This window comes from Neovison vison, chromosome 7, assembly GCF_020171115.1.
Source record: "Neovison vison isolate M4711 chromosome 7, ASM_NN_V1, whole genome shotgun sequence".
NCBI classification, from domain to species: Eukaryota; Metazoa; Chordata; class Mammalia; order Carnivora; family Mustelidae; genus Neogale; species Neogale vison.
In genome coordinates this window covers 34,393,928-34,538,106 of record NC_058097.1, presented here as the reverse complement: position 1 = coordinate 34,538,106, position 144,179 = coordinate 34,393,928, and the positions used below count along the sequence as shown (strand labels likewise).

General features: G+C 43.2%; 1 protein-coding gene across 4 annotated transcripts; it reads right to left on the bottom strand.

Annotated features, from left to right (window-relative positions):
* Nucleotides 1–62,061: 62,061 nt before the first annotated feature.
* Nucleotides 62,062–130,630, bottom strand: ABCC12 (ATP binding cassette subfamily C member 12). 4 transcript variants are annotated; one of them, XM_044260424.1, is made up of 29 exons: nucleotides 130,512–130,630; nucleotides 127,117–127,272; nucleotides 124,688–124,835; nucleotides 124,165–124,398; nucleotides 122,401–122,574; nucleotides 121,794–121,941; nucleotides 118,259–118,407; nucleotides 115,701–115,808; nucleotides 113,281–113,556; nucleotides 109,557–109,628; nucleotides 106,888–107,012; nucleotides 99,181–99,253; nucleotides 97,371–97,574; nucleotides 93,809–93,943; nucleotides 93,626–93,707; nucleotides 93,475–93,549; nucleotides 90,525–90,614; nucleotides 89,742–89,845; nucleotides 87,633–87,830; nucleotides 86,635–86,861; nucleotides 78,865–79,002; nucleotides 74,542–74,698; nucleotides 69,882–69,971; nucleotides 66,907–67,096; nucleotides 66,236–66,395; nucleotides 65,160–65,238; nucleotides 64,018–64,131; nucleotides 62,260–62,424; nucleotides 62,062–62,154 (listed from the first exon to the last, which is right to left on the bottom strand). In XM_044260424.1, the coding sequence occupies exons 1-29, from the start codon at nucleotides 130,628–130,630 to the stop codon at nucleotides 62,062–62,064; spliced, it is 4,083 nt and encodes a 1,360-aa protein (XP_044116359.1). The 4 variants fall into 4 exon arrangements, with proteins under 4 accessions (XP_044116359.1, XP_044116358.1, XP_044116360.1 ...); XM_044260423.1 differs by having other exon boundaries at nucleotides 74,542–74,728; nucleotides 93,475–93,546; nucleotides 93,632–93,707; XM_044260425.1 differs by lacking the exon at nucleotides 124,165–124,398 and having other exon boundaries at nucleotides 74,542–74,728; nucleotides 93,475–93,546; nucleotides 93,632–93,707.
* Between the last annotated feature and the right edge of the window lie 13,549 nt (nucleotides 130,631–144,179).

Sequence of the window (144,179 nt, the reverse complement as noted above, 5' to 3'; positions counted from 1 at the left end):
CTCACTCACCAGCCCATAACTCCCTTTGGCATTGCCTTCCAATGACCACCCTGGTATGCTTTCTGGCACCCCGGCATTGGACATTATCCCAGATGTGTATTCCATTCCTTAGATCCTTGTCTTTTCTAGAGAATAAGAGCTGATATGATTAAGTCACCAGATTATGACACCTACTCAGTGAACTTTCAAGAGAAGAAATCTGAATTTAGTTAGAGCATACATTTTTAACAAGTCCTTGTAGTCCAACTGGTCATATTGGAGGGTATTTAAAACACAGCAGGTGTCCAGTGAGATAGGGATATTAGGAGGCTGTTTCATGTCATGGCACTCTTTTTGTCCCTTGCCTGAAACAAGGTTTAAATCTTGATATTTGACTAAATTCCTTCTCTCCAGACCATATAGGTCCACTTCTTGCTCATGAGTTTATTAAAAAATAAATAAATAAATAAAAATTAAGTACCTGGTGTTTAAACAAGGTAAGTACTATTACCTCTAACAAAAATGATAGTACCATAATAGGGACACCCTGCCCATCAACCGAGATGGCTTCCAGCTTGTAGGGTCTCACTGTCATCTTCCCATTTGCCATCTCTAGATTTTCATGGAAGTAGCCTACTACAACAAAGCTGAGAAAAAGGAGTTCAGAACCCATTATTTGGATGCTGAGACAACATGCATATCTGTATCACTGACCCTGACAGTTGCCATCTTTTTTTTTTTTTTTTATATTCATTTTTTTTTCCCCAATTTATTTATTTTCAGAAAAACAGTATTCATTATTTTTTCCCCACACCCAGTGCTCCATGCAAGCTGTGCCCTCTATAATACCCACCACCTTTTTTATAGGGTATGAGTGTATACAAAAAAACCATAAAGCTGTTGTTCAAAATGACCCTGATCGTAGGTCAGGTAAAACATGTACTATGATAGCTCTTGTAATCATCAAGAGGATGGTAGAGTTAGCTTTTTTCTGGCCTTCAAGTAGCTGAGAAAGGTCTGATACTGGCAGCTGACATTGCTGCATTACTTGATTGAACAAAAAGATGTGGAGGAGAACAGTGTTAAGTTTAACAACACAGACCCAAAGGATTATTCAGGAGATTCCATAACTGCTTTATTTGTTGAGATAATACCCCAATATTTCTCTGGACCAAAATCCAGATTTATTCTTATTTTTTTATTTGGGTTACCCAGACAGAATGAATGGAGGTACCAATTTAGGCACTTGAGAGGGGCACACACTAGGCTAAAATGTGTGCGCACACTTAATATGTGAGTCTTAAGCCTTTGAAACAGACTCCCTGGACCACAAGAAGCTCACTAAGTGTATTTTAGGTCGGTCCCATCAAGTGTGTTTGTGTGCACATGATTGTGTGTATGTGCACATATGTGAGTGTGTGCATTTGATGCTATATGCTAGCAAGACTATAAAAACTTGATGAAAAGCAGATTTGAAGACAGAATGGAAATGCCTTGTTCTTCAGCAATGCTGAACTACCTGCTGTTCCCAGAAAGGCTCCAAGGCACCAAGCTGTTCCACACACCTCTGTTTTTTATGATCATGTCTTTACAAGTTAGAATGTCCTCTCCTATTGGTTATTCAAGGTTCAGCTTAAGCATCTTTCAAAGCTTTCTTTGACTGTAAGCAGACAATTAGCCATTTCCTTATTGGTGCGCACTAAACCTCATAGTCTCTTCTGATAGGAGGAGAACAGCAAGCTTGATGTTCTTGTTACCAGTATTCACTTACCTGTTTCTGTCCCCCACTGGCTCAGTTAGAAGAGGTATTATATCAGACAAGAGATGATCGTATGGCTACAAGTCTACAATGTGCAGATGAAGGTACTCATCTGTGATGAAAACACTAACTCTGGGTGGGTACTGACCCAGTCACCCATCTGTGGGACTCCATTTGAGTGCACTGAGTGTTTGACTATAATATCATGACAGAAGTGACCAGGATTATCCTGGCTTCTTATAAGAACTTCTAAGGACTTCCGAATATCTCAAAACAAAGGAGAGAACAAGTTCATTTAAGATTTTAAAGACTATTTTGAAGTTACAGAAGAGTTTTAGGAAATGAAGATATTCCTTTCTGGGTATACTTTCTTGGTGCTATTTTTGTATGAGACAGAAAGTTTTAATTCTGCATGTCATCTTAGTATTTGCCATTTGTTCATTTACTCATTTGGTTAGTATTTATTGGGCATCTGAACTTTAACTCCAAAATTACCTTATGCACCTAATCATGGCATAAAAGTTTTTATCCAGTGTTATCATGTGCAATTTAGAAATTTTGGGAAAAAAACACTCTATTGCCCACCTGTGATATCTGCCTTCCTTCCCCAACTTAATCTTTCCTCTAAAAAACCCAGACATCCCACACATGGAGTTTACAGGAAGCGTATCAGCTCCTTCTGTGAATACCTGTTTCTGTGTGCAATGGGAAAAAAAACAAAAAACAAAAAACAGTGGGCCTTTGACAAAGGAAAAAAAATCAGACAATATTTACTGAACATTTACTACATGCTTGATATAAAGAAGATCTAAGGAGAAAACAAATTACTATCCTCCAGCAACTTTACTCCAGTCCCACTAGAATGACTAAACTAACATGTGGGGAATAACTGTAGGCAAAGGAAGATAATTCATTCCTTCAGTGAGCATCTCCTCACCCTCTTGTATAGGACTAGTGTTGTGGGAGCCCGCAGAAGTGCAGGTACAAATATTCAGTCCCTGTGTTCAAGGGGCTGATGGACTAAGGGCCATATACTCATAATGTACCACAATAAGGTGTGTTAAGCTTTAACGGTGGAGATTTGTGGTAGCCCAATGAAGCAGATAATGAGCCCACTGGAGGCCAAGGCAGCCTTTCAGAGAGGATAACATGGGAGGGGTGAGTTCATTGGGGAGGAGTTGGGGCAATTAACTGCTGCTGAAACATTTTCATGGGGTATTCCAATTCTACTGAGGTCTGATATAAACATAGTACAAACAGTGAGGTTGAAGGAGAAAGAAGAGTTTCAAACTTTGCCAAGCCCCCATTCATTAAGACAGTCTGAGGGGTTTGAAGTGGCGGGGGGGGGGGGTGGGCGGTTGGGGTACCAGGTGGTGGGTATTATAGAGGGCACGGCTTGCATGGAGCACTGGGTGTGGTGAAAAAATAATGAATACTGTTTTTCTGAAAATAAATAAATTGGGAAAAAAAAAAAAAGATGCATCTTAACACATAAAGGTTTCTCTTGGTCACTTTATTTTCCATACACTTATTCATTCATTCAACAAACTTTATGGAGGTTCCGTGCCAGACATGATTCTAAGGACTGAGGATGAAATGGCACACAAGATAAGGTCTTTTCCTTCAAGGAATTTTTATTCTGGTGGAGAAGCAAATAAACAAAATTGTCAGTTTGTCAAGTCCTTTAAAGGACGAAGGTATGAAGTTACTGGGAGGAGCCTCTTAACACATTCTGGGCAAGGAAGCTGTCCTGAAAAGGTGACCTATGAACTAAGACCTGAAAGATAAAACTTTCAGAGAAGAGGATACTTTAGGCTAATGGAGTTGGGGAATATCCCTTAAGCAACCGTGCCTTTACGCCTTGATCCACATATAGCCCTCTTGTAATAGGATTTGACCATCAGTCAGATCAGACTGGATTCTGTTACCATAGTAAGTGACTCCCAATCTCAATGATGCGTAATGACATAGGCTTACGTGGTATTCATGGCACATGTCCACAGCAGATTGGAGGGAGGGAAATCTGCTTCATGGCTCCTCATCCCAAGACCCAGGCTGATGGAGCAGCCTGGATCTTAATGTCGGGTCTTGCGGGAGAGAGAAAGAGAGGAAGAGAGAACATGATCAGTCACACACTGGCTCTTACAACGTTCACCTGAAAAGAGGCGCTACACATTTTATTGACCAAAGAATGTCACATGTGCACACCTAACTCCAAGGAGGTAACGCAGTGCAATTCCTACATTTTATCAGGAGAATAAGAAATGTCTAGTAAACAGCACTAATGACGACCTTATGTGGGAAAAGTAATGAATTTGTCTTTCTCTCTTAGCTGGTACATGAACTCAAAAAGTTAATCTTTGGAAGTTGGTCACTGAGCTCCAAGAAGTTTGGTCGTCATCTATCTGAGCTCTCTGAACAGAGGAGCAAGGATAACTTCTGCTGCTGACACTCCTGTCTTCATCTGCTCCGACGACGGCAACAAAATACAACACAATGGATAGGTTAAACAACAGAAACTTATTTCTTCCAGTCTGGAGGTTGGGAAATTCAAGATTCCGGTTTGTAGATGGTCACTTTCTCTATGTGTGCTCACATGGCCTTTCCTCAGTGCACGCTCATGCAAAGACAAAGAGCTCTTGTATCTCTTCCTCTTTTTATGAGACACTAATCCAATCATGAGAGTACCACCCTTGTGACCTCATTTAAACCTAATGACCTCCCCAAATACCATCTCCCCAAATGCCCTTCCTCAGCATCAGAAACCCCAGCAAGAGATGCTTTAGTCCCCAGAATCTCACTCCCAGGGAGCTCATGTTCAAAAGCTCAGAGAGCCCCCGAGAAAAACTCCCGGGCTCCTATGTGCCAGGCTCGGGGAAATCTCAGAAGAGGGAGGAGATGCCGAGGCTTTGGTTTCTTTAAGGACAGTGGGGAAAATGCCGGGTAAAGGATGGGCAGAAAGGGGAAGCTGAAAGAGTTGAAACATTTCTTTTCTTTTTTTTTTTTTTAAAGATTTTATTTATTTTTCAGAGAGAGAGAGGGAGAGAGAGTGAGCACAGGCAGACAGAAACAGAGGGAGAAGCAGGCTCCCTGCTGAGCAAGGAGCCCGATGCGGGACTCGATCCCAGGACGCTGGGATCATGACCTGAGCCGAAGGCAGCTGCTTAACCAACTGAGCCACCCAGGCGTCCCGAGAGTTGAAACATTTCTGATGAAAGAGTCTGAGTGAGGTGAGTATGAAAAGAGACCCAGAGAGCAAAGGTAATGAGGCAGTGCAAGTGCAGGAGAAGGAGAGCAGGTATCAGAGAGCTGGGTGTCCTTTCAAGTGCAGAGGGGGGATGATGGGCAGAGACAAGCTTGGCACAGCTGCCCCTGGTTGGCTACTCATCCTGGGGAGAGAACAGATTGGCTCATATCTGTCTTGCAAAGCTGGGGAGTCAGAGTGAGCAGAAGTAGTGGATGCAGGCTGCTGAGTGTCTGGTCACCATGTCTCTCTATATGTACCAGAGAGTGAGGGTTAACAGCAGCTGCTGTTCGTCTTGCACCCATCCACCCTTCTGCCGCTCATAGCAACCTGACATTCCACTGGGAACTCCCCTTAGGAACGCGTCACTTCTTCCTACCTTTATGTCATGACAGGATTGGGCATACGAGTCAGGTTCGACCAATGTGAATATAGCATCAACCAAATGATTGGTTTGGGGGTTGCATTGTGACCAATCATGCTAACCTAGTCAATTCCAAGATTTGGTCAGAATAATGGGGGATAGGTCCCCTTTTTATCCAGGAGCTCCTAAGCTGGCAGGATGTCTAAAGTCTAAAAATTTAATGCCAAGAGCCATCCTTGCCACCATCTGGGGAGAGTCTGAGAATGAACCAATAGAGAGGAGCCTGGCCTGGGTTGAGAGACTGAGCACCTGCTGGATTTCCTGGGCTTGAAGTTGGTGCATCCCAAACATCTTTGTACTGTGACCATCTGAAATCCTTTTGTTCCTTAAGACTGCCTGAGTGGACTTCTGTTACTGAAGGAGCCCAACTCTGGTTCCCACATCTTCTGGCAGCAAGCTCACTTTCTGCCCAGGTTTCTATGAATATACTAATTTGGCTTCTTCCCATGACTACTACCTAAATTCAGGGTACTAATGTGTGCTTTGCTTCCTAGCTCTGCTATTTCCTAAGTGTGAGAACTTGAGTAAATTCTTCAAACTCTCTGTGCTTATTTCCTCATCTGTAAAATGGGGATAATAATGTTATTTATCTCATCAGGTTGCTGGGAAAATTAAATGAGTCAATAGATGTCAATTGCTTAGAATGGTGCTTAACACAAAGTAAGTTCTTAATTTAGGGGCATATCCCATCACTTATTTTATATGCTGAACCAGGAAGAGATGCAAAACAGTTGCCACTGCCAAATGGTCTCTCCATGCTGAGTGCACTCTTAGAATACTAGGCTGACACAAATTTGGCTTTCCTCCCACACCTCCTGTTACCTTGAAAGCATGCAAAGGACAAAGTGAGTGTTGATATGTGGCCTGATCTCAAGGTGCAGCTAGCCAGGGCCCCAGGGAGGGGAGTGGAGCAGCCCTGACTTATTGGCAGCAGGAAATGTGGAGGCTCTGAAGAGGCTCCCGCAGCCTGCAGGGTGGAGACTGTCAATCCGTGGGAAGCGTTTTCTGCAGCCGGGCATTGAACAGCTTCAAATAGGACAGACCAGTGATCCCTTCCTCCTGTGAAACTTCTCTGAAGGGTTTGGAACCATGTTTAAAAGTTTATCTGTGGGACTGTTGCCTGCATAGTAATTTAATTATGCACCCCTGAGAATTCACTCTCAGCTACAATTTCTTCCTCTTCATCTTATTTTCTGAAGTCTGAAAGTGTCCTTAGAAAGAAAGGCAAAAGGTGAACTTGTAAGGAGAATAAACTAGGAAACCCTGATATTTCTAATACTCTACTTGTTGGCACCATTCCTGCAGTGATGATGTTGTTTGCCTTTGACGTGTGACAGGATAACCTTCCAAATGCCCAGGATTCATTTTCAATTTCCCCCATGTCAGAACCCACACAGTCCTTTCTTCATGGACCCTCCATTCAGCTTGTTTCCATAGAAACTGCTGCCTGTGTCAGAGCACCTCTGAGAGGGTAGGAAGGAGGCAGGAGCTGTTGCCATAGCAACACGCATCTCCACAGCAGCAGCCGGTACTCGGTGCCATCTTGATTCCAAAGAGAGAGTTATCATTGTAGAGGAAACCTGGGTGGTTTTCCTAGGCTGGGAAGTGGGAACTCAAATAACTGATCTTTATCAGTAACTCAGCCAGCTCTGCCTGGTATGCAAGAATCAGAAAAATGTATTTCAAAGTCCTGAGATGATAACATGAGCCAGACCCTATTTGAAGCCATACTACCAATAGGGCCACTTGCCGTTGTTGGAAAAGTTAAAGGATTAATCCAGACGTTTCTACTAACATTATGCTTACATGACTCACATACAGAGCCTCAAAGTCTTTGTATAAAATTTATACAATTTATACAAAGAGTATAAATTTAGGAACCAGACTCCCTAGAATCAAATACGGTCACTTACTGGCTCTGAGACCTTGGCTAAGTCAACTTGTCTGGGCCTCAGTTTTCTTATTTGACAATAATAGTCCCTACTTCACTGGGTTGCCATGAGAACTAAGTCACTGGATTTATGAAAAGCTCTAAATTCCATCTTACAATAATTCCCTAATACATTAACTGTTATAATTACTGCTACTAATAATGAGATAGCACTTATGAGAGCTGACTGTGTACCAAGCATAGGGCTAAGCACTTTCTTAAGGGCCATCTATGGTTACGGTAATGCCGCGAGGAGGTACAGTTGTTACCTTGCACTAGTATACAGACAAGGAGCCGACACTCCACCTCAAGAGGCTAGGTCCTACCAACACTCTATCTTTAGAGCATTCATTCCTGACAGCGCAAAATCACCCCCTGGGGCACAGAGATGCACAGTACATAAATAGATGCTCAGTGTATCTATGGTATTAACATTTCATGGGTGTCAGGGAGGGTGGAAGGCAAGTAGGGATAATTGTCTAAAAAGGCTCTTCAGGGAGGTGATAATAAAAACAAGGTTGAGAAAACAGAAATCAGATGGCAAGATTTGGGAAGCTAAGCTACGGGCAAATCCAACTCAACCTGTGCCATCTGCTGGTCATCAAGACCTTTTATCACACCAGTATCAAGAACTGGCAACAAAACCACACCATCCACAGTGACCTTGGAAAAAATGAGGTCAAAATTCAAGAAAGCACTGGAACTTGTTAGAAGAAAGGCCCTGTGTAAACCCATAGAATTGTTGTCATTCTCGGCATTGATGGCTAAGTCCGAGATTGCTTAGGAATCAAGTCCCAAAGTTCTTCTTTGACCTGTGAAGGGATGACCAGCAAAGACATTGTGGGGGAGAGGGGGATCAGCAGACTTCTGCCCCAGCTCTCACCAGGAAGCTGACAGCCAGCTGCTGGGATGGGTGAATTTAGGCCCTGGCTAGACTTCTAATATCTGGGAAAAGGCTGACAAGGCTAATTCCTCCTGAAAACACTTCCCAAAGGACTAAGACCGTTTCCATCCCCATCACCTAAGGGGCTAACCTCTGGGCATTGAGCTACTAATTGGAAAAAATGATACCCCATCAGGCTGCCTAATTTAATCTGTTTTAAAGGGCCATCAGGTTGCAGTGACCACAGGACAGTGAGACAGGAGATTCCTTGGAGCGCTTGACAATAGTCCCAGGACACCTGTCCCTCTCCATCCACTCCCAGATATGTGAACAAAACCACTCAGCAAAAGTAAGAATCAACCTGGATCTTTCTTATGATTTTATGATTTACTTAATTTCACATTCATCAGAGCCATGAAAAATCATTGCTGTTAATATTATTATAATCAGGAAAGGTAGCAAAGAGAGAGGGCAGAACCTCAACTCAAAACATCCAGCATTTTCCCAGAAGGACTCCACAGACCAGAGATTTTCAAACCGGTTTTGGTTGTGACTAAACTTAGGATAGACACTTTACCTTGTAAACAGGTACAAGCTCACATGTACACGTCAAACTAAGATAAATGTGTCATGAAATAGTACTTGTCCTTAACGTGGGTGATGCATTTTGATACTCCCTGCCTAATTTAATCTGTTTTTAAGGGTGTGTGATTCACTAAGATGACTTAATGGGTCACAAGCCAAGGTTTGAAGATTATTATCAAAGACCACATGTTACTCTTTAAGACAATGACACATGATGTTAGGATCCTGGGTTCTGGCATCAGACTTGTATGGTTCAAGTTCAAGATGACCAGTCAGTACTGGAGATTTCAGCCAATTTAGTTCATTTCTCTCATCCTCGTTGCCTTAGTAGCAAGGTGGGAATGTTTGTAGCACTTGGTCCCCAAGGACTGCTTTGCAATTAAGTGAATTAATGCTCATAAGGCATCTAGCACAGTGCTTGCTGTATAGAAAGTGGCCATAACTAAGAAGTATCATCATTATTGCTGTAGCTGTTGTAGTGATTGTCACTTTTAAATAATGTCGAAATTGGTATGTACACAAAAGAATGGTCATTTGGGAGTTCAAAGCAAGATCAAACAGCATTGTAAATGAAGCCAGGCCCAGAGGAAGAGGAGTATGTGCCCTACTGAAGCAAGAAGAAGAGGGGGCACTTGAGTCAAGGGGGCGTGGTGGGGAACCCCCAGTGTGGATTGGAAGGGGACACCATTCCCATAACAAGGCTATGGACATCAGGAGCACAGAGAAGGGGTGCTCAGAAATCCTCACATAAAAAATATTTTCCCTTCCTTGCAAGAGTCCTGGGCTCATTTGCTTTTAGGCTAGAGCCAGTGACAAACCATATTCCAGACGAGACTGCTGTAGTCTAGGCAAACCTAGAAGCTTAGAGTGCACTAATCGAAAATTACACACTTTGTTTTCTGACTGCCAACTGCTATCCAAGGATGATCTTAAATATGGGTCAGAGCACACAGTTCACCCGACTCCTGACTTGCAGGCTGTGTTTATTGAGCAGCCGAAATTGCTGGTGAACCTGCAGAAATAGCCCAGTTTGGCCTGCAAATCATTGTGTTCGGGCCAGAAGCTGCATGCTCGCTCCTTGTCTTTGCCCTTGCCCAACAGTCCAGGTGCTCTGAAAGCCAGGTGATGAATGAATGGATGTGGGTGAGAGAGCATGTGTGAACACATGTGGGCACACATCCACACGGAGGGCAGCAAAACACATGGCTCCCAAGAGCAGCAAAGGCGGGGGCCGGGGGGGTGTTATGTTCCCAGACTGTTTGTTGCTTGCCCTTGAGGGCCAGGACAGGAACAGAGGAAATGGTGATGAACATAGTGCTCAAAAAAATGACTGATATTTGCTGAGCACTTATTTTGCAACAGACATGGTGCTAAGCTCTTCAACTGCAGAGGCGCATTTATGATAGCCATATGAGACAGCTGTTACTATTACCCCTACTTTACAGAAGAGGAATCTGGGACTTAGGGATGTCAAGCAGCTGGTCAGTGGCCAAGCAAAGACTTGGACAATTTGCCTGAAAGCATCACGCTCAGGGAAGCGGCCAACAGATGCAGTTTCCATCTGGGAAAAAGTAGTCTTCCAAACTAAGCTTGAGACTGTCTCAGCTCTCCATCTGGAAACACAAGGAGGCTGCTGACATCTTCAGATAGGTTCAGGTGTTATGGACCAATGGGGAGGGACAGGGAGGAGAGCTCGAGGGCTTTGCTTGAAACCTGTCTTTCCAAGGAGTGTAGAGTCTAGAATACGTGAGATGTAATGGGCCTTTAACTTTGCAGATAGCGAAATTGAGACCCAGAAAGGGGAAGTGACTTGCTCAAGACCATCCAGCATGTTACGAACAGAGCCACGAGAAGACTCTGCCTTGACCGACTCCTAGTTCAGAATGCTCTTTCTACAGTCCCAACAACGAAAGTAATAGCAATACCACGCACATGAATTGAGTGTTTTTATTCTACCAGAAACCATGTTAAGTATGTTACATGTATTAACTCAGTTGTGCCCCACAACAACCTGATAACATATGTACGACTATTAACCCCCTGCCACACCTAAGGAAACAGTGACACAGAGAGGTTAAGCAACTTGCTTAAGATCACACAGCCAAGAAATATTCTATGTCCTTCAAGGCCTGGAAGACGGGTTGTTGCCCATCCTGTTTCATTTTCTCAATATAATGGGCCCAGTTTCCTCCCAATTTCGTGTGCCCACAGTTGTCTGCTTTCCACTCTACCCCACTCCCTTTCCAGAGGACCCAAATGATCTTTTTCTGGTCTTGATCTGAAGGAGGTGAGACAGAAAAGTCTAGAAGGGGTGGGCAGGAAGTCTGCAGGGCCAGGAGCAGGGACTTTGCTCTTCTGAACAGAGAGCTTCCTAAACAGGCTGGCTGTTTCCCCTCCTCATCGTGCTGAGTAATATCCAGTCACCCAAACAGCTCCTGGCCACTGGGCTGGGATGTGCCCACTGGGTCTGCTGGACTAATGTTAGAATGTGTCTGTGAGTCATAACTAATAGCTTCCCACCCTCCCCCCCAAAATTCCATTTTGATCAGGTGTCACCTTAGACAGGAAAGGCTTTTGTTTAATTTGGGTTATCTGGGTGGCAGTCGTTTTTTTTTAACTGCACCTTACCCTTTTTATAGCTGTAGATAGTCTTTCTTTCCATAGACAGGCCCAGAAATGTAACCGTATTTATGGGTCAGGCTTCGCACGCAATCATCACTCAGAGGACGGTGATGGAGCAGTAACTCACCGGAACAGCCGTGCCACCTTCACACACCGGGCTCTCTCTCCCGGAAGCTCGCTCCTGTGGAGGGGTGGTGAAGGTGACTCCTCTGGAGTAGAATGGAAGATGAGATTCCAGCCCAGGAGCAAGGAGACTGAGAAGAGGGTGGAAGCAGCCGTCCAGAGGCCTAGAGGGACATGTGTAAGATGCTTATTGATCTTTTGTGACCTGCCCAGCACGGGTCGGAGCCCAGGCCTCCTTTGATCTGCCCAATGTGGGAGACAGAGCCTGGGCCCTTGACCTGCCCAGTGCAGGGGACAGAGCCTGGGCCTTTGACCTGCGCAGTGCAGGGGACAGAGCCTGGGCCTTTGTACCCTGCCCAGTGCAAGGGACAGAGTGCCAGGCTGTGGAGTCAGACACAGGAGGCCAAATTCTGACTGGTCCATGGACCAGCAATGTGCCTGAGCAGGTTATTTAACCTCCCTAAGCCTAGTTTCCTCAACTGCAAAACAGGGAAAATAACACTCTGTGGGATTATTATAAAAATTGGAAGAATGTGAAGTGCAGAACATAGCACCTGACAGCCCAGGAGCGTTCAAAAACATTAGAGGTTATTTGCAGGAGTGCAGATGAGCCTTGAATCATTTTGTTGAGTGCAAGAAGCCAGACACAAGTTAGCACATACTGTATGATTTAATTGAGATAACGTTCTACAAAAGGCAAAACTAATCTCTGGTGAAAGAAATAAGAGCAGTAGTTGCCCTTAAGGTGGGAACTGGGGACAGAAAGAAAGGTCATAAGGGATTTTTCCAAGGGTGATGGAATTGTCCGGTGTCTTGATAGGGGTGTGCGTGAACTTGTCAAAACTCATAGAACTGAATACTTGAGATCTGGGTTTTACAGTGTATGTTATATCCTCATCAAAGAATTACCAGTAAAAATCACAGTTTTGCTTAACATTTTGTAAATCTTAATGAGGAGTCCTTCAATGGTGGAGATGAAACTTGATTAAACAAAAAGGGGAGGGCATCTGGGTGGCTCAGTGGGTTAAAGCCTCTGCTTTCGGCTCAGGTCATGATCCCGGGGTCCTGGGATCGAGCCCCACATCGGGCTCTCTGCTCGGCGGGTAGCCTGCTTCCTCCTTTCTCTCTGCCTGCTTCTGTGCCTGCTTGTGATCTCTGTCTGTCAAATAAATTAAAACAACAACAACAACAACAACAAAAAAGGAGGATTTATTGACTCTCATATCTGGAAAGTCCAGGAGTAGTTTGGCTTCAGGAATGGCTGGATTCAGGGGCTACGTATGTCTCTTCCTTCAGCCTGCTCCCTGTCACACCAACTTCATTCTCAGGGAGCCTGTCCCCACATGCTGCATAGAGGACCATAGCAGCTCCAGACTTACCAACTACCAGTTTGGAGACCTTGAGTAGGAGGTGCTGACCTATTTACGGATTACTCCTGCAAAAGCCCTGGGGTTGGCACTGGGGGTTCTCTTGGATGAAAAACAAAGAAGAGTGCCTCCACGATTACAGTCAAAAATGGTGTCCATTTTATTATTGTTGCTATTGATCTTGTTATGAAACCCTCTGATGAGGAAATTAAATAAACTGGCTTAACAGAATTGAGAACCAGCCTCCCCAAAATAAATAATTTTTAAACCATCAGTGGTTTCTTCCTATGAGGTAATACTTTAACTTCCCTAAGACCCAAGCTGAGAAGACACAAAGGACATTCTCGGCAATCTTGTTTCTATTTTGTGAAGTTCCTTCTCCAGTTGTGGGGTCCCTTCAGCGTAGCTGTGTGCAGACCCTATTTGGGGGCTAGCAGAAATTTCTGTGGATTTAATATCAGACAGACTTCATTCTCTTTTCCTCCTCTTTAAGGTGCCTCTCAAGTAACCTGAGGATGTTCTTACCTTTGAAAAGTTGCTCTAGGAAAAGAACACATTCCAGAGATCCTACTAGGCCTTTCACACAGTTGCTTTTGTTCCTGTTGACCTGGGTGTGACCTTGGGCTGTCATTTACCTCTCCTATAAAGTGAGATGATGTGGGCTTTCCTGTCTGCATCACAGGGATTATAAGTTCCAGGGAAGCTAATCAAGTGAAGGTATTTTGAAAATCACAAGCTTTTATAAAAGCTTGTGAGTTATAAGAAAGAACCCTAAATGTCCAGGAAGAGAGACTGTTGTCTGCCCCCAGAGTCCCTGCGGGTCTCCAGTTTCTCGACAATGGCCCTGAAGGAGGAATATGCTCTCTTATAAGCTGCAATCCATGCCTGAGCAGAGATGTTGATTGAACCCTTTGTCAGGAAGCATCCATGGACTCACAAGACCCTGCGGCCACCTTGGGCCCTCCATTCCACTGCCCCGTCTCTGGAGCAGAATTTGAACTCTGTACCCCCTTTGACCCAGCAGATGCATTACGGCGATTCTCCCTCACTGAAACATCCGTTCATGCAAACGAGAAACCTGTAAAAGAAGGCTCATTGTACCAAAATACCTGAAAATACCCAAGTGTTTATTGGTAAGGATAAACATTGGATACGTTAAGGTACATCTAGATTATGGAGTGCTTGAAAGTCCCTAAAAAGGGACGTAGGTCAATAGCTCTGTTTCTTGGAGGAGAAAAAAAGAAAGTAAGTTGATGAACAACATTAATTCATCCAGAGTTCAACAAACACGGGTGGCCACCTACTAGGCCCTCTCCTGGGACTGCCACAGTGAGCAAGACAGATATAGCCCTGGCTTCATGGATCCTATTTTGGGGGGGGGGGGAGTGTGCCTCAGAAAATGTCTGCTCATAGCAACTACCCAGCTACCCCCAGAGTGGGGAATTCAGGGATGGGCACGGAAGCATGGGGGAAGGAGGAGGGTGTTTTTACTTCTTCCATTTTGCATGTCTGTGCTATTTGAATATTTCACAATGAGTATTTATCACTTTGTAATTTTTATAAAACCAACAGAGGGAACAAAATAAATGAACTGTGTGCACGCATGAGCACACACCATCCATAAAAAGCCAAGCTGGGAAGAGATAAGGAGGAGGTAGGGGGAGTCCGTGGGAGAGACAGATACTCCCCACATGCCCGGGGAAACAGCTGAAAAGAAGCTGTTTCTGGAGAGAGCAAGTTGCTAAGTGTTCATTCCCTTGAGCGTTTCTGTGCCAGGACCACGGCCAGGCCTTAGAATGTGGCTCCTCGGGGTCCTGGGTGCAGTGAAGCAAATACCAACTGGCAGGTGCTGTTCCCTTTCTGGGATAGGAGGCAGGCTCTGTCCCTGCCCTCACCAGGACGTCATCATCCCTGCTCTGTGCAGCACAGAGCAAGTCCTGCCCTTTTATTATAATACAGAGTTCAAGTCTAGCTGTGCAACTCATCAGCAGTGTAACCTAAGCAACACCCTTCACCTCCCTGTGCCTCGGCTTTCTTACTTATAAAGTGAAGATGATGATGATGATGACGACGACGATGATGATGATGATGATGATAGCTGGGCCAAGGATTTATTAAGTAGATACTTGTAAAAAGCTTAGAGTACCACTCAGCACACAGGAAGAGTTCTGCAAGGTGTTAGTTACCTTTAGAGCTGTTGTTACAACTGCCTCCTACTGTGGGGAGCCTACCATGCAAAAAGTAGCACGTGTTTTCTGGCTCTTTTTACTTGGCTCCAGTGGCTTGGGATGTAATTCCCATCCAGTAAATCTGCCCTCAGAGTTGGACATCTAAAACCCAAAAGCCTTAGAGGTCCTATAGCCCAAAGTCCCATTTTATGGATGGAACCACCAAGGCCCAGAGAGGCAAAACCTGAGCTCCTGCAATTCAGTGAGGCTCTAGAGAGTAAGGAAGGTGCATGAGGATGGGTTTTCCTTTGACCCTGCATTAAAGAGCTCTGGGGGTGGGGAGTGCCTGGGTGGCTCAATGGGTTGAGCCTCTGCCTTCAGCTCAGGTCATGATCTCAGGGTCCTGGGATCGAGCCTCACATGAGGCTCTCTGCTCAGTGAGGAGCCTACTTCCCCACTTTCTCTGGTTGCCTCTCTGCCTACTTGTGATCTCGCTCTCTCTGTGAAATAAATAAATAATATTTTTTTAAAAGAGAGCTCCGGGGATGTGCTAATTTGGTCCCTTAATTTAGGCAATCTTGCTGGGACAGTTGGGTTTTAAGCACCATATTCTTCAGGGTAAAAATGATGCTACTAAAACTTCCTGGTCATCCTCTTGTGGATATGCCTAAGTATAAATTCCTTGCTGATACATGTATTTTCATCTTGGATCATTGTCACAGTTCATTTTGCAGTGCCTACTTGAGTGGATTACAGAATATCTAGATATTTGGCTCACCGTTATTTCTGGGTGTGTCTGTGAGAGCTCTTCCAGCTGAGATTAGCATTTGAATTAGTGGATTCAATAAAGTACATTGCCCTCCACGGTGTGGGTGGGCATCCTCTAATTTATTAAGGGCCTGAACAGAACAAAAGGAGAAGTGAAGGAGGGTATGTCCCTTCTCTGCCTGATTGAGCTGAGACAGTGGTCTTCTCTTTTGGTCTAGGAATTACACCATCAGTGCCCTGGTTCTGGGACCTCCTGACTCAGACTGAATGATACCAATGGCTCTTCTTCTGCAGCTTCCAAACAGCAGATCATAGAACTGCTTAGCCTCCACTATTGTGTGAGCCAGTGTCTCATAATACCTCTGTCTGTATAGATATAGATGTAGATGAAATAAATGACATATAAACATAGATGATAGATCTAAGGATAATAGAGATGAAAAAGATACAGATATAGTTATAAATGATGCAGCCATAGATCCTGGGGTTCTGTTTCTCTGGAGAACCACAACTAATACAAACATGCATTTTTTTTAACTTTTCATTTTGAAATAAGTTTAGACTTTTTCTATAGAAAGTTTGCAGGGAGAGCAGAGTTTTCATATACCTTTCATCCACCCTCTCTCAAATGTTAATATCTTCCATGAGCATAATGCAATGAACAAAGCTAAGAAATTAATATTGATGCAATAATATTGACTGAACTACAGACTTTATTCAGATTTCCTTTTTCTGTTCCTGGATCCAATCCAGATTGAATCTGGATTCCACATGGAATTTAGTCATTATGTCTCCTTAATCTCCTCTAATCTGTGACAGTTCCTCAATCTTTCCTCATCCTGTATAACCTTGGAACATTTGACAAGGTCTGGTCAGGTAATTTGCAAGCCGTCCATCAATTTTAATTTGCCTAAAGATTTCTCATGATCAGACTGGAGTTACAGACTCAGGAAAGTATACCACAGAGACAGGGAGCCCTTCTCATCCTATCATATAGGGGGGTAGAGGAAAGCGACATATCTTATTGTTGGTGATGTTAACTTCCATCACTAGATTAAAGTGGTGTCCATTCCAAAGTTACTAGTTTTCCTTTCTATATGCTATATATTAGAAGTGAGTCAGGGAATCAGGCCACATTCAAGGGGAACAGAGTTAAGCTCTGTCTCCTGGAGGAAGGAGTGTCAAAGAATGTGTAGATATATGTTAAATACACCACAGTAATTAACGTATATCTGAAGGGAGATACATTGAGGCTCCACAAATATCCTGCTTCTCCTTAAACTTTATCTCACTAATTTTAGGATTCATTGGTAGATATTGCCTGCAGCAATGATTACTCTGGTGCCTTAATGGTGATTTTCTATTTCCCTTCATTCAGTCCCATTTATTAGTTGGAATTCTTCTGTAAGGAAGAGTCAGCTTTTTTCCTCCATTTATTTACTTATTCAACTATTTATTTAAATCAGTATGGACTTATGAACAAGTATTTTCCTCTTTGGGTGATAATCCAACACTATTATTATTTACTTTGTTCTAGTTTGACCCTTGGGAGATCTTTCAGGGTGGCTTCTGGGCTTATATAACTTTTTAAGTGTCCCCAACCTTTTTGGGGATTGTTTTTGATTTGGTTTGGTCTCTCGTTTTTGGCACAGGCTATGTCTTTTTTTTTCTTCTCTTTTCTTTTTTTTTTTTTTTTAGATTTATTTATTTGAGAGAGAAAGGAAGAGAGAGAGAGAAGGGGAGAGGGGAAGAGGAGAGGAAGAGAGACACAGAGCCCAACACACTACCTCAGGTCATGATCTCACAACCCTGAGATCATGACCTGAGCCAAAACCAAGAGTGAACCACTCAACCAGCTGCTCCACCCAGGCTCCCCAGCCATGTCTTTTTTCTTTTTTCTTTTTTTAGATTTTATTTATTTATTTGATAGAGAGAGAGAAAGAGATCACAAGTAGGCAGAGAGGCAGGGGGAAGTAGACTTCCCGCTGAGCAGAGAGCCTGATGTGGGGCTTGATCCAAGAACCCTGAGATCATGACCCAAGCCGAAGGCAGTGGCTTAACCCCCTGAGCCACGAAGGTGCCCCAACCCTGGCCATGTCTTTTTAAAGCATCAATTGGATCATGTTCTTCTACAGCTCAAAACCCTCCCAAACGTTTCTACCATACTTAGAGTAAGCCCCAGAGTTCTTCCCCACACTTCTGCCCCCCACAAGAGCTCCTCGTCACGTCTGACCTTAACCGCCACCCCCACACCTACCTCTTGCCTCTTGCTGAGCTGCAGTCCCTCCAACTTTCTTTTTGTTCCTAGGACACACGTAGTTTGTTCTCTGCAAGCCCTTTGCTCCTGCCTCCCCTCTGCCTGGAGCTCCCTTGCACAGATTTCACCTTGGCTGACCTTCATCCTTCCAGCCAAAGCTCTCCCTGATCAAGCCGAAGTGGCAGGAGCACTCAGAGTTGGGATTGAAGGGAGTTTAACTAAGGTGCATTTTACAGAGGAGAAGATGGGTTACAGAGATAAAGATGGAAGAGTGAAGCACACAGGAATGGGCCAGACAGGAGCTATTACCAATCCCTAGCTTAGATTGAGAGGAGAAAAAGGTGTAAGTATCTCTGGCAAGAACTGGGGCCATAGGTAAAGTCATGCCACCACTCCCCAAACCCTGGGACCAGCTGCAACAGGGATGGGTCCTGGGAGGCATTAACCTTTCCCTCTCCTTCTTCAATTTCCTATCAGTGTTCCCCATTGGCCAGGGAGCCAGGGAACAAGTCTGCTGCTACACTCCACAGAGGCTGGCCTCCTAGGACACAGGGCAGGGCAGAGACTGGGTGAAGGTGAAGGTGAAGATTTGGTCTTCAGGGGCAAATGGAGAATACCCAGCTCACCACCGCTGTCACTAGTGTGTCACTTCACCTGCTTCTTCCCCTCCCTTTCATGCATTTGCCATTATCTGAAACTATGGTATTTACTTATCACTTGTTTGTTATCTACCTATCTCCAATTAAATGTGATTTCTATGTGGGAAGGGACCGTCTTATTCACCACGATATTCACAGTCCTTGGCACATAGTAGGGATTCAACAAATATTTGTGATGAATGAAAAAAATAATTGATGTTCAGAGACCAAACATATGCTCAGGTTCTTGGTACTCCCTTCAGGATGCTTCTTGTGGTTGGGATTATTTGTGCCATTCCAGAGCTGGAATTACTCCAGCGCTTCCGATTCACTCTCCCCTCCCATATTCCCCCTTCGTTTTGGCTGAGCTGACTCCTGGCACAGCAGTGATGTCTCATCTGCTCTAGCTTTGGCCACCTATTTCCACCTCCTACCCCTGAGGCTCAGCTCTACCTGCCTCCTCAGAAGTCCCTCTGCTCTCTGTGCCCTTCCTGCCCTCTTCACTCTTCTTTGCAGACCAGCAAAGCCTCCCATTGTTTGTCTGTTTCTCTATACTCTTACTGCTAGTAGCCACTAGCCACATATGACCACCCAGTATGTAAAGCGTGGCAGGCCCAATCCAGATGTGTTATAAAGCACCCACCAGGTTTCAAAGAGTATGCATAAAAGAAGGCACAAATCTTTTTGAAACTTTTTAATTTTTTTATTGAAGGGTAGTAAACCTAGGGTGTTATTTTAGTTTCAAGTACACAACACAATGATTCAATATTTCTTCATATTACTCAGTGCTCATCAAGACACGTGTACACTTGATCCCTGTTATCATTTCATTCATCCTCCAACCTCCCTTCTGATAACCACCAGTTCGTTCTCTATATTTAAGGGTGGTTTTGTCTCTTCTTCTTCATTTGTTCATTTGTTTTATTTCTTAAATTCCATATAGGTGTGAAATGATATGGTATTTGTCTTTCTCTGACTGACCTATTTCACTTAGCCTTATACTCTCCACCCATATAGATGCAAATGGCAAGATTTCATTCTTGTTACGGTTGAGTAATATTCCACTGTGTGTGTGTGTGTGTGTGTGTGTGTGTGTGTGTGTGTACCACTACTTCCTTATCCATTCATCTATGGATGGACACTCAGGTTACTTCCATATCTTGGCTATTATAAATAATGCTACAACAAACACAGGGGTGCATACATCTTTTCAAATTACTGTTTCCATCTTCTTTGGGTGGAAAACAGTATAGGGTTTCCTCAGGCGGGGGGGGGGGGGGGGGAACCAGAATTACCATATAATCCAGTAAGAAAGTACAGGTTTTTGTTTTGTTTCATTTGTTTGTTTGTTTGTTTTTGGTCAGAGAGAGGGAGAGACAAACACAGAGAACACAAACAGAGGAGTGGCAGGTAGAGGGAGAAGCAGATTTCCTGTTGAGCAGGGAGCCCAATATAGGCTGATTCCAGGACCCTAGGATCATAACCTGAGCCGAAGGCAGACACTTAAGTGACTGAGCCACCCAGACATTCTATTTTTTTTTTAAAGATTTTATTTATTTATTTGACAGAGAGAGATCACAAGTAGGCAGAGAGGCAGGCAGAGAGAGAGAGGAGGAAGCAGGCTCCCTGCCGAGCAGAGAGCCCGATGCGGGACTCGATCCCAGGACCCTGAGATCATGACCTGAGCCGAAGGCAGCGGCTTAACCCACTGAGCCACCCAGGTGCCCCCACCCAGACATTCTAAAGTACAATTCTTGATTACATGTTGAGATGGTAACATTTTGGGTGTATTGGGTTAAATAAAATATATGATTAAAATTAACTTCACTTGTTTGTTTTTACTTTTTTTAATATAGATACTAGAAAACCTAAAATTATATATATGGTTCACATTATATTTATGTCAGACAAAGCTGTTCCAGATTAAATATCTTCAGAAACATTGTCTTATTTGCCACAACATTCCCAGGGCCTGGCACATAGCCTGGCACAGAGCCTGGCATGTAGTAAGTGCTCAATAAATAACTTAAATAAATGAACACTTCCAACTTAAAGTCTTTTCCCCAGAGGGATCACGAGCTCCTGGAGAACAAGGCGGGGATTTTCTGTCTGCTTCACAAGTGAGAGTTGCCTCTGGCACACGTTTGTTGAATAAAGGTAATTAAGAAGGTCCAAATCTAACTGAGGCTCTAGAAATGAAACCTGGTGGCGCATGATGTCTGAATCAGGAATTAAAGTCAAAAGACCAGTTGGAGAATGAATGGCATTACCTTTCTATGAAGAATAACTCACTTGAGGGTTTTAGAAGAACACAAGACTCTTAGAGAAGAAGCACAGGACCATGGTGACCTGTTTAACTGAATCAGTGTGCCAATTTTCTTGACAGGAAGATGCTAGCATCTGCTGGCTCTGCACATTTTTACCTGACAGAGGGGGGAAATATGTAACCTTTTCTGTGGCAAGAGGTTGTAAAAGGAGGAGCTATCTGCCTCTCCCCAGAGGCAGAACTTGAGCCAGAGGCCATCATGAGCACTTTAGAATTCTTATTTCATAACTCCCTTCCATGCCTCTGAGGCAGGTAGTATTACCAATTCTGCTTTACTTCTGAGGAAAATGAAGCTCCAAGAGGTGAAGTAACTTAGCCAGAGTCTCAGATATAGTGATAGAGAGAGCCCCCAAACATAATTTTCTTGCTTCTTCATCCAGTGTACTGTCAAGTGTACCACGCTGGCTCCATCCTCAAGTTGACAAAGAGGGAGAGAGGGAGAAAAAGAAAGAAAGAGAGAGAGAAAAAGATGTGGAGTGGGGAGATAGTTTTGGGTCTGCAATCCATTGTTTTTCTCATGTAACTCTTCAGTGATAGAATTTTTCAAAGCAGTATAGGTGCACTCTCCGTCCGAGCCCAGCCGTGTGACAGAAGTCCAGATCTAGGATTCTACAATCAACACCCACATCTGCCTCTCTCTATCTCTCTGTCCCACCACTGGCTTTCTGAGTCCTCAAGGATGATATTGCCAGCTCCTTGTGTCCCTTCTCTCTCTGTCAGAGGGAGAGCTAAGGTGCTGTGAATCTTCAAGTTTCCTGGTATACTCACTGGCTGTTTGACCTTGGAGAGTTCAAACACCTATATCAATCAGTTATTACTGCACCACAGAGTGCCCCCAAATAGCAGATCACTCACAGGTATGAAGATCTGTGGGGGTGTTTTTGCTTCACAGACCTCAGCTCAGGGCCCAGACTGACGCAAGGGCCATTAGCCACACAGGCATGGTCTTCTCATGTGTCAGAAGCAAAAGCAGGTAAACCAATCAGTCAAGCATACCTCAAGTCTCTGCTTGTACTCTCCTCTACAAACACCTCATTGACCAAAGCAAGTCACGTGGCCCAGCTCAATGTCAAGATGCATCTTCCTATGGGGATTGGATGAGGTTGGTGGAAGAAAAAAATTTTTAAGAGTAATGTAATCTAGCATATACTTTTGTCTATCTGGGCCTCAATTACTATTGGTTTCAATGATCATTTGGTCAAGGAAAAGAAACACATATCATGTTTGAATGGTAATACTACATATATTCTTGATTTGTGAAATATATTTATATTTCACAAATATAATATATATATGCTACAATATATTTCTATTTCTTTTTTTTTTTATTATTTCTTTTTTTTTTTTTCCCAATTTATTTATTTTCAGAAAAACAGTATTCATTATTTTTTCACCACACCCAGTGCTCCATGCAAGCTGTGCCCTCTATAATACCCACCACCTGGTACCCCAACCTCCCACCCCCCCGCCACTTCAAACCCCTCAGACTGTTTTTTATTATTTCTATTTCTTGAATAGTTCGTTACTTCCTTGACTGGAGTATTTCACAGGTCACATTCTATATCCAAAACTGAACAACTACATCTGATTTGATGCAACTGGTCAATATATAAGTCCCATTTCCCATTACCAAAGTGGTAACCTTTCCACTGCAAAACTATAGAAACTTACCCAAAGCTTTGGCAGTGTTCTGCTCTCCAATTACAGTTTTCTCCCTGCATGAGTTATTAATACAAAGGATCCCTTTATAGTTCTACTCACTTTTCCATAGCCCTCCCACATTTTAGAACTTGGCATTTTCTAAGAGAGTTGAATGAAGGTTTCTTATATTTAATTGCAAATGGGTTGGGCCCATTATTAGCCAAGTAATCATAAGTATTTAGGCACCAGTTATACACAGGGCATCGTAGCAGGGAAATGAAGACAGACTGAGTGCTGAGACACAGTACCTACCCTTAAGGAGCATAACATCTGGTTGGAAAATTGAGATGCTCTCCCATATTGACATAGACCAGGCATGTCAGTACTACAACGTACGTATGGTTTAGGTCAAACCATCACTGAAAATAATCATCCTAAATTCCACAGCTGAGGCTATGGACTAGCATTTTTTTTTTAATCATGTTTCTCAAACCTAATATCTGTACCTTGGATTTAAGAAGCAAATTTAAATTTTTGAAAAAATTTTGGGTTTCTGAAATGATGGTTTTAAATCTCTGGTCAGCAATATTTAAACTTCTCTAGCATTCTTTTCAGCTGAATTTTTCATTTCATAAAGGATATTTTTCAATTTAAGAGAAAAGGGTAATTTTGTTTAATAAAAGGAAAATAGAAGCACTAGATGGTACACATTTATCTTGCTTTCAGTTGATGTTTCATTACAAATTTCCATTGCATCTGACAGTCTTGCATTAACAAATCTTTGAATACATCATTTTGGAATTAAGACAATAATTTGCCTGCAAATTTGACAAAAAAATTCAGTAATGCTGGAGATCCATCATACAGATATAATTTGCCACTGCTGTGATCATTTTCAGTAAAATGATCCAATTATACTCCACATAGCTTGTTATTAGTTTCCCTCCCTCGACCAGCTGGAAAGGGGAAAATAGTTTCATGTTATTAGTAAATGGCTAAAGTTTGTGCAACTCCAACTCTGATTCTGACAGTGAAATCTGGGGACATCAAGCCCCAAACCCTGTAATCACTTATTTGCTCAACAAATACATGTAGTCCCTGAACTATACAAGACAATGTTCTGGGTATGAAGGGGAGTTAAGAGGAGTTACACAGAAATGAATAAGACAAAGGGTCCCAGATTCAGTGCCTATATTTGCCAGGCTGCTGACATAAGTTGCTGAAGGGGGCATAGGAGAGCATGGCAAACAAGAGACTATATGCTCTGCCTACTCAGCACCCAGTCACCTATTACCTGGCACAAAGGTATGACTGGTATGACCACCGCATCTAAGTTTTTAAAAGAAGCCAAAAACCAAACATCTGAGTGGTTCAGTTGGTCAAGTATCCAACTTAAGTATGACCAACTTAGGTTGTGATCTTGGAGTCGTGAGATTGAGCCTTGCCTCAGGTTCCACGCTGGGCATGGAGTCTTCTTGGGATTCTCTCTCTCCCTTTCCCTCTTCCCTCGCCAGTCCCTATCCCTTAATAAAATAAATAAAAGAATCCAAAAACTAGGGCATTTGGTGTAATCTCCTGATTTGAAAAACTTGTCTACTGACCTATGGGCTACTAATTGGGATCCCCATTTGGAGACAGGATTCCTGCCTTCAAGAAGCATGGGCAGTAGTGAACACAGGTCACTTTGACACAGGGCAGAGTGAATTAGTGGTGTGATGCATGCATCTCCAAGTACTAGAGAAGTAGGAAAGATGGGGAGAGAGCCCTCTAGGTGTGGGTTTCAGCAAGGATCTTCTCTTGTGAGGCATCTGTAAGCCCTAAGCACTTTTTCCTTTTAAGGCTTCACCCCAAAACATGGTCATCATATTAAAATGCATCCAGTCCTCAGATTAATATATTTTGTTGTCAAAAATGTGTCTTAAAAATATTTTGATTTCGGGGCACCTATGTGGCTCAGTGGGTTAAAGCCTCTGCCTTCGGCTCAGGTCATGACCTCAGGGTCCTGGGATGGAGCCCCTTATTGGGTTCTCTGCTCAGTGGGGAGCCTGCTTCCTCCTCTCTCTGTCTGCCTGCCTCTCTGCCTACACATGATCTCTATCTGTCAAATAAATAAATAAAATCTTTAAAAATTTTTTTGATTTCTGTTTTTCATATTTTGAGGCCCACTATTCTTTTTCGCCTTCTCTTCATGTCTCATGGTCATAGGCTCCTGAAAACTCTGTAGGGCTAATAGGTAAAATACTCCCAGTCAGGAACAGTGTCATAAATATTTAAAGATGAGTATATTTCCACTCACAGTAGTGAGGGAACTGAAAGGCTTTCCAGAAAAAGGAAGCAGTGGGGGGACATTCAGGAATAGTCTGCAAAGGATCAAGTGTTTAGCCTTTTCTAGGGGCAGGTTAAAGAGAGGTCTAGAAAAATAGGTAGAAGACAAATTTTGAAGACAGGATATGGATTTTAGATTTTATTCTCCATGCCATGAGGAGCCACAGATGGTTTCTGAGAGAAGCCTGACCTGTCCAGAGTACTATAGGTGGGACTGGTCTGGAAAGGCTTCAAGAAGGTGAATCTAAAACTTGACATTGAGGAATGAACCTCAGAGCAGAGTTGGAGGTAGAACCCAGTGCTGTATGCATTGACTCTGCTCCATGTTTTTTTTTTATTCCTTCTGCTTTTGACTTTCAAAGCTCTTCACTCCCTTTCCGTGCTACCATGCACCCCATAATACGTTCTACTCCTGCTTCCTGGTCTGCAGCAATCCTGGTGCTGTCTTTGCTCTGTCTTGCCTTCTCAGTCAACATTTCATTCACTATCACATTTGCCTCCCCAAAAACACATTTTTATAGAATTCACACTATAGCCTCTTCTTCTAGAAACCACTTATTTCGCAGAGCTTAAATGCTGAAAGGGAAATTAGAAGCCAAGGACTCTTCATTTCTTCAAGTTTATAGTAAAGAAAAATTGCTTAGACAGGAAAACTTACTTGCCTAAGGTCACCAGAATCAGAGCCAGAGTTGAGACAAGAAACTGTGTCAGCTGGCTCAAATAACTTCGCTTCTTTGCCTCTGGCCACCTCCTGTGGGCATAACCTAGAGATTGAACTGACAGATATACAATGGTATGAGCCTTCAGACCCTAAACACACCAACTGTTTTCTGAATTAAGATTGTTATCCCCTAAGACAATTTAGAAATAATTTTAGTAATGGGGCCCTTGACTTTGTGACCAGGTAAGTTGTTTTGGGACCAATTAGACTGACTCATAAAATGCATTTTCCATGTATTCTCCAAATTGGTCTCTGATTCACTTTCTTTTTTCAGCCTTTTTAAATAAGAATGAATGAAACAAATGTTGGGGCTGATGATCCATCCTTTTTCTGATCCTCCGAGAGGAAATGTCTCACCCAGAAATAACCACCTTTTTTTACTGGAAAAATTTGACATATTGAATAAAACTATTGGATAATTTTGACAATAACATTATGCATTTCTTTGATACATTTATATATTGTAATGTGATTGCCATTGTAGCAAAATCAGTCACATTACATACTTATAATATAGTATTATCTATATTCATTATACTGTGCATCAGATCTCTATGGCTTCTTTACTATTCATTGCAAGTTTGTACCCTTAAGCAACAACACTCTTATCCTCCTTTCCATCCCCCGCTAACCACAATTTTACTGTTTTTTTTTAAATGAATATAACTTTGAGATGCCATGTATAAGTGATATCATACAGTACTTGCCTTTCTCTATTTGACTTATCACACTTAGCTTAAGGTGCTCAAGGGCCATCCATGTTGTCACAAATGGAAAGATATACTCTTTCATATTGTTGAATAGTATTCTAGTGTATATGTACCACATCTTTTTTTAAATCTTTTTATCTACCGATAGCCATTTAGGTGGAAATAACCATTGTTTTTTTGAAGGCTGCTGTTCATCCTTGGAAAAACAGCGATGTCAAACAGAGCCGTGAGTTTCTTTGTGCTCTAACCTGCCTTGCCCCACCATTTGAACAGTGAGGGCTTCCCAGGTAACATGAAATTTTCATGAAAGCTTTGTTTGTCTTTGAAAATGATTTAGTGCTGAAACTTTCCATGACAGTCTGTTAATGTCAGTATAACTCATGGTGATATGTTGTGTTGGGCAGGCAGTGGAAGTGAGCAAAATAGCCATAAAATCACCCTAAATGGACCTGTCTCCTTCACTTTTCTTGTCTTCAAATGACTATCACATCCCTTCCTAAAGATCTTCAAGAGGGGAGAGGCCATACCCGGATGCCATAGCCTCAACCTGAAGTTTCATCATTAGATTTCACAAAGTTGATTCTCCTATCAAAACTGCAATTCTTTTGACATTTAATCTCCGCCTTTCTCAGTTCAATTCCTAAAGCACAGAAATCACTGCCCAACTTCGTTTTTCTCCTTCCTGTCTTGAAGATGACATTGTTTCTGTTGAGACTGGCACCAAGGGCCCTTGAGAGAAAAGGCAGCTTGCAAGGAAGGTTTCCTTGGAGACTCATGACCCCAAATGATCACCCTCGGCAACATTTTAGACAGGCTCTCTTGAAGATGTTAGTATCTTGCTTCTCTCCTGCCTCTTCATTTCTTCAGGATGCCAATGAACTTGCATGCAAAATGAGTTCTTCCCTTGTTTGAATCTGTGCTTACAGTTCCTAATTAAATAATAACTTGCACAGCACTCTGCTGCTCTAAGCCTGAGCAGCATTTCCATTACCTCTTCTCTGAAGTCAAAATTACAGGCCTGTCATTTCCTGGATTTTCTCATAAATGCAAGCATTAAATTATACCTACACTCACCCATTAGTAACTTCTCTTTGTAGTGGGTGTTTAAATGTCTTATAATGACTCTACTCTCTCTTCAACTTTCCATCCCTCTCAGAATATTAATAAGTTCCACCTTGTTCTAGAGTTCCTATCTACTTCGTCTTCTAATTTCTAGATATAACATAAATGTGATTTTATAAAAGCTTTCTTTTTTCCTTCTCTTTGGGAAAGAAGAAGGAAAATATCCTTCTCTTTGGGAAAGAAGAAGGAAAACATCTTTCTTAGGCACTTTCTTTGACTAAGGGCAAGAACCTAATAGAAGAGGAATCACTTTTAGATTTCAAATTTTTCTTTGAGCGGAAGTGCAAACAGTTTGGGTCCAGTTGCAGACAGACTGACAGAGTCCTTCTGTCTCTCCAAATAATTTTTTTGCCACTTGATCACACTTGGATAACGACACCCATATTCTGGGTGTTTTATATGTATTAACTCTTTTAATCCTCACAGTAACACCAAGATAGTTTCTGTTCTTGTTACCATTTTATAGCTGTGGAAACTGAGGCAAAGAAGTCAATAAATTTTCTCAAGATCACAGAGCTAAGAAGCCTCACATGTAGATCAAACCCAAGCAGTCCAGCTGAGTCCACATAATTGACAGGGTCCTTTGAGTTACAAGTGACAGTCGCTCAACACAAACTGGCTAGGCAAAAAGGGAAAGTTTATCTCTTCATAAACTAATCCTTGAAAATAACCCTGCTCTCAGAAGCAACAGAGGCTGGAAACATGGCTGCCCTCAGAGACTGCCATCAGAAACTCCATCTCTGATCTCTGGTGTTTGCACACTTCCTTCAGGCTAGCTTCTTCCACAAAGCTGCAATAGGGGCCACCAATTATTTCCTAGATGATACTCTCCCAGCTTCACAGCGAAAAGAAGGCTCTTTTCCCCAACCTCCAACTCAAGAAAGAAAAAAAAAGAGTGAAAGACAGATGGAAGGAAGGAAAAGAAAGAAAAGAAAGGAAAGGAAAAGAAAAAGAAAAAGAGGAAAAGAGAAAAGAAAAGAAAAGGAAAAGAAAAGAGGAAAAGATGCTAATTGGGCAAGTTGGGTCACAAGACCAGCCCCTGGACAAATCACTGTGGCCAGGAAGGTGTGGCACTAGAATCAGTTCAGCCTGGGCTAGGTGCCTGTTCTTGGAGAAATTTTGGAGAATTTACTGTGTAGTTATTGTGCAGTCATTGTGCAGCTACCAGAAGTAGCTTCTGGTAAGTTACATTTTAGAGTCACGGACTAAGAGAAAAACAAAACAGTTCCCTAAAAGATGAGGGTGAGATGGAGGGAGGTAACATGTCTTTGCCACTGGTGCAGTTACTGTAAACTGAACAATACTGGAAGAAACACAAAAAAACATCCCCAAAGAAACATAAAAATTAGAGAAATAGGAAGGGTAAAATAATGGTTCCGGAAACAGATGGATAAGCGGATCTGGCAACACCAGACTTTCAGATCAACAGTTAGCTGCAGCTCAGGACCAGGTCCCCCTCTATGGTGGGCTGTGGATGGCCTACTTTCCAAAGCCCCCATCAGGCCTGCTTTGTTTATTTATGTCACCTGCTGGGCCCTGTAGGCCTTTGAGTTTGAGGCCTGTGGCTTAGCGTATCGCCAAATAGCACATTCCATCATCGGGACAACCAACTAGAGCATTCATTTCCTGCATCATATTTGGCCAACAACCCAAGAAGAAGGTTAATGCTTTGAAGAAAAAAGAGGCAAGGCAAAGGATCTGGCAGTTAAAAACAAGAGATTTCTTGACAGAATGGCTTATGGCATTTGACAGAATTTTTCAAGGAGCAGAAAAACAAGTTTGACAGCCTGTGTTTTAAGCAGAGATGCATATATGGCACTTCCAAAGTCAATCACTGCCAGCCTTTGTGTGAGGTGGGAGTGGGGAGGGAGGGGGACTTTTTCTCTCTTTCTCCTTCTTTCCACCCAGAGCCTTGGTCTACACTCTTTAGGTGGTTGTGTGAAATAACCAAACCTATTTTTTCTTGCTCCCACTAATTTCTAGGTAAAGTCTCTGCCTTGGAATTCTCTTTGTAAAGATGCCCAGTGGCTCCTGGAAAAGCCACGAGGCTAGGACATCATATAACACTGCACTTTTCAAGCTGTGGCCCTAGACATTCTTTGCTGTGTAAGCCAAGAGGTGTTCTCTGGCAAGATGCCCACCAAAAGCCTTCTAGGGCTTGGAGAAAAGATTTTGTTTTCCCCAATAGGCTGGGATGAAGTCAGCTAGTGATGGAAACACAGGATGAAGGTTTTATGCTTCACATTCGGTCTTCATTTTTCTCCACATCCAGATTTGCGAAAATATAAAAAGACCCTGTGGGTAGGGGGAGAGGGCAGTGACCTTGAGCTGGGAAGTAGAAAGTGAGTAGGAGGTGATCATTTAGGAAAAAGCATCACTCTGGTCAAGTAAAAATGTAACTTTCTGGTCTCCTCTCACAGAGTGTCCACGAGAGGATGAGTCTCTTGCTTCCTTTTGTGGAATTATTGAGGCTGTTATCACATTTAGGGTGGAGAACAAGCTTGGCTGCCAGTGAGTGTCTCCTTCTGCTGTCCCTTTTGGAATAAAACCCATATTTGTGCAGCTGATCCAGTTTTCCTGACTGCTTTGCTACACCTCTGGGCACTGTTGTCCTCCCTGTAGCTTGTATAATCACCCTTCTGCATTCCTAAATAATCTCGGTGTTCATTTGTATGTTTTCCTCTCATTTTACTGAGAGAGAAGAAACAGTTTATTGCTCCCTATTGCATCTCTACAAAACCTCAATTTCATTGTCGAACCCCTCCAAAACCTCAGCTTCATCGCCCAACTCCTTATTTTGCTAATTTTTTAAAAGATAAGAAATAATATCTTTATCAAATCCAGTTATTGGCCTGAAGGAAATAAGAATGTGTTTTAACTCATATATTTTTCAAATGTATAACCTATGCTCAAGGTCACCCTTAATTCAACAATCTCTCACACCCCATTAATCACTCATCTATCCATCTTTCCATCCACCCATGCATCCACCCAACCCACCATCCACCTATCTGTTCATCCATCCATCCATCCATCCATCCACAACATTTATTCAGATTGAAAAAATCAAATAAAAAACCCATCTCCTTTACTATGTTCATTTATCTCAGTGACCATATGAAGTCAGTTGCATTACAAGCCATAGCTACTAGGCAAAAGTTGGTTTTTAAAACAACCGGATAAACAATTTGATTAGGCCATGATTAAATGCATAACTGGACTCTCCTGGGAAAGATTATTGCCGAATCCTTAAAAGTAATTTTAAATTTTGGAAGTGAAGTATGACTATTTCTCAAAAAGATAAACAAAAGAAAGGAAAAGAAAGAGAGGGAGAGAGATGTGAGAAAATCACAGATATCTTTTTGCTGGTCTCTGCTCCTCATGCCCGGCCTTGGTCCCTTCCCTTCTCCCTAAAGATCACCACTATTGAGGTAAGATTTGCAAACCTTTTTAGATGCATTTATATAGATATATAGTAAGATACAGTTTATGTTAAAATATAAAATAAATGTACATATTTCTCCATGGTAAAAAATTATGCATGTATTTGCTGATTTTTTTATAACAAGCAATTCTAAATATTTCCCACAGTTTCAGTAAGAAGGTATTTGGGTCATTTATTCCTTGTTTTTGATAAAATTCTGAAGGCCCTGGTTAAATACCAGTGCTTTGGGTGACATCAGTGTCAGAGCTTGGGTCAGAATATTGGCATAAATTTGCTGAAATGCAATTTTCCCAGATGAATTCAAATTTAAAACCACCCACTTTTACAGAGGGCACTACATTATCGAGTCGCCAAGAGCTTTTCCTTAGTAGGGGCTGGAGATGAGCAAAAACAGCCTGTCCCCACCCTGATTTCTACAGGCTAGGCTTCTCCCACCAATTCACCTATTCTCAGCTCACTCTCCCTGAATGGAGAGCAGAACAACTGCCACCCAGGGAAAAATAACTGGAACAAGAGACCGTCTTAAAGCATGGGACTGTCTCTACATCAAGCCCAAGCTAGAGGGAGGCATAAAAAGAGAGGCCTTAAGTCACAATGTTAAGCTTGCAGTCACTCTGACAGGAGTCTTTCTTCTCGGCCCTTCCCTCACACCATTAATTCACTGGATGTTCCCTTTTTGCTTCGCTCTGGTAGTTCTGATCATAATAAATTCATTGGCCTTTAAAATAGGAGCTTGTTCTTTACCCTCTGTCCCAACTTTGTCACCGGCGGTGCACCCAACATGGACTAAGACAGCGTGTGTACCACACTTCGACAGTAGCAGAGCCATATATTAACATACAGAAACATTTCCTAATTGGAAGACTTTAAACTCAAAAAATACATACCTGAGTTACAAATTCGGGGGATTTATAGATAAACTCAAATAGTCCACATCAACATGAGTAATCATGTATGTTATCCTAAGAATCTATACTCAATTGATACATCAGATTTTTCAATGAACCCAGGTCCTTTACTTTAAGATTCTTTTTTTGAGATTAATGATTGTACTGGGCTTTGAAAAAAAAAATGCTTTGTGTTTATTCTAAAGAATTTAAGCAGTGCCAAATCTACAAAGAAGTAAGTAAAAGATTTGTACTGAACCTAACCCCTAGAAATAGGTATTATTAAAATAATGTGAATTTAAAAAAAATTATCAGAATATCATTTCAAACACTTTTTCTTTTGCATGTATACAGTTGGGAGGACAGATAAATCATGTAAAATACATTTCTGTGAAGTAGAAGATACCAAACACGCTATTTCGTTAAAAATAAATTTATTTTACTTGAATTTATTAGGAAAAATTTGACATTAAATTAAAAGAATTTATAAATTTCAAATAAAAGTTACTGTATCATCAAAGGTATTAATTCCTGAAAGAGCTGCATTGGATTAAAGTAATAATGACAATTAAAACTTGAAAGTGTCTAATGTTATTTTAGCTATCCATATAAATTTCTAAGTGTTGTTTATATATACCAATTTCAAATAATATTTACTTACTCCATCCTATGGAAGATATGAAAATCAGCACTGCCCTACCCCCATTTTTATTGGTTATTTTTTCTTAATTTTCAAGGTTTATGACATTTGCAAGCTATTCTATAATTATAATTCCCAACTTATTTAGTTCTGGTTCATAATTAAGTGGCTCTAGTGTTCAGAACCTGCCCCTTTCCGTGACTTCTCCACCCCTACTTCTTTATTTTGACTTCTCTCTTAGTTGGCTATATGTTGTTATTGGATGTCCTTTCAAGAGGACTCTTGTGTGTTGTTATCCTGTGGTTCTTTCCAATGTGAATCTCAGTCTACAACTGTTACAGCCTAATGACACCTTGTTGGAGTAGAATAGATTAGGAAGGTCTGTTACACCCAGACCCTGAAAGCACTGGGCAGAGATCCTGAGAGTATTATACTCAGCCTGTTGAGTGCCAGGGGTCTCAATGCAGTAACATTTAGAAACAAAAGGAGAAGGAAGCAGCAGCAGCAGCAGCAGCAGCAGCAGGAAGAGGAGGAGGAGGAAGGGGGGAGGAGAAGAAGAAAACGGAAATGTGTTGGGGCAGGAGAGTGGGAATAATTCTGCAGAAGCCTGGATGAAAAAAAGGTACCCTGGTCCTTTGTGGGTGCCCAGGAAAGGCTGTCCATTAAAGGGTGAGCCCCACACTTGTTCCAACTCTTCCATCATCTACACATGAAACCCAAAGAAGGAAAAATGCCCTCACGAAATCACAGAAGCAGAGGTGTGAGCAAAAACCAGCCTGCCAGGGAATGAAGGAGGAAATTCTGCCACCTGAAAGCCAAACCCTCTGAGGAATAAAGCGGAGTAAAACTAACCAACTAAATAAATCAAAGCAAAAGCAAATTAACAGGGGCAGTGAGGACAGGAGGGAATGAAAAGCTGGTGATCAGGCACAGCTGGCCCATTCAGAGCAAGCTTAATATCTCTCAATTACTTGATGAGTTCTGCTCTTCAAAAACGTTTATACTCATTTCCTCATTCAGTTCACAGCAACACTGAAAAGTTGACAGGACTGGCTAGCCCCATTTTACAGACGACACCAAGCTGGGATATGGCAGGGCTAGAACTAGGTCCCTACACTGTAATCCAAATAGGGGCTCCTGTGTGATGTCTCTGATATTGTCAAAAGACAAAGAGGATAAAACCAGGAGAGCTTTAGATACCTTCCCCTGGATTTTCTTTCGGTCATCTTTGCAAGATGGAGGTTGGCCAACTATGTCATGGACAGCCATCAAATGCCCACCACTTTCCTATTGGGAAATTACTTCCTGTGCTCCCCATTGGGGATACTCTTGGTGAAAAATAATTCCAGATGGATATCTTTCACTATAAAACTAAGGGAGTCACTTCAGGATAACTAGAGCAGATTCTCTCTCTCCAGACTTTGAATCTTGAAAGACTGCTGAAAAGAAAACCATTGAAAAGTAAATGACCCATGATGAGGCTATTCATCACGGCAATGGTGGAGGTGGTAGTGGCCATGGCATCCACACTTGAGATAGAACAACTCCTACTTGTTTTATCTTTCCCAACAGTCTCCATTTATATAAAGAGACCAAAGGTGTTTTCTGTTGTGTGCAGCCCAGAATCCTAACTGACACAAAAGGGTTGGTGGGGCTTAAAATCTTATCAAAGCTCCAGCACCCCACTTGGCCAGGAAGACCTGGATGGACAGTCAAGGAATTGGGAAAGTAGCAGAGAGGACTAGGTCTTTCTTGGACCATGCAGCTATCGATGAACAGATTCTATATGGCAGATGTTCAGCAAACCTTGTCTAATCAGAGAGAGGCACCTGGGGTCTCCAGAATGGTGGATTCATGATCAAACAGAGGAGTTCCTGGGGGGTTCTGGGACTAAAGTCTGCATTTAAGCTGGAGTTGTCTGGTGGAAGGGGACACAGGCTTTGTACAGGGACATTCTTCTGGAATGCAGCAATGCATCTCCATCACCAAGCTTGTTCAAGGTGCGTTTGCTCCTGCAAATGATTTCCTGCAGCAGCAGAATGGCAGGGATCCTGAAGAAAGGCCACCCTCTGAGTCCCACTGTTTGCAGAAGAGATGCTTGAAAGAACCTGCCTGGGAAATGTCAGTGAGTCCGCTCTTAAGCACGCACCCCTGGACCTGTACCGGGGCAACCTGTAAACACGCATTTTCCATTTTGTGACAAAGCTTTGTTTCCAGAGCACTCAGTGGAGTGGCCTAGCCAGCGGGCCTCCATAAATCATACTTCGGAGCCCACTTTACAGGCTCTTTCCTGCTGCCGGAGGGCTGACGGATGACTGTTTCTCTGATGCTGCGGGTTTCTACTTCTCTCCTCTTTCCCTCCTCTTGCTGTATAGGAAAGGCAACGTAGTTCTCCTGGTGGGAGTCAGTGTTAAAGGAAAGAGTTGGTTTGGCAAGAAACAAAGAGTTTTATTTTACTTTTTTCATTCCCTCAGTCTCAAGACTGCTTGCAAAACAGAGATGAAGAACTGAGAGGGTGACAGTAATAGAAGAAGCAAATCCTTCCTCCTGACTCTCCTCTCTGTCTTTGCAGCAACACTCCGCCCAAACTGCAGTATGTAGGCCAGAGCTCTTGGGCAAGAAGCTCATTTATGGGCCCTCTGTTTTTGATCTTTCTCTCCTAGAATGGAAGATCCATGAGGACAGAGGCTGTTTGCTCTAGTCACTGCCCCATCTCCAGAGCGTGGGAATGTGCCTGGCACTGAGGGAAGGATGTGTTCAGGAAATATGGTAGAAAGGAAGTGGTGTTCTCCAAGTGGTGCAATGTGGCGGGAGGGGGGGGTCTCTTTTTCTTCTTTTTCACAGTATCTCTCATAAAATGTTTATGTTATGCACTGGGTGTGGTGAAAAAATAATGAATAATGTTTTTCTGAAAATAAATAAATTGAAAAAAGTATTTAAAAAAAAAGAAATATTAAACACGTGAAAAAATGTTTATGTTTATCTCTCATAAAATGTTTGTGAACATATCTCAGTGATGTACTCCAATAGCCATACTTTAGGTTGAAGAAATCCAGAGAAATGAAAGAATTTGCCCCTGAGTCACACAGCTAATTAGTGGCAGTTATGGGACTCACACTAGAGACTTCAGACAATTCTGTCCAGACCACAGAAGTCCCCGTAAATTATTAGTTTTTCAGGTTATATAAGAAATATGAGATTTTTAAAATTTAATTTTATAGTGGCAAGGACACTTAACATGAGATCTACACTCAACAAGTCTTTAAGGTCCATACAGCATTGTTAATGACAGGTACAACATTGTACAGCAAATCTCTAGAACTTCATCTTTCTTAACTGAAACTTTCTAACTGTTGATTAGTCATTTCCCATTTCCCTCTTCCCCCAACCATGGGAAACCATCATGCCACTTTTTGCATCTATAGATTTGACTATTTGAGATACTTCATGTAAGTGGAATCATGCAGTGCTCGTCCTTCCGTGACTGTCTTATGTCACTAACGTCCTCACAGTTCATCTCTGTCACTGAATATTGCAGAACATCCCTCTTTTCTAAGGTTTCATTTATTTTTTAAAAGAATTTTGTTTATTTATTTGAGAGAGAGAACACAAGCAGGGGCAGAGGCAGAGGGAGAGGGAGAAGCAGACTCCCCATCAAGCAGGGAGCCCTATGTGGGATTTGATCCCAGGACTCCAGGATCATGACCTGAGTCAAAGGCGGACAGTTAACTAACTGAGCCACTCGAGTGCCCCTAAGGTTCCATTTATGTATGCACCACATTTTCTTTATCCATGCATCGGCTGATAGATATTCTGATTGTTTCCACATCTTGGCTATTGTGACTAACGCTGCAATGAACATGGAAGTGCAGGTATCGTTTCAAGATCCTGATTTCAATGATTTTGGATAAATACCCAGAAGTGGGAATCCTGGATTATATGGTTAAAAAAAAAGAAGAAGAAAAGAACTACATGATCCTATCTAAGGGCCAGATTTTAAGGGGGATTCAATAAATATTTTGGGGGTGAATTGATGTTAAAAGAACTTGACAGCGGGAATGAACTGAAGAAGAAGAACAAGGAGGCTGGAAAGCCATGTCATTTGAGAACCAGCTGAATACACTGCGCGTTCGTAGAAGGAACGCGATGGGATGCAGAACTGCTGTCTTCGCATACATTTCTGTCCTCCCCCGCAAACATTTAGCACAAAGTCAGCAGACCATAAATATTTGTTGGGTGAGTCAATTAATTGCTTTGCTTGGAGAGGAGAGGGTTGACACACTACATGCTGCTTCAGAAAGCCCATGCTTCAGAAAGCTCATGAGAGCTAATGAGTAGAAAAGTTTCGAAGAGCTCGCTCTCTTCAGGGGAAGAAGGTGGCATCTGTCAGAGCGGAGGAAGAACAGCGCTTCTCAAACTTCAGTTGTTCGTGAATCACCTGGAGGTCTTGTTAAAATGCAGCTTCTGGTTCATTAGGTCTGAGGTGCAGCTGATTCTTCATTGTCAGCGAGTTTCCAGGTGATGCTGGGGTTCGCTCCTCATAGACCACCCTTTGGCAGGGAGGATATAGATAAAACTCCTCAGACGGGTTAGTGTCAGTAACACTGTATGTCACCTCCATTTCTAAGAGTCCCTGAGTGCTGAGCTTTCAACGAAAAAGACAAAGTTGAGAAATCTGGTAGGGTGTGATTTCCAGACATAAAAATTAATCTTTCTATTTATGTAAATCCAGAGATCTCTCTGCTGGGAACTGTGATCAAAGGAAGGAGGGGATATTTGTATTTTCACACCAGAAGAAAAGCATTCCTGGTGGCTATGATTCTACTAAAACGCTCAGCATATGTGTGCTGCATTTCACAACAAATCTACTCAGTTTGATGCATTTAAAAACCTGTCAAATGCTTTACAAGCAGAAAATACATAACTCACGCAGAACCTGTAGACACTTTAAAGCCCCTTGCTGTTACTCTCGGCAAAATGGTCTCTCGCCCTCCAAGAGCCTCTCCATTAGGTGTGTTTCTGAGTTACCAGTTTTCCATTCAGATTTCCACCCCAATGCTCCTCCCCTCCTTGGCCCGAAGAGCAGGAGGAAATTGCCCTCCCCTCTTGAGCTGACCACACAGGCCATTTCTGAAACACCAGATAAAAGGCCAGTTCTTCCTCACCAAAAATCCCTAGATTGATAACTTTTGGTTGATACAGGGGAACAAGTCAACAAGGAAGGGAGAAGACGAGGGAATCACATATGTTGAGAACCTACTCTCTGCCAGACAAGGGACCAGACTCATTCCACACATTTTCCCTCTGCTCATTATACATTGTCACAGGGCAATAGAGGGTAAAGAAGTTTCCAGATATGCATGAACTTTGGGGGTGAGCACACACTTCCCAGACTGCTCCTTTGTGCCTCTACACACAGGTCCTGACTTTGACTGTGTCCCAAAATATCCCGCTTTGTCTGGAGGGTCAGGACAAACACCAAAGTGTGCCCAGATCACAGCTGTGTGTGGCTGCCTGAGGAGAATCTAGTGAAGGTTGACTGTAGGCTGTCATTGTTTCCCTCCAGTATTGTCTGCTCCTGGGGGAGGGCTGCAGAGAGCAAATGTGGAAGTCCTGCCTAGATTCCGCCTTCACAAAAATCTTTCCTGGGGCTTGAAGTGCCAAACCATAACAGTGCTCCAGCCCAGACCGTAATGCTGCAGCATGACGATCCCATTATTAATGCTGCCAATTTCAGGTCTATTTCCAGTAGGGGAGGAATGGGTTTTTGTTTTGTTTTGAGGCTAAATTGATAAGTAACAATGCATGTCCTTTGCAGACAATTGCTCACACTGGCAAAAAAAAAAATGTCCACAGTAAGGACAACAACAGCAGCAACAACAACAACAATAATAATAAAACAATGCCACCGTGACCTTTTAGCAATATGGAGGAAATCATTCTTCCGCAGGGATTCATTTTTCCAGCTTTCATGCTTTTTAGTCATAAGAAATAAAGGAAGCATAAAACCTATCCTTTAATTCACTGTTTTTCCCTTCCAGTTTCTGCTTCCTGGTAAATTAAATAAATGCATTTACAGTTTTTTCTTACTTTCCTTGTTCTTGTGAGCTGTTTTCAAAAGCCTCTCAACTCTTCCCCTACCCTGCCTTACAAATTTCTAACTCGGCTCTTCAGAGGTCTTGTATAAACACTGTTGAACTAGATCAGGTATCCTGCACATAGTAGGTGCCTGGTAAATGCTGCATGGGATTAAACCGAAGCACTGACAGTTTCTTATCTTGGTGTTAGCCCTATAGAGAATTACAGAATCTGGGGAGATGGACTGACCACACCTTGTCCCCCAATCTAGTTTGCTCTCTTCCACGTTCATTACCCGACTTGTAAGAGAAAATCCAACTCCACTCTGTATCCTCAGAAGTGCTTTTCCTCCCTAGGCACTGTGTTGGATGACTCATGGAGTCCAGCCCAGCCTGTATCAGCCATAACAGCCTGCACCTGTCAACACAAGGTCTGCAGATCAAATGGAGGGGACCTTCTAATGGGGTCGTCCTGGCAGGGGCCACTCTGTAAGAAAGGAGTCACGTACTTGCAAAATGGGGGCAGAGGGCAAGCACACTACCCAAATCACAAAAATATTCATGAACTGAAATAATCATTGCTTTGTCTTTTTTCTCTTTTTCATTTTGTAAACAGCTCTAGGTTCTTGGTTCTACTCCCCGACCACAGCAGCCCCTAGTGGCAGTAAGCTGCAACAACAGGATTGCAAAAGGATCCCAAATAACAGGGCTTTAGAGTTTAGGTTGTTCTAAATTCGTCTCCAGATGTTAGTAGGACCCTGAAACATCCTCCCCTCCCCCCGACTCCCTGCTCACCTTCACTAATTTTATTTCTTAGGGACCAGGTTAGTTTTAGACTCATACTGACACTGTGTGTGTGTGGGGTGGGGGGGGCTTGGGAAACATCTGGGTCAGTGGCCCCTGGGTTGGGAGTACCCAGCTGGAGATTGGTGAGAACAGGGAGTGAGTTTCAGCAAAGTCCCATGTTCACTGGCCCAGTGTATCTTGTGAAGCTGGGGCCCAGCTCTGACTTGATTTTTTGTCCAGAGAATTAGTTGTCAAAGAATGAGGGGTAGACAGGCCCGGCCTCACCCAAGGGCTCCTCATCCCTGCTTTTATCCTCACATCCCCACCCGCACCTGCCACCAGCCAGAGTGAGAGAAGCCTAATGGCACCCTTGAGAGAGGGGCTTGTATTAGCAGCAGAGTATCTTCTGTCTTTCCAGGGAATGATTTAACAAAACCTGAAAGTCCTACCCTGGCTGACAACTTACTCACCTTTTCTTAACGAAAACCTAAATGCAAAAGCTTATCTGAAACAGCATACTAAGGGTGTCCTTGGATGCCTAACCCCAGTTAATGAGTTGATGCAAAGGCCACTTTCTCTGAAGGGAATCTAAAGAGTCAAAGCCTTCTGAAATTCTGCTTCCTAGGATCGAAGGCCAGTGGGAAGAATCAGCTTCTGACCAGGTCCATTTTGGAAGGGCTGGAAAGAAAGGGGAAATGGATTTGTGGGTGCCTACTGAGTCCGCAGACACTGCTAGAGGCTTCTTTCTTTAAACTTTAGCTCACTTCAGCTACCCTACAGCCCAGCAATTATACTACTGAGTATTTACGCCCAAGATACAAACGTAGTGACCCGAAGGGGCACAGGCACGCCAATGTTTATAGCAGCAATGTGCACAATAGCCAAACTATGGAAAGAGCCTAGATGTCCATCAACAGATGAATGGATCAAGAAGATGTGGTAGATATACACAATGGAATACTATGCAGCCATCAAAATCCCCGAAATCTTACCATTTGCAGTGACGTGGATGGACCTAGAGGGTATTATGCTGAGCGAAATAATTCAACCAGAAAAAGACAAGTATCATATGATCTCGCTGATATGAGGAATCTGAGAAACAGGACAAAGGACCATAGGGAAAGGGAGGGAAAATTAAATAGGACAAAAACCAGAAAGGGAGACAAACCTAGAGAGACTCTTAAATCTCAGGAAACAGAGTGTTGCTGGAGGGGAGGAGGGGAGGGAGGAAGGGGTGGCTGAGGGATAGACATTGCGGAGGGTATGTGCCGTGAATTGTGTAAGACTGATGAATCATAGACCTGTACCCCTGAAACAAATAATACATTATATGTTAATAAAAAACAAACAAACAAACAAACAAAAAACCATGGCTCACTTAAGATTCACACGGAGGACATTGGGGAGGGTATGTGCTTTTGGGTAAATTGGAAGGGGAGGTGAACCATGAGAGACTATGGACTCTGAAAAACAGTCTGAGGGGTTTGAAGTGGCGGGGGGGGTGGGAGGTTGGGGTACCAGGTGGTGGGTATTATAGAGGGCACGGCTTGCATGGAGCACTGGGTGTGGTGAAAAAATAATGAATACTGTTTTTCTGAAAATAAATAAATTGGAAAAAAAAAAAAAAAAAAAAAGATTCACACGGAGGAAACCAGAATGTGAGGAGTTCCTCTGGGAGGGAATTGACACTTGGAGGAACGGAATCCTGCCTTCAATGGGATCTACATATATTTGAATTGATTTTAATTCAGCTGACTGTAAGTTGGTGTTTTTTAAAAAATTTATTATCAAAGTATAGTTGACATGCAATGTTATATTAGTTTCAGGTGTGCAACGTAGTTCAACAATTCTACACATTACTCATTGCTCACCAACACTAATGTAGTCACCATCTGTCACCGTGCAACGTTATTTTAATATTATTGACAATATTCCCTCTGCTGTATTTTTTTTATCTTTATGACTTATTTATTTTATAACTGGAAGTTTGTACCTCTGCGATGGGTGATTTCGACGTTGATTAATATACTCCAATAAAGTTAGCAGAAGGGGTCTTTGAATTGAGTTCAAGAAAAAAAAAGAAGAAAAGACCAGCCTTTATACTTTCTGCTTTAAATTTTAACAGTGTATACAGGGCAATTCCCTCAGGGCTTATTGCAAAGACTCAGAAGATGTTAAACCCACAGGGAAAATCCAAGAGCTCTGGATGTTGGAGGAAAATGTGAGTTAGTAAGGAAACAGTAGATCCTTTTGACCATGTGTGGTAATGCTCTTGGTGCTGCATGATTCCCAGCTGTTGGGAGGATGGATGTCCGAACAAGCTGGTTGGGTTCTCAGGAGTGCACCTCCAAGCCACAATGAGGAGAGAAGACCTCCAAGGGACCCAGGCATCCTCCCATTATGGCCTGCCCCTCCTATCAAGCTGAATGTGAAAGATTGTCCCCTTCCCACATGACACTTCATTGCCCAGCATTTGTTCCTCTCAAGTCCCTAAGCCTGAGCTGTTTCTACCTCTTCAACCCACTCATCATCAGGCTGCATCCACTGGCTTGGCTTTGGGGAAGATTAGTATGTTGAGTGCCTTCTTACCATCCAGATCCATGAGCCTCCTCTCCCCTTGCTGCCATTGCTGCTTCTCTGATCTGCTCTCTTCATGCAGCTCTAGAGGCATGGGTCCTGCTCAAGTGCCATTCCCTCCTCTGTCTTCCCTCCTGTCCCTAAAGCTGACCTCTGTTCAGTGTTAATGCTCTCTGAGGTTTGGTACCAAACATCCAATCTTTATACAAACCCAGTATCCACTTCCCTATTCATGCCACAAATACTCATTGTGTACCTACCATCTATCAGACCTTCTGCCAGCATGGGGCATATAGCAGTACATATAACAGACAAAGTTCTGTTCTTATGGGCTTAGGTCCTAGTGCAGGGGTTGGCAAATTTTTCTGTAAAGAACCAATATAGTCTTTCAATTTTAACAATGTATACAGGACCATTCCCCCAGGGCTTATTACAAAGATCCAGAAGATGTTAAACCCACAGAGAGAAGCTCTAGGTATTGAAGGGAAATGTCAGTTAGTTTGTAAGGGGACATAATAGTAGGATATTACATATTACAGACTTTGCAGGCCAGGTGGTCTCTGTAGTAATGACACAGCTCTGTTGATGGAGCTCAAAATCTATTGTAGACAATACGTAAACATGTGGCTTTAGCTGTGTTCCAGATAAACTTTGGAACTATAAACTATATTTATAAAAATGCATTGTAGGGGGGAGGATTTGGCCTGTGGACCCCTGTTTAGTGGACTGACAGTACCTCCAATTTTCCTTTGTGCAGACATACCTTCTCTACCCCAGCTCATATTGTTTTGGTGGCCCTGAGCCCACTCCTCAGGCCTAAGGGTGATCACATAATCCAGGCTCCAAGTCCTGGGTATTGTCTCAGGGATGGGCACGAGAGCAATGAGCTGATGGGAATCAGTATTGCTTCCTTTGTTAGAACTCCAATGAAAGACATGACCTTTTTCTGTTGGTATTTATAAGTTATAGAATAAAGCCTCAGGGCCATTTTTGCCCTACACGGGAAGAACATGCTTGAGAATGAAGCCATCCAGAAGGATAGCAGAAAGAAGAATCCTCCTGACATCCATGACATCTTTGACATGCAACCATGTGTGAAGTCACGTGTGAACCTCCCCTGTAACTTCAGTTACTAGAGTCAATAAAAGTCCTTCCTTTCTGCATTTTTGTTCTTAAGCCACTTGAGTTAGAGTTCTACCATTTGTTACCAGAGTCTGGATGGATACAAAAACCACTCTTGAACCTCCTTTCTGCTTACTCTGTATACTTTCCCTAGGAAATCTCATCCACCTCCATGAATTTCTGCTGTCACCTCTAAGTAGTTGATCCTCCTATCTTTATTTTGGGCCCTGACTTCAGTACTGGGCCCATACTACCTACTGCCGATTAGACATTTCGGTTGAGATATCCTGAAAGTATAACATATCTACAGCTCAATTCAGTGAAATCTCCACTCATCCTAACATCTTCGAAGCCCTATGTTTTTTAATAATACTAAAAATAATAACACCAACTGGGTAACTATACTATGCAAGGCCCTGAAGTAGCATTACATATACATTATTTTTAATCTTCCCAGCTAGCATGCAAGGCAGATATTGTAAGCTCCTCTACACAGATAAGAAAACTAGATCTCAGAGTCTAATCTCATTTGTTCGGTGAGTGGCTGACCTGCAGCTGAACTCAGTCCAGCTGTTCCAAACCTTGATCTTACACTATGCCAGTCTGGCAGCCATCCTATTTGGTTAATAATACCAGCACCCCATCAAACATCCAAGCCAGTAACTTCAATATCCCACTGGTCACTAGGACCCAGTGACTCTTCTTCCAGACCATCTTCTTTAGCTTCTTCTTTATATATCGCCTTTGTCTTGGTCGAAGTTCTCATTCCTGAGATGATGCAATAACTTTCCAAATGCCTTCCTTTCCCCAGGTCCTTCCATTCCACTCCAGTCCAAAAATAAAATATCTCTGCATTCTGAACTCCCCTTCTCAGAAATCAACAGAACAGTTCCTCCACCACCCAAGTACCTTATTTTGCAGTAAAGGCCACTTTCATCCTTTTTCTTTTTTTTTTTTAGAGGTGGGGGAGGGGAAGAGGGAGAGGGAGAGAGAGAATCTCAAGCAGGTTTCATGCCTAGCATAGAGTCCAATCTTACTCTAGCATAGGGCTCAATCTTACAACCCTGAAATTATGACCTGAGCCTAAATCAAGAGTCAGGAATTTCCCCAGCTGAGCCACCCAGGAGCCCCTCCTTTCTTCCTTTTTTTTTTTTTTTTAAATTTTTTTTTCCAATTTATTTATTTTCAGAAAAACAGTATTCATTATTTTTTCACCACACCCAGTGCTCCATGCAAGCTGTGCCCTCTATAATACCCACCACCTGGTACCCCAACCTCCCACCCCCCATCCACTTCAAACCCCTCAGATTGTTTTTCAGAGTCCATAGTCTCTCATGGTTCATCTCCCCTTCCAATTTACCCAAAAGCACATACCCTCCTCAATGTCCATAACCCTACCCCCCTTCTCCCAACCCCCCTCCCCCCAGCAACCCACAGTTTGTTTCGTGAGATTAAGAGTCACTTATGGTTTGTCTCCCTCCCTATCCCATCTTGTTTCATGGATTCTTCTCCTACCCACTTAAGCCCCCATGTTGCATGAGGAAGTGGTGATCCTTTCTTCCTTTTTAAAAACAGCTTTATTGAGGTGTAATTGATATATAAAAATGTACATATTTAATGTGTACAATCTGAGGAGTTTGGACTCATGCCTACACACAAGAAACCATCATCACAATTATGGTAACAGACCTACCCATTACTTCTTAATGTTCCCTTGTGTCTTTTCTGTATATGTGGTAAAAGTATATAACATAAGCTCTACCCGCTTAACAAATTTCACATTTTTAAGTACACAGTACAGTATTGTTAACTAGGCACTATGTTCAATTTGTGTAAAATTTCAGTTATACATGATGAATAAGTTCTAGAAATTTGCTGGGCAACATAGTCAAGGCTGACTTCAATCTAGTCTATGACCGACCTTTTTAATCTTCTCTTGTAGTGACCCACTAAATATATTCTTGGTCTAGCCACTGCTTCCAGAATATAACAAGTTTAATCTCCTTTTCTAGCACTATTGGGCAACTCCAGCTTTGAATAATCCAACTGCTATCTGACTGTCCTTAAGTCCCTTCTCAGTTTCCAATTCTTCCAGAAAGCTCTCACAAAGTCTTCAAATTACTCTTCCCTTCACACCTTCCTAACTTTTTTGTCCCTTGAAGTTGTTGTCTTACTTCTTTAGTTAACACATATGCTGTTATTTAACTACATACATTTCCCTAACTAGGCAGTACCCAGAGGTCAGGTGTTTGATTTTGTTAACTTGTTTTGTTTTGTTTGCCTTTCCCCAGTTCCTAAAACATTTCTTCCCAATTTCAGTTGCACACCAGAGTCTCCAGTGGACTTTTTTTTAAAAAATACAAATGCCATGTCCCACAACCAGAGATTTAGATTTAATTGGTCTGATGTGAGGCTCAGGCCCTGGTGATTCTAACACACAACGAGGCTGGGGAACTAGTGGTCCAGCATGTCAGAGACACTCAGAAAATGTTGGTGGATATTTGATTGATTGGCTCGAGTCTAGATATGGACCCAAATTTCATAGTTAATTACCCAAAATTTATTTGGCTGCCATAGTAACCTATAATATAAATAACCTATAAATATTGTTTGGGGTTGAGGATGATAATGTCATTGATGAGGACGATGATGATAGTCATGATGATACAAATCTGAAACAAATTCCCTCTGTGTTCTACTTGCAGCACCAGGCAGCAGTTCCCCAACAAGAAATCAGGTCAGCCCCAGTTCAGTCTCTGCAAGTTCTTTTCTTCCCTAATAGGTGCCTGTTGCCTTCTCAGTCAATCCTTTCAGGGCTCTTTGCAATACAACAGCCTTCCTGCATCAGTGGGGCAGACTCGCTGGGAATAACCCAGTTCCTCTTCATCCCCAAGGCTACAGTTTATAAAAAGCTTAGTTAATTTGTCATTCTGAGGAGCTTTGGACCCATCTAAGTTATTTTCTTAATGAGGCCTGGCTCCCTGGGAATGGGTATGGGCATAGCTTTTTAGTCTATGGCCTAAAACATTCTTGGAAGGAAAGGCGTTTGCATCAATGGCTGTTGTCAGTTGTTTAGAGACATTTGCTAATGAGGCTGATGTCATGGCTCCAACCCCTCATAAGGTAATGAGCTTTGTCCATTTCATGAGTGGAGCCCTGATCTCACTCAGCATTTTGCAAATGCCCTCAGATGTTCCTATAGATGGTAAGAGAGCGTGGAGGATGGCTGGTTACTGCTGGATTAGAAAACATATGTGTATCTATGAAGTAGACCCCATAGTTACAGCCTAAGCATCAGGACCTGTGGGCTGTTTCTGCCATTTTATGACAGAGCTGATTAGGGACTTACCTTGGTACAAGTCAAATGAGATCTAAGATTCAAAAATCGGACATGTTTTTATTTCATCTGCAGCCCAACTTCCATTAAAAGCCAAAGAAAGCAGGACTGGTCTGAGTAGATCAGAAACAGAGGATCTTGGGCAATACTTATTTTGGGGACCATGTGGAGAACATGCCAGGGGATTGGAGTAGTATAGGGGTCAGGAGTACAAGCTCTGGAGTCACACTGACCTTTGGCAACAGATTTCATGTTAGATTTTAATTTCTATATTTGCAAAATCGGATAAAAATAGTAAGTAATAGTAACAAACCTAGAATGTTCTAGGTCAGGACAGAAGGAAATAATTGTGGGAACTATGGCACTGAGGGGCCTCTATGACTACTGTGTGATAATAACATTGACCCAAATCCTTGTTCCCTGTGGCCTGGCTTCTGTTTAGCACATTCCTGAGTTAGAAGAACCAGCTTCTCATCTCATTAGTCAGTGGAGGGTAATAGGGACTCTTTTGTCCTCAACCCCCAGAACAGATCACTATAGTAATTAGGATCTAGTCAGAAAACTAAAAGTCAGTCCAGGTCCAAGCAGAAGCAATTTGATATGGGGAAACTGCAACACAGATAATGCAAAAAACCAAGACAAATGCAGAGATCCAGAAATTAGCAACAATGGCAGGTCACCATCACCAGCGGGCTAGAAGGACAATAGGAAGAGATGGGTCTACAGAGTGCAGAAGCCAGGCCTCCTGGTAGGAGCTAAAACCATGGCAGGAGTTTCTGGGAAGTATTTGGGACAATGGATAGAGGGACTGCCTGGTGGAAGCTGAAACAGCAGAGGAGACACAGACACTACTAGAGACACCTCAACAGGCAGAGGGTGGTGAGAAGAAATACCTTGACTTTTCTTCTTCTCTCATCCTCCAGAGAGCAAGGGAGTCTGGGAAATGTGGTTTCCAATGACACCATATGAGATAAGGACGGTAGGGAAAGGTTTTGGAAGCAAACAGGCATCTGAGGAGCATAGCCTCCTTCCACGCTTCCTATTGGATTTGTTTCCCCTGGAGCCAGCACAGAACTTTGTCTCATTGGATGAGTAAAAATACAAAAGGCCATCTCTCACCCGGGAAGTGTCAGAAGGCACCGGGCAAACTGAATTACAAGGGTCCTGGAAACACACTGCATACCCAGGGCTGCTCTGTTAGAATACAGAATACTACAGAGAGCAGAAAGGCAAGCCCTGCTGGGGTTTGGGGAATTAGATTTGCTTGTTTTCTTTAATTTATTTTTCTGACAAGTACCTCCGTTCTTTTTTATTATTAATCTGGGTTTTTTCTTTCATGTTCTCCATACGTCTTTGGAAGACTAATTTAAACCAAATCTGTAGGTTCCCAAGAGGCTAATCCATTTTTCTGACTCTTTGAACAAAAGGCAACTATTATTTCTTATCAACAGAAAAGCACAACTTTCTGAGTTAAGAGTGCAAGAAGTTCCCCGCCTTCTCAGCAGTCTGGAGGCTTGAGACATGGTTAAAGAGCTCAGCACAGCCTGAGTTTCTCGTGGGACTGCTAACTTGGTGGTAAGAGATGAGAAAGAATGGCCTTTGCCACAGCAGGTAATGACCTCTGGCCATTAGCACCTCAGACCTTTACACTTCCTTGCCCTCCTCCCATCCTAGTTCTAAGAGAAGAACAGGTTTCCCCTTCCCCTCAGCCAATAGATAAATCTGTAATGGGGAGGAGAAATGAGTCTTCCACCTTTTGTCTGAAGTTCAGAAGCCAGAGCCTTCCAGCAAAAAACAAATCACGGCTGACTCTGTCCAGGGGGCACTGAGAGATACAGCTAGTGCTAGAGATGCTAAGTAAATGGAGAAACTAGATATAAATGCCCTGGCTTTTTTATCTTCCTACCCTTCAATCCTAGAGGAAGAATGCAAATGAAGACTTCAAAATAATACAAACTCAGGGCACCTGGGTGGCTCAGTCAGGTAAGCAACCGACTCTCCGTTTCAGCTCAGGTCATGATTCTCAGGTTTGTGAGATTGAGCCCTACATCAGGCTCCAGCTGCATGTGGAACCTGCTTAAGATTCTCTCTCTCCTTTGCCCTCTGCCCTCCCCCTCCCTCTCTCTCTAAAAATAAAATAAACAAAACTTAAAAACCACAAACTCAGAGCCCTAATGTCTGGCCTTCCAACAAATGTCCCCTCCCTAAATATTCCCTCTCCCAACCCCACTACCCCACCCCAACCCCCAACACAAACAGAATCCTGATGCTGCTAGAATTTGTCCAGCACTGGGAAGGTCACTTCCCTCCATCCTTTTGGTGGTGGGTCCAAGCACTACACTTATTCCATTCACTGAGCCAGATCTGTCCACTGCGTTCTAGGAAAGAAGGGCTCGTTTGGCTTCCCTGCCTGGAAACATCTCAAAGGCCTACCCCCACCTCTCCAGTATCTTCTATTCTCCTGGCTGAAAAGCCTGTGAAGCACTATATTCAGCTCTGATTTTATGTCTACCTATTAAGTATTTGAGTCGGTTTTATCCAAAATTTGTCACAGTGTCTGAATTGATGATCTTTGGCAGATACCATCAGCATCCACCCATATCCCTCCCTCGCCCTCCTTCAGGGCACACCAGCCCTACTTCCATGGTCAATGCACACATTTCTATCCCTGAGGGTCTTGTTTGATCCTTGGAACCCACTTTGCTCAGCCAAAGCAAGTAAGAGGTGCTGAGGAATGAACCTCTTGAGGAGGAGCCCTCAAACAAAGAGAGATGGAGTTGGTGTAGAGCTACCCCAGCTCTCCTGCACCATCCTCAGGTGGGATGACAAGCCTGTGTTCTACTGGTCTGCAATGGGATTAAACTTCAGTTCACAGTGGTAACTGGTCCTCTAACTCATCCTTTACGGGCTGCTTTCTCTTTCCTGACTCACTTCCCCACTCTCGTTCTGCATCTTCCAGGAATCAGGAGCCTATCGCAGTAAATGCTCTTGGGGAGCCCAAGTTAAAACACAGCCAACTTGCACTGTAAATCTCCATAGTCTGAGGCCTTTCCCAAATGTGTTTAATCGAGGAACTCTTTACTCACAGTTCACCTTAGGGACCAGGGTCCAGAGAACAATCTTCTTTGGGAAGCTTTGTTCTAATTCCTAGGTAGCACACACCTGTCTCCTGTTGTTGAGAGGAAAGAAGTTGAGGATGGTTGCATAGGACAGGAATGATGCTGACTAGGGAATGTTCAGCCACCTAAAAATGCCTGAGATTTGGACTCCTCAGGGACAGAGCCCAGTCTGCCAAAAAGTGGCCAACGTGGTTGTTAAATAGGTTCATCTGTTGTTATAAGACCTGTTTGGAATTACTGTTCTCATACTTAAAGTGCAGGGTGTGGACTAGGGTAATTCCTAGAAAATTCACACTTTGTGAAAAAAAATCATATTTTCACTTTCTGTGAAGGAACTAACCTCCTGCTCTGCTTCTATCTGTAAGGAAATGGTACCAATCTCCTCCAGCTGCGAGACGAAGAGGCAGAGACACCCCAGGATTGGGCAATTATGTCAGGAAATTCAACATTTGAGATGAATGGAAAATGGCTGGGGAGTTTTTTTCAACAACTTGGCTTGAGCAGGATTGATTCCAGGACTGAGAAGCAGTCAAGCAATACGGTGCCTGCAGTGTTATAAAATAGGATCATTTTATAGTTGGGAAATCTAAGGTGTGCCCTACCATCAAAGCACAGGCATTTAATAATGCCGCTTGAGAATGTGGAAGCAGTGAAGGGGGAAATGAACCATGAAACACTTGGTCAAACCTACATCTGGAGTCTGAACCACCACAGGGGCACAGGGAGACATCCTCTAGATTTTGACCTGAAGTGGGAGCCTTAATTTTGGCCTAGAAGGACTGGAATGTTCTTTTTGGGACACTTCACACCACTCTCCCAGGAAATCTCCATGACTCAGGACTGCTGTCTGAGCCCAGGAAATCTCCATGACTCAGGACTGCTGTCTGAGCCCACACAAGTCCCTAGACCTCCACCGAATATTGGCTTCTCATTGGGCATTTGGTGATCCGTCCCATATGTGATGGAATATAACATTTAAAAGATTAAAGTTCCCAGTCTTCCCTGACCATTTACCCACTAATGAGCATTCTGGCTGAGCCTGCTCCCCATCCTTTAAGAAGGGCACCGCTCAGCAGGCCAGCTCTGGAGACTCAGTAGTACAGAATCTGGAAAAGGGGAGAGGGAGGAAAATACAAGGGGTCTTGGGGAGTCAGGGCTGAGAGACTGAAGACTTTCAGGGTGGCTTGGAAAATAATAAGTCTGGAGTGCTATAGCACATGAGCAAAGTAGATGAGAGAAAAAACAAAAATGTGTTAAGAATGATTGAGGTCAAGTACGTGCCCTCCTTGACGTCTGAAAAATCTAAATCAGGGATAGGAGTGCTATCTTTGAAATTTCTCTTGATTGTGTTTCTCTGGTCCTCTAACCCACCCTGGCACTGGATTTTGTGAGTCGTGTCTTAAAGAGCTACACAGATGTATACCCAAACCCTGAGCCTATAAATAAACCCACCCACCTACAAAAGCTTTGGCTAACAACCAATAAAAACAGATATTGGGACCTCCAGCCTAGTTTACAACTTAAGTGTCTTGGATCTTCTCTCTCCTCCCATCCTATCCCTCTAGTCTTTTACTGTTTAGTCTTTTCTTGACTTCTGACTTTCAACAATTCTCCCATTTTGGCCCTGCCCTTCCTTTTTGAACTTGGGCACAGAAGTTGACTTCCCTGATATTGATCCTTCCTGTCCATAGGAAACAGCTTTTTTGCCTTTCTGGCTCTGTCTTATCCTAAGCCTCCAGTGTGAGCACCAACCCAGCCTGACTCCAGTCCCTGGGCCACTATGACACCTGGTATTAGCTGGGTTTGCTCCACACCCCACTTTGACCATGAGGGATTATTAGATAGTGTAGAACATGGCTGTTTTCCCAGGACCCTGTAAAGATTAGCTGTGGTACTGTAACTACTGTAACTACTCAAGATCCCAGATAGGTCTGCTCTATCATGGTGTCCTCCCCACTCCTATCCCTGCACCTTGTCCAGAGCAAAGGCTTATCAAGTAGCTGTTGATTTCCAGACACAGGATCATCTTCAGAACTCAGCCCAGGGAAAATGCCAATAACAGCTGTGACACTTTGAATTTACCATTGAGATGTTTACATGTGTTAACAGAAATTCCAGAATGCCAGAGAGGTTCCTGGAGAAATCAGAAATTGTAGGAAAGAGAGATGCTCTTTTCTGGTCAACAGTCAGTGCATTAATGATTGAACAAAGTTAAAAGCTCCTGACATCTCCATGACCTTACCTCACTAAGTTACTGCCCCTTCTCTCGCTTTTAAAGATTGGTCCTTTCCTGGTTCAGCTGATTTTTCCCAGCTGGACTGCACCTTCTCTGGGTCCCTAGACTCCTTCCTGCCTTGTGTCATCCCTCCCCTCTGATCTCCTCCTTCGCATTACACCTAGAACTTGGAGCCAGACAGAGGCCAAATTTCCTTAGGTCTGCTATGAAATCTTGAGTTGTTTCTGATTGGATTATTCATTTTTCCCAGTTTTATTTGCTTTTCAAAAAAAAATTTTTTTTTAGTATGATGAGTAAGCCCTCTGCTGGACTCTTGGAATTTAGTGACAGACCCTGACATCAGGGTTCCAACACACTTGGGAAGACAAACAAGATGGTGGAGAATTACGAAATGCTATTTTGGTGGGGCTGGCATGTTGCAGAAGCAAAGAGAAGAGCCACACAACCTGGCCTGGGGTTGGGGTTCTGTATGCGGTGGTGGGTGATGAGGGAGATAGGGGTTGAGGTGAGAAAGGCTTTCAGGAAGGAGCAATGCCTGGGAAGATTTTAACGGATAGATAGCAGGCAAGATAGTCCAATAGAGAAGCAAAAAGGAAGTGTTCTAATCTTCCTGAGTTCTCTGATGTGCATGTTCTTTGAGCCTTCTTTACCTGATACATCCATATACGTCTTCCAAAGCCCAGCTCAGACATCACCTCTGTACAGTCTTCCTGACCCTCTTACCCTACCTCAGCTTCTGGTACTCAGCACTCTGATTTTTTCGTGGTACTTTGGAATACAATGCAATACAACTTCTCCTACTACATCCTTATAATATACCCATGAATCTATCTCCCCAGACAAAGTCCATAGGTCTTGTTCATCTCAGTAGCCACAGGGCCTAGAAAAATACCTGGAACCTAGTACATACTCAATAAGTGCTAGTTGAATTGAAATAATCAAATCTTAAGACAGTTTACTGATGTCATAGAGCTTTTGCACGTATCCATTTGGATAGTGGTTGGTGCCTATTAGAGAGTGTATCAGTCATGGCCTAGTATGCTAGGGCATGATAACTGTAGTAAGATCTCTACCCAACGAAGGTTTATCTTATACTTAATATGGCAGAAATTTAATTCTCACTCATACCACCTGATTTATTCAGGTCTGCCTGTGGTAGGAAAGGGTCCTCCCTAAAGAAGTAGAGAAATTCTTTATCTACTTACTCAGGGACCCAGGATGATGGAGGTTTCACCATTTGGAATGTGGCCAAAACAATGGAAGAGCTTTCTGGAGGGTTTTCCCTAGCTCTTCCATGGGTCAGTTTATTTTGACATGTGTACTTCCATTTAAGCCTATTAACCAAAATTGTGAAAGAATTGCAAAAATCTCTCCCTGATACCAAGGGAACCAGGAATGGAGGGTTAGGGAGGCATAGATGGAATGTTTGGTGAGACCACTAACTCTGCTACAGGTGGAAACTAAAATCCCCACCACCTTTTCTTCAGTACGTGAGGAACCACTGAGGGAAAGTCACCAACCCACACGGTGTAGTCTGAGATCCCATTCCTGGCTCCAATTAATTCACAGAGAACTTGTGAAGACTGAAGCCTTAGGAAACATTTATGTTTGGGGAGGATATTTTTGTTTTTGTTTTTGTTTTGAAACACTAATGTTATATTCATCTTTCCTTGGAAATGCTAGCTACTGCTCAGATCTGACCGGTCCCTGGCCTTCTCCAGTACAGTCACCATTCCCATCAGAAGAGCTCCAACTTAATGCAGCTGCCAGAAGCCCAATGAGCAGTGCTTCTCTGTCACTGCATCCGTCAATGTCCAGTGAAACTCTGCCCCCATAGGCCCCACTTTGCAACCAGTTGCAAATGCAATTTTGTGGAATCATGCTCTTCACTTTCTTGATTTTCAAATTTTCCTCTGCTCATCCTCAATCTCCTCCCTGGTGCCAAACCTTGAGTACTGCCATGTTTTCATATTGACGTTTAATCAGATAGCTCATCTCTTGAGTTGCTGTCACCAAGGGCTTCAAGTAAATAACTTTTGGTAATCATTTTCAAAGTCTTCCCACTTCTCCTGTAACCCCTCCCCCACCTTTTATTGTGCTCTGCACCTTCTTTCTGTTGTGAGCTGAACTCATTTATGGAAGTCATTTGAATCTGTTTTCTGCTTGGGTCTATTAATACAATGTATTTCCATGCTATTGCCCTCATTAATTCTACTTGTGCTGCTGACTCCGACTCGGGAGATACCCATCAATCCACACATGTTAGCTTTTTGGAAGGGAAAGGAAAGAGCTTGGCTAGCAGTGGGAGTTTGCCTTGCCTCTACTGATCCACTTTCTTCATTACCTCTCAAGGGCACTTGATAGTTTTCATTTGTTTGGGTTTTTCCTTTTGACTATGAACTCTCTCTGGCTGTCTCCCTCATGTCTTCTTTGCACTGTGATATGGGGCTGGCTGGCTGTGGCTGCTCACTGGCCTGCTTGTCTGGCTGATTCACTCCCATCCTCCTCCTGCTTGGCTCTCTCAGTCCGTGGGGTCCCTTAATCATGTACTTGCCTCCCCCTTCAGCTTGTCTTTCCCTAAAAATTGAGGGAAATTTGGAAGTTCCTTGGACACTGAGGACACTTCCTGAGGGAAATAAAGCTATTTGGGTCTAGCTCATCAGAGGGACTGGGACTAGCACAGACCCTCTCTTCCTTCTGAATTTAGAGGGTGGCCATTCTGGGTAGGGAGATGTGGTGAGGGTAAAAAGGAGTCGTTTCTTAGAAGGTGGGTAGGGGCAGTGTGTCAGTGCATGTGTGTGTGTGTGTGTGTGTGTGTGTGTGTGTTTGTGAGAGAGAGAGAGAGAGAGAGAAAGGCAGAGAGAGAGAGAGTCACACATTCTCCAAGGAGCATGGTACAATAAAAGAACTGGGAGAGGGGCACCTGGGTGGCTCAGTGGGTTAAAGCCTCTGCCTTCAGCTCAGGCCATGATCCTAGGGTCCTGGGATCGAGCCTCACATCAGGCTCTCTGCTCAGCAGGGAGCTTGCTTCCCCTCCTCTCTCTGCCTGCTTCTCTGCCTACTTGTGATCACTGTCAAATAAATAAATAAATAAATATATTTAAAAAAAAAAAAGAACTGGGAGATTAGACTCCAGACACCAACCAGCATTTAGGCAAACCTCTCTGTCCTTCGAGCCTTTCTTTCCCCTCCCATTAGATGGGACAGTCAGAATTGGGTGTCTTTAGTAGTCCCTCCCAAGTCTGAGCTTCTGTGGTTTTGTGAATGAATGCTGACTTAAGAGTCATAGCTTGACCATTGGCAATTTATCTCAACTTTTTATGCTTTTTTAAAAAAAAAATCTAAATGAGGGATAAAAATCCCAATTCTGGAGACTATTGTGATAATAAAGTAGGTTAAAGATGTGAAATCATTTTAAAAACTTAAAGATACTTTAAAAATGCAAGATCCTTGGGCAAGTAACTCAGCCTGCCTATGCTTCAGTAAAATGTGGATAACAACCACATGTGCTCATCAAGCTCTTGTGAGAAGTAAATGAGGTTGTCAGGCAAAACTTGTGAAACAGCGTCTGGCACATGGCAAGCATTAAATAAGTGTTTTATTATTTATATGTTTCAAGATGCTTATAGGACAGGGTAGCAGAGGGACCTCCCAGATTCAAAGACTGATTGCAGGAGGTGGTCTATGCAAGGAAGGCCTGCATCTGGAAGAGCATCTAGCTCCTAGTCTTTCCCCATGGACTGGAGTGGGGCCATCTGGGGAGGGCCTTCTTCCCACTTAGGGCATGAAACAGCACAGCTCTGACACAGTGGGGGCATTTGGGTCTTTAGGGGGTTAGGAAGCTCTGAGGATAGCAGAAGTCAGCAACCTAGGTAGGCCATCAGCAGCCAGTCCATTGATAGGGACTGTGCTACCTCAGAGCAGATAAGTAATACCCAGGGCCCACAGTAACATTTTCTCCTTATCTGGGCTCTGCTTTCTTCTATACTGGCTTCACTCTCAGGAAGACACTGTCCTTGCAATATTGAAAATGGCATTTGGAATCTTTAAGCTAAAGAGATCTATGGACCTCACCATCTAAGAAGGAGAACTCCCTGTTTACTTTTTAGTAGCACGCTGAAATAAACAAGAGGGACCTGGGCAGAGTACTAACTACCCTTCCTAGAATCCTAAAGCTTAGGTTTCTCTATACCACATGTCCCTGTCCTCAGTTGCTCAATTCAGATATTAACATGTTGTGTTTGCTTAGAGTGAGACTTGGCTCTAAAATCCCCTCGTCGGAGAAAATGGAGGAATTTGATTAGTGTGGTAGCACCATTATGACCACTTCCCAAAGAACCCCTCTGGCTGCCAAGCCAAATGTGCTCTCTGCAGAGTGGCCTCATCATTTCCGAAATGATCCTGCTGTGCAGATGATCTCTGATTTACCAGTTGAAGATGCAAAGAGGCACACAATTGAAATGGATGCAGCAGAAGGAACTTGGCTTTCCTGTCTCTTCTACTGCATGCCTGAGACAGAGCTTCCTGTTGGTGGGGGCAGAGTGCATGTTATGGACCAGCAAATGTGGCCCTTGTGTGCCACACTGGCAGTTTCTCCTCGGGATGCCCAACCTGCCCTGGGGAAGGGGGTGATGTGTTGGAACCAACCAGTTTCTGTCCCCCATAGCTTATTGGCTCTGCTGCAGTGGGATTGTCAGAAGCCCTGCTTTTCCTTGGCCAGACTCCCATGACTGCTAATGGTTCTTCCCAGTGCTGCCCTAATTGTTTCTACAACAAACTGTTCTCCCATCACCAATTGTATCCAAGCCATTGGTGGTCTCCAACTGTGTTTGGAAATGCAGACAGTGAAGTACCTGACGATTTTCCAAACAGTTGTCAGCCCTAGTTAGACAGTTGCCTGCTGTCTCCCTCAACCAAGCTAATCCTTAACTCTGGGTCTCTAGATGATTTCCTCAAACAGGATCTTATTCACGGACCCTTCTTGTCCTATAAGAGCCATTGGTGGTTTCCAGAATCATCTTCATCTGTGCCAATCTTCATTCATCTCTCCCTCTTTTAAATGGAAGGATGGATCATAAGAGCGAAGAATCAGATAAATGAATGAGTGAAAGGATGAATGAATGAGCTCACATCTAACCTTACACTCTCTCCTCCATCATGTAATGGTATTCTCTTTGGCACTTTTAAGTCATATCTCCAGTAATACTATAAGCTACCTGGAAGAAAGTACTATTGTCTTTTATTTATTTTATGACTCAAATTACAGAACTGGGCCACCACTGACCTTTTTGAAAACAGTCTATGCATCAATCAATGTGAAGTCAGGGGTATAACACTAGTTGGAGTTCAGGATACTAATTCTCCCCTGTGACTCCCTGGATGAGTTAGACCAGTTTTAGGCTTTGTTTGCCTTAGTTTTCTAATCTGTGAAGTGAAGGGATTGGGCTGAGAGAGTAGGCTCTGGGCTTTCCCTTACCTACCATCTAGGAACCTTGGGCAAATTGCATAATTCCCCCAAGCAAAGAGGAAGAATCATTTCTACCCCGTGAGCTGTTTTAAAGACTTAATGATATGAAGTATATCAGGTGCTTAGCTCATAGTTAATAATTATATCTCTAAATTCCTGTCCAGATTCTGACTCAGACCATCCACTCAACATTCTGTATCAAAGTAACTTTGCAAAATGGTAGAACACTGTCTCTTCTGTTAAGATTTTTACATGTCATGTAAATTTCCTTTAAAGAAATGCAAGGCCAATAAGCACACGAAAAGATGTTCCGCATCACTAAATATTAGGGACAAATCAAAACCACAAAGAGATACCACTTCACACTTACTAGAATAGTCTTAAAAAGGAATGAATGTCGGACATGTACCTTGAGGACATTATGCTAAAAGAATTCTTCCAGTCACAAGAAGACATTATATGATTCCACTTTTATGATGCACCTAGAGTAGTCAAATTCACAGAGATGGAAAGTAAAATGGTGGCTACCAGAGAGTTGGGGGAGGGTGGAATGGGAAGTTATTGTTCAATAGGTAAATTCTCAGTTTGGGGAGATGAGAAAGTTTTGGAGATGGGTGGTGGTGATGTTTGCACAAAAATGTGAGTGTACTTAAATGCCACTGAGTCCCACACTTGAAAATAGTTAAAATGGTATATTTTACATGTATTTTAACATAATAAAACAATGTTTTAAAGAAGTGTAAAACCAAAATTAATTTCCTTTGGGTGTAATTTTTTTGCCAGGTGATGGAGGCACAGAGCTCCAGGGGCTCCCGGAGTTGAGGGTACAGATCATGCTGCCATGCTTTGAGCTGAAACCCTAAAAACAGACTCAGCCTGGCCCTTTAATGCCGGTCCCACCAGAGAGAAAGCTTTTCAGTAGGAGCTATGAACAGGCACATTGTGAAGTCAGGCAGACCTTCTCTATGGAAATCAGCATTTATTTGAAGGCTTTAGTGCTCGATTTAGCCTCACCCAGAGGTGACCTTCTACACAGGGCCAAAAGAAAAGTGATTTCTTTGATCGTCCATTTGACCCCCAACTGACCTCCTGTGCTTTTCAATTCATTTTAAATCATGCTGTTCTGGCCAAAGCGATTCCAACTCTTAGCAGAGAATATTTCACATTTTTACCAGAAATTCTGGGCCAATTTCAGATCTGTTCACTCGAATAGCAAGAACAAACTCTGTGAGTTCTTCCTGAGTCTTTCTGATCTTAAGCAGCAGGGAGGAAAGTTGAGGGCAATATTCATAAATGGCATGAATTTTCAGGGGTAGATGTGAATTGGAAACTCCTCCTGGCTTAGATATGACCTAATGCTCATTTGGGCCACATCTAAAGGAAGACAGGCGTGAATCCCAAGACAGGGACCCAGATTCTCTTTCCCTTGAGTCAGAATCAGCAATGTCCCAGGAAGGAAAACATCACTATCCTCTGCATTGTTTATGATGTTGTGGGTTGCAAGTAACAAGAAGCCAACTCAAGTTGGTTTGAACAATAAAGAAAAGGCATTTTCTGGCACAATAAGAGGTAAAATGAAGGCAGAGTTGGTAAGCCTGCGGATCAAAGTTGTAAACAAGGACCTGTGCTCTGTTCATCTCTCCACTTCCTCTGTGGTCATAAGAGAGCTGCCACAGCTTCAGACACCATAAACACATGAGGCAATGGGAGAAAATGCTTTCCAGAACCTGCCCCCCAAAACCCAGTTGACTTCCCTCTCACGTCTTATTAACCTGAATTGTATCACGTACAAATGCCTAAACCAGGGGTGATCAGAATTTTCTGTAAAGGGCCAGGTTAATAAATATTGTTGGCTTAGAAGACAGGCATTTGGTTGCAAAAACTGAGCTCTGACATTGGAATGTGAAAACAGCCATAGTAATGCTTTAACAAATGAGAATGGCCATGTTCCAATAAAACTTTATTTATAAAGACAGGTGGCAGGCTGGTTTTGATTTACAGGCTATGGTTTGTCCACCCTATTCCAGATCAGCCATTTCACAATTAGCTTCAGGACCCAACTAACAGGGAAACATATCACAGGCAATTTGTTAATAATTTATAAAAGTAGTTTTTGTAAGTGGTTTATTCTCTGCTAGCACCCAAGAAAGGATATTCAAGAGGTTCTAATTCACAGAAGATCACTTGATGGGTAAGCAGATGAACAGAGCACAGTAGAACTGGGCCACCAAAATAAAGTGAGATGAAAATTTCAAAGATGTTCTTACGTGCAAAGAGCATCAAAGGAGGCATGAAGATTCAGAACTCGGTTAAACTTTGTTCAACTTATTTTAAAAATATAATCTTTACCCAAAATTTTTTTTATTACAGTTAGGGTTTATTGTAATTCTCCTAAAAGTCTAGATTTTACTCTGGAAAGTGCTTTCATATCCTCCTTTTTTTCTTCTCTCATAGTTAAGTCAGGACTGGAAAGAACACTCAGTCCAAACCCCAAATTTTACAGATGAGGGAATGGAGGCTCAGAGAGGGCAAGCTAATTTCCCCAGATCACACAGCTACCCAGTGGCAAAACCAAGACCCAAATTCAAGCTGTGGTAGGTTGTAGTGTTATTCAGAATACATGCTGCCCCTCCCAAGAGGTGGATTATACAACTCCCTGAAGGGACAAATTCTACTATGTGTTTGTGGTGCCCCTCCCTACTGTTGAGCTCAGGAGTGGCCACAGGACTTGCTTTGCCCATGGAACATGGCACGTGTCACTTCTGATTGTCATGTGTGTCTGCCCTCTACCACAAGATTAGTGATGTGCTAGGCAGAGGTTGCTCTGCCACCCTGCACCATAGAGTGAAGAGGATAAAAAGTACAGACACAACTGATCATGATGGACAGGTCACACACATAGGGAATATATCCCTGAGATCAGGGGCTGTTTGTTACCACAGCATAACTGAGTCTATGCTGACAAATACATAGGCTTTACAACACTTAACACTGGGCTCCTTCTCACCTGGAGAATCTCAGGTTCCCAGCTGTATTAAATGTACTGAAAAACACACATTTTAGAGTTGGCCTGCCTGGGTTAAGATTTCACTAACTGTGTGACATGGGTCACATTGCTCTCTGACCCTCAGTTTCTTCATCTGTAATATAACACTGGTGCCTCCCCCTGGGAATATGGTGAGGATTCAATAACTAAGCCTGTGGTTTGAGGACTACTGGATAAATGTTGGTTACTATTATTCAGCATAGTCTTTCCCTGGGGACTTTTCAGCAACAGTAAGGTGTGAGTGGTGGGGGGCTCACTAAGACTGTTCTGTGTCATTATACATGAAAACAAGAGCCATTCTTCCAGAAGTCACTCTCCCCGATATGCAGTGCTTATAGTCATCACTGTCCCTGCTACAGGCCAAGGGGAAGGGACACGAGTGGCTGTTGTAGAGGCGTTAGGAGCAGGGCTCCTAAGGTCAGCCTGGTTAGGGTTCAAATGCTCTCTCTGTCTCTCCTTCCTGTGCATCTGTTACTAATCTCACACACTCATGCCACTTATTCTTGAGAGCTCATGTGTGCCAGACATGTTTAAAAGGATGGGGAGACGTGTGTGACCAAGACTAAGAAGGGGAGGTGCATGGGAGTATCAAATATAAGATGTACTGGCCATCACTGCCTTGTGCCACGTCTAGAGCTCAGACTAGGGGCTGGGAGGTGAGTCCAGAAAACCTCACCAAAACATCACTGGTGACTTCAAAGGTAAAAGAAGACAAAGAGATAGTATGTGTGCCCTTGGCAAACATTGCACAAGAACCCTTTGGGTATTTTTCTTCTCTTCTCTTCTCTTTTCTCTTCTTTTCTTTTTTCTTTTTCTTTTCTTCCAGATGTTACCATGAATTAACAGCACTCACTCCTGGGCTATTGGACACATATCTTTCTTGCTTCTGACACAGCAAACTTTGAAGTTGGAAAGCAAGCTTTTTATTTGGGGAATGCTGTGGGGGGTTTATTACCGAGTCACCACAGAAAGCAGTGAGGGTCTGTGAGAGGAAGAAGTACAGAAAGTGGAAAGTCTTCAGTAAAATAATTGCAAGGCAACATTTCAGGGTAGTTAAAATTCCTACTGCATTTTAATGACCAATATAGAAGATATAAAAATGTCTTTTACAGAGAAACTCCAACCTTTTGTTTTCCTCGTTATTCTAATAGATCAAATGGAACATATAATATGATTTTTAAAAAAAATTTATTTCCATCAAACACTGTCATCAATCTTTCATGCTACAGATCTGTGTAGTTACTGCTTGTCACACACTCAAAATAGATGTGAATAGGATTTCAATGGAAAGGAAACTCTGCTCTTTTCCCTTCTGGTAACAAGGCAATAAACCTTTTACAAATTCCATCCTTAGGCATTTTCCTATTCTATTTGATCGGATTTCACTGGAAGTTAGTGTTTCCATTCTCGGGCACTGAGGTGGTATTGATGGGAATACACTGATGGGGGCCTTGGGGTTTTAGGAGGTGGGGGCAGTTTTTTAATACATTAGCTTCTTCTGCCTCAGTTCACCACCCAGAACTAACCCCAAGCGCACCAGATGAGGTCGGGAGGCATGGGCTGAGTAAGGCAGGACAGCAACCTCTGCCTCAACTCAGCCTGTATGTTGGGGGTGGGAGGGACGGAGGGCCAGTGTTGCCTGTGGAAATGGCAGGCCCTTGTCCTGAAGGTCCTTCCAACTCAACTGAAGCATCCTCTAAAGTCAGGGGATGTGGCCCCCTCAGGGACTTCTACAGTCGAACTTTGTTTTCTGCGGCTAGCAACATCGCAAATGCAGAATCTGGCTTCTCAGCAAGGACTTCAGGCTTGTCAAACTCGACCACCTGAAAGTCAGAGAAGGAAGATCTGAAATGGGCAGAAAATATACACTCACCTAGAATCCAAACCACTGAAACCCCTGGGGAGTTTGCGCCAACAACTTCCTGTACCTTCCCATTTTCCATGACCAGGACAAGGTCACAGTTGAGGACTGTGTTGAGGCGGTGGGCTATGGTCAGTACTGTGCAGCCTTTGAAGGCATCTTTGATGGTGCTCTGAACAAGGGTGTCAGTCTTGGAGTCCATGGAGGCAGTGGCTTCATCAAGGAGAATGATCTGTTGAGGAGGGCACATTAAGCCATTATAAGTATAAGTCACATTATAAGTCACATTAAGCCAAATTCTGTATAAGTCACATTAGGCCAAAACTGTGTCAGAGGGAAATGCCCGGTCTTAGCTCTACTTATTTAAAAAGAAGGAGGAGGAGGAGAAGGAGAAGTGCTGAAAAATCAGGAGCTGTGTGTCCTCTCAAACATTTAAAAAAAATAACAGCAAAATAAAAGTCAGTTCACACCACCTCCATCTCCTTCAGAGGGACTGACTAAAAGAATAAGGTGATATATGATTTACTTCTCTTTGTAAATGGTTTATTGTAATCTTACAAACTGGTAGGAGGCTTTATCTACTGTGCTAACATGAATCAGCATGAGCTATAATAATTTGTATTTGTTTCCCATCACAGCTATAACAAATCAGCACAAACTTAGAGGCTTAAAAACAACACAAATTTAGTGTCTTGCAGAGCTGGAAGTCAGAGAGCCTAAAGTAAAGGTATTGCCAGGGCTGCATTCCTTTTGTAGGCTCTAGGGACAAACTGTTCCCTTGCCTCTGCCAGCTGCTCTGGGCTGCTTGTGTTCCTTGGCTCGTGCTACCTTCCTGGCATTGCTCTAACGGCTACTTCCATTGGTCACATCTCTTCCTCTCTTTCTGATTCTTCAGCCTCCCTCTTACTCAGAGCTGCACGATTTTACTAGGCCCACCCAAGTAATCCAGGAGGATCTCCCCACCTCAAAATCGTCAACTTAATTACACTTGCAAACCCCCTTTCTCTCAGGTAAGGTGGTACATTCACAGGTCCTGGTTATCAGGACGTGGACATCTTTGGAGGAGGAGGGTACTGTTCTGCCAACTGCAATGCAGGTTTGCAAGTCAGAGGGCCTGAGCTCAGCTCTAACTCAGCTTGACCTTGGTTAAATTACTTAACTTGCCCCAAGACTCCATCTGTAAAAGGGGGCTATACCTTCTTCTGAGCATGAAATGCAAAGCCAGCACAACACACAAACCGCTTCGCAGTGCATAGTGCCTCAGTCAGCACAGAACATGTGCTAGAGCTTGCTGCCACTCCTGACATTAGGACATCTACACAACACACATGGTGAGTTACACTTTGATCAGGGTTGAAAGAATGGGATTTCTAAAGCAAAGGCAACCCGTTCCTTGAAATCGGTAACTAAGTCCCTAAGAAAAATGAGTACAAATTCTACAGTTCTCATTTCTTAGCATTCTGAAGGTGTTCTTTAGCATGCTGGGTATTGTTTATCAGGCCTCAGAATTGTTCAGGGACAAGGCAAAAAAGAGTTGAGAGGCAGATTTCTTATACTCAAACCGCTTAGGAAGACAGAGAGAATACCTAAGCAAGGCTTCCCAGGGGGAGGCCCAAGGGAGGCAAGTGCTATTGCTGTAAATGGCTGTTATTTTTCAATTTTTACCCCTTACAACTCTGTCTTAAAAGAAAGTGATCGGTTTTTAAATGGCTCAATTGTTCTCTCTTTGCTGAAAGACAAACGCGGGGCTCTACCTCCTGGACTGAGTGGCGCTGCGGGAAATATCCAAAATTTGACCAATCCATTTTCCGTGCTGTTTCCTTACTTTTGAATTACGGAGAAGCGCACGGGCCATACAAAGCAGCTGACGTTCCCCTACTGAGAAGTTTTCTCCATTTTCTGTGACTTCTGCCTGTAATTTTTCCGGGAGTTTCATTATCTATAAAACACAGAAAATGCCACATTTATGCTGATGATCTATAAAATTGTCCAGCATCGTCTGTATTGATTGCCCCCTGCTCATGCATTCATCAGCTGGCTTTATTTTACCGAGGAAGAGAAAGTACAAAACAACAATCATTTCAACATTGCAAACAGGCACCAGGGAAAGACCAGGGAGTAGGCGGACATTAATAATTTAAAATCACGGTATGATTCATAGAGCCCCGTAGACACCTTGCCAAAAGAGGACAAATGGTGCACATATGGCTCCAGAGAAACACAAACGAAGTGTAAATGGCTTCCAGGGTCCCCACTTCCACGGAGAGAATAGACATTGGATAGGGGAGCTTTCTAGTCATCAAAGAAAGGCAAGACATTGTCTGATTTATACAGTCATAGTGGCACTGGGGAAGGCTCACCTTGGTACCAAGTCTTGGTGGAAACAATCCCCTCTGTGCTGCAGAGGTGGCCATGCTCACCTGCTCACTCTCGCTGCAGCTTTTATAGGACAGGACCCCATCTCACAGGACATGGCCGTATTTGCCATTCCTGGAGCATGCCATGCCCCCTCGCCTTCCTGTGGCATCTCTGTTCCCAGAAGCAAATGACACTATTGGCAGAGCAGCAGGATGCCCCATCTGCTCTAGAGTCATATCCACTTGGGTTGAAGTCTCCATTCTGCCACTTACTAGCTTACACATGTTTCTTCCCTACGTCTTCATTTCTGTACCTCTAAAAACTGGGATAGGAGTCCCAACCTCAGAGGGCTGTAGTCAGGACAGGACCAAATGAGATAATGCATGCAGAGCTCTTGACTGGACCACTGCAGAGGCCTAATACATGTTACCTATTGTTGCTTTTAACAAGAGAGAGTAAATAAGGATCATGTTCTATTGACATATATGATGCCAACAAATAATCTTGGCCAAATGCTGGCCCAGTGCTTGTCCAGTTCAAACCTGGGCCAGGTATCTGGGGTCCTAGTGCTGGGAAACAGGTTCATCCTGGAGAGCCCCAGAGACCTACTGTGTCTCTCATGAATGTCCTCTCCAGAACCTGCCAGAGCATCTCATCCGAGTGGCTCTCAAAGGGATCCAAGTTGTACCTGAAATAAAGGAAAGAGCAGGGAGCTGGATTTCTGAGGAAGACAGGAGCGGGGGAGCATGTTTTCTGCAGCATATGGGAGAGAGTAAGAGGTGGTATGTGATGACCCCCATGCCTCCAAAAGCAGTGCTTAGCCAGGACAATGGTCCATAAAATGACCAATCTCAGGCCAAGAGAGCAAGAACCCTCAGCTCGGTGATGGACTAGAGACCACCAAGGCAGGGGAGATAGTACTGAGTAAGTACTCAGGAAGACACATCGATTTGGTCCTCACAATGGCCATGTGTGGCAGAAGGCATTTGGCCCTCTGCAAATTCTTGGTGGAGGTGGAGGGGTGGGGAGTCATTCTGGCATTGCGTTCACTCCACCTGCAGAAGTAAGGCGTATAGCTGCAGCTCCCAGGCACTTGCACAAGGTGGCTATCCCAGTGGCTGGGTGTGCGTCTAGCATACTACTTGATTGGGTGCTCAATGGGACAAATATCCCTCATATCAGAGGGGCAGCCCTTGCACTGGACTGAATGAGAAACTGGTTTTCTCCTTGTCCTTTGATATCGGACCTTGAGCCCTGCAGAAGTTGCAACCCACTGTTCTTATACTTGAACAACTCCGTGGGAATAAATCGATGCACTTCCCTATGGATGGTTACATGCATAGGGTGACCACTTACTTTATTTCACAAACTGGGTTCTTTTGAGAGTGGCCATTGCTAAACGTGATAGGATGCTGAGACACAAGCATAAACCGGGGCTCTCCAGGGCCAACTGGGATATCTGCTCACCCTATGTGTAAGCTTCTTGCTTATTGGTGGTGTAGCTCATAAGATTCAGGTAATGTTCATGTCCTTGGCTCCTCCCAAAGCTTCACTGAGGAGCAGGTACTATCAGTGCCTCACGATGCTCGTTCCCTCATCCCCACTGTGGGCACTTCACAAAGTTCCTAGCAGGTCTGCTTTTCCTATCCAAAAAATAGGAATGCATGACGATCAAAAACAGCTACCTTACTGTACCTACAAACAGGACAGGATCCTGGGGGATCACGGTCAGCTTGGTTCTGAGGTCTTCCAAACCAATCGTGCAGATATCCACCTCATCAATGAAGATCGACCCGCCGGCGGGCTCCACCAGACGAAACAGAGCCATTCCCAATGATGACTTTCCTGGGAACAATAAAAGCGATAACAGCAGATCAAACATCAGTTTGCACTTCCATCATATCCAAGAATCTTATCAAGGGAATTCGTGATGCAGTAAAATGGCTCCATGCAGATGACCACGCAGACAGGAAGGCCTCACTCTGTGGGAGCAATCTGCTGCCCTGACGCAGTTAACCTTCTCATCCCTACAGGGGTTCTTAACACAGGACTCATCCTGGGGGCCTTGTTTCACAAGAATGATTCTCATTTAATTACTTCAAAAACCGATGTGTGTTTGTTTCCAACTCCACACACCCATTCAACCTGAAATCCTAATTTACAGTAAAAAGATTTGAGGGGGAGGAAAGAAACCAGCCAATCCATGGTGCGCACACACACACGGTTGCGCACGCACGTGTTTGCACACACACACACACACACACACACGCCACTCTCTCGTGTGGCTTAACCAGCACGCGCAGTAGAAATGCAAAGAAAACAACTTGAAAAAAGCACAGTCTGAGCTGATCCTTACCAGAACCTGTTCTTCCAACAATCCCAACTGTCTGCCCACTTTGAATGACCAAGTTCAGCCCGTCAAGAACCAGGGGAGTGTTGTCTCTGTATCTCATCTGATAGTCTCTGAATGTTATCTCCCCACGGCTGGGCCAGTCAGGGGGACAAGCCTCCACTTTGAGGGGGTGAGTGAATTCAGGAACACAGGTCTGAAAAGCAGAGTGACCAATGACAGGTTCATAACCATTTGCTTTTCCATCCATTTCATTCATTCATTCATTCATTCATTCCCACCATTCTAGGTACTGGTGTTCATGGTTGTGAGCTAGACCAATAAACTTAGTGAAGAACTTACATTCCGGTGGGGAACTCAGATGATACACAAAAAATGAAATCAGAAATGAAGACAATAAAACAAAGTATTGTAGAATACTATTCTACGATATATTTATCTATATATATTATAGATACAATATGTGTATCTACAATACAATATTCTATTGTATTCTATAAAATACAATACTGTAAAAGGGAATATAGAATGTGTGTAGGTAGGTGGAGTGAAAGTAACTTAAGGGTCGAAGAAGGTTATCATGAGGATGTGGCATACAAGCTGAGACCTGGAATGCTAAAAAGATGCCTGCTATAAGAAGATTTGGGTCCAGAGCCTTCCAGGCAGAGTGGACAGCTAGTGCAGAGGTCCTGAAGCCAGGGCAAGCTTGGTCACTTTGAGGAATAGAAAGAAAAGTCATGTGGCTGATGCTTAGTGAACAGAAAGATAGGACTATTGTCCCTACAAGGGACAGCTCCTACTGGGCCTTGTGTGCCTGGGCTAGGGTCAGCAGTTTGACCTTGAAACTATGTGATGAATCCAGACCAAGTCTTAAGATTTGCAGAATTCAATCAGATATAATATCAATATCCGCAGGAGTCATCATGGTGTTCGAAGTAGGAAGATGACAGGAATGCAGAATGTCAGATTCAGAGGTCTTTAAAGTGACATAAAAAAGACATTTTCGTTTCCCAAGAATCCAAGAAAGGCAAAGTCTAAGTAAGGAGTAGAGCTATTTGACTGTCTTATAAGACCAATGCCTCTTCTGAAGTGATGGGTCTCTGTTAGAAATAAGAAGACCCTCATGTGCCCTGTAGAGTGGCTGACCAGCCCACATCTGTGATAAGCAACCACAATTAGCTGAGAAAATAACTGTATTCTAGACAGTGAATACTTTTAACCCCAGGTGACCTAGCATTCATAAGAAAAATATTTAAGAGAAGCTTGAGGCACCTGTGTGGCTCAGTCTGTTAAGCATCTGAATCTTGATTTCAGCTCAGGGCTGTGAGTTCAAGCCTCAGCTTGGGCTCCGTGCCCAATTAGAAATTGCACTCCTGAGTATTTACCCCAAAGATACAGAGGTCGTGAAAAGAAGGGCCATCTGTACCCCAATGTTTATAGCAGCAATGGCCACGGTCGCCAAACTATGGAAAGAACCAAGATGCCCTTCAACGGATGAATGGATAAGGAAGATGGTGGTCCATATACACTATGGAGTATTATGCCTCCATCAGAAAGGATGAATACCCAACTTTTGTAGCAACATGGACGGGACTGGAAGAGATGATGCTGAGTGAAATAAGTCAAGCAGAGAGAGTCAATTATCATATGGTTTCACTTATTTGTGGAGCATAACAAATAGCATGGAGGACAAGGGGTGTTAGAGAGGAGTAGGGAATTTGGGTAAATTGGAAGGGGAGGTGAACCATGAGAGACTATGGACTCTGAAAAACAATCTGAGGGGTTTGAAGTGGCGGGGGGGTGGGAGGTTGGGGTACCAGGTGGTGGGTATTATAGAGGGCACGGCTTGCATGGAGCACTGGGTGTGGTGAAAAAATAATGAATAATGTTTTTCTGAAAATAAATTGAAAAAAAAAGAAAATATATATTTTTAAATAAATAAATATAATACATACATAAATAAATATATAAATAAATACATTTAAAATATATATTTAAGAGGAGCAAAATTGTAACGGTAGTATTATCAGTTTAAGGACTCTGCATATTTGGTGTTTTAAGTATAATAATATTACTAACATAAGGGCTTGTGATTCTAATTTAAAATGAATAATTGAATAATTTACTTAAACATGATTTTAAGTTAAAAGTTTACTGTTCATCTACAGCACTGGGATGCAAATTTAAAGCTTTCTGTATTTATAACTGTAATTTATTAGATTTATATAACCTCTGGAAGGTTTTTTTGTGAAATCAGATAATCAAGATACTTAAGAAGGGAATAGAATGTGCTGAATTTTAAAATACAATTTAAAATGTTTTAAACTGTTTAAGTTTGTAAATGGGGTCAAATGCCATTCAGAGTCCCTTAAAAGTGATTGCTTGACTTATCTAGACTTCTTCTCAAAGAATTGCAGGATTTTTAAGTTGAACTTAAAAGTTTTTGGAGAAGGGGTGGCTGGGTGGTAGAGTTGGTTGAGTGTCCAGCTCTTGGTTTCAGCTAAAGTCATGATCTCAGGGTCATGGTCTCAAGGTCATGAGAGCAAGCCCCACATAAGGCTCCTTGCTCAGCAAGGAGTCTGCTTGAGATTCTCTTTCTTCCTCTTCCTCTACTGCCCCACACCCATGCTCTCTCTCTCTCTCTCAAATAAATAAATATATCTTTTAAAAAAAGCTTTTAGGGAATTCAATCATTGTTTTTTGCAATTTACAATTTCAGTCAATCAAATATTAGTTTTAGAACTAAAGTTAGCCACTGATTTCTCTTTTTGCAGAAACTGCCCTTGAGGGAAAAAAAATGTTTTTAAAAGTATCTCTTCCTCAACTTCAAGAACTTTAGAGTAAATATGGGTTTTAAGAAGAAGGTTGTGGTCCCACTTCAGTTTTTAAAAAGATCCCTTTCACATGTCAAAAAATCAAACGCCTACATAAATTCTGCCAGAGTTAACTAGGCCCTCCTCTGACATACACTAATTTCTTACCAAAATATACTCTCTGAGCAGCTCCACAGAGGTGAATTTGGCCTGGGTCTCTGTCCCTGTGCGCACACACACTTGGAGCAGTCCGCTGAGCTATTGTAGAGAAGCAAGCAGCTGGGTTAGAGCACTTTTCTCCCTTGGGTTCCACCGTTCCACCTTCAGGGGCAGCCTTTGTGAAGTACCCCTCCCCAGTCTCACTCAGGGGAACACAGAAAGTAGGCCTGTATTCCCATCCAAGTGCCTAGAAGTGAAGATACTGGGGTATTTTGCCTTTAAACATTTCCTCTGCATTCAGAAACAAATGGGTAATGACATTTTCCCTGGCAATCCAGATGGCAAGTACCATCCCCCCACAGTATCACTTTATCACTCTTAGTCTGAGCGATAGGGAGATGCTATTGAGCTGGAATCTCCCAGGGCTACAGAACTGCTGGGTACCCCCCCCTCCACCTTGCTGCCATCTGGTGGGGTCCTGCACCTCTATGCCCTCTCTGCTTTACCCTACCCACAGCCAAGCAGCAACTGAACTCCAATCACCACAGATCATCAGAGGTAGAAGAAAACCACTAAGCCCATCTGTTTGCTTCAAATGTGAGAAAATCTAGGCTCAGAGTGGGGAATGCAGCTTGCTAAGGTCATCCACCTCAGGCCAAGATCCCCCAGGAGCCAACCCTGAAATGTGAGTGTAAGCAATATATTAGGGAGATTGAATGGTGATCCCCCTAAAAGGTATGCTTACATCCAAATCCCTGAGAACTGTGAATGTTACCTCATTTGAAAAAAGGATCTTTGCAAGTGTAATTAAGGATCACGAGATCATCCTGGATTACCTGCGTGGACCCTAAATCTAATGACAATTGTCCTTCCAAGAGACAGAGGAGAAGACACAAAAGAGAGGAAGATGTGAAGGCAGAATCAAAGATTGAAATGATGCAACTACATACAAGCCAAGGAATGCCAAGTGCCACCAGAAGCTGGGAGGGACAAGGAACAGATTGTCCTCTAGACCATTCAGAGGGAACAAGGTCCTGTCTACTACACCTTTGAGACTTCTGACCTTTAAAACTGTAAGAGAATAAATTTATCTGGTTTTAAGCCACTAGATTATGGTAACTCGTTACAGCAGCCCTAGGAAATTAATCCAGGAGGTGGACCCCAAAAGTACCAGTAGGAGCAGGGAGAAGTGGGGCACAGAAGAGAAGGTAAGTCACAAGAGGTTCAGCTGTGGGTAACTGAAACTGAAACTTGATCCCATTGGAAGCTCTGGGACATCGTATGGAACACACTTGAGTCATCCTAAGAAAGCTGGGCTATATCTCCACTAACCCCCTTTAGTCATTGCTGGGCCACTTCCAACTGGGGGAACTCCCCACATCTGTCGCCTGCTCTGGGCTTGGACTGAGCACCTTCCTGTAGCAGCAGGATGCCAACTGACCTGCCCTGGAAGGTTGGTGCACCAACAGCATCTGCCTCAGGTGCAAAATAGGTTAGTCAGCTCAAGGCAGATGAGGTCTTCTCTAGGTGAGCAGTGGCTGTGGGCCAGGCACTGCTTGTGAGGGGGAGGAGGGTTGCTGGTTTCCCAGGGCTAAATGTGTTGAACAAAACCCCTGCCCATGAGGCTTATGTTCTAGTAGGCTGGCAGGATAAGACATGGGTAATTTCAAGAAATGGTGAGAATGCCAATAAAACAGGATGATGTGAAAGAGTGGCTAGGTTTGGGGGTGGGGTTGCCTCAGTTAGGGAAGTTAAGGAACTGTGTGAGTGGAGGCATTTACAGTAAGAAGTCTACCAGGTTAACTCAGGGCTTGGGTAGCCCTGAGTAGCAGCAAGTGGCTTTAACAAGAAGGAGGAGGTGGGCCCAAGCAGGTGAATGAGGGGATGAGTGGTGTAGGTCCAGACCCTTTTCCGGGTTCCTTTGCTGCTTTCCCAATTAACACATGACACTGGCTTTCCATTTTTCTTAAAGAAGTGGCTCTTGACCTGGGTGATTTTGCCCTTCAGGAAGCATTTCATATCTAGAGATACTTTTGGTTGTCACAACCTTGGAGGAGGGAGGTCCTATTGGGATTTCTTGGTTAGAGATCAGGGATGCTAACATCCTATAACATACAGGGTAGCCTCTCACAAAGAGGATCATCCAGACCAAATTTCCATAGTGCCACAGTGAAGAACCTTTTTTTAAAATGTAAACAACCCCCCTGTCATGGGTGACAAAGCCCTACAGAGTCTATTTCTGCCAACGCTTCAGACCTTATTTTCTATCAATCTGTTCAAACTACATGAACTTCTGAGTTCCTCAAATGTACCAAGCTCCTGCCTACCCCAAACTTTGCCCTGCCCCCCAGCCTGAAGCATTCTGCCTTCCATCTTCTTTGGTTCTTTGTCATCCAGGTATCAGTTTGGAAGTCACCTCCTGGCAGAGGTATCCTCTGACTATAGGATCTAATTTTGCTTCCCTACTGACATTCACATTCCCTGATTTATTATCTTCATAAAACTTAAACAATTTCCAAAAACTTCTCATTGATTTACTTTGGCACTCATTTATTCCATCCCACATTACATCTCTTCTTATCCCATAAAGTATAAGCTCCATGATGGCAGGAACCTGTCCAGCTTGTTCATTGCTGAATCCACAGCAGCTATCAGACTTCCTGGCTCATGGCAGGTGCTCAGTGGCTATCTGGTCAATGAATGAGTGAGCCCTGCCCTTGAGAAGGGCTTATACATGTTTTGTTAGATTCAAGAGTATCAGCCCGTCAAGGCCCCGGGCAGCCCTCCATAAGTTTAGAAATCTCTTGTCAGCACAGTGTTGGCCCAGTAAGTGCTCATTCTCCTCCATGATGTTATGTAATGTCACTTTGCATTGACTTTCTGCTCTGTGAGACTTCACACATCTAGGGAGTCTCATCTATTCTCAAAGGAAGCTCTGTCATTTGGATTCTGTGTTCTCCAAAGAGGGCTAATGCTCAACAAAGCCACAAAGCCAGCTAGAGAAGTGTTCCCCTAGATCTCAGTGTGTTCAAATTATTTAGCCTTATAGCAATGTTGAAAACAATCTCAGGGAAAGCTAATGATATCCCCAAAAAGCACAACCTCAGTTGAGGAAAGCTGTTTCACTTGGACCAAGTTGAATCTATTCAACATCATCTGCTTTCTATTTTACTAGGCAACAACAAATAAAAACATCCATCAATGAGGGAAACTGGCTACCCAAGAAAAATTCATTTTTCCCACTTAAGATAAAGATCTGAGAATATATTTGTATTCCTTCCCTTTCCCAAAATGCCATTAAAATGATATCAGAGAGATTTTCAAAAAAGGAATAGACCTTTAATGGCAAATGGGGTGGGAAGAGATATCTTTGAATGAAAGAGTCACAGATTCTGGAAGATGGAAAGGGGAAGAAAAGCCCTTTGACAGAATGCAGGCAGAATGTGCTGCAGGGACTTATTGAGCCTTCTATCTAGCTTATCTATCTAGAACTCAGACAGGCTTCAGGTGTGAAAAGGAGCCACAAAGAGACTGATTTGATTGGTAGTCTGTATAGACCCATCTATTTCCTTCCCCTCATCATTTTCCCAACCGAGGTAGCTGGACACTTTATCCCCTAGACAAAACACACATACTCACACATACCCAGACCCCATTAAAGATTCACATTCAGATGGGTATCAGACCCAAATCACCTGGGTTCAAAGCCTAGCTCTCACACATGACAGGTGTGTGAGGTTGGAGAAGTCTTTCTGAGTCTCAATCTTCTCATCTATAAAATGAGGACTATGGGGCGTCTGGGTGGCTCAGTGGGTTAAGCCGCTGCCTTCGGCTCGGGTCATGATCTCGGGGTCCTGGGATCGAGTCCCGCATCGGGCTCTCTGCTCAGCAGGGAGCCTGCTTCCTCCTCTCTCTCTCTGCCTGCCTCTCTGCCTACTTGTAATCTCTCTCTGTCAAGTGAATAAATAAATAAAATCTTTAAAAAAAAATGAGGACTATGGCAGTACCTATCTCACAGGTTGTTATGTGAAAAAATAAATTAATTTACATACAAAATTTACAACAGTGCCCCAAATAGCATGTGTTTACTGATTGTTATTATTATCCTCTATTACTATTATTTCTCGATTACGTTATTTTTCTAAAGAAAAACCCCAAAGCAACCAAAATGAGAAGTCAGTATTATTTGTCATGGACATCATGGCTGCCACTCCAGCAGTGGCTCTCTACTGTGGGGCAGCTGTGTGACTTGGGGGTCGGATGGGGTGTGACTCCATCCTTTGGCCTAAGCCAGCCATCCCAATTCTATCCAGGCACTAACTAATTCTTGGATGCCCAAATTAATCCAGTAAGAGTAAAGCTCAGGGCTTTTGCTCAGTGGCTAGTGTAGGAAAAGCTTTCTTCTTCCTGCCTGCCTGTTACAACCCTCAGACTCTCAGTCACCATTGTACAACCATGAAGGAAGTCATCACAGAATAAAGACAAAGCCAGGGGCTATGATCCAACTGTTCCTGAAGCCCATATAACCACCAGACCTTTGAATGATGTGAGCCAGTCAGTTCTTTATTCTTTGAACCCATTTGAATTGGTTCTTCTCTTACATCCATCCTCCTTGGTATACCCTATGCCAGGGCCTCCAGGTCAAGCCTAACCTTACATGAGGTGTTACCTGGATGATGTAAGACAAAGACAAGCCTTTGGAGGAAGCACTAATTGAGGAGAAGCTCAGGGTCACCAACAAGGCCACAATGAAGGTCACAATGTTCATGAGGACGTCCATTCTTAGAGCAAACCACCTGAGAGCACAGTTAAAGTATAGGAGGTGGCTGGAGTTTTCATCATTTAGCATCTTAAACCTAAAATTGAAAGATCAGACAAAATAGGAGATCAGGTGTGCTTCCATAGACTTAGGGTTGGAGCTACTGGAAAATTAAGATTAGGGGGAGTTTTTAATCAAGGACTAATGCACTTTACATAGGACTCCCTTACAAAGTTGGGAAAATATCCATACTCTAAAATCTGCTGCCATAGGTCTCTTTGACTTGCAAATACCCCAAGTGACAGTATTGTGCTGAGTGGTTTCTTTCTCTTTCCCAGAAATGGCAACTAGAACTCACAGCTGAGAACAAAAGGTGCTCAGTGTCTCATGCTCTACCAAGAAAAGATCCCCTTTTTGGAGTCAGCCACTCCTCACAAAGGACTGGTGGAATTGATAGTTGGCCCCCTTGATTCCTAAGAGGGGTGAGGATTAGTTGTGGAGGAGGTTGCCTTCAGGGAGAATCAATGTTTATGATGGAAAGAGAAGGGAAAGGACTATGTTTCCTTCCCTCCTCCTCAAATCGGAGAAAGAAGAGTCAAGGCAATTGCTTATAAAGCTGAGGGTCCCCTCCAGAAAAAAAAAGCTGACATCTTGTACGCCCATGTGTATTCACTGAGCAAAAGAGAAGGGCACAGAGTAGAGGGACAGAACAATGACACCATCAAGGATGAGGACAAGACCCGCCCCTGGAGTTGCTCGTTCCCCAGATGTGTGGAAGGCAGATCCTGACCATTCCTGCTATTGCTACAGTTGGGAGTGCAGAGACGTGACATTTGGTGCTGCAGTGTTAATGCAGTATTCCTCGGCGTGAGGCAAAGTGGCCCCACATCAATGAAATGCAGTGTGAGACTGCCCTGGAAGAGCTCTCTGGAAGACCCAGGCTGGTCTTGATCATCAACAATGCCCAGCAGAGCTGCTAGGGATTTGGTCCTGTTGGAGCTTCTACCTTGCCACACCACATTGGCACATTTTGCCTGATTAGCAGAAATAAGCAGCAGGAAGGAGATAATGGCCCAAGGATGCATCTTCCCAATACCATTCCCTTGCACCAGCCTCAGGAAACCAGTCTCTGAGAAAAGGGAGAGGATTTTTAAAAGAATAGACCAGAGGCTTTCCAGCAGAACACCTGGCCCCCATCCTGCACAGGACATACACATAGCACAGTGTTACTACTCCAAGCCTCTGGGTGTGTTAGGGAGGGAATACAGTGAACCCTTAAACAACATAGGTTTGAACTGCATGAGTCTACCTATATATGGTTTTTTTTCCCAATAAATACAATGTGGTATTGTAAATGTACTTTCTCTCCCCTATGATTTTCTTAATAGCACTTTCTTTAGCTCACTTTATGGTAAGAATATAGTATATAATACATATAACATATGAAATATGTGTTAATTCACTGTTTATGTCATCAGTAAGGCTTCCAGTCAATCGTAGGTCACTAGTCGTTAACTTTAGGGGGAGTCCAAAGTTATATGCAAATTTTCAGCTGTGTGGGGTATTGATGCTCCCAAACCAAGGGTCAACTACACATTCAAGATTGAAATTTTAACTGAGCTGAACAATTAACCACAAGAGACATCAGGTCCAACTGCCACTGGAGGTTCCCTTCACCTATTGGGAAAGAGGCTTCATCAGAACAACTGGTAGACATTATTGGGGAAAAAAACAAAAAACTTCCAATGTTTAAACCCCTAAAGAGTTAAGATTCCTCCACTGGTACAGTCACAAACATCCTCAGGTATTGCTACTCCATCCTGTTCCAAAACTCCTCAAAAGACTCTGGAAGCACCTCTGACCAGCTATGCCAGGTCCTGTAGCACCCTCCGCCTTGTTTCCACCCTAACTTATTTTCCCCAGAGCTTAGTTAAAATATTCTTTCAAACACCATGGTGTTTCTACCCTACAGCTATAAGGCCTACAAATTCAGCTGACGGTTTAAGTGACTTAGGAGTTATGTGTGGTCTTATCTGTGTGGTTGGTTAGACTGCACAGGAACAAAAGAAACAGATTGGAATTTGACCTCAAGGCTCTGTTCAGTCCCGTGACATTTTTGTCTGGTGACAAGAGCAATACATGTCAGAAGTCCAAGCCCTCTGTTAAGTCCACGATGGGAAAGAAAGTATAAAAAGAAGGGGACCCCATCAACCATGTAGGACTCAACTGTCCTGTAGAATTTCCTTGGAAACCTTGCTAAAGAATCTGCAGGAAGACAGAGCTTATATCTGTTTTGTTTGTCATGAGTGAGTCGATGAATGACTCCATGGACAGGAGACTTTCTTCATGACGAGAACATGGGAAGGGTCCTTGTGTGACGCAGGACTCTTGACAGATGACATTCTGATTAAACTAGGAATAGCACAGCCACCAACTGAACTTAAGGGCAAGCTGGCATACCAAGTCTACACTGAAATCCTAGGTGGCAAAGCACGGGAAGAGAGAGAGGGACAGAACTATATCCAAACTTGAAGTATGTGTTGGGTTTGTTTGTTTTTTAAGATTTATTTATTTATTTGATAGACAGAGAAAGACAGTGACAGAGGGAACACAAGCACAGAGAGTAGGAGAGGGAGAAGCAGGCTCCCCACTAATTAGATAGTCTGATGTGGAGCTCGATCCCAAAACCCTGAGATCATGGCCTGAGCCAAAGGCAGATGTTTAACCAATGGAGTGAGCCAGGTGTCCTGTGTGTTGGGTTTTTTTTTTAAGACTTTATTTATTTATTTGACAGACAGAGGTCACAAGTAGGCAGAGAGGCAGGCAGAGAGAGAGGAGGAAGCAGGCTCCCCACTGAGCAGAGTCCGATGCAGGGCTCGATCCCAGGACCCTGGGATCATGACCTGAGCTGAAGGCAGAGGCTTTAACCCACTGAGCCACCCAAGCGCCCCTGGTGTGTTAGGTTTTTAAGGCAGGAAAATACAGGGAAAAACAAAACAAACAACAACAGCAACAAAACAAAATAGAACACCCATTGTGGCAGATACTGCTATGGATTCAGCAAACCCCATTTTCTTTTCCTCTTGTGGGCACAGCTAGACTCCATTTCCCAGCTTCCCTTGCAGTTTGGTGAGCCCAGGTGAATGAAGACTGGTCAATGAGTGTGCAGAAATGATGAGTATCTTCATTGGAGTTAACCCATAAAAATTCCCCATGAGGTCCTGCACTCATTCCTCACCTTATCTTCCAGTTAGACACAGAAGATCCTGCAGTAGAACCCCAAGGCCCTCAGGATGGAAAAGTCCCAGTGAAACAACACCCCTTTCCCCTGCACTACAGACTCTCGTTAAAATGTGACTTGAGGGGTACCTGAGTGGCTCAGTAGGTTAAAGCCTCTGCCTTTGGCTTCGGCTCAGGTCATCATCTCAGGGTCCTGGGATCGAGCCCCACATCAGGATCTATGATCAGTGGGGACCCTGCCTCCCCCTCTCTCTGCCTGCCTTTCTGCCTACTTGTGATCCCTGTCAAATAAATAAATAAAATCTTTTTTAAAAATGTGACTTGAGGGAAAATAAACACATACTATGTTAAGTTGCTAAAATTTGGAAGTCTTTGCTACCATGGTGAGCCTACATGGTTGATACAATTTATACTGTATTTTAGAAGTTTGGAGCTGGAAGACTCCGGAGAAATTCACTTATCTAGTCTCCACATTTTAAAAAGAAGGGAAGTGCTGTATCCATCAAGTAAAATATAATATGGCCTTTAAAATTTATTTTTATGAGAAATGTTATAACATTTTTAAAATGCCATTTAAAAATAAAATGAGACAAACATGATTATGAATACTTGAGAAATAGGAAAAATGAAAATTGAAGGAAATATATGAACATACTAATGGGATTTGGGTTGGGGACTTATGGGTGATTTTTTTTCCCTCTTTTTCCTGCTTTCTCCTACTTTCCTGAATTGGACGCATTTTGCTTCTAGTGCAAAAAGTAAAACATGTAAATTCATATACCAAAGTTGTCATTGAATGAGCTCACAACTTTTGGGCCCCAGATACTAGGGAGAAAGGCCTAGTGCCTTAGACTGCTCCTTCTTGATTCTGCCAGCAATTCACCTACAGGGAGTCCCCAGCATCCCAGACTTCCCTTTTATTCTTATGACCTCCCATTCAGGGTCAGGTGTGAAATGGGGAGCCCTGGAACAGTGTCCCAGCACCGGACTCACTTGCTAATGCAGTCCTCCTTCTTGTCATAGGCGTGGATGATGCCCAGGCCCTGCATGGATGAAGTGATGTGGGAGAACCAGGGAGACCGGCTGATGTTCTCCACCTTCTTGAGCTCCTGGACTCCTCTATGGAAAATGCTGTGGGGAGATCAAGAAGGCCACAGAGTAGGGTCTCTAAGGCTCTCTCTTAGCACACACAGGTCTGACTATGCACTCAAGACAAAGTTTAAGTCAGATGGGTGCCATATAACTAGAGAGAGGTGTTGGCCCACCACTCTCCTCTAGGACAGGCCATCCCAGCTGTGGGACAGATAGGGTCTCAGAAATGTGTGTTCAACCTGAACAGACATTTTTCCAAAGAAGACATCCAGACGGCTAACAGACACATGAAAAGATGTTCAATATCACTCATCATCAGGGAAATACAAATCAAAACTACAATGAGATATCACCTCACACCTGTCAGAATGGTAAAATTAACAACACAGGAAACAACAGATCTTGGCAAGGATGCAGAGAAAGGGGAACTCTCTTATACTGTTGGTGGAAGTGCAAACTGATGCAGCCATTCTGGAAAACAGCGTGGAGGTTCCTCAAGAAGTTCCAAATAGAACTATCCAGCACCTTTAGGTGTAGGGTTAGGTTGTGTACCTGAGACCTTTCTTGTTTCTTGAGAAAAGCTTGTACCGCTATATATTTTCCTCTCAGGACTGCCTTTGTTGTGTCCCACAGATTTTGAACCGTTGTATTTTCATTATCATTTGTTTCCATGATTTTTTTCAATTCTTCTTTAATTTCCCGGTTGACCCATTCATTCTTTAGAAGGATGCTGTTTAGTCTCCATGTATTTGTGTTCTTTCCAGACTTCCTCTTGTGGTTGAGTTCTAGCTTCAGAGCATTGTGGTCTGAAAATATGCAGGGAATGATCCCAATCTTTTGATACTGGTTGAGTCCTGATTTAGGACTGAGGATGTGATCTAAGGTCTCAGGTACACAACCTAACCCTACACCTAAAGGAGCTGGAGAAAGAACAAGAAAGAAACCCTAAGCCCAGCAGGAGAAGAGAAATCATAAAGATCAGAGCAGAAATCAATGAAATAGAAACAAAAAAAACAATAGAACAAATCAACCAAACTAGGAGCTGGTTTTTTGAAAGAATTAATAAAATTGATAAACCCTTGGCCAGACTTATCAAAAAGAAAAGAGAAAGGACCCAAATAAATAAAATCATGAATGAAAGAGGAGAGATCACAACTAACACCAAAGAAATACAAACTATTATAAGAACATACTATGAGCAACTCTACGCCAACAAATTTGACAATCTGGAAGAAATGGATGCATTCCTAGAAACATATAAACTACCAAAATTGAACCAGGAAGAAATAGAAAGCCTGAACAGACCCATAACCAGTAAAGAGATTGAAACAGTCATTAAAAATCTCCAAACAAACAAAAGCCCAGGGCCAGATGGCTTCCCGGGGGAATTCTACCAAACATTTAAAGAAGAACTAATTCCTATTCTCCTGAAACTGTTCCAAAAAATAGAAATGGAAGGAAAACTCCCAAACTCATTTTATGAGGCCAGCATCACCTTGATCCCAAAACCAGACAAGGATCCCATCAAAAAAGAGAGCTATAGACCAATATCCTTGATAAACACAGATGCAAAAATTCTCACCAAAGTACTAGCCAATAGGATTCAACAGTACATTAAAAGGATTATTCACCACGACCAAGTGGGATTTATCCCAGGGCTGCAAGGTTGGTTCAACATCCGCAAATCAGTCAATGTGATACAACACATCAATAAAAGAAAGAAAAAGAACCATATGATACTCTCAATAGATGCTGAAAAAGCATTTGACAAAGTACAGCATCCCTTCCTGATCAAAACCCTTCAAAGTGTAGGGATAGAGGGCATATACCTCAATATCATCAAAGCCATCTATGAAAAACCCACTGCAAATATCATTCTCAATGGAGAAAAACTGAAAGCTTTTCCACTAAGGTCAGGAACACGGCAGGGATGTCCATTATCACCACTGCTATTCAACATAGTACTAGAAGTCCTAGCCTCAGCAATCAGACAACAAAAGGAAATTAAAGGCATCCAAATCGGCAAAGAAGAAGTCAAATTATCACTCTTCGCAGATGATATGATACTCTATGTGGAAAACCCAAAAGACTCCACTCCAAAACTGCTAGAACTTATACAGGAATTCAGTAAAGTGTCAGGATATAAGATCAATGCACAGAAATCAGTTGCATTTCTCTACACCAACAACAAGACAGAAGAAAGAGAAATTAAGGAGTCAATCCCATTTACAATTGCACCCCAAACCATAAGATACCTAGGAATAAACCTAACCAAAGAGGCTAAGAATCTATACTCAGAAAACTATAAAGTACTCATGAAAGAAATTGAGGAAGACACAAAGAAATGGAAAAATGTTCCATGCTCCTGGATTGGAAGAATAAATATTGTGAAAATGTCTATGCTACCTAAAGCAATCTACACATTTAATGCAATTCCTATCAAAGTACCATCCATCTTTTTCAAAGAAATGGAACAAATAATTTTAAAATTTATATGGAGCCAGAAAAGACCTCGAATAGCCAAAGGGATATTGAAAAAGAAAGCCAAAGTTGGTGGCATCACAATTCCAGACTTCAAGCTTTATTACAAAGCTGTCGTCATCAAGACAGCTTGGTACTGGCACAAAAACAGACACATAGACCAATGGAACAGAATAGAGAGCCCAGAAATAGACCCTCAACTCTATGGTCAACTAATCTTCAACAAAGCAGGAAAGAATGTCCAATGGAAAAAAGACAGCCTCTTCAATAAATGGTGTTGGGAAAATTGGACAGCCACGTGCAGAAAAATGAAATCGGACCATTTCCTTACACCACACACAAAAATAGATTCAAAATGGATGAAGGACCTCAATGTGAGAAAGGAATCCATCAAAATCCTTGAGGAGAACACAGGCAGCAACCTCTTCGACCTCAGCCGCAGCAACATCTTCCTAGGAACATCGCCAAAGGCAAGGGAAACAAGGGCAAAAATGAACTTTTGGGATTTCATCAAAATCAAAAGCTTTTGCACAGCAAAGGAAACAGTTAACAAAACCAAAAGACAACTGACAGAATGGGAGAAGATATTTGCAAATGACATATCAGATAAAGGACTAGTGTCCAAAATCTATAAAGAACTTAACAAACTCAACACCCAAAGAACAAATAATCCAATCAAGAAATGGGCAGAGGACATGAACAGACGTTTCTGCAAAGAAGACATCCAGATGGCCAATAGACACATGAAAAAGTGCTCCATATCACTCGGCATCAGGGAAATACAAATCAAAACCACAATGAGATATCACCTCACACCAGTCAGAATGGCTAAAATCAACAAGTCAGGAAATGACAGATGCTGGCGAGGATGCAGAGAAAGGGGAACGCTCCTACACTGTTGGTGGGAATGCAAGCTGGTGCAACCCCTCTGGAAAACAGCATGGAGGTTCCTCAAAATGTTGAAAATAGAACTGCCCTATGACCCAGCAATTGCACTACTGGGAATTTACCCTAAAGATACAAACGTAGTGATCCAAAGGGGCACGTGCACCCGAATGTTTATAGCAGCAATGTCCACAATAGCCAAACTATGGAAAGAACCTAGATGTCCATCAACAGATGAATGGATCAAGAAGATGTGGTATATATACACAATGGAATACTATGCAGCCATCAAAAGAAACGAAATCTTGCCATTTGCGACAACATGGATGGAACTAGAGCGTATCATGCTTAGCGAAATAAGTCAAGCGGAGAAAGACAACTATCATATGATCTCCCTAATATGAGGGAGTGGTGATGCAACATGGGGGCTTAAGTGGGTAGGAGAAGAATCCATGAAACAAGATGGGATAGGGAGGGAGACAAACCATAAGTGACTCTTAATCTCACGAAACAAACTGTGGGTTGCTGGGGGGAGGGGGGTTGGGAGAAGGGGGGTAGGGTTATGGACATTGGGGAGGGTATGTGCTTTGGGGTAAATTGGAAGGGGAGATGAACCATGAGAGACTATGGACTCTGAAAAACAATCTGAGGGGTTTGAAGTGGTGGGGGGGTGGGAGGTTGGGGTACCAGGTGGTGGGTATTATAGAGGGCACAGCTTGCCTGGAGCACTGGGTGTGGTGAAAAAATAATGAATACTGTTTTTCTGAAAATAAATAAATTGGAAAAATAAAAAAATAAAAAAAAAAAGAACTATCCAGCAATTGTACTACTAGGTATTTACCCAAAGGATACACAAATACTGATTTGAAGGGATAGTTGCACCATGATGTTTATAGCAACATTATCAACAATAGATGAATTATGGAAAGAGCCCAAATGTCCGTTGACTGATGAATGGATAAAGAAGATGTGTTGTGTGTGTGTGTGTGTGTGTGTGTACATATATAATGGAATATTACTCAGCCATCAAAAGAATGAAATCTTGACATTTGCAATGACATGGATGGAGCTGGATTGTATTATGGTAAATGAAGTCCACCAGAAAAAGACAAATACCATATGATCCCACTTACATGTGGAATTTAATGAACAAAACAGATGAACATGGGGAGAAATAAAAGAGAGACAGGCAAACCATAAAAGAGACTTAACTATAGAAAACAAACTGTTAATGGTGGGAGATGGGAGGGGGATGGGTTGAATGGGTGATGGGCATTAAGGAGGATACTGTTGTGATGAGCACTGGATGTTGTGTGGAAGTGATGAATCACTAAATTCTGCTCCTGAAACTAATATTACACTATATGTTAACTAACTGGAATTTAAATACAAACCTGAAACTAAGGTAAGAAAGAAGGAAGGAAGAAAGGAAGGAAGGAAGGAAAGAAGGAAGGAAGGAAGGGAGGGAGGAAGGAGAGAAGGATCTCAGAAATGTGAGCTATTCCTTGCTGTGGTCTGTTTTGAGTGCTTCTTGTAGCATGAATATCTCGCTGCAGGAGATGTGATTCCAGTCTTTGAAGACCAGAAATTTTCATACAATGCAGCTCCTAATACAAGCCAAGCACTTTTTGGGACCCAACCAAAGAAAAAGTGATCTGTTCCAATTCTGGAAGAAAATCCGGTTTATCAACTGCCAATGCAATGTCTTCTAAAGGCATTTTCAAAGGTAATTTGAATCATAGCCTCAGGAGCTGACTTTAGAACAAAACCCCTCCACAGGATGCAACTCCCCTGGGTGCTAAAGTTCCAGGACCCTGCTGAGCACCAGACTACTGCCCTCAGGCAGGCACATTGGCAGGCTGGCCCACGACAGGGAATCTAATCTGCCCTGGAACTCTCAGCTAAAACTCACTCGGGGGAGAGGAAGGAAGACCTCATTAGTTCAGAGCTCGAGTGAGTTAGCTGGAAATATTTAGGTAATTCAGTCATAGCCAGCCATGGTCTGGCCTGTCTTTGTAGCAAGAAGTAGGGGTGCAGAGCAGAGAAAAACCATTGGCTAAGTAAGTCAACAGCATAAACTGGAGAACGGACAGAAACAACGAACGGTCGGTCAAACACAGGGATTACGAAAACAAGCATCAAGCCAAGGAGTCCATTTTAAGAAGTGGTATCCAAGACATCTTTATCTTTGCAAAGGACTTGCAGAAAGTATTTTTTTTAAAGATTTTATTTATTTATTTGACAGAGAGAGATCACAAGTAGGCAGAGAGAGAGAGAGAGATGAGGAAGCAGGCTCCCTGCTGAGCAGAGAGCCCGATGCGGGACTCGATCCCAGGACCCTGAGATCATGACCTGAGCCGAAGGCAGCGGCTTAACCCACTGAGCCACCCAGGCACCCTGCAGAAAGTATTTTATTGGGTCATGACAATTAACCCTTGAGGTTGGACAGTGAGGCCATGTGACCTTTCTTGGAGTCACCAGGGAGACAATGGGAAACCAAAGAGAGAGTCCAGGGCACTGGTGCTTGTTCCTACGGTCACACCAGCTCCTGCACAGAAGCCAAAGATGCAGAGTCCACCTTTCCAGCCGCAGTGCAGTCCTATGTCCTCATTGCCCACTGCCTGTAGGCATCATCTGCAGACCTGACCCACAAACTAGAAACATCCATATGTAAGCCCACAGATGTGATTATCCAAACTGCTTCCCTTTCCATAACACTCCTATCTCTCTTCATGTCCCTCCCCATCCGGGACCCATCCTTGGTTTCTCCCACCCCCTACCTCCAAAGACCATCTCAGAAATGGCTCCCCAATCCACCCTTTTCTGTCCCCTACTGCTGCCACCTGTCTCAACTCTCATTCAGGCTCTACATTTCAAGAATCTCTCATCCAATAGCCCTGATCCTCGTCTTTCCGTAGCTCCATCCATCCTCTACACTGCGGCCAAAGTGCTAGTTCAAAAACTCAGCTTTGAGTGCGGTGTCCCTGGATGAAAACAAATGAACTTGCTTACAGGTGGAGGCAGGTCCAGGATTGGGGGGCTGAATCTTTTACAATTTGGGGGGCCCTCTTTGAGATCCTTAGTGTCTGACCCAAAATTTGGCACATCTAGGAGGATAATGAACATATGGTTGAGTCTGATGAAAACTCAAGTTCCTATAACATGGTACAGATGATCCTTGTACAGTGCAAGGGTAGGGGAGCCAACCTCCCAGGCAGGTAGAAATCCGCATATAACTCTTGACTCCTCAGAAACTTAACTATTAATGGCCTGCTGTTGACAGGAAGCCTTACCAATAACATAAACAGTTGACTCACACATATTTTATATGTATTATATACTATATTCCTACAATAAAGTAAGCTAGAGTAAAAAAAGTCATTAAAAAAAATCAAAGTGAAGAGAAAACCCATTTATAGTATGGTACAGCATTTATCAAAAAAAAGAACCCACCTATAAGTGGACCCGTGCAGTTCAAACCCACGTTGTTCAAGGTCAGCTGTATTCCAGTTCTAATTTATAAGTCACTCAGAGCCCTACAGTTTCATTTGATACTCTTAATAGCCTCCTGGTTCATGTGCCAGGTGTATGTTTTAGCGATTACCTTTAGGGATAAGGAAACTGGCTTGTCCAATGTTTTCCAGCTAGTTTTGCAGTAGGGCTGGGGCTCTGGTGGAAATTTCTCTGATTTCCAACTATTTGGCCTTATATGATACGCACCATGCTGCCTGGTGAGAACTCCAGCTCACCCTGCAACAGGGTAGACCTGGGTTTCTCAAGGGCTAGGGTCAGTCCACCCTCCTGTTTCCCTCCAAGGTGGGTGAGGTAGTGCAGTGGGCCACAGCCGCAGCAGGACTCCCCAGTGCCTAGCTGCCTGAGGCTTTCCTCTAACCGTATCAGTGGTTGTGGTCGGGGGAGGGGAGATAGTTCCCAAAGCTCAGAGTAACTAAGGACTGTCTTCTCTCTCTTCTCCAGCAGCAGGATGGCGGAGAGAGCTCAGCTCCATGGTTAAGAACACAACAGCAGACAGACAGCAGCCTTGGTTACTAGTTTCCTGGCCTAGGACCACCGACTTGAACTCCCAGTCATGCCTACCTCTCAGGTTACTTTGAGGTTAAAATGCCAGATGTATGCAAAGCACTGAGCATAGCACCTGGCATTTCATCAGGACTAAAAATCAGTATGCTCCCAGATTCAGAGAAGGGAGCAAGGATTTAGCATCACCTGATACCCCCAGCATTGTGCAGAGTTAACCAAATGCCCAACGGTTTCATGGGCTCCTTTTTAAACAGCGTATCGACCTACCGTAAAAGAATGAAGAAGCCAACAGCAAGGCCAGCCAGGACGAAAAGGACGGCAGGAAACACAGCAGCCAATATCACAAGAATAAACAGCACCATAAAAAACTGCTGCAGAAAATTCTCCGCGTGAAACGGTAGCCGCACATCCAGCTCGTCCATGTCCTTGGAAAAACGGTTCATTAGCCTGCCAGTGGGGGTCGTGTCAAAGAAACTCATTGGGCTCTTTAGGATCTGTGGATAAAATCAGAGAGTCCATGATGAGGTGTGTGTTTAGGGAACACCGACCACTCTGCCGGGGCTGGGATGCTTTGAACGGCATGAGCATTTTTCCGGGACCCAACACAGTGTCCCAGGCCAGCCATCGTGGGAAAGTGAGGGTGTCCCCCATTCGTATGCTCCCCCCGAATGAGAGTGTGGGGGAGATTCAGCCTTTGTGTGGAAGCCCAGGAGAGCCCCTGCAGGTCAGACCTCCCTCCAAACCTGGGATGCAGCCTGGGGGGCCGAGGAGGAGGAGGAGATTTTGCACTCCAGGGGCAATAAAAAGTTAAGTTCCCCTGTGTCTGCCTGCCTAGTGTGAGCCACACCTGTGGGCTCTGGCCACGGCCCAGGCAATAAAATTAATCAATAAAATTAATCAATTCTGCCTATTGCAGCAGTGGAATGAGGAGAGGCCCTCTGTGGACTCAGGGCTCTTTGGAGCTAGAGATGGCCTGCCGGCCAGTACATATCTGCCCCAGGGCAGTGTGGTGTCCTCAGGGAAACCATCCTGACCACCTTCACCTCTACCCGTAGTCTGGCCTGAGGGCCCACGGCACATTCCCACAGTCCCTGGAGTTTGCCTTCAGAGACGACAGTAGGTATCTCGATAGTTCACACGACCGTAAGCTCCTTGAGCATTGTGTCTGTGCCCAGAGCTCAGCACAGTGCCTGATGTGTTGTAGCGGCTCAGTAAATGCCATTGGCTGAATGGCTGGAATCGTGTGCAGTCCCCGGGAGCAGTACCTTGTCAAACACGAGGTCGTGTAATGAGGAGGACGCCATCAGCGTGGTCTTGGTGAAGGTGAAACCTTTGATGACACTAAACGTCAGTACAGACACCATGCTCCCTGTGTACACCCACTGGAACACTCGCTGCCCCGTGTCTGCCAGCACTACACCCATCTCACATGCACTCTTGTTGCCCTGGGGCCCACAGGTCATCTTTGGAGAAAAACAAGAGAAGCACCAAGAATTGGTAAATTGTCAGGAAAATAGGAATTGGCCAAAGGATCTTTCCAGAGAGAAGAAACTAAAAGCAGGTGCATAATTGTGAAGAATGAACCAGGGGGTTAAAAATCAGGTCCTTTCCCTTTGAGGACCTCTGAGCTTTGCATGGGTCCTCCTGCTGGGCTACCTGCCCCCAAGGCACCTGACTTATGAGGCTCAAGGCTCGAGCCTCAGCATGGTCAGTGGGCAAACAAAGCAGAAAAAGCAGGCAGGCACAGGGTAACCAGATAGCTTCTGTCCCAGAAGCAACTATGCCTCAGGAGTCAAGATGTGACGTCGGGCCAGAAAAATTATAGAAGCACAGGAAATCTGGATTCCACGAAGTTGGCAGAAGAGCCCTCAGGCAGCCCATACAGGACCCAGTATCAGGCCAGCCCCACAGTCCCCTCCCTTTCCTTTTCTCAAGGAGCATCTTGGGGGATACTGGTCCACTATCCCGAAGTCCCTGGTAGGGAGGAGGGAGTCTGGTGAACCACAGAGTTCTGGGAAGAGTCAAGACCACACACAGCTCCGTCCTGCGGGGTGGGGAGAACACACATTTCTGCCAGCATTTCTGGGGAGAGGCCATCTCCTCCTCCTGAGGAATTGGCAGCTTCATTTTTCTCTGAGCCATGTGCTGAAACTGCCTTTGGGGAGCAAACAAGCATCTTTCTTTTAAATGTCATTTTGCTGATTACAGCAATAGAGGAAATGTAAACCAGAGGTGACGGCTGATGGATGAACATCCCTAAAAGCAAAAGCATCCCTGGGGAGCTAATTGATGAGAGGCCTCGCTTGAGCAGGAGGCTTCACTGTGCATCAAGTTGTGTCCACAGTGCCTGGGGGGAGGGCAAACACCTGAGTCTGCCATTCCTGCTGCATGCTCAGTTAGCCAATGGCACTGGCTCACTGGTGAAGCATCACACCTAGGACAAGGTTCCATTCTGACCAGAAACCTTGGGCTCTCCAAGAAAAGAGCTCTTAATGAGCCAGGGAGGATCTGAGAATATTCTAGAGATGGTGCTTTTCCAGCACAGTGCAGAGCTCCCACTGGCTTCTCCCCTTGGGAAAGCCCTCAGGAAGCTGCGCCAACCTCCAGGAGAGTTATAGGGACCTCTCCCCTGCCCACAGCTCCCCAGTGCCTTCCCACCTCAGTTATCATAGCAACAGAACTATACCAAAATGTTATCTTGCAGGATGGGCACACAGCATTCCCTGGGGCTCCAGGAAAGCTTAGAAACCACTGGCCAAAAGCGGGGAGAGTTTTTAGCAAGCTCCAACAAAAGCAGAATTTTCAATCCTTCCCAGGAGGGACCCTGGTCTAGAGTAGACCTTTGGGTGGCAGATACCTGGTGTCTGAGAAAGATACATGCTAGCTCTGCAGCACAACCAGGAACGGAGTCTGGCTTTTGCATGTCTGCTTCCTGCAGAGGGACTTTGGAGGGCAGAGAGAGGTGAAACCCTCTGACACCTGACAGTGTCAACAATAAGAGGTCGGTTTCTGTTCAGAGGCAGGAAAATTAACAACCAGGCTAGGTTCCCCCAGCCCCTCGGGGCTATCCTCAAGGTGCATCACAATGGAGGCTGCAAGACCAACTCTATTCTACACAGGCTTGACTCCACGGACATGCAGCATTTGCCTGGCACGATCACAATCTTTTAGTCAATCCTTTGAAACCTGAAGGTGGCATATAGGAATCCAGATGTCCTGCTTGTCTTGCAAAATCAAAGGGAATTTCAGGAATTGAGCTGTGCAGGCAACTCATCTCAACTTCATGGAAAGGGGCAGTGGGAGGTTCCTTGGGGGCATTCATGCTCTCAGTCAGCAACTGACTCAACATTTTCCAATGCCAAAGGGAAACTCACCTGGGAGCCCTTGTCTAGCCAGAGACCCAGCCACCAATTGCTGAAGGCAGAGCTGCCGATCATCAGGAGGAAGAGGGACACCACGAACAGAGAGAGGAGGTACCCTACAAGAGGAGGGGAGATGTCCAGGGGGTTACAGAGGAGGGGGCCGCAGTGGGTCCAACCCTCATAAAAAATTCAAAGCCTGCAGAAAGAGGGCTCCCACCCCCTGGGAACTGCCTTCCAGGCTGCTGTCACAAGTCTGGGTGTTGGGACCCTGAACCCCAATGGGGACATATGTTCCACCTGGTTGGAAAATGGGTCCAAATTGCCAATATATTGGGGAAAAAAAAACCCACCAATATGCACCTTAATAGAAGCAACTCAGTATTCCTCAAAAACAAACAAAAACTCAGTCTTGCTGGGCAGAGACAGGGAATAAAACTGTAAGGTATTTTTGCACACCAAGATGGGAACCTTGCACTGAAGGCAAGCCATGAGTGGATCGCTGTTGTGCTCAGTGAAGAGGCAGTGAGGTGCGGAAGAACCGTGGCTGGTTCCTGCTGCTGCTCACTCAGTTTCAATAAATAGAGTCTGGCAGCTTTAATGGAGATAAAGGGTGATTCCATTTAAAAGGCTGTATTATCACACTTCGGATGAAAAAAAAAAAATAAAAGCATTGATAAATAGCTCTAGCATAAAAGAAGTAATTGTTAAGGAAATCATAAAATGTAAACCCAACAGTTTGAGAAAGGATTTTTTTAATGCAAATTAAATCAAGAAACCCGTTGTTTTATATCAAACCTCCAGAAGCCTTAATGTACATGTGATACGTTTTCCAGGTCACGGTTCCTTCCTGGGGGGATTCAGTCTGGACGAGCTGGTGCAGAGGAACTACGGAGACAGACACAAGTCCTGGGGTGCCTGCTGGCAGCGGAGGGGAGCCCAGTGGGTCGGGCACACCCCTCCTATATACCCATTCCCGCAATGGGGGCAGTTTTCCACCCTTCCTTCCATTGTCCTACACTTTGAAATTCCCAGCACACTTTTGCTCATGTTATTTGATTTGATCCTCATCACAGCCCCGTAAGGCAGGTGGCCTGCAGTCTTGGGAGAAATATTTATGAAGCAACTACTATGTGCTCAGCCCTGAGATCAAGGGGTTGATTGGGTCTAGTTCTCCAGAAGTAGCTCCTGAGAAGGGGTTATGAATGCATGGAGCTTATTCAGGAGCTGTAGGGCATAGGAAAAGGAACAATAGAAGGCATCTCATCAAGCCAGTGACCTCCGTAGGCATCTGGAGCTTAATGTGGAGAAGGGTCGAGCCAGTGTGGAACACACACCCACCAGTGTTCACCTGACCAGAGGGTAGAGGATGTTTCTACAAATTCCATTGTCCTCTGGGTGAGGGCTCCTCCCTGTGAGGGTTAATTCCCCAGCTCTTCTGGCTCGACCTAAGGCTGGCAACCTGCAGAGAGAGCCCCCAGGCAAAAGAATACAGCTGGGAGTCCGGCTTCATGCACTGAAGGGCTCAAAGCACCCACAGCAAATACTGCGGGGTCAACCAGAAGGAGGTGTGGCTCCTTGTCTTCTCAGAGCTTATGCCTCACACATTAAACCCAGGACCTCCTCCTCAGTCAGCCACTGCCTGGACTCCCAGTTCCCTCCACGGGGATGTTCCAAGTCCTCTCTGCTTTCCAAAGGGAAAGGAAAATGACTGTTAAATTCTCCAGGAAAGCACATCCAGATGTACAGGGATGCTGGCTAAAGCAGCTCACAACAGTCAGAACTGAGTACTCGTCCCCTTCCTCTCCTTCACAGAAAAGCATGAAAATGTCAGCTCCAAAGCAGAATCCTAAATCAAACATGGCTTTTATAAAAGAGATAATAAATAGAGCTAGACACACCGGTGCCCCTGCACATGGGCTCTCTGCACCTTGCTCCAAGATGGGGTAGCTGTCACACCTCAAAGGCGCCATGAATAGAGCTACTATTATACCCTCTGCCTGGGAAGCTTCATGGTTCTTTGAAAACGTTCAGCCTGACTTTCTTTCATTGTGTCTCTCTCTGGGCCTGCAAAATGAGGGAGATGCCCAGTGGGGTTGGCGGAGCCTACTGAAAGACATCCTGGAGCACAAAGGGAACTAGTCCAATCCCACGGTAGCCCACCAGCCCAGCCAGGAATGCTGATGACGCTCTTCACCTTGCTGTGCTTTAGAAAATGCCCTGATGCCAGGCGTGGTGGGCACCACCTCCTTTAACTGGATCCCTTCCTATAACTTTGAGAGCAGGTGATTTCACACGCTCAGTTTCCCCTCCAGAGTAGGGAGGGTGAGGAGAAAAAGAGGAGCAGGGTTTACTTTCTCCACAGGACCTCACATCCTACTGGAGCTTTCCTGGGAAGGCATGGAAGAGATGGTGGGCACCTCACTTCAGCCTTGGCCGCCTCCAGAGCGATAAAAATATGTTGTCTTTCCAAACGTGCATGCATTTGTCAAAAGCACCATTATCGGTGCCAAATTTCATCGATTCAAAGACTCACATTTTTTTTTCACATTTTAACATCTCTGAAATCATGATGTGCCTTCCATTCGGTAGTATGCCATATCATCTAATTGGCAGAGATTTTTCTTTCTAAGTGGTACATAAAACGATGGTGATCTTAAAATGGATGATATCTTAAATTTGACAAAATACACTGAGGTGTGGTTTTGTGTGTGTGTGTGTGTTTTTTTTTTTTCCAGCTACACGTTATTGAGGAACAGAGCTCTAAACTTGGAAAGCCTCCAAGGGCACTTTGAGGAAAGAGACTGTGGATCTGGATCCCTGGCCTCTTGTTGCCCAGCCCCAGAGAAGGGCATAGAGTAGGGGATCAACAAATGTTGAATGTATACAGGGGTGGAAGGGAACTATGTGTGGGGAGGAGAAGAGGGAGCTTGACAAAGTTGGCACTCACCAGATTTATCTCTTCTCTATGCCTTCCTGGAATTCCGACCTGCCCTCAACCTCAAGATCCTCCCCCTTCCCCACCTTCTTACCACAGTGCCTCCCAGAAAACTCCTACATATCCTTGAAGGACTAGTCCCAAGTTTGCCAGCTCTGCGAGGACCTCCCTGACTTGCTATGCCCACTCCAACGCCCATTACCTTTACCCCAGTTTCCCATGATTACCGCCTTGCCTGTGTCGCCCACCAGACCATGAGCTCCTGAGATCTCATATTTTTGTCTGTGCAGATGATTGTGGGGACCAGCACATAGCAGAAGGCTTAGTTCTCCCACCCAGTCTCCTCAGTGCTGCACATTCCTTTCTCAATGCTCCCCGTAAAGAGCGTGACACATCTCTCTTGTGTGTGCCTTTGCCTCTAACCAGTCTCTGTGCACTGCTTTGACCTGACGAATAACAATAATAACTACTGTTGAGACTTACTCTATGTCAGACACTGGGCTAATCATTTTCTGTGTAGTTTCTCATGTAATCCTTGTGGGAACCTATGAGGTTGGTTATTATTTCCCCATTTTACGGATTAAGAAACTAAGGTTCAGAGTAGCCTAGTATCTTGTGCCAACTCATAAAACTAGAAAGTGGGTGAGCCAGAGCTTGGACTCAGGCAGTTGAACCCCAGGGCTCACATGACAGTCAGTTGTATTAATTCTAGTTGCCCCCAAAGGACTTAAAATGGGTCTCCATTTCTCTATCCAGAATGCTCCATAAATATTTAAGACTGTTGTAACTGAGGGAAAGAATAGCAAGTACCTTTTATGTCTAAAAATGCTGAGTCTGTTTCAGGTTCTTTTCCTTCATCTTTCCCATCTCTTGGAGCCAAAACTAGGGTGAGAAATAAAGAGAGATCTGTGTCTGCTCATGAGCCATGGGCACTAAGAGAGGAGTGTGGTTTGAACTCAGACTGTACCAGAATCTTCATCTCTCTCAGTGGGGATCTCCTTAAGGGCTTCCACCATGGCTGCATTGTAGATGTGCTCGGGATCCTGGAGACAAAATGACAGTCTTTTGGAAAGCTACAGGACGGGCCTGCTCCCAGGCTAGAGACCCAGACGGAAGGACCCCCACCTTTTGCACCCAGAGTTACCTTGAATTGCAACCCTCGGAGATTGTGAATCAGTTTGGCATAGCACCCTCTCTCCTCCATTAACTCCTTGTGGGTTCCCTTTTCACAAATCTCTCCATCTTCTAACAGAATGACTTCATCACAAGACTCTAAGAACTGCAAAGATACAAAAACGGTCTACAGTGAATTTCTGCCTGGTAAGAGAATTGAGCCATGCCAAACTGCCGTCCAGTGGCACCCCAAGCTCCTCTAGTACAGAGGTTCTCAACCTTGGCCCTGTGGGCACTGAGGGCCAGATCGTTCTTTGTTGTTGAGGCGGGGACAGTGGGCTGTCCAGTGCATTGTGGGATGTTAGCAGTCTCCTCCTTCCTCTACGTACTAGAAGACAATAGCAATCCCCTGCTCTACCTGTGATAAGCATAAACATCTCCAGATATTGACAAATGCCCTCTCAAGGGCAAAATGGGCCCCACTTGAGAAGCACTGATCTAGTGCCTACTGGTGTTGTTGAGTCCAATGGGACCCTCTGGTTGTCCCTGTGAAACACTGTTCCCTAAGTGGGCCAAGAAATCTGATTGGGGGCAGGTGAGATTTGGAATATGAAATTGTCAAGTTACTGCAAGACAAGATCTGGTGGAGAGGGGAAATATGACCTCAGCAATGGCCTTCCTTTGCTAGAACGTTACAAGCCCACCTCATCACCCTCCTGTAGCCCAGAAGCAGGACATGGAGCAGTCCCCCACACGAGGCCCCACTCCTCCCTTGATCACAAACCCCTCCCCGACTAGGCCTGAGGAGTTTACATCAGCTTTATCTCTATGATAAAAATATAGCTTCATTTAATATGGCATCCCATATTTTGCCCAAAGCGCTTCTGATTTTCTAATTGGAGCTCCCTTCATTTACATATCACTCCTGAGATCAAAGAGTTCTGCTAATAGGGGTTTCCTCTCAATTGGAACGAGGTAGATTTTTCTCCATAGGATCAACCCATCTAAGAGCAGGAAGCTCCTCCTACAGGAGCAAAATGCAGTGAGATTTAAGATGGCTCAGCCTAATGAAGCACTTGCAAAACAGCCCAGAGGTCTTCCCCTATATTGAGGGTCCACCCAAAATCAAATTAACTTTTGAGGCCCTCGACTCAGAGTTTGAGAGAAGCAGCTACATTTGGTCACTGTACTCCTGACAGGATGTTGGGGGAATGAGGGTGGTGCCCAAAAGGCCAGGTTATAGAGGTTCTGGCAGCTTGGGCAGCTCCAGCCTTTCGGCCTCCCTTAGACTAATGACTCAGCTCCTTGTCCACTTCCCCAGACAGCTAAGCAGAAACAGCCTGGTTTGTCATGTCCAGTTGAGACACTTTCTGAGAGAACCTTTTTCCGGAAAATAACCTCTCACCTTTACATAGCCTATTCTAACTTTTCAAAACCTGATCCTGTTCGTCTCTTACGTGTCAATGCCCCACAAGCTAGTAAAGGAAGTGGCAGCTTTGTGATCAGCCCATTCTCGAGATCGGGAGATTGAGGCACCAGTGTGGGGTACGTGACAGCCTCACAGCCTTTTCTTTCTCTGTAGGGAAGTTCCTGGTGAAGGCCCTCTGGCTAGTGAGTTCCCCAGTTCATGCCAGTGAGATCTGGTGTGATTTGAGCAGTTTTGTTCGCAAACACAAAATCTGACCCTGGATTGGTTTTCAGTGGCAACTGCAGGCCTCATTTCATTTGTTTCCTCAAGTAAATGAAGAGCAATCGTCCAGCCCAAGCGCTGGGAAGCATCCTGATTGGCTGTGAGCCCACAAGTAAAAGCAACAGAGCAATGTTCTGGAAAAGCCCTGGGGTTCCAGTTCAGGGGCTTGGAAGGAACCCCCTCCTCCCCAACAGACAGCTGGACTGAGACTCCAGTGCCATCTGGTGGCTGCTTACATTTTTCAATACTCAAAAAAAAAAAAAAAAAGAAAGAAAGAAAGAAAAAAAAAATGACCTTGGTGAAAGGTAGATTCTTCCAGGAGACAGGCCTGGGGAAGAGATAGTTCTTGCCTGAGGTCATGGAGCTAGTCATCAAGGTTCAAAGACTGGACAGGGCTGAGGTGATGATTTCCCCCAGTCAAGATTCCTTCAAAGACAGCTATGACCCACAGTTGTCAGGGGCCAGAAGTCCACCTCCAGATCCCCAGGACCCCTCAGGAGGACAGCCCTTTCCACTGCAAGGGGTCTCCAGGGCTTTGGACCCTCACAGTGCGGAGCTGTGGTTACAACACTTAGCACTGTGGCTGGGCGAGAGCCCATTCCCACTGACCTCATGGGGGTCCAGAAGAAATCCAACCTTCTCCTCCACTCTGATGCCTGGCCAGCAGAGCAACTTGTCTATACCACTAGATGCTTCCTGGAGGTGACTGAGCCCACTCAACAGGAATCCAAAATTCAGATGCTTGGAGTTTATTCTGAGAACTCCAGTCCTCAGCAAAGAGACATAGGCTGGGGGCAGAACTACAGTAATGGGAAGGAATGGTTTTCCTGGGTCTTTAAGAAATGTCCCCCTCTTCAAACTGGCCCTTCTGGCCACTGATAGAAGATCCTAGAAATGCTGCTTAGAGCACCCTGTAGCCATGGTGACCTCATTTGCCTCCTTCTCCCCTAGGTTGACTTACCCTTACAAAGACCATGAGGTCTGTCTCTTACCCCCCAGACCAGGCCCCTGTTGAATATTTTCCCCACAGGTGGCACGAGAAGAAAGAAGACAGGACTTCTGCTCCAACAGTCCTCTCAAGGCGGGTCAGTCCCATGGGATCCCTCCTTCAGCAGCAGACGCACACATGTATATACATACACATATACATGGACACATACCCCACACCTATACAGACTCACTGTGAAGAGGGGAGATGGAGGCAGGGGGAAATCTGGTTTGTCTCGGGGTACAGGGGAGCCTTGTATTCCTACCAGGTATTCAGAGCTCTTGATGAAGCTGACACTGTGAGCACTCTCTCCACCCTGCCTGATTCTTGAGCCCTCTGGGCAAGCTTAGTAACTCCTCAGTAATATTCATGTTCCTAAGCCTAAGAGAGTGGCTCTGAGAAAGAAAAAGAGTCTTGCTTTAGCCCAAAAGCCCTGGTCTCCAGCCTTTTTCCCCCTGGCGAGTGATGCCAAGAGCATCAGAGCCCCTTATCCCCCTCCCAGGCACTCTGTCCTCGGGCCCACCTAGCACTTGCTGAAGGAAGGGTGGGGACTGAATTTTTTCTACCTGGCTTCCCACCTCACCACTATCAGTGGTCCAGAGCTGGAGGAAGTGCCCCATATCCACCCCATAGATAGGGGTCATTTGCTTCTGGAGAGTCTATCCTCTGGTGGAAGAAAGGTCTTGGCTCCACTCAACCCAAATTTAGAGTCTATGCCCAGAGAGGAGCAGGCAGGGCTATGTGCAAGCTGGGATGGCTGGGGAGAATCATGAATATAACCTACACATCTTGCTTCCTCCAACCCTGACCCTGTCTCAGCCATGGATGGGACAGGTTTAGGCAGAAAAGGAGACTTGTGAGCATTAGACACCACACCCATCCTGTGACCTCATGAACCCTGCCAGTTCCAGTTACCTGCAGCTGGTGGGTCACCAGGACAATTGTCTTCCCCTTGAGTGTCTTCTTAATGCACTCTTCAAAAACGTGCTTCCCCACGTGGGCATCTACTGCTGACAGGGGGTCATCCAGCAGGTAGATTTCATGGTTTGAGTAGACAGCGCGGGCCAGACTGATCCTCTGTCTCTGCCCCCCAGAGAGGTTGAGGCCCCGCTCCCCAATCTGTAGGCAGGAACAATGTTACTCTCCATCACTGGGTCCCATTTCCACCTTGCAGTCTTCAGGGATCAAGAGTTTCTTGAAGCTTCTCAAGACTCTTTTGCAAACTGATCATTACTACATTCCAGTTCCTCCACCCCCAACAGGGACCCCCTGACTGTACCAGATGCCCTGGGAAGTGAAAGACTCACTTCTGTAGGCAGCCTGGTGGGCAACAGCAACTAGGGAAAAACTCCAGTGTTGAGTGAGGGGGACCTGTCTCACAACAGACTCATTCTAGTGCATATCCCATAGAGAAGGGCTATGTCTTAACCACCAACATCAGAGGGAATTGTTGAGCAGAAGCTCTGGCAGAGTGGGCAGGTGAACAGGAGGGAGCAGAGCCTAGGAGCAAATGGACAAGGAGGCTCTCAATTTGCTTGCTTGTGTACCAACTCCTCAACTCCACTAGGACCTTTAAGCTCTACAAAGATGGAAGGCATGTCTACTGTATTTAACACTCTATCCCTAAGGCCTGGCATCACACCTGACACAGAGCAGGTGCTCAGTAAGCATTTGTAGAAAGGATGAAAATCTAGATAGCCTACTTTAGGTTCTTCTGTCCAACTGACCCCAAAGTAGGTCCCCATTATGTTCAGCCAGGCACTGGGGTGAGCACAGGGAAAAGACACACGAAACTGGACAAAAAAAAAATTCCCTATCTACTGGGAGCTCACTGCAGACTGTGGGATTCAGGAAAGTCTCCCTCAAGGGGGTAGATTTGCGGTTGGAACTTGAAAGGTGGTAACAATGGCAAGAACAGAGGTCTGGAGGCTGGAAGGCAAGTGTACACTTAGGCAAGCAGGGATGAGTAGAAGCAAACCCTGGGGAGGTGGGCCAGGGCTGCAGCAAGAGAGATCTTGAATGCCAGACCATGATGGCTATGGTATCCAATTCCTTGACACAGGCACACTGAGGGCCCTAGCAGAGAAAGGCAATGTTTTCTGAACTCATCTTTCTTCAACATTCTTTAGCTCTCTGGTCTCCTCCTTTGCTTTTGGGCAAAACCGAAGACTCAACAGAGTGCACACTGGGATGGGGAAACGGAAAGATGGCATGATGACCTCCTTGCCTGAGTCACCTGAGTTGGCAGGCTCAACCCTGGACCCAGGCAGGTTTCTGGACAAGCAGCTGAGAGCAGTGTTAGGAGGGCAGAGCAAACGAGGCAAGAAGGAGCCCTAGAGACCAGTTACAAAGCAGCATCCCCGGACCTCCATCTGTGGAAGACAGAGCCAGTCCATAAGCTATGGAAGCAGATTTAACCAGAAACCTTCTCTAAGTTAACAGGTGGTTTGGGAATGGCTCCAAGAGTTACCACACTGAACCCAACACAGGTAGAGTTGGTACCATAACCATTGTTAATATTCCCCCAAGAATAAACCCAGATGAGGAATCCAGGGTGGTAGAACTTGGCTTTTCCCACAAGAACTTGGCTTTTTCCTGGGACATTTATGTCCTTCAGAGCATCCAAATGTGGATGGAATTAGGGCCTGCCAGCCTCAGCCCTTTCAGCCTGGGCAGCCAAGCTGCCATGTTGCTACAGTGCAGCTGAGCTCCTAGCTCTGCTCACCTCAGTCAGGTCTCCATAAGGAAGGCTGCTCAGGTCTTCCTGAAGGGCACAGACACGAACCGTGTGCTGATACCTGTGGACACAAATGACATAAGTCAGCATGGTGCCAAAAGATCCCATTGCTTCCCTGGATTGCCTGGAAAGGTATCACTGAAGTAAGACAAGGAGTTGGCCAGTTGCTTCATCTTTGATGTCTAAATGCAGCTTCTCCTTGACCCCTAGGCCTTCCCCACACATCTGATGCAGAGTTTACTTAGGGATGGCTCCTTCCTTCACAGGTTTTCTGCCCTGAGAGGAAGATGATTCAATGTACATGAAACCTCTGAAGGGAAGACTGGGGATGCCAACTGCTAGCACTGCTCTTGGGAGTCAAAGAAGGGAGTGACCAATATGAGCTGCGGTCACTGTGGGAGGCTTCCCAGAGGATGCAAAACCATAAATGGAGAAATGTGTGTGGGTAGAGGGTAACAGCAGCGTGCTGGGATGATTACTAATGATAACTCTGACCTCTGCTCCAGGATTCTCCTCTATCCAACAGTCACTCCTACCAGGTTGGAGAGAGCAGGGTTTTCTCCCCCTGAGACACCTGAGTACACTGGGCACAGAGAATACTGCCTGAGGAAGAGAAGCCAGGAAGGAATAGGATCTCAGTTCCTTGGGTCTCCTAGCTTCTTGGTTTTATCCCTTAGCATTGCCCACTGTCTAGCACTGGGCCAGTTTGTAGGGAGTCTAATGGGCAAGGCCCTAACCAACTCTCAGCACCCATGCTGCCAGGATCAGCACCTCATCCTGCAAAGGACAACAAAACTGGGGTACCCATGACCTACCAGGCATGACTCCAGTCTCACTCCATGAAAGTTTTGACGGCAAGGAATCCAAGAAAGTCAATAAGTTAGTGGGTATGAACTCAAAAATGCTCAGGCCTCAAGCTATGGGAGAATTCCACACCCTCCTCCCTGGGCTTTCTCTCTACCTCATTCCCATTCAGACGGCTTCCACCATAGATAGAATCTTTCCCAGGGGACCACATTGCTTCAGAAGTTAGTTCCTGCTCTGATTTCCCTGATGTTCCTGGTATCAGTTCAAGGTCATGCCCTATGCAAGGCACAGTCAGTTCCCATCACTGGACCCTAGGTTTCTGTCCCACTTGACAGGCTGCCTGCCTCCACTTTATTAGCTGAGTAATTGATTGATTGATTGATTAGCTGATTGATATCATCAGCATTATCAGCATCATTGGGATCCTCTCTTCTCAATGCATGACAGTGGATAAGCCTCACAACTGAGACTTTGCAGGACACACTTCCCCAACAAAGGGCACCAACAAGAGAGTGAGCAGGCAGATCATGGGCAGCTGCCCTTCAGGTGGCATGCTGACCCCTGGCAGCACTTAACATCCTGGAGCATCACACCCATACACCAACTTCAGGAGTGGTATATATGGTGGTTAAGACTGGGGGCTTTGGCAAGGTTAACAATATTTACATTAGACAAAATAGACTTTAAAGCAAAGACTGTATAACAAGAGACAAAGAAGGGCATTATAGAATGATAAAGATATCAACCCAGTTAGAGGATAAAGCAATTGTATCTATGCACCCAACATTGGAGCACCCAAGTACATAGAGCAAATATTAATGAATGTAAAGAGAGAAATTGATGGTATTACAATAATGGTAAAAGACTTCAACTGCTCATGTACATCAACGGATAGATCATTTAGACAGAAAATCAATAAGAAAGGTGTCTTTGAATGATGCATCTGACTGGATAGACAGATATATAAAGAACATTCCATAGAAAAACAAGAAAATACACATTCTTTTCAAGTGCACACGAAACATTCTCCAGAATATGTCACATGTTAGGCCACAAAGCAATCCTCAATAAATTTAAGAAGAACAAAATCATAGAATGCATTTTTTCTGATCACAACAGTAATACAACTAGAGATCAATCACAAGAAAAAAAAGTGGGAAAAACACAAACACATGGAGTCTAAACAGCATGATACTTAACAACCAATCAAAGAAGAAATTAAAAAAAAAAATACATGGAGACAAATGAAAATGAAAACACCAAGGTTCAGAATCTCTGGGACACAGCAATAGTAGTTTAAAGAAAGAAGAAAAAGCTGAAATAAACAATCTAACCTTACACTTCAAAGTAACTAGAAAAAGAAGAAAGCCCAAGGTGAGTAGAAGGAAAAAAATAATAAAGATTAGAGCAGAAATAAATGACATAGAGATGAAAACAAATCAGAAAAAAAATCAATGAAACCACAAGTGGGTTCTTTGAAAAGATATATAAAATTGATAAATAGCCAGATTCACAAAGAAAAAGAAAGGACCCCAAAAATAAAATCAGAAGTGAAGGAGAAGTAACAACTGACACCACAGAAATACAAGATATTATAAGAGAATACTATGAAAAATCATGCCAACAAACTGGATAACCTAGAAGAAATGAATACATATCTAGGAACATATCTTCTAAAACTGAATCAAGGAGAAAAAGAAAATTTTGACATACCGATTACTATAACAAAATTAAATCAGTAATAATAATAATAGTAATAATGATGATAATAATAATAGTAGTAACCTACTAAAAAATAAAAGTTCAGGACCAGATAAATTCACGGGTGAATTCTACCAAACATTTAAGAAGAGTTAATACCTATTCTCAAACTATTTCAGGAAATAGAAGAGGAAGGAAGGCTTCCAGATACATTCTATAAAGCCAGCAGTACCCTGATACCAAAACCAGGCAAAGACACCACAAAAGAAAAGAAAACTACAGGCCAATATCCCTGATGAACACAGAGCCCAAATGCTCAGAATATTAGCAAACCCCATTTAACGGTTCATTAAAAGGATCATTCACCATTATCAAGTGGGATTTATTCTGGGGGTACAAGAATGGTTTAGTATTTGTAAATCAGTCAACATGGTACATCACATCAACAAAATGAAAACTGAAAATCATATGATGATCAATAGATCCAGAAAAAGTATTTGACAAAATTCAACACTCAGTCAAATAAAAACTCCCAACAAACTAGGTTTAGAGGAAATGCACTTCAACATAATAAAAGCCATATGAGAGTGGGTTGCCTGGGTGGCTCAGTGGGTTAAAGCCTCTGCTTTGGGCTCGGGTCATGATCCCAGGGTCCTGGGATCGGGCCCCACGTCTGGCTATCTGCTCAGCAGGGAGTTTTCCTTCCTCTCTCTGCCTGCCTCTCCAGCTACCTGTGACCCTGTCTGTCAAATGAATTAAAAAAAAAAAAAAAGCCATATGAGAAACCCACACCTAATATCATACTTTATGGTGAAAAACTGAAAGGTTTTCCTCTAAGACCAGGAATGAGACAAGGATATCCACTTTTGCCACTTTCATTGAACATAATACCAGAAGTTCTAGCTACAACAATCAGACAAGAAAATAAATGAGGCATTCATATTTACAAAGAAGTTAACCTGTCACTATTTGTAGATGACATGATACTATACATAGAAAATCCTAAAAACCCCACCAAAAAACTACTAGAAGTAACAAATGAGTTCTGTGAAATTGCAGGATACAAAATTAATACCCAGAAATTGATAGCATTTCCACACACTCATAAGAAATTAGCAGAAAGAGAAATTAAGAAAACAATTCTCTTTACAATGGCACCAAAAAAATAATAAAATACCTTAGAATAAACTTAACCAAGGAGATGAAAGTTCTGTATTCTGAAAACTATAAAACATTGATGAAAGAAACTGAAAATGACACAAATAAATGGAAATATATACAGTGCTTATGAATTGGAAGAATTAAAAACGTCCCCACTATCCAAAGCAATCTATAGATTTAATGTGATCCCTATCAAAAATACCAAATCATTTTTCACAGAACTAGAACAAATGATACTAAAATTTGTGTCTTTGTATACAAAAGACCCCGAGTAGCCAAAACAACCCTGAGAAAGAAAAACAAAGCTGGAGGTATCACAATTCCAGATTTTAAGATATCCTACAAAGTTATAGTATTCAAAACAGCTTGGTACTGGCCCAAAAACAGACACATAGATCAAAAGAACAAAACAGAACGCTCAGAAATAAACCCATACTTAAAGGGTCAATTAATCTATGACAAAGGAGGCAAGAATATATAATGGGAAAAGACAGTCTCTTCAGCAAATAGTGCTGAGGGGCTCCTGGGTGACTCAATCAGTTAAGCATCTGCCTTCAGCTCAGGTCATGATCCCAGAGCCCCAGGATGGAGCTCTGCATCAGGCTCCCTGTTGAGCTGGAAGTCTGCTTCTCCCTCTGCTCCTCAGCCTGCTCATGCTTTCTCTCTCCTCCCCCCTCACTCTCTTAAATAAATAAATAAAATTTAAAAAAAAAAAAACAGTACAGAGAAAACTGGACAGCTAAGTGCAAAGAATGAAACTGGGCCAGGTTATATCACCATACACAAAAATAAACTCCAAATAGCATAGACCTAAATGTGAGACCTAAGGCTATAAAAATCCTAGAAGAGAACACGGGCAGTAATTTCTCTGATATTGGCAGTATGTCTCCTAAGGCAAGAGAAACAAAAGCAACAATAAATTAATGGGACTCCATCAAAATAAAAAATTTGGGGGGGTGCCTGGATGGCTCAGTCAGTCAAGCATCCAACTCTTTATCTCTCTCAGGTCTTGATCTCAGGGCTGTGAATTTGGACCCACTAACAAACAAACAAACAACCTTTGCACAGCAAAGGAAACCATCAACAAAACAAAAAGGCAACCTACTGAGTGGGAAAAGATATTTGCAAATGATACATCTGATAAAGGGTTCATATCCAAAATGTTATAAAGCACTTCTATAATTCAATACCAAAAATCAAAGTGATTACAAAATAGGCAGAGGACCTGAATAGACATCTTTCTTAAAAAAAAGACATACAGATGGACAACAGACACTTAAAAAGACATTCAATATCATTAATCATCAGACATATTAAAGCCACAATGAGATATCACCTCATACCTATCAGAATGGCTAAAATCAAAAAGGCAAGAAATAATAAGTGTTGGAAAGGATGTGAAGAAAAAGGAACCCTCATACGCTGTTGGTGGGAACGCAAATCGGTGCAGCCACTCGGGAAAATGGTAGAGCATTTCCTCAAAAATTGAAAATGGAAATACCATATGATCCAGTGATTCCAATATGGGGTATTTACCCTTAGAAAACACAGACACTAATTGCAAAAGATATATGCACACCTATATTTATTGCAGCGTCATTTACAATAGCTAAAATATAGAAGCAACCTAAGTGTCCACTGATAGATGGATGAATAAGGAAGATACGATGTGTGTGTGTGTGTACACACATGTGCGTGTGTGTGTGTGTGTGTGTGTGTGTGTGTGATGTGATAGAATATTACATAACCTTAAAAAGATGAGATCATGCCATTTACAACAACATGGATGGGCCTGGAGGAGATTATACTAAGTGATAGAAGTCAGACTGAGAAAGACAAACACCATATGGTTTTACTCATATATGCAATTTGAAAAAACAAATGAATAAACAAACTAAAAGAGTCAGACCCATAAATACAGAGAATAAATTGGTGGTTGCAAGTGGGGGAAGGAAACGGGCAAAGTGGGTGAAAGGGGGTGGTGGGAGGTACAGGCTTCCGGTTACAGAATGATTAAGTCATGGGAATGAAAGGTGCAACACAGGGTTTCTAGTCAATGATATTGTAATAGGGTTGTATGGTAACTGATGGTAGTAGGTACACTTGGGGTGAGCATACCATAACATATAGAGAAGTTGAATCGCTATGTCATACACCTGAAACTAATGTAACAGTGTGTGTTGACTATACTCAAATAAAAAATAAATAAAAATTAGAAAAATAAAAGACCAAGGGCTTTGGAATCAGAACAATCTGGTTTGAATCCAGCTGGGTAATGCTTGGACGAGTGAATGTATTTCCCTGATCCTCACTCTCCGCTCTATAAATTGGACTCATAACGCTCATTGGGTTGTGAAAAGGAAACAAGAACACATATCTGAACCCAACTGCGCAATTCCTGGTGCACTTCAAGTTCTCCATCAGCGGTGGTTATTATTAACATCATTACCTTTGTCAGTCCTTAACTATGACATGCAGAGTGTTCAGCACATCTTCATCCCTTTGCCACTTCTACCCCTGCCATCTTAAGTTACCTCCTACTCTCTTGCTTCCTATGGTCTGAGAGCCACCATGGTCACCCTAGAGATGCCACACACAAAGGGGGCCTGCATCCACCCTGCCAGGCCCAATTCAAGTAACACACCTCTCTTCCCTCTCATGATCTCTCCTGCCCCTGAATAATCCAACAGGGCCTCCTGGAACTTGGCACGTTCCTTCTTGGTACACTGTTACTTCTGTATATCGCTTACAGCTCCTTCCCCAGACTTGAACACCTCAGGGGCAAAGACACATCTGAACCACCCTTCCTTCTCCCCTCATCTTGCATAGTCCTGCAAATTCCAAGTATTTGGTAGATATTTGCCCTGACATTCTGCCTGATGAAGGTAGGAATCCTTTTTCCTAGCTGGCTACTACAGAAAGAGAAACCATTCCAGGTGGAGTGGGGAGGAGGCCAGGAAACACTGAGCAGAGCAGTTCAGCTGGTGCCAAGGACTCCTGCACTGACGAGACCTTCCTGCTGCTCTTGAGCCTCCTAGCAACAGGATGCCATGGCCAGGGAAGAGCAGGGGGGAAAGTAATAGACCCCTTGCTGGGGGCACACATGCTGGCTAATGTCAGCCAGCAAGGACAGTTTGTGGGTTCAGACAATAAAATACTAAAGTCCAGATCATCACTGGAGATCTGGCAGCCAAATTAAAACAAACAAGCAGCAATTCCACTGGTCTTTACTTCAGCATCAGGGAGCTTGGAGATATTTGGGGGGACCTAATGTTGGGAAGCTCCAGTGAGAACAAATGATGTTGGCCTGGCATTCAAGACTCAACCCTTGCCATTTAATAGCCTTGACCTTGGGCAAGTCAATTCCCCTTCTGAGCTTCAGCCTTTTCGTCTATAAAATGGGGATATGATGCTAGGATCTCCCTAAATAGATGTTTATAGAACTCTAATGAGAGAAGGTACATGGCAGCATACCAAATCCAGAGAAGAATCATAGAAAGCTATTACTTTCCAGTGCTTAAAATAATGATCCAAAGTATATCCAAAAATTATGACTTAAACTTTGTTTTTCTTCCATTAGATCATTTTGAGTATATTAATGAGAATATGTCCTTATAGATCTGATGTCAATTAATAATGTCAGGGCTGATTAGTTTGCATACCTGCTGCTCATGATTTCAAGCAGTTTTGATTACTTGGCCTAAAGCAAAATTGCCAGATATATCTTTCTCCAGTCAGACAACATATGCACTGTTACAGAGAACCTCAGAACATATGCTACTCTGCACTAGGAATGAAGTGCCAATTCCACCCATTTCTTAGAGTGTGATCACAGGTCTGCAGAAGGCGCCTCTCCTGAACTCTCGGGTCAGGAAGAGAAAAACCAACACCCATTTGGATCTGACAAATGTTTAATCAGAATTCATTAAAAAAAAACCCACTCAGCAAGCATTACGAATGGCATCAGCATCTATAGCAGAAGCTATCAAATACTAAAGTGCCTCCTCATTTCAAAGTTAATATTACCTTTGGTGATCATACTTTTCTCCAAATAGTATGTTTTCTCTCACATTTCCATGAAAGATCCATGCTTGCTGGGAAACATAGGCCACAGTCCCATTGACTGCCACGATCCCTTGCTGTAACTGCATCTGGAGCAAAATACCGGAACACCTTCAGAAGCTATACCCCACAGACCTCTCTTTAGGGGCCCACTGCACCCTTGCCACCCACTTATTCCATGAAAATTAACTATGATGGTGCAAGAGGGTCAACAAGATGTCCCCACCCACACTGCACAGCACAACGGTAGTCTGATGGTCACAAAGGTCAAAAATCTATGAGCAGCCAGGCAGAAATGTCACAGAAGAGGCATTGGTGAGCTCTACTGCAGGCTGGAGAGACCACATGGCAAATCTGTACCACCAGAACAAAATGCCCTCTGAGAGGACCCATCACAAGGGCTCCCTTTTCCTCCAGGTGCACCAGCTGGATTCTACCCTCCTCATCCAGGCCCCAGGGGCCAGATATAGCCTGTATGGCTGTGGATGGTGGTCCTGGCATGCCCTTTCTCAAGAAAGCAGCCTCAACTCAGTGGCACAATGGGTGCAGGGCCTGGTACAAGGATGCAGGCTCGGCGCAGCCAGAACTTCCCATTCTTCAAGGGGAGTGGAAAATCCACTTTCATGTGGCACATCGAGCAATCCAGTTAGAAACTTGCATGAGCTCTAGTGTACATAAAAGCCCTGAGTACATAAGTTCACTGAGGATGATCCCGGGTGATGGGTATCTAACAGGTAACAGTGGACACTAGTGATGATGCCCTGTTCAAAGTTGTCAGGGGACAGGATTTGTGGTGCTCAGGGATGATGAGCAGAGGCAATGTGTCATGGATAGTGAAGAAAGATAGCCAAGGTCAAGGGACGTGATGCCATTTCACCTCAGGAATGGTCCAAGGGACAGAGAACACTAGACTTGGAGAAAATGATAATGACAATAATGGTAATAAGAAAAGCAAAATGAATAGGGGCGCCCGGGTGGCTCAGTGGGTTAAAGCCTCTGCCTTCGGCTCAGGCCATGATCTCAGGGTCCTGGGATCAAGCCCCGCATCGAGCTCTCTGCTCAGCGGTGAGCCTGCTTCCTCTTCTCTCTCTCTGCTTGCTTGTGCTCTCTCTCTCTCAAATAAATGAATAAATAAAATCTTTTTTTAAAAAAAAAGGAATATCAAAATGAATAGGGGCTATGCCAATCTCCATGACTGGCCCTGGGGATTACCCTATAACTATTATATACATTATCTTGTGTAACCTTCACCATGATCCTCCTAACCACCATTTTACAGATGAAGACACCAAGGTTCAGAGAGACTTAGTTACTTATCCAAGGTTAAACAGTGAGCATGAGGCTGAGACAGGTGGTAAACACAGGCAGTACAGAGCCCACTCAAAAGTCACCCTGCTGCCTCTATCCCAGTGACTATGGTGAGGCATATGATCTTCCCAATGTCACATGGGAAATAGATTCTATTTTTTTCTGAGAGATTCCAAAGGAGCAGACCAAAAGGCAGAAGTTAAAAGGAGGCAAACTTCACTTCCATATACATCAAAACTCTCCAGAGGGAACTGGCTGTGAAATAATGAACTCCCCATTGCCGAAGATATCCAAGCAGAGGCTGGCTCATTTCTTAGTGGATGCTGTGGAGAGATTCCTGTTATTAAGTAGAGAATTGGGATGGGTCACCTGGAGCACACCTGCTGACTCTAGGGTTATGACAGAGATACACCCAGAGAATTCTAGAGCATAAGGGACCTTAGGAACTCACTGTATTCTGCCCCCACATTTTCCTTCAGACAGGGAAAAAGTTGTTGCTCTTTCTAGAAATGAGTTAACTGAGGCCAAAAGAAGTCACTGGTCTAGTGGGTTCTTCTGAACCTAGTATCCTTGTTTTTTCAGAGGTGTCTCCTCTCCCTACTACAGGCATCCAAACTTCTCTTTAGGGATAGCAGAATGGGGAGAAAGAGGACTTAATATTCATTCATTTGGGATGAGAAACTATCAATTTAGAGCCCTATGGATATAATAAATGGCTTGGCCATTTCACTGGGGTCACACAGCTAGAAATAGCAAAGGACAAGAATCCTGCACTCTTCCTTCTTCCCACCAGGAGGTCTGCAGAGAAGCTGAAGGCACATTGCTGCTTTAGTTGATGCATGCATTCAGCCACTCCATCAAAGAAGACCTGAATAAGCCAGTGCACTGGGCAGACACTAGCGATGAGGAGAAAGACAAGGGGAAAAATAATCTAGAGTCATGGTGAGTCACAGGTGCCTCACTCCCTCCCTGCAAAGCCATCTTGCTGGCCTTTCTAATCAGAATGTCCCAAGTCTTGGGAAACTCCATGTCCTTAATGACTTGTCTCTTCCTTTCACAAAGATGGCACTCTAGGCAAGGAAACAGTCATTGTTTAACACATGTCCTTGGGAGGCAAACCCAAGAGTGTATGAAAAGCTCAGTGTCACGTGGACAAGGGACATGGAGCTACTGAGCACATAAACTTCCTGGAAATCTCTGTTAACTGTGTGCACAGCATCAGTGGAGCTGAGAACAGGCACTGGGTCCACTGTTCTTGAAGGGCCCCAGGCAGGGCAGGCAAGGGACAATTTGACTCATGTCAGTGCTCCAACTTCACAGCTTACCTGTCCTAGGAGAGCTGCAATGAGAGAGCTCTTTCCACTTCCAACATTCCCACATATTCCCAAAACCTTCCCCTACCAGAGAAACAGAAAAAAGACACAGTCATTCCACCAGTTCTTAAAGGGTCTTGGGCCAAAGGTATTGCCCCCAAACTGTGCTAGCCAGGCCAGGTGGTAATCAAGGGGTCACTGCCGGCTCTAAGAGATGGCAGATACAGTCTCACACCCCAAACCTGATATGCAGCCTGGGAGGAGGCAGGAACCTAAGTCTTAATTAAGTGCTTTCCTTGGCACAACACAGCGGAGTGCCCAAAGGAGTTCCAGAAATCATGTACAAGCACTGATGCGAAACAGCCTTGTGCTGGTCTGGGACACACAGGCACTGGACGTGAGGACTGTCCCTTGCCCACTCCAGGAAAGCAAATCTAATAGAAGTTAAAGGCTGCACAACCCAGGGGGACAATGGTAGCCTTTGAAATACAGAGAGCCAAGTGTTTCTCAAAAGTCATTTTTTTAAGTATCCTTCCACCATACCAAAGCATAATCTGAAATTACTGAGCAGTTATGCTATTCCAATACATTGGGTTAATGGGTTATTCTACAGCTACTAATCTATTAATTCAACCACAAATCATTGTAAGAGACTGATGTGTGCCAGGTGCTGTTCTGGGCACTAGCAATAGCACCATACAGTAATGAACATGACAGACAATAGTTTGGCTCTACCCTCAAGGAGCTTGTGTTTTAGTTGGGTGGACCAAAAGTCAATAAGTAAGTAGAGTATGGAGTATGTTAGAGCCTAGCCAGGGGAACACATGAAGCAGGGAGGAGATACGGAGGAGATGAGGGTGGAGGGAACCTTACTGAAAAAGTAAATGTCTTAGCTTGAGCTCTACCAGAAATGGGCCCTGAATCAAAAGAATTGAGTGAAGGTAGTTTGTTTGGGAGGTACCGTGGGAAGGGGAAGGTGGCCCATCAAGGATGTACTATTATGTCAGCACCCCCATGGGAGGCAAGTGAAGTTCAATCTTGCTGCGAAATCCCGGGAAACTGAGGGTGGTTCTCTACCCCCAGTGGCTGAGGGAGTTGGGGGTAAATAACCAACAGCCAGTGTTGGAGAACGGCTCGCTTGGCTGTGGATGTCCTGCTGCTTTGTGGGTGGTGGGGAGGGCCCTAGGGCACAGATACAGATCCAGCAGTTGGAAGATGGCCAGGGCACATGGATGGGTCACCGGTAGTATCTGCTACAGGTGCCATTTGAGTAAGACATGAAGGAGGTGAAGGAGTGAACCATATAATATCTGGGGGGAAACTACTGCAGGCAGAGTGAGAGTCCATACAGAGACTTTTAGGCTGACATGTGCCCACTCTTGTATTCAAGTGAATATTGTAATGCTGCCGTTGGAACATCTAAGAGCATTCTCATTAAGACCTGCTTTCAGTGATCCCTTAGAGAAAAGATGGTCCTCGTGGAGCTAAATATTTCTCCTTTCCCATCTGAGATAGACCAGAAGGGTCCCGCCTGCCACCCCCAGCACATGAAGACTGATTCTTGTCATCATGAATTTCTTTGACAAGTCTTTTTGAACACCAGGCATCATGCTAGGCACTAGGCATAAAGTAGTAATCTAGGCAGATGGGATCCCTGCCTTATGCAGCTCACACTGTCACTGAAGCTTCAACTCAGTGAAGTTCATCCATTTTAATCCCATTAGAAGGACTTCAAAGAACTAGGACTCTTCAACTAGGACTCTTCAAAGACTTTGAGACAAAGAGACCACAGGGATGGATTCAGCTTTTAGGCATTTGGCTCTCTTTTGAGAGAAAAGAGAAAATTGTCTTTTCAGGAGAGAATCCACGTGGCCTGCAACCCCAGGATTTCCAATTATTCATTTGTTTATTCCAAAAAGAGTCTTGGGAACCTATACTGTGCCAGGAACCTGCTTTGGTGCCAGGTCACAACTGTGAATGAGACAGATACATGCCTGACCTCAAGGAGACTATAGCCCAATGGAATCCTGGAACTAAATTTGGGAAAATATGGATGCTCTGAATTTAAGATATTTAAGGGCTGCTCTTAAGATGGACTTGGTTGTGAGAGGAAAAAGGCAATAACAGCTAACATCAGTTGAGACTTACTATTGGCTTAGTGTTTTTGTATGATATCTCTCAATTCTCACACCCAGCCTATAAAGTGCTATTATTATTAAAATACCCATTGAGCAGGTAAAGGAGGAGAGGTTCTAAGAGGTTATGTGGCATATTCAAAGTCACACAGCTACAAGTGGCTGGAACTGGAACACGTACACCAGGTTCCAGAGGCATACCCTTAATCCACACGATGCTGTGTTGCCCCCTTGTTTCAGAAAACATTGACCCTGTCCTTGATGCACAAGCCCAAGAGTCACCAACATAATTAGAAGGAAGAAAGCAATGAGGAGGGTAAAAGGCAGTTTCTTTAAAACACAAGAGTACTTCACTGAGGCCTCTCTGGAGCAACTCTAAAGGCATGGTTAGAGCAATCCAGGTGCTGCACATCACAGGCAGGGGATGGGAATGAGAAAGCAAAATGGTTTGCAACCCAGCAGGACTTTTCTGAGAACCTAGCTCAATTGCACTCAGCCAAACAAATACCATTTCCAACAAATACATGGCAGACAGTCCTGTTAACGACAAGAAGTACCACCGTACACCAGCTATCGAACTTAGCATCACATAATAAATAGGAACCTCTCCTTCTATAGTGCTCACATGGCAAAAGGGTGAGTCAACGACGTGGGAGATTAAAATACTAGGCACAAGATTATGGCAAGTGCTGTGAAATGTGTAAGCCTGATGACTCACAGACCTGTACCCATACATTATATGTTAATTAAAAAAAAGAATACCTAAAAAATAATAAAATAAAATAAAATATTAGGCACAAGATTAATGCTGAGCTCTTTGCAGCAAAATCAACAAACACTGCCATCCCCAGAGCACTGCTGCTGAGTTCCCAGTATAAGAGAGCCACATGTAGGAGAAGGCCACACATTCTGTAAATGCAGAGCTTTGTCTAAAGACTCTATTCCCCAATCCTGAGGGGTAGCAGCCAATAGATTGTCTGGCTTCTTTTCCTGGTTGCTTGTTGATCTCATTTGCTTTTAACAAGTGTGTTGCTGAAGATCGTAGATTCTGGGGCCAGGTGCCCTCGGTGTGAAGCCACTTGCTAGCAGTGTGGTCTTGGGTGAGTTATTTAACCTCCCTGTGTGTCAGGTTTCTCAACCATCAAGTGGGGGTAGCTACAGTACCTACCTCTTAGGTTATTGGGGTGGTTAAATGAGTTAATTATGCACCTGGTAAATAGTAAGTGCTCTTAATTGTCAGTTATTATCCATCATAGTACTCCATTGTGAAATTAGGACCAAATCTACAAAGATTTATAAAAAATAGTCATTTTGAGCCTAGCCACCTGAACTGGATTATTCATTCAACATTAAAACGGGCACTTTGGGAGGTTGACGATCAGTACTAACATAACCACAATCTTCTCTCAGCTCAAAGAAAATGGCTCCATTAGCCATGTACGTAATTTTTTAAAACTGGGGAAAGAAAACAACTTAGCCACATCCTCCCACCAGCACCACCACCCCCAGTTCAAGCGGAATTATGTTAGGCCTTGATAAGACCATAGCTGTGTGATACAAGGAGGAAAGATGGAAGCCACCCCTGGAGAACACATACTCACCTTTCTCACCACAAAGTTTATACTGTGCAGAACAAATTTTGGGGGGCTACCACTTTGCTCCTCTGGGCCAGGAACTCCGTGGACTGATGAACCCAAACTGTAGGCCTCTAGCCTCTGTTTCTTGAGACAATGTTTTTGGTTCTGCACTTTCCTTAGGTCACTTTTTATGCTGGTTTCTTGATCCCATGTCAAGGTGGCATTTGCTAAAAGCAAGACAGTATCTGGGTCTTCTGGTTGGGCGATGTAAGATGGGGGGCTTTTATCTATGAGAATTTTCTAAGATTAAAGAGACAAAATTAACTGGGCAGACATTATCCATTTGCAAGAACCATCCCAATATATCTTCTGATGACCCCAAATCATAATCTTGGCAATTTTACTTAGGACATTCAGAGAAGATATCCTGAAGATATTTCCCCTACGAGAAGCTGGAGCAGAAATAGTCTACTAGTTCATGCTATCTAGGACAGCATGTCTCTTTAATCACAAGGTCTATGTGGGTCACCCACATTGGAGAATGCTAATATCAAGTACATATCTTCTTCATGCCCAAGGTAATAAGTTTTTGCCAGTTTTGGATGGTGGGCTTCATTACCTGGCACTGATGCTTATGACACCAAGGTCACATGCTCAGCCTCTACTGTGTCTTCTTCCTAAGTTCTCACTCAGCTCAGTTTAATAAAACATTTGCCAAGTGCCTACCCTCTGTCATTCTGGAGTAAACAGCAGAAATACAATTATGAATAAGACAAGATTCCTGGCCGTGAAGAGATTACTGTCTGGGGGAAGATGGGAACATAATTAGACATTTCAGGGAAATGTAACAAGAACAAAACACTGTAACTTCCAGAGAAGGGAACTCTACTCCCCATCCTGAAGGCCATGTATTTGAGCCAAAGCTGAATCTCTATAGGTGCTGTACAGGCAAAGATGAGGGAGGGAAGAGGAGATGGAAACTTTTTAACAGAGTACATTTCATTAGTAAAGGCAAGGAAGCATGCAACACCACAGTTTATTGGGGTGGGGACATGAAACAACCAATTCAGGGTTATGACAGAGCTCAAAATAGGAAGGGTATAGGAAATCAGATGGAGACATAACTAAGGACCTGCTGATGGAAGGCTCAGTCTCAGTCCTAGAGAGAACAAGGACTCAAGGATTTCAAGCAGGTGAATATTAGTGGTCAGACCAATATTTTAACTGCTCTCTGGGGGCTGAGTGTGGTATGGATTTAAGGAGAACAATAAGGGAAAAAGAAGATAGGTTCATAAGTCACTGTGTTGATTCAGATGAGAGATGATAAGGTCTTGAATGATTGTGACGGCAGTAGGGACAGAGGAAAAGTTGAGAAGTCAAGAAATAGCATTATTCCTCTAGCCTAAGACATCTGATATAATATATAGCATCAATGTGATGGTGTTCATGCTTCTGTCATCTGATATAATATATAGCATCAATGTGATGGTGTTCATGCTTCTGTCATCTGATATAATATATAGCATCAATGTGATGGTGTTCATGCTTCTGTTTTGTTCAAGAAGTGATGACTCAACAGTGCCTCCTTCCAACCCAATCTTACAAACAGCGCTCTTAAAATTGAGGAAATACAGTGAGCAAAGGGTGACCCAACAGGGCTCTTGATTCGTTGAATGTAGATTAGTAAGGGAGAAGAGGGATGAATAAAGGCACCTCAGATGCCTAAGATGACTTCCAGATTGCTGGCCTGAGTGAAAAAAAATTATTCAATTAATTCACACATGTCTGGAACACCCTCCTCCTTTTCCTTCCCTTGCCTGAACTTCAAAACCACTTTACGCACCCTTTTCACAAGTCATGTATCCTTAGGGCATACATCAATCCCTGGGATACCTGGTCCTTCACTAGTCTGGGAGGCTCTTGAGAGTAAAGGCTCTCTCTTCCTCTTATTTTCATTTACCACAATGCCTTATATACAGGAAGGACACAGTAGGTCTCTGATGACTGACTGACTGAATGAATGAATAAAGTAACTAAATGTATAAATGTGGTGCCCCACCACCCTCTTTATCACTACCATCTCCACACCCATCGTAGGACAAACCAGGAAGGTAAAGGGGAGGAAGATGGCTCAGTGCAAACTTAGCCCCATTCCTGGGACAACTTAAGATTTATAGCTTGGAAAAAGAGGTTCAGGAACATCATCTCTATGTAAGGAGATTCTATTTCATTTTTACTAAAAGGGCAGACCACCTTATAAAGCTCTCCTTATATATCCTTTGATGCACATTTATTGATCCAACTCTGAATGCAGGGTCTTCTCCCAATGTTCTTCAAACCAGTGACCCAGCCCTCCAATGGACTGACACTGCTTCCCCATGTCTGAGAATTTTCCCACCCAAAAGTGAGATCTCTCTTCCCTACTCACCCAGCATTAGTTATACCTTCATTCTCCTCAGAGAGACATTGGCTTCGGCCATTGCTTTGACAGAGAAAGGCAAGATTGCAATCGAAAACTTCATTACATTAAACATGGCAATCACACTAAACACCTTAAGAACAAAAGAGAAGTATAGGGTTTAGGATGAGATGTTGCCTTGGCTCTGAATCATTATATCTATGGGAATTATATTTGTTGAGATGAAAAATAATGTCACAGTTGGAGTTTTTACAAGAACATTTTTTTTCCCCATTTCATGGCTCCCAAATCATGGGCTGGCAAATTAGGGATAACAATATCTTAATCTCTTTTGCTCTGGATTTTCATCAGAATGGTGGGAGATTTATTCCTCGTCTCTGTCAGTACAGAGAGGATAATGTCCAAGGAAGTCCTCTAAATGAATGTGTTTTCGAAGTCTCCATCCACGTCTTTACAAGGCCTAGACCATTCACCCAAAACCCCATGGACTGTCCTAAGTTATCCTCTTTTTCCAGCTTCTTCAAAGGCCTCTGGCCCTTCACGTCTAGATTTATTTCTGGTGTTTAAATATCCATACCATATTCAGCCCCAAAATGAAGGCAGTAGTTTCCTGGAAGGACCAGTTGGCCCATGCTGGCAGGTGGAGAGTGACTTCTGATTCTCCTGCCCCTGGGGTCTGGCCTCCACACGCTCACCACATATCTGAGACAAACTTGAAAGCCTCTGTTCAACTGCCATTCCCAAAAAATCACCTCCCCTCCTTACTGAGACCTTTCTCCCTGAGCCCTGCCTGGTAGGTGGTTAACATCACACAGCCTCAACGAAGGCAAGTTTCCTCACTCCATCGGTGCCCCAGGGGTGCATGATCTCATCTCTCAGATTTCATCTTCTCACCTGTCCAATTTGTAATTCACAACTTCTCCCTAACCACCCATTTAAGAAATTGGTAACACAACTTCCATCAACAAATCCAGAGTGATCCTCCCTGCTGTTGTATGGGCCCCATGGACAGAGCCCTGGGCTTCAACTAATCCTCAGTGGATCTGTAAGAGCAAATGAAGAATGCTGTCTTTATCACGTCTGGTCCCAAATCCATCCCCACAGAGAACTCAGCTCCCCTAAGTCCCCAAGCCCTATCTTGGCTCAGAAAACCCAAGCACTTGGGCTGCCTGATGTGAGCCAGCACCTGGGGGCTGACCTCCTACTGATGTGGCCCTGACAGAGAAGACAAAGGATTCTGAATCTGAAGAAATATGTGCCTTGCATTTGGGAGAATTTGTTCTTGGCCTACATGTCTTCTAAATCATCATTTTAGAAAACATTAACCACGTGCACTCAATTTGGTTTTAAATTTGCTTGATGTATTGCTGGGGAAAGAATTCTTTGTCATCGTTTGGGATCATAGAACACAGTCACAATAATTGAAAAGCGTTCTGTTGAGGCTGTGGTATGTCATTGCCATTCATTCTGGCTTCGGGTTCATGGCTGAATTCAAGCCCCCAGAGTGTGTGAGTAAACTGCGTATGAAGAACCCAAGAAAACAAAAAGCACATCACAAGAAACACGGGGAGGTTCTAGGACTGACAGTGCCACAACAGATGCCCCCTCAGCAGGAGCATCCTGCCTTCTCCACATCCCCCTTCCCCTCAAAATCTGTGATTTTTGGTGCAACTATTGCTCTGCGACCCCACTTGCTTATTTCATTCTATCTCTCTCTCTCTCTTTCTCTCTCTTTTTCTTGTTTTTAATGCCCTTCCTCCATTCACTTACCCTTCAGACACTGGGTTTAATAACTCAGCTGTTTATTTCAGCCAGGAGCTGTTTCCCATCTAGCCCAGAGCTTCTTTACCTTTGAGTGCACAGACCCCCTTATAAAAAAAAAAAAAAAAAAAAAAAAAAAAAAAAAACCTGAGCATCTCACATTCATTCTAATTCTCCCTCAGAGGCTTTCAGCCCCAAATCGCCTGGCCTGGGTGAGCATCAGGCTAATAAGAACAACAAACACTTATACACAGCATTTACAACGTACCAGGCGCTGTTCCACATGCCTTCTTTTATAGAACTCCTTCAGTCCTCACAACCACTGGGACTATTATAACCCCATTTGTAGATAATAAAACCAAGCAAGAGGGGTTCAATGAATTGCCTCTGTCATGGTAAAGTACCAGAGTTAGGATTTTGAAGAGGGGGATTCTGACCCTTGCATCTCCCAGTACCTACGACTCCTCCCACCGAGAGAACTCTCACAAACTTCCCTTTTTATAAAGCGTAGGAATAATTGTGAATAAGGCAGCCAAGTGCTCGTCTGCTTCCAGTTTTGTTTTCCAAATGTCAAATTGTGTTCCAACATTAACCACTACTCCTGCACTGACGTAGACTGAACAAAAGTCACTGTTGGGCTATCCCGGGTTCACCGCAGCCCAAGGACTTGTTTTTAAAAGTCAGGATGGAATTCTGGTCCTTCCGGGATTGTGTATTCTGTGCCAGTCCAGTCCCGGGCCTCTGCAGGCAGGGAGACACTTCCCACCTGGCACCTGCCAGTGCTACAGTGTGAAGGAAGCCAGTTCTGGAGATGGTTCTTACCACCGGGGCAGTGAGCCTGCGTCTGAGGAGGATGTGGCAGGTGAATGTCAATACAATGGCTATTGTGGATGCAATGGGGGCCAGGGCTGAGTTTCCACTTTGGACGAATCCAGCTTTTTCCAGTAATTTCCTTTCCTGCTTCCTTATATCTGTAAATAGAGAACGGTCCGTGATGGATTTATTTTGCGGCACTAAAAAATGTATTTACCCCTACCTGATCCTCCTGTGAAAGAGAATTTAGGATTCCTGTTGTGGAGTTTAAACTAGAGGAAGCGCAGAAAGTCCTGGGCACAAACTGGGAATTCAGTGCATGTCCGCTGCCACATTGGATGGTTTCTGGGGTCTTTTTCCAATTCTGATTCTGTGTCACGAAGTCCTACACATTGATGCCGACAGGGGTTAGGCAAGTAATGTAAATGAAAGCAGTGGGCAGAGTAAGACCAGAGGGAAGGTGTGGAGTGTAGCAAAATGGGTACCACATGCCTCAGTGAAAGGGGCCACAACCTCTCAATGCAGGGCAGCCCAGGGTCACCAGACCTTTGGCTATTTCCGAAGACTGGGATCTGGAATTTTGTGGGACATCCTTCTCCTTGCAAATGTTGGGAACTGATTGGAAAGTTTCTAAATACTATAGAAACCAAATAAAACACATGTGCCAAGCCTGGAGACTGCCAGATTGGGGTTCCTGTCCTGTGTCTCAGGAACAACTACCAAAGCCCAAGAGCATTTCTCCCTTTCATGAGTCCAAATGGGGTACATGCCTCCACATTGCTCACAAGCTAAATTCAAGCCTCCTTCTCCTGGTGTTTAAAGTTCTTAACTCCAATTCTAGCCTCTTCCGCAAAAACCCTTTCACACTGGCATCATGGGGCCATCACGATTCTTACTGAGTGCTTGGCTGAGCACTGCATAATGTTCTCATTTGATCACTCTCGTCACTGTGTGACAAGGGAGGAGCTATTATTATGCCCTCTGGCAGGACAGAAAAGCCATCACAGGTTAAGTAACTTGCTTTTTAATTGGTCATGGTACAGTTGGAACCCAGTTCTACTGCAGTCCGAAGTTTTGCTGTCCACATGCCCTTTACCTCTGTGATACCACCCACCTCCTTGTCCCCAAGTACATCCTCATATATCTACCTCTAGGCCTTTGTTCCTGCTGGGGGTCTTCCCCAGTTCTGTCTATGTCTGAATCCTTGCTATCATTCAAGGCCTTTCTAAAATGCCACTTTTGCCATGATGCTTCTCCTGATCTCTCCAATGGGATGTGCTCAGCCCCTCACCCTCCTGGAGCTTCTCTCCATTTCCTTTGTGACATTTTCCCCATTTCATCCTATGGTTAATTCACGTGTTCACTCATTTAACAAATTTTAACCTGATGTCTACTATTGACCAGGTGCTGCACTTGGTGTTGGACAGCATAGGAGTCAACAGAGTCTCAGCTTTCTTTCCACTGGGGACACAGACAATAGAGAAATAAACAAACAAATCCTGTCATTATTAATTTGTTGGGCGATATGAAAGAAATGAACAAGATGAAGTGATTAAAAGGAATTGGTAGAGAATGGGCCTGCTTAGAACTATAGTCAAGAAGGCCTCTTTGAGTCAGCAACATTGAGAGGCATCCCAAAGTCCCCATCAAAATCTAGCACAAGAGCAGAGAGAACAGCAACTGCTAAGATCCTGAGGTATGAATGAGCGTGGATGTTGTTCTAAAAAAAGACAGAAGGTCCTCATGGCCCAAGCGAGTTATCAAGGGTTAGGACAAGATGTGATGAGATCAGAGAGGTCTTCAGGGGTCAGATCATGTTGGATCCACTAGGCCTCAGAAAGGAATTTGGATTTATTATTTTTTTTAAGATTTTTATTTATTTATTTGATAGACAGAGAGAGATCACAAGTAGGCAGAGAGAGAGGGGGAAGCAGGCTCCCTGCTGAACAGAGAGCCCGATGTGGGGCTTGATCCCAGGACCCTGAGATCATGACCTGAGCTGAAGGCAGAGGCTTAAACCACTGAGCCACCCAGGCGCCCCTGGAGCTTTTTTTTTTTTCTAAAGACTTTATTTATTTATTTATTTATTTATTTGACAGACAGAGATCACAAGTAGGCAGAGAGGCAGGCAGAGGGCAGGGGGTTGCAGGCTCCCCACTGAGCAAAGAGCCTGATGCATGGCTTGATCCCAAGACCCTGAGATCATGACCTGAGCTGAAGGCAGAGGCTTTAACCCACTGAGCCATCCAGGTGTCCCATGGAATTTGGATTTAAATCAAAAGTCCTAAATTGGAATAATCTAAGTGTGATAAGAAGCCATTAAAGATTTTTCAGCAGGGAGGAACAGGATCTGACTGACATTTTTCAAAGGTCACAGTGGTTTCTGAGTACATAATGGATTTTAGGGGGAGGGAAGAAAGCAAATGTTGCATCTGGAAGTTCTTTCCATACTCCAAAAGGGAGAGAATATTGGCTTGTACTAGGGTGGCAGCAGAACGAAGAGAAGCAGATTCCAGACATATTCTAGAGGCAGAGCCAAAAACTTACAGCTACTGTTGAGCTTAGTTAACTCATTGTTCCTTCATCCCAGAAGCAGGAACCCTTTCTCTTATAATTCTATGTAGCTCCTATGACCTTGCACATAGCAGGAAGCTGATAAATATTTATTGAGTTAAACTGACTCGAATTAAAATGAGTTGAATTAAATTGAACTAAGTCAAATGGAATCCAGTTTAATCAAATCATTGTACTAAAGTGAGTTCAAAGTGTAAGGGAAGTATTTCTGGGTCTTCAAGGAATGTTCCAAAGGGTTGCCAGTGTCCCAAACTGCAGCATTTCCTTGGGCAATCTCAGAAGCAAGTTTTCTAAAACCACTCCCTAAAACACAGAGACACAGCTTCAGGGCCAATTACATGCTGATCTAAAAGTGTAATTGTAGATCCAGAGAGTCAATTGTAACAGTGGTTCAGATCATTAACCGGCCAACCACCTGAGTCTATGTCAGCAATTATGTAAATGTTCCTGCAATTAGATTTGCATTTATATTTGATTGTAATGGTTTAATATCATCTTTTTAAAAAAGCTATGTATGTGTCCTCATATCTGCAAGGAATGTCAAGTCAGGGGGTCATCCAATCATGATGTTGCTGCAGGCAAGGAGATATATATACATAAGCTCGAGTGTGTGCCTGTGTATCTTGACTTAGAAGATGTGTATACATCTTCTAAGTCAAGGAAATAGATAGATCTTCTCTTCATAATGTTTTAGGAGATTACTTTTGTGAAAGGTAACTGGTCAGTACCAACATCCACATGCCTTCATAAAGGCTAGACCTTATGTCTCTCACCTGTTGAACACTTGGATTCACCAGAGCAGATGCCTGGGTCTATTAAAACCTCTGCAATCCTTTGAAAAGCCTGCAAAGCAGCTCAAGGGGTCCCCACGGCCCCCTTTCTGGAATGCCTGGCCCCAGGAACCTTAAGAACACTTTGGAAGAGCACATTCTACAGAGTAAGTGGTTCTTCAAGCACCAGCACGTCCTACCTTGAATAGTATTGGTAAAAGATTTTTCCCAGGCGTACATTTTAATCAGCTTTATGCAGGTCAGAAACTCATTCATTGTCTGAACTCGCTTGTCTGTCACCGAAATTGCTGATCGTCGGAAAGCTGAATTGAGCTTAGCCATAAACATCTGAAATCAAGGTACAAACAGTGTTCAGAGAGAACTGCTGAATTGCAGTTGGCCTAAAAATCCAGGGATCAGAGTATAAGTGCCAGGAAAAGTTCAAAGGGAAGTTGGGCTAAGATTCTCAGCCATCCTTCCCTTGAGTTGTGGCAGCCGATGTGAACCAGGGGACAACACTGGAGATCACGCAGGTGATACAAATACATGAGTTATTAGGATGCAAACAGAGTGTTGGGGACTTTGACAAACTGGAAAGCATGCCTTTCTCCCCTAGGGCATTCAAATTCAAGTTCTTAAAAATAAAATACACTGTGCCAAGAAAAGAAAGCACATTCGTGAGCACGAAGTGAGGGCATAGGCTTCAGGTTCCTGCCCTGGAAATGAAACCATCTATTCCAATTCAGTGAGAACATGTGTGCAAAATGCAAGCATACAGAGGTTACAGTTGCAAAGATCTGCCATTACCTGGATGGGGATGAATACGATGTACACAGATATCCCGATGAGAGCTGTGGGGCCCAGAATGAAAAAAGCATACACTGCACAAACAGCCATTAGGATAGGGATGGTGGCTGGCAAGGGACAAAACAAGGCAGCTTCAAACAAGGAATAACTATCATTTGATAGTATATTGAGCACCTGGAAAGAAAGCACATGGAATCAGGCTTTGGAAGCATCACCCAAACATCTCCTCAAGTGAGAAGAGAAGGAGAGAAGAAACTGCCTTAAGAGGGAGGGGTATTGCCAAGGGACAAACATGATGAATTTTGTGGCTCTCATGCTGATCTGATTTTGGAGAGGCCAGTATTTTAGGACTGAGAGTCCCAATGAAGAAAGACATAAGAGTAATAAATATTATCATCTAAGAGCAAGCTGGAGAAATGGCTAGCTGCCTACCCTTTATCTATCTCTCCTTCTTCCTGCTTTATTCAGAGCACGAATGTGCCCAGCTAAAAGACTACATTTTTTTAGTCTCCTTTGTGGAAAGAGTACGGCCATGTGATTATGTCAAGGACAATGAGATAGATAAAAGCCAAAAGTGTCAAATGGGAGTTTGGAAATGCATTCTTAAAGGGAGCGAACTCAACTTAGAGGACATATATCCTTATTCTTTTCTCCTTCCTTTTACCAGCTATCTGAAACATGACTCACATGACTGGACCTCCAGCATCCATCCTAAACCATTATGGGAGTCATGCACTAGGATAGTGACAAAGAAAAGAAAATCCAGAAATCCCCGTACCAGCTCTGAATTGTTCTCTTCCAGACTCCTTTTGCAAAATGTGGAATAAATTCATCTTGCTTAATCTACTGCTACTTTATATTTTCTTGTTCTATGCAACCAAGTTCATCTTAACTGATACAGGATACTTTGAACATAATGAAAGAGCAACTGTAAGACAGGGGCAAATCTTCTCCCTTACCTCATGCCACCTGAAGTTCCCTTGACTAGGGAGATTTTATTGTGTAAATGGTGAGGATTTTATTGCTAAGGTTCAAAGGCTTAAGAAAATATAAATTCAGGGCACCTGGGTGGCTCAGTCAGTTGTGTCCAGCTCTTGTTTTTGGCTCAAGTCATGATCTAAGGGTTGTGAGATCGAGCCCCATGTCAGGCTGTGCACTGGGTGTGGAGCCTGCTTGATATTCACTCTCTCCATCTGTCCCTCTCTCTGACCCTCTCTCTTTCCCCTACTCGAAGAGAAGAGAACAGAAGAGAAGAGAAGAGAGAGTGAGAGAGGAAGGAAGGAAGAAAGAAAGGAAGGAAGGAAGGAGGGAGGAAAGAAAGAAGGAAAGAGAAAAAGGGAAAATACAAGTTCTGAAGTCCAGTAGACATAGTCTTTATTATGGCTTTGGCACCCCAAATTCTACACAATCAGAATTACTGGATCAATTCCTCACTCATTTTTTTAAATGCCTGTGGTGTATCCCATACTGCCTCAGTGTCCCTTTTGACACTCAAAGGGATTGAATGATGTCATCCCCCAGCCCTGAGTCATCTGGAATAAGAAAGCCTTTCCAAATTCTCCAGCTTGAATGGAGCCCTCCTTTCACTGAATTCCTCTGGTGTTTTGAGTCTCCCTCACCTCATTTAGCATGGAAATAGGGTATAATGGGCAGGACATTGGACAAATAAAAAGAAGGCATATGCACCATCCAGGAAGCATATTTCACTCATATTCAGAAAAGCCAGGATTTAATTTTCTAAAATGAAACTCTGGACCTGCTTACCTCACCAACAGAGATGTGTGCCAGCGTCTTGAAGGACACCAGGTTTTCGAAAACCAAAGTGGAGACAGCCACCTTCAACCGGATTGCTGTGCGGTAATTTATGGCCCAGGCAAGGGCCCAAAAGAGCACTTTGGTAAACTCAGTAGCAAAAAGGGCTATGCACAGGCCAATGCCAGCCCAGACATTCCTAGAAATGCTCTCGGTATGTTGGAGGATTTGGTGAATGAGAACCGTCTGCAAAACAGCACAATGGAGAGAGAAGAGGGCCACTGGGGGTTGAGGTTTGTATAGGAAGCCTCAGATAATGTCGGCAAGCTGACTTTATGAGGCAAACTTTTTAATTAATTTCAGTGGCGGCTGCTGTGCTTGACAAGGATTAGCTTTATGAAAATTTGCCCCCAAGGAGCTCAAAGATAATGACAATGTACTAAACCCACCAGCTCGTAGAGAAAGTAACTAATGACATTCTTTGCCAGACTAGGGACCTGTTTGACAAGGCAGGGGAAGGGCCACCCCCACTCACCGGCCCTATGGCTGCCATGATCACACACAGGATGTTGGCCACAATATCCATCAAAACACGTGTCCTCTGGAATTTCCAGACTACTCGGCCCAGAGAGGCTTGCTCAGGACCCACTCTTTCTACCTCTTCATCCCAAAGGATTCGAAATCTGTGATGAAAGAACAGGAAGAAGGAAAGGGACTTACATTTCCATTTGCTGTTTGAAACTACTTCGATGGACAAACCTCTCAAAGGTGCTCAACACAACCCTCATCCCTGGCCGTGGTCGCTCTACAGAAGCAGCTCTGATTCTCTTTTCTTCCTTTCTAGGGCAGATGGGATACAGGAGGGGCAGGAGGGCAAAGCCTCGGCACAAGCACCAGCTGGTACCTGGCACTTGGGCACTTTCCAGGCCTTCATTTCCTGCTCCTACTGCCCGTCTCTGGCACAATACCAGTTCTGATTTAAAAAAAAAAAAAAAGACAGAGGCAACAGAAGAATGACAAGAGTAGTCTTCCCCAGAACAGGGAGGAGTTAGTCCATTTCAAAGATCTGAAAGAAGGCAAGTGTGACAAGAGTGTGGTGAAGGAGGAGACAGGCTGACATGACACTGGGAGGAGAGGCAAAGCCAGATCCCGTGGGACCTCATAGTTCTCAGAAAGGAGTTTAGGTTTATTTTCTGGAGCAAAGGAAGCCATTGCAGGTTTTTAAGCCTAAGTGATAAGATCATTTTACATATCTAAAAGAAAATTCAGGTTGGTGTGAGAATAGTGGGTTAGAGGGGGAACAAGAGCAAAAGCAGGGGGACCATAGCAGGAGACTGTTGACAACCAGGGGAGAAGTGGTGGTGGTTTGACACTGGCTTTAAGGGACGTGCGTTTGAGAAAGAATGGACAGAGACAACGGGACATATTGATGAAGCAGATGTGAAAGAAAGGGGAGGGAGGATCAGGGACCCCAATTTTCTGGCTCAACCAACGGTGTGAATGGAGTTTGTCAAGAAGAAGAGAAGAGCATCGTCAGGTTGGGGCCCAGAAGAAACCAGCTTTAGATACAAGACATTTATGAGTCATACAAGTCCAGCTGTCCAGTTGGATGCAGGACATATGAATTCAGAGTCTGGAAGAGAGGCGTGGACTGAAGGGGCATATTATTAAAAGGTTGTATTTGGTGTTGAGTCTTTGCAAGGGATAAACTCACCGAGGAATAGGCATAGCATGGAAGAGAAGAGGACCCAAGTTGATGTTGGGTAGATTGAAGGAAACATTAAAAACAGAAAGAGAAGTTCAGACCAGAGAAGTAGAAGGAAAATCCAATACTCCACAGGCACTGGTCCCGCTTCTTTTCTCTGATCTCACTGGCAACTTTCTCTGGACTATAGATATGGGAAATCACCATTGAATGAGATATCTCCAACACATGGGTGAGGGGAAGAAGCGCAACTGTAGAAACAATTGCAAGACCATGATTAAAATTCCCAGTCCTTTAAACACATACTCCAGACTATACTTTGCACTTTACCACATGTGGCCAAAGATAAGAAGACTCCCAAAAGAAATGAGTGCAAAAAAGTCTTAGAGACGTTTCCCCATTGTTTAAGACATTATGATTCATCACAACCTCAAAGGTCAAAGGAGCTGGGAGAAAGAATGAAGTTAATGTCTTTATCCTTATGCTGACATGGAAAAATCTTTATAAATGCTTACTGAAAATAGCAAAATGGTCAACCATTCTATAACACTTCACTTTGTTTAAAGAAAAAAAAAATGACATGTAAATGGGAGGAAGAAGAGGTATTGATCCACAGAAGATGGTACAACAGGATATGCTTAATTAGAGTAGAAAAAATTCTGGACAGATCAACATAAACGTTTAACAATGCTGACCTCTGGGTAGCAGAGCAGGAGTACAGTAGGGATACTCTCATGGCTTAAATGTCTGTTGCTTTAACATTTTTAGAATTAATATGAATTGGGTTGAACCAATGACATTTACATTTTTTGTAAGTCAAAACTGTCAAATATTAGCAGTTTCATTTGGCTCAACTTAAACAAATTTTACAATATAAAAGCCCAATAATGATTTTTAAAGTAAAACAAAACATGATGCCTGGAGCTGCACTCAGCAGCAGCCCAGGTGGGTCTAGCCAGCACAGGGCAAAGTGAAATTCTGGCCGCCTTCGTCCCATTGTAGGGCTTCTATAAATCAGCGACAACCCAGCTCCTAAGCCTTAGGCTGTAGCTCACAAGCAATCCTTTTTCCTCACCTCCCCAGAGACTCGGTCAATAAATTCAGTCAACCCAACTCATGTTTCAGGGAACACCCACCAAAAAGGGCCCCCAAGGACCTGGAGGTCCTTCCATACCGGGGAAAGGAGATCACTCAAAGGGCACATGGGCCCCTGCATAGGATGGGCTCCTCTCCTGGGGTGACCTACGGAATCCTGGTACCTTTTGGCATTGGTGTCCGATGAGTCATATGGTGACAGCGGGGGCAGGGTATCCACAGTCAATGTGTGCTTGTAGCCCCTAACCATCACTGGTGTGATCCAGGAAAATGTAGCAAAGGAGAGCAGTCCTGCATCATCCACAGGGTTGGGTGCCAGCCTAAGACAAATGAGACACTCTGTGTTCCAGGGCATGGAGTTTATTGCCCTGAGTCCCTAGCTTGAGCTCTTAACTGTAGTAATAATCACAGCCACACTTAGAAGCCATGATTCCCACCCATTACCCATTTGAGCAATGGCGTGTGCTGGGACCTGCTCATATCAGTCTGTGATAACTGATTTTAAGATTTTTAGGAGTTTTGCAAGTTAGTTGCTAAACATGGCCAGTATTAAAAATTACTTAATTTTAAATAAATTGTCTTAAGGACAAAGGTAAGTACTTGAAACTCATAACTTCTTAAATATTTTACTAGACTTTGCTAGTATGTATGGTCTTTAGATTATATAAATCTGTTGCATCTATACAGTAGAAATACAATGGAACAGGGTGCTATGCACATCTCTTCCCAACTTGGCATTCAGTGACATCACATTGCCTTGAAATCAGCCATGGTAGGCCATAAGAACTGATAAGTGCTATCCACCATGGAATTTTTTTAGTGAGCCAGTGCTCAAACCTCACAACCAACCCATGGGAACGAAGGCACCTGACCTATTTGTCATGAAGAAATGAAGATCTGGAAGCTGATTATCAGAGGCTGAAGTGCATGTCTTGTGCTCCCAGGAGGATGGGGAAGGTACAGAGCCGGGCATGACACCATGGGGATGAAGCAGGGAGGCTACCTAGGCAGGCACATGCTGGAGGCAAACTCATGGTTCTGCAGACCAGGAGGATGGAATGAATTAAAGCATTTAAAGTGCTCTGACTAGGGACGCCTGGGTGGCGCAGTTGGTTGGACGACTGCCTTCGGCTCAGGGCGTGATCCTGGAGTCCCGGGATCGAGTCCCACATCGGGCTCCCAGCTCCATGAGGAGTCTGCTTCACTCTCTGACCTTCTCCTCGCTCATGCTCTCTCTCACTGTCTCTCTCTCTCAAATAAATAAATAAAATCTTTAAAAAAAATAAAAAATAAAAAATAATAAAGTGCTCTGACTACATAAATACCAGCTAGCAGACAAAAAAAGAGGGTGGAGGAGGGGAAAGGAGGAGAAGAAAGAAGAAATGGAAGAAAGCAGAAGGAAAGGAGGAAAAAGAAGCAAAAAGAAAAGGAGGAGAAAGAGTAAACAGTTGAGGAGAAGGAAGAGAAGAAAAGAGAGGAAGAGGAAGAGGTAATGAAGGAGGAGAAGACCTTGGTTTTGCCCTTGCAAAATTAACCAATTAACCACCTAAGAAAGAATAAAGTCAGAGACATGGAGTAATATCTACTGATTACTAAGCCATTAGTATATTCTGGACCCTGTAAGGGCTTTATACTTGTAGCAGATGCTGCCAGGATGCCATGGGCCACAGATGCTTGGCTCAAGCTGACAACATCCCATCTTAAATGTGAGCTATGCCCCTTTTCACCACCTATTTCAGTGCCTTCTCAGAAGCATAAGTGCAGCCCAGAATTGCAGGGCACTGATGCATCCAGGGGCAAATCTTAACAAATGGGGAATATAGGAGCCCATGGACAAATGCACCCTCTTATCCTTTGGGTGGAAAATTGTACACTTTCCCAGGAAGACCTAGTAGAATCCAGCCCCTATTCCCATAGCAGTGACACTGATGACACCATGTTGTCCTTCCCTGACCCACTTCCCCTAAATCCTCCCTCCTGCTTCCTGGGATCACATCCTGAATGAGCTACCTGCATCCAAGTTCTTAGCTCAGACTCTGATTTTGGAGAACTCAAGCTAAGAGAATATTAACAATGTACCATGTACCTGGCACATGGTAAAACTTTCTAAAAGGTGGCTTTTATGATACAGTCATACATTACTTCATAGAATCATTACAACAAATCATTGGAGTGGACAGAAGGATAGAATAATGACACCATTTCGTAGGCAAGAACATAGTGGCACAGAGAAGTTCAAGTCCTTGGCCAAAATCTTAGAGTTGAAAAGTGGTGGAGCAATGATTCAAACCCACTCCTTGCTGACTCCAAGGTCCCCATCATTTTCTTAAGCTCTACACTACATTGCCTCTCCACAAAACAATTATAGCTCAGCCAAAACAGTGGGTAGTTAGTGCTTTCCTGCCTGGGGCTAGTTATGTTAGCCTATTCCCTCACCTTTCAACCTTCACCTCTCCCCTCAGAGGGCTCAAGGTGCATCTTCGGTCCAAAGATTCTAGAAAAAAGCAATGCTCTGTCACCTCACTATAGAGATGCCACTTGGCCTTCTGATGTTCAGAGGACTGGACATAAGGGCCTTTTCCATGCAGAAAAGGAAGCATTTTATGATATTTTGACTAGTATAATATTAATAATATCACATCATATCATGTTAGAGTTAAGCATGTGAGCTTGAAAGTCAAGCTACATGTGTTTCTATCCTGCAGTTCATACATGACCTAATTCTCTCTCCCCATCTGTATAACAGCCCTTTGGATTGTGAGCTTGCAACTGCTTCCATCAGTAGGTCTAGTCTATTTCTCCACTCCTAGAATCTGAGCAGACTTGTGCCTCAATTTGGTCAATAGAATGCTGTGAAAGAAATGGTGTGCCAGTTCTGAACTTGAATCTCAAGAAACCCTATATGCTTCAACTCATCATTTTGGCAGTCTGCTCTCATACTAAGTGATCAAGCCCAGGATACCCTGATGGGGATTGATAGCCCATATGGCCCACTTGTTCCTATTGCCCCAGTCAGCAGCCACCTTGACGACCGGAATATTTATAAGTAAGCCTACTCAAGACCAGATGAATCACCCATGTAAGCCCAGCCCAAGTTGCTGACCCAACCATAAAGTTGTATGCTAACTAAATGGCAATTGTTTTAGCATTCTAAGTGTTAACAGTTAGAAAGTTTGTGTGTTACAGAAAAAAAAAGCTACCTGGTGAACTTTCAGCAAGTTACTTAACTTCTCTGTGCCTCATTTGCCCGCCCATCAGATAAAGATAATAATACCTCCATGGCGGCTGGGAAGAGTGAATGAGACCATGTTTGTAAAGTACTTGGATAGGTACTGGCACAATGAAAGCTTTCCTTAAACACTAGCTATTGTTCTCTCAGCAAAGGATAACAGGAGTGGCTAATGGATGGATGGATGGATGGATGGATGGAAGACACAAAGACAAGAGAATACAGAGCAGCAGCATGGGGAGCAGGGCCAGAACCTACTCTCCTGATAGGCTAGAAACTAATTCTGGAGGTTCTCCCCAGACCCTCCATCCAATCCTCCTCCTGGCTTACCTTGCATAGGGTCTCACTGGGATCATGGTTTTTAGGCTGGAGTCATATCTTTCTATAAAGGTTCTCCGCTGGCCTCGCCGATCCAAATCTGAGATAAGGTAGGGGCCTTCACCCACCATCCTGATGGCAGCCTGGAGCCCTGGCCTATTGGCCTAGGGACACTTTCACTATAAAGCAGAAAGATGAGGAAGGTCACTGAGAAATGAGGACACTCTGAAATGGGTTCAGGCATTCCACCCAAACTCTACCCAGATCAGCTTCCTTGCTCCAACCCCTTAGACAGTTTCACCAATTAGCTTTCTACATTTATGGGTCAGGTGGGGGTGGAGGGTGAGGTGTGGCCCGAAACCCTGCCACATCCTTCAGTTCCACTTTGAGGTTTCCTTATTAGCCAGGACATTCTGTGCCTCTTCTTTTCCATTTTGGGTTGACTGGGACAAAAAAAAAGACTGTCATGGATTGTCTATTGGGAGCTAGTCTGTGACCAGCCCTGAATCCCAGACCAACAAAAGAGCTCCAGGAAGGTATGTTTGCTGTCACACAAATTTACTTCACACAGAGTGAAGTTTGTCTCACACACCTCTTTCTTCTGGCTTCTTGTGTGTCCACACTGCCTTATACCCAAGGGCTAGAGACTTCAAATGAGACTACCTCTCAAGACAGGGCACTTCTGGACAAACCCACATTCCCCCCTCCACTTCTGGGACCACTGTCCCTAAGGAAAACCAACAATCTATGTGGAGATAACACTTTTTGGAGTGCCTATCCAGTCCATTAACCAACCACCCCATTCATCAATCACCTAAACCTAATGAATAGAGAATAATCCTTGAAGGTTTGCCTATTCCTGGTTTCAGTCCTTTCCTGAATGAAACCCCAGCTCTATTCTTCCCCTAGGATTCCATAACATCTCCCTCCTTATATGCTAGAGATGAATTCTCCCTTTTTACCCAAATTATCTTAAGTTGTTTTTTGTCATTTACCACCAGAGGCCTCACCACTAATACATGTATATGTATATATATATATGTATATATACATACACATACACATATGTGTGTGTGTGTGTACATACACACTCATACATGGGGTTGCCATTCCCATGAATTTTCTCAGGAAGTTTTCATGGCTAGAAATATCAAATAAACCAATTCCCATCAAGGTTTTAATGACTGACAATCAAATGACAGAATTAGAAATGTTCTCAGATTCAATCTTTTACAAACTCTTCATTACACAGAAGAGGAAAGGAAGACCAAAGAAGGGAAAAGACTTACTCAAGAATATATGTGGTAGTGATACTAGCATCATGGCTGAATAAGACAACTTTTGTTTGTGTCTCTCCTACTCTCAACAACAATTTGGCATCTATTCACCAATAAAAGTGTCCTTCTGAGAGCTGTGGGATCCAGCACCATATGCCAAGGAACTAAGGAGTCTTGCCCACCCATGTATCAAGTAATGGACATAGAGACCTTGTTCCTGGCTCTGGGCCTTGAAGTGGTCCATGAACTAGCTCCAGACCTCCTTGGCCATAGTCTAGGAGTCCCTGAAAAATATCGCCTTAGACAATCACTAAGGACAAGAGAACTTTTGGAGAAGTCCAGATTCCCAGTGGAAATTTTCCAGCACACCATTCAAGCAAAAAAAATATAAGTCTGGATGTATTGGAGAGGGAAAAGGGAATATTTTTACTTTATCCACACTACAACTCCCCCAAGGCAGCATAGCTTAGGGCCAAAAGAGATCTTCTCAGCCCGTGATTTCTCTTATAGGAGAAAGAGAAAACTGGCTTCCAGAGCTGGCATCCAGCTGTACAGGGGGCTGATAAAGAAGCCTATTTCTCTTTCACCATATATAGAGGACTGAACTCTGAACTGCATCAGCCCAGCAAGAAGAGGCTTCAAGAGAGGCACATCGGACTCTTGGAGGACATTAAAGGAACATGAATCCTACTAACTGCATCACAGATTACATCAAGAAACCTGCTTTTGAATCGTTGAGAATACCTCATTCACACGTGTTTCCAACTGGTTCACAGGCACCCCTAGCATTCCACATGCCTCATCTACACATATACCCAGCCTGTGGCCAGCTCCCTGTGCATGTTGCCAGTGGCAGCAGTGAGAGGAAGCTTTGATGGATAGCTAGTGAGCATCATGGAAAACCAAACCACACCAAATCTGTAGGCTAGGGAGAAACCACAAACTTGAGCTTTAGCACCAGTTTTGGGAAAACAAGATGGAGGCTGTCAGCATCCAGCCCGGCACTTTGCAGGATTGATAGAAAGCATATAGCCTTAAGAAGAGCAAAGAAGAGCTAGAAATATGGAGTAGGCATATCCATAGAAGGTCTGAGAAAGCTCTAGACTCCCAGCAAGGATCATGGAAGGTATTTCTTTCCCAGAGACTGTTAGTAAAGATCGAAGGAGGTAACTGATGTTTCAAATGTGAAGACAGCATGCAAAACTTAAAGGAGCATGAAAAATTAAAGAAACATGGCACCACCAAAGGACAATAATATTCTCAAAAATATGGAGATAACCCAGTAAAGAAATGAAAACATCTATTTTAAGGAAACTCAAGAAATTACAAGAAAATTCAGAAAGACATTTCAGATAAATCAGGAAAACAATACACAACCAAAATGAGAAGTTTAACACAGAGACAGAAATTATTAAAAGAACCAAACAGAAATTCTGGAAGTGAAAAATACAATGAATAAAATGAAAAGTGTAATAGGATCAACAACAGAAAGAATCTATGAGTTAGATGACAAGAAATTTGAGATTATCCAGTCAGAGGAGAACTAAAAAAGAATTAAAAAATTAAAAATTAAAAAATTAAGAATTAAAAAAGAGTGATGAAAACCTATGCAATCTATAGAATACCATCAAAAGAAACAATTTGTTAATTGTTGGAGTTTCAGAAAAAAAGAGGTAGTATGAGACAGAAGACTTATTTAAAGAAATAATGGAAGGGCACCTGGGTGGCTCAGTGAGCTATGTATATGACTTTGGCTCAGGTCATGATCTCAAGGTCCTGGGATCGAGCCCTGACTTGGGCTCCCTGATCATCAAGGAGCCTGCTTCTCTCTCTCCTTCTGACCCTCCCCCTTGTTCATGATCTCTTTCTCTCAAATGAATAAATAAAAAATCTTAAAAGAAAAGAAATACAGGCTGTGACAAACCACTGAATTCTATTCCCAAAACCAATAATACACTATATGTTAGCTAACTAGAATTTAAATAAAAATTTAGAAGGGGGGGGGGAGAAATAATAGCTACAAACTTCCTAAATCTAAGTAAATATTTGAATACCCAAGTTCATGAACCATATAGGTCACCAAAGAAACTCAAAGAGATTCTTTCTAACACACATTAAAATAAAGTTGTCAAAAATCAAACAGAGAGAATCTTAAAAGCAGTAAGAGAAAAGAAGCGTGTAACTTACAAGGGAACTCCAATAAGGGTATTAGTGATTTCTCAGCAGAAACCATACAGGCCAAGAGAGTGGGATGATCTATTCAAAGTGCCAAGAAAACAAAAACAAAAACAAAAACCTACCAACCAAGAATGCCCTAACTGGCAAAGGTATTATTCAGAAATGAAAGTGAGATACTTTCCCAAGCAGACAAAATATGAGGGAGTTTATCACCACTACACCTGCCTTAACAAGAATTGCTGGAAGAAATTCTTCAAGCTGAAATTAAAGGATACTAATTAGTAACATGAAAATTTGTAACATACTGACTAATATAAGTATATAGTCAAATTCAGAATATTCTAATACTGTAATATGGTAATGTGTTAACAATTCTAATAGAAAGACTAAGAGGCAAAAATTTTTAATAAATACACAATATAAAAAGGGACAGATTGTGACATCAATAACATAAAATAGAGGAGTAAAATGGTAGAGTTTTTGTATGTGATCAAAATTAAGTTCTTATCAACATAAAATGACAATCATATTTATAAAATGTTTTATGTAAGCCTTAAGGTAAAAGGTTTTTAAGCAAAAACCTACAACAGATTTACAAAAGATAAAGAGAAGGGAGTCAAATCATACCACTATGAAGTCATCAATTCACAATGGAAGAGAGCAAAAAAGGAAGAAAGGAACAATGAAACTGCAAAATAGCCAGAAAAAAATAAGATGGTATTAGTAAGTCCTTTCCCATCAATAAATATGTAAAACGTAAATGGATTAAATTCTACAATCAAAAGGCATAGAGTTGCTGGCTGGATGAAAAAAATAAGAAGACCCAACTATGTGCTACCTACAAGAGACTCACTTCAGCTTTAAAGACATACATAGGCTCAAGGTGAAGGGATGGAAGAAGGTATTTCATTCAAGTGGAAACCAAAGGACAGCAGGCATAGTTATACCAAACAAAATAGATTTTAAACCAAAAATTATAATAAGAGACAAAGAAAATTACTATATAATGATAAAATGATCAGTTAATCAAGAAAATATAACAATCATATGTATAATATATACACACACATATATTGTATAAATATAAAAGATGATAGATAGGTATGTTTTAATGATGGGACACCTAAATATATTAAGCAAATACTAACAGATCTGAACGGAGAAATAGACAATAATACAATAATATTGGGTAACTTTTAAAAATTCAATTAGCCAATATATAGTACATAATTAGTTTAAATGTAGTATTCAATGATACTTTAATACTCCACTTTCAACATTAGCTAGGCCATCCAGACAGAAAATCAATAAGGAAATACTGGACTTGAACTACATTTTAGACCAACTGGACGTAACAAACATATATGGAATATTCTGTCCAACAACACTAAAATGCCCCTCTTTCTTAGGAACACCTGGAATGTTCTCCAGGTAGATAATGATGGGTCACAAAACAAGTTGTAGCAAATTTAAGATGACTAAAATCATACCAAGTATTTTTTATCACAATGGTATGAAATGAAATCAATAACAAAAGAAAGCTGGAGAGTTCACAAATATGTGGAAATTAGACACCACATTTCTGACCAACCAATGAGTCAAAGAAGAAATCAAAAGGAAAATGAAAAAAAAAATCTTGAAACAAAGTGGAAACACAATATAACAAAACTTGTGGTATGTAGCAGAAGTAGTTCCCAAATGGAAATTTATAGTGATAAATGTCTACATTAAGAAAAATAAAAGATTTCAAATAAAGAACCTAACTTTACACTTCAATGAACCAAAAAAAGGAAGAACAAACTAAGCCCAAAGTTAACAGAAAGAAATAACAAAAATCAGGGCAGAAATAAATAAACTAGAGATCAGGAAAAAACAACATAAAAGATTAATGAAGCTAAAAACTGGTTTTTTGAAAGGATAAGCAAAATTAACAAATCTTTAGCTAGACTATAGGAAAAAGAGAAGACTTGTAAATAAAATGAGAAAAAGTAGATACTACAACTGATAGTACAGAGATACAAATGATCATAAGAGACTACCAGAACAACTATACATTGATAGATTGGATAACTTACAAATAATTGATAAATTCCTAGAAAAATGCAGCTCATCAAGACTGAATAATGAAGAAAAAGAAAATCTGAACAGAACACATGACCCAAACTGTCCCCCAAAAAGAAAATCCAAGACCAGATGGTTTCACTAATGAATTCTACTAAACATTTAAAGAATAATTAATTTCAAATATTCTCAAATTCCTCCAGAAAATCGAAGAGGAGATATTACTCAAAACTTATATTATAAGACAAAAATTACCCTACTACTAACATCAGATAAGGACATTACAAGAAAAGGAAGCTATAGGTCAATACCCTAATGAATATAGATGCAAATATTCTCAAAGAAATATTAGCAAACTGAATTCAACAACACATTAAAAATCATACATCAAAATAAATAAATAAATAATAAAATAAAATATCATACACCATGATCAAATGGAGTTTATCCCTGGGAAGAAAGGAAACAATAAAACACTCATGGCTAAACTTAACAAAGGAGGTGAAAGATCTGTACACTTTGAGGAAAGAAATTGAAGACACAAATGGGAAGCTATCTTGTGTTCATGGATCAGAAAAATTAATATTATTAAAATGTCCATACCACACCAGTTATCTATAGATTTGACACAATCCCCATAAAATTCTAATGACATTTTTCACAGAAATAGAAAAAAACAATTCTAAAATTTTTATGAAATCACAAAAGACCCTGAATAGCCAAAGAAGAAAGAAGAACAGAGCTGGAGGCATGACACTTCCTGGTTTCAGACTATACCACAAAGTTATTGTAATCAATGGTGCTGGTATAAAAACAGACACATAAAACAATAGAACAAAATTGAGAGCCCACAGATAAATATATATGTATACATATATACATATAGAAATACATATATAGTCAACTAATATTTGAAAAGGAATCTGAGAATACTCTACAGGAAGAGATATTCTCTTTAATAAATGGTATAAGGAGAATTGGATAATCACACACAGATGAATAAAATTGGACTCTTATCTTAACACTACTCACAAAAATTAACTTGAAATGGATTAAAGAAATAAACATAAGAAGTAAAACCATAAACTCCTAGAAGTAATCAGAGGGAAAAGCTCCTTGTCTTGGCAATAATCCCTTGATATGACTCAGAAGCACTAGCAAAATAAAAACAAAAATAATTAAACAGAACTACATTGAGCTAAAGGTCTTCTGCACAGCAAGAGAAAAAAATCAACAAGATGAAAAGACAACCTACAGAATGGGAAAAAAAATTTGCAAATCCTGTATCATAAAGAGGAAATATCCAAAGTATATAAAGAACTCCCAAACTCAAAAGCAAAATAAAACAAAAAATTTGACAGACAGAGTTCACAAGTAGGCAGAGAGGGAGGCAGAGAGAGAGGGAGAAAGCAGGCTCCCTGCTGAGCAGAGAGACCAATGTGGGGCTCGATCCCAGGACCCTGAGATCATGACCTGAGCCAAAGGCAGAGGCTTTAACCCACTGAGCAAATGAGCAGAGGAACTGAATGGACATTTTTCCAAAGAAAACATACGAATGACAGACAAGTACATGAAAAGGTGCTCAACATCACTAATCATCAGCGAAATGCAAGTCAAAACCACAAGGAGATATCACTGCATACCTGTTAGAATGACTATCAACAAAAAGACAAGAGATAACAAAGTGCTGACAAAGACATAGAGAGAAGGGAATTCTTGTGCACTGTTGGTGAGAATGTAGCACAGCCACTACAGAAAACATATGTAAACTCCTCAAAAAGTTTACAATAAAACTGCCATAGGATTCAGCAATCCCAATTCTGGGTATATACTCAAAGGAAATGAAATCAGGATCCTGAAAAGATACCTGCACCTTCACACCCATTGCAGCATCATTCACAATAGTCAAGATATGGAAACAATTTATGGATGGATTAAAAAGAATGGATTTAAAAGATGTGGTGTACATATACAATGGAATATTATTCAGCCCTGAGAAAGAATGACATTCTGCCGTTTGGGACAGCAAAGATGGACCTGGAGGAAATTATGCTGAGTGAAAAAGACAGAGAAAGACAAATACTGTAGGATACCCACTTACATCTAGAATCTAAAAAAGCTAAACTCATAATAACAGGAAGTAAAACAATGGTTGCCAGGGGTTGGATGGTGGAGGAAATAGGGATATTTTGGTGAGAGTTAGGTAAAAATTTCTAGTTATGAGTAAATTCTGGGCATCACAAGTACAACATGGTGATTAAAGTTAACAACACTGCATTACATACTTGAAAGTTGCTAAGAGAGTGGATCTTAAACATTTCACTTCAAAAGAGAATGATAATTATGTGAGATGATGGAGGTTTTAACTCATGTTACTGTGGTAGTCCTTTCACAATGAAGTCTATCAAATCTGCATGTCATACACATTTACATGTATAATATGATAAGTTGTATTATATGACAATTATATCTCAATAAAGCTGGGGGAGAAGCAGAGTCTACATAAAATGAGTGGCACGAGCTCATCTGGGACAGGCTAGATATAGAGAAACTGACATGTCCACTTTTTTTCAATTACTCCGGAAAACCCCTTGCATATATTATATTACAAGAAGCACCTCTCTGGAATAATATATTCTTTATTACAATAGAATTTAAAAATTAAAATGGCTTCACTTCAAAAAGACAAATCCCCCAAAATAGAAACAAGCATTACAAACAACTGGAGGGGAACAAATGTTTTGTAGGCAATAATTCTGCTCAAAATCTCTTCTGTCATTCAATTAATGAATATTAAAGACATGAATACCATGGATCTCTAGATTCCTAATTCAAATAGGATCTCCCTGTCAACCTGTGCTGTACTCCAAAGCCCTCCCTCCATTTCCACCACCTAATACTGCACTCCAGCAACGTCACATGTCTGAACAAATTGCCAATTATTTCCACCTCTTGGTCACCACTGTTACAACCTGGAAAAATGTAACATTATTCCCTTCACTTGACCACTTCCTGTTCAGCCTCAGTTCAGGCTCAATTCAGACATTTCTCCTCTAGGAAAACTTCCCTACTTACTTATCTATTTTCCTAAACAGACTGAAAACTAAGCACAAAATAACACACATGAAAATGTAAATCACAGCATAGTGTTAGCCCTGCAGCTGGGGGTGGGGGTGGGGGGCAGGGAGGAACACAGAAAGAAAACAAAACTTAAAACTAAGAATTCAATCAAAGAAATAAAATGGGGCATATAATAATGGATTAACCCCAAATAGTTTTATTGACAAACGACATCTCAATGCCAGCCCTTGGTAGGCAAGGAGGAACTGAAACATTAAAAACAGAGGGATAAGTGGAAGACAAATACCAAGCTGATAGACTTAAACCCAACCACATCAATAATTACATTTAATATAAATGGAGTAAACACTTCAGCTAAAACCAAGAGATTCTCAGCCTGGGTATAAAAGCAAGACGCAATGATATGGTACCCACAAGAAATGGATTTTTAGTATAAAGACACAAATAGATTGCAACTAACAGAATGAAAAAAGAACTACCATGTTAACAGCATCAGAATTGTCAACTCTGTGAGCAAAGAGTTTATCAACTAGAATATGGTACTTCTAAGAGTATAGTACAGTATGAAAAAGGCAGAAAAGTATAACTTTACAGCAGAGAAACCTGACAAATACTATTTCAAACTAGGGGATCAAGGTCAACATCAATAGTAACAAGTCACGGGTGGTTTTTTTTTTAATTTTAGTAACAAGTCATATTAATCAAAAGACATAATTTTTTAAAAGATCAAGAACAAACTGTGGGTTTCGTGCAGGTGGGGGTGTGAGTCTGGTGGTGGGTATTGTGGAGGGTACGTATTACATGGAGTACTGGGTGTGGTGCATAAACAATGAATTTTGGAACACTGAAAAAAAATAAGATTTAAAACAAACAAAAAGACCAAAATTTTTAAAATATTATTAAAGATTAAAAATGAAGCAACACGCTGGCATAAATGTGATTCACCTAACTACAAAAAATTAGTATGCAAAAGTTACAAAGAATGCTCTATATATCAATAACAAACGGACAATAAATTAGAGAAATGAGCAAGAGATATCAACAGGCAGTTCACAGATGAGCCAAACAAACAACACAAAAATGCTCTATCTCTGAGTATCAAGGAAGTGAGCATTAAAGCCACAATCACAGTAAGAACTATTTCTCATTCTTCAGATAGGTAATACTTAAGTCTGAAAATTTTAAGTCTTGGCATGTGTGTGGATCACAGCAGTTCTTAGACCCTGTTAATAAGAATATATATTGTTTAACTAATTTATAAAGCAATTTGGCTTACCTGATCATGTTCAAGATTATTTTAGTAACATAGCCAGCATACATAAGCCTCCTTATGTATTTAAATGCTCAGAACCAATTCTGTCTATTCAAGGAGTCCTATACAGAGTAGCCACAAACCTTGTGAGCTTCCTCTCACTGTCCTCACAAATTCTCCCCTACCTCTGTTAGCCTCTTTTCAATCATACTCCCTAATATCAACACTGAATTTCAATCTAGAAAAACAATCCATGGAACTAGAGGATATTATGCTTAGCAAAATAAGTCAGTCAGAGAAAGACAAATACCATATGATTTCATGCATATGTGGAATTTAAGAAGCCAAACAGATGAACATGGGGGAAGGGAAGGAAAAAAGAAGTAAGATAAAAACAGAGAGGGATGAAAACTATCAGAGACTCAAGTGTAGGGAACAAACTGAGTGTTGCTGGAGGGAAGGTTGCTGGGAAGGTAATTGGGTGGTGGACATTAAGGAGGGCATTTGATGTAATAGCACTGAGTATTGTATGCAACTGATGAATCACTAAATTCTACCCCTGAAACTAATAATATAGTATATGTTAACTCAATTATACACTATATATATAATACATATAATGTATGTATAAATTGTACAATATAGAAAAGGGGAAAAAAGGAATGACTCGACAGTGAACAAACCTGACAAATACTACCTCAACAGGTGGTCAGGGTCAACATCAACAGTGAAAAACCATGGTGACAGCATGTGTCCTTGATATGACGGGATGAGGAGGGCACTTTACTTCTGTGGTCCTCCTCCCCAAAACCCATAATTCCAGTCTAATCATAGGAGAAAATAAAAGACAAGTCCCTTGAGGGACAGCCTACAAAATATCTGAACAGTACTGCTTAAAACTTTCAAGGTCATCAAAAAACAAGGAAAATCTGAGAAATTGTTGCAACCAAAAAGAGCCTAAGGAAATATAATGAGTATATCCTGGATGAGATCCTAGAACGAAAAAGGGACATTAGGTAAAAACTAAGGAAAGCTAAATGAAGAATGGATATTAGTCAATAATGATGTACCAATAAGTGTTCATTAATCTTAACACATATGTAAGATATTAATAGTAATGTAAGATGCAATAACCCTCTGTACTCCTTTCACAACTTTTCTGTAACAAAAAGTTATCCTTAAAAAATAGTTTACTTTTCTAAAATGTGTAAGAAAATATACACCAATTTCAAGATGGTAGTTACCTCCAGGAGGCAAAGGAATGAGATCTGGAAGTTATGCAGGGATTGCCCTATGACATTGTAGCATTTGGAACCAGGCTGTGGGGTAAGGAAGAACCTCTTATGGGAAGTGACACTAGAGTTGATTGGCTGCAAAAGAGAAGAGAGGTGAGGAAGAGAGCTTGAGAGAAAGCCCAGGTGAGGCATTCAGCTGAGACTGGGCGTGGTGCCTGCCCAGTGAGGCTCTTAAGGTCACCAATATGGGCAAGACTAAACCCTAGGCAGAAGTTCCCCAACCCTACCTCAAGAGCCTTCCCACAAGATTTCCATTTGGCTGTTTATCAGAAAGCCCTTCACAGCTTCCTCTACCCAAATCATCATGCGCAGCCCTGGGGCCTCTCGGCTTTTCCAGATTTGCTGGAAGACAATGAAGAGGGACACTTAGGGATGCTTAGCCTGAGAAAGTAAAGAAACTGGCTTCTCATCCTTGGACGGGTCCTTGGCTTCTTATATAATTGCATTCCAGCCCTGGCCAAAGAGACAGGAGGAGGGAAATCTGGACGTGGGCACAGCCTTGCATACAGTCTTTATATTACATTCTTACCCTCCCTCTTAGTGTCACAACATAGCATGAACAGCTAAGCTGTGGTCCCTGACCAGCTCCCGGTGGCTTCCCACTGCCTCTGGGCCACTTCCCCTGCCTGCAGTGCCCTAGTCTGAGCAAACTGGAGGTAAAAGGCAGAGGAGCTGATAAAGAAGAAAGGTCACTCCAACTTCTGAAACCCAACTGAAATTATTTGAGGAGGGAGAGAGAATCACAGAATCCAAGAATTAAAAGAATTCAAGAGGACATCATCCATGGAAAACTCAGGGTTTCCAGTGGGAATTTCCTTTTAACCAACCAAATCATGATTCAGCAGGCTGTGGCAACAGACCTCGGCCCACTCTCGTGACTGCCTCCAGGTATTTCAGCAAACAAATGGATAGCCTGACTTAGTCATGAGGAAATATCAGACAAACCCAAAGGAACATTCCACAAAACCACTGGCCTGTGCTCTTTAAAACTGTTTGCATTATGAAAGACAATGAAAAGAGGGGAATGGGTTCAGATTAACAGCAACTGAAGATACCTGACAGCTAAAAGCAATATAATCCCACACTGGGTCCTGGACCAGGAAAAAAAAAAATTAAAGATTATTTTGAGACAATTAGGGAAACCTGAATATGGGCTGTAGGGTACATAATAGTATTATATCAAAGCAAAATTTTCTGATGTTGATAATTGTACAATTTGACCATTAATAATTGTGATAATCGGGACGCCTGGGTGGCGCAGTTGGTTAAACGACTGCCTCAGGCTCAGGGCGTGATCCTGGAGTCCCGGGATCGAGTCCCACATCAGGCTCCCAGCTCCATGGGGAGTCTGCTTCGCTCTCTGACCTTCTCCTCGCTCATTCTCTCTCTCAAATAAATAAAATAAAATTTAAAAAAAAATAATAATTGTGATAATCATGGTTATATAAGAGAATGTCCTTATTCTTAGGAACTATATACTAAAGTATTTAGAGATAATGGAGTAAAATGTCTGCAATTTACTCTCAGATGTGTCAGAAAAATAATAATTATGCACAGAAATAGAATGTTGAAGCAAATGTGCAAAATGTTACTTTGCAATTTCGAGTGAAGGGTAGTTAAAATTTCTTAGCATTATTGTTGTTACTTTTATGTCCTTTAAAATCATTTCAAAATAAAAAGTCGAACCTTTTTTGTTGTTATAGTTAAAGAAAAAAGCCCTAAAGGGGCCCTAAAGGGAATGAATTGTTTTCTTTCTCTGGAACTGAACACGATTTTCCTGCAACAGTCACTCTGCGTTCAGGTGTCACGTAGACTACATTTATCCCTCCTTACGTGCCCTCAGATGTGTGAGGACAATCACCGTGTCCCTCTGATCACCCCCAGCAACCCATCTGCAATTTCTCTCCTGTCCAAACTACATGGCTCCAGTCTCTAGGATCCAGATTTCCTCTTCCAAAGGGTGTGAGTTTCATTATCCATGGAGAACCGTTAGTATGACCTCTATAATTTTTCTCACTTTCCTAATGGCAAATAATTCTGGCATCAGCTCATCTTAAGGGGTCTGGAATCCAAGATGCCAAACAGGAGACCAGGCCTCCCTGGCCATGTGCAGGTAATCAGAGTGTGTAGGAAATTGGTGCTGGGAGGTAATTTCCTTGAGCACTCCACGGGGAATGCAGAGTTATGATTACCTAAGACGGCTTGGAAGCGTTGCAGCAGGAATGGCACCTTGCTAAATTTGGCAGCCCCGGGGGGAAAATGAGACTTTTTAATTCAGGAAGTCTGCTTTGGCTAACGTCTCTATCCCCGTCTGTCGTGGCATCCTCTGCCAGGAGTGAGGAGCTGCCTGGAGTGGCAAATCTGCTTGCTGGCAGCCAGGGGGTGGGGGTGGGAGGGGGGGGGCTTTGACGGGAGCTGAAAGAAGTGAAGACAGGACCGGGCCAGAGCCCCTGCAGCCATCATGACTCTGTTCCTGGCAGCTTTTTTTCCGCTCAGAGCATCTGAGTGTTGGGCTGAACTGAGGGTTCTGTTGAAT

What these genes read in the sequence shown, in the direction of transcription:
- ABCC12 (XM_044260423.1), bottom strand. Translation starts at nt 130,630, where the DNA reads ATGGTGGGTGAAGGCCCCTACCTTATCTCAGATTTGGATCGGCGAGGC. An exon ending in GAAAAGTATGATCACCAAAG is followed by an intron (nt 99,254 to 106,887) that starts GTAATATTAACT and finishes TTGTGTCCACAG; the next exon opens with GTATCAGCACACGGTTCGTG. An exon ending in GGACATTCATGAGAGACACA is followed by an intron (nt 64,132 to 65,159) that starts GTAGGTCTCTGG and finishes TGTGTTTTATAG; the next exon opens with ATAATGAAACTCCCGGAAAA.